The sequence below is a fragment of the Scyliorhinus torazame genome, chromosome 1, assembly GCF_047496885.1.
Source record: "Scyliorhinus torazame isolate Kashiwa2021f chromosome 1, sScyTor2.1, whole genome shotgun sequence".
NCBI classification, from domain to species: Eukaryota; Metazoa; Chordata; class Chondrichthyes; order Carcharhiniformes; family Scyliorhinidae; genus Scyliorhinus; species Scyliorhinus torazame.
The window spans coordinates 131,230,218-131,337,065 of NC_092707.1; the positions used below are offsets into that span (position 1 = coordinate 131,230,218).

The 106,848-nt window shown below is 56.2% G+C and overlaps 2 protein-coding genes and 1 non-coding gene across 4 annotated transcripts; 2 read left to right on the forward strand and 1 right to left on the reverse strand.

Annotated features, from left to right (window-relative positions):
* Window positions 1–747: 747 nt before the first annotated feature.
* On the forward strand, window positions 748–62,554 carry ppp1r8a (protein phosphatase 1, regulatory subunit 8a). Of its 2 annotated transcripts, XM_072500830.1 has the most exons (7): window positions 748–875; window positions 38,576–38,636; window positions 48,255–48,408; window positions 51,280–51,497; window positions 55,072–55,216; window positions 56,591–56,655; window positions 57,179–62,554. In XM_072500830.1, exons 1-7 carry the CDS (start codon window positions 832–834, stop codon window positions 57,536–57,538), a joined length of 1,047 nt encoding a protein of 348 aa, XP_072356931.1. In that variant the 5' UTR covers window positions 748–831; the 3' UTR covers window positions 57,539–62,554. The 2 variants fall into 2 exon arrangements, with proteins under 2 accessions (XP_072356931.1, XP_072356932.1); XM_072500831.1 differs by lacking the exons at window positions 748–875; window positions 38,576–38,636 and having other exon boundaries at window positions 48,395–48,527.
* On the reverse strand, window positions 25,152–26,378 carry LOC140429078 (uncharacterized; the record flags this gene model as incomplete). The annotated part of the gene is made up of 2 exons (XM_072515638.1): window positions 25,152–25,493; window positions 25,668–26,378. Coding segments are annotated over 2 exons (1,053 nt in total), but the record flags the coding sequence as incomplete, so codon positions are not given.
* On the forward strand, window positions 39,397–39,559 carry LOC140430783 (small Cajal body-specific RNA 1). The gene has a single exon (XR_011949545.1).
* Window positions 62,555–106,848: the final 44,294 nt, after the last annotated feature.

Sequence of the window (106,848 nt, forward strand, 5' to 3'; positions counted from 1 at the left end):
TACAAAAGTCTGAGAACACGCTCTAACAGATTCAAAAACAACTATTTCCACGCTGTTACTGGATTCCTGAATAACCCTCGTATGGACTGAACTGATCTCTCCACACATCATCTCTACTGAGTAGCGCGACACTCCGTATGCTTCACCTGATGTCTCTGTCTATGTATTTACATTGTGTATTTATCGTATGTCCTATGTTTCTCATGTATGGAACATTCTGCCTGGACTTATGCAGAACAGTACTTTTCACTGTACCTCGGTACACGTGACAACAGATCTAAATCTAGATCTAACATCCTGTAAGTTATTTTTTTATAAATTTAGCTGGGGAAATTGTGGCTCATAGAACCATAGAATTCCTACAGTGCAGAAGGAGGTCATTCGGCCCATCGAGTCTGCGCTGGCTCTCTGAAAGAGTACCCTACCTCGACCCACTCCACCGCTCTAACCCCGTAATCCTAAAACCCTACCTAACTGGCACGTTTTTGGACACTAAGGGACAGTTTTAGTACGGACACTCCACCTAGCCTCATGCAGAATGATCAATATAGTCAATATGAGATCAATAGCGGCATTATTTACATTCTCAAATCTCTCCAACATTGCCCACTGGCCCATTTCTCTATTCTTTGCCCCTGTAAAACGTTGCTCGCAAAGGATGCAGGGACCTGTAGTTCCGGCGCCCCCGCTGGAGCTCACTGGAGGGAGAACTACATTCTTCAGCGTGCTGGGGCGGCTGGTGGGCATGCGTAGCAAGCCAGGTCGGGACAATCTCCGCCCACCCGCTCGGTTACCCAGAATCCGGAGCGGTCGCCTCTGGATGTGATTCAAATGCAGGCGATTCAACTCAAACCCGTCTTCGACTGTCCGACATGGTGAGTCCGCACCGCCGGCATACTCTGCACGCAGCTCGGCCGGAGGGAAGGGGAACCGCAGCCCCGCCAGTTCAGGTCATCGAACCGCCCGGTGCTGGGCTTTGTGTCGGGCGGCTGCAGCCTGTCGCGCTAGGCCGCGGTGTGACTGCCCGGCAGCGGCTAACCACGCCCCCAGGAACACCCCCACCCCTCGCACCCTGTGCCCCTGCCCCAGGCACCCTCTGCCCCCGGCACTGGCACTCTGCCCCGGTACTCTGCCCCACTGCCCCTGGCCCTCTGTGCCCCCTGGCCCGCTGTGCCCCCTGCCACTCTGTGCCCCCTGCCACTCTGTGCCCCCTGCCACTCTGTGCCCCCTGCCACTCTGTGCCCCCTGCCACTCTGTGCCCCCTGCCACTCTGTGCCCCCTGCCACTCTGTGCCCCCTGCCACTCTGTGCCCCCTGCCACTCTGTGCCCCCTGCCACTCTGTGCCCCCTGCCACTCTGTGCCCCCTGCCACTCTGTGCCCCCTGCCACTCTGTGCCCCCTGCCACTCTGTGCCCCCTGCCACTCTGTGCCCCCTGCCACTCTGTGCCCCCTGCCACTCTGTGCCCCCTGCCACTCTGTGCCCCCTGCCACTCTGTGCCCCCTGCCACTCTGTGCCCCCTGCCACTCTGTGCCCCCTGCCACTCTGTGCCCCCTGCCACTCTGTGCCCCCTGCCACTCTGTGCCCCCTGCCACTCTGTGCCCCCTGCCACTCTGTGCCCCCTGCCACTCTGTGCCCCCTGCCACTCTGTGCCCCCTGCCACTCTGTGCCCCCTGCCACTCTGTGCCCCCTGCCACTCTGTGCCCCCTGCCACTCTGTGCCCCCTGCCACTCTGTGCCCCCTGCCACTCTGTGCCCCCTGCCACTCTGTGCCCCCTGCCACTCTGTGCCCCCTGCCACTCTGTGCCCCCTGCCACTCTGTGCCCCCTGCCACTCTGTGCCCCCTGCCACTCTGTGCCCCCTGCCACTCTGTGCCCCCTGCCACTCTGTGCCCCCTGCCACTCTGTGCCCCCTGCCACTCTGTGCCCCCTGCCACTCTGTGCCCCCTGCCACTCTGTGCCCCCTGCCACTCTGTGCCCCCTGCCACTCTGTGCCCCCTGCCACTCTGCCCTCTGCCTCTGCCCGTTGCCCCTGGCACACTGCCCATTGCCCCTGGCACTGCCCGTTGCCCCTGGCACTGTGCCCATCTGCCCCAGGCAATCTGTGCCCATCTGCCCCTGGAACTCTGTGCCCCCTTGCCCCGGCACTCTGTGCCCCTTGCCCCGGCACTCTGTGCCCCTTGCCCCGGCACTCTGTGCCCCCTTGCCCCGGCACTCTGTGCCCCCTTCCCCTCTATGCCCCCTTCCCCTCTGTGCCCCCTGCCCCTCTGTGCCCCCTGCCCCTCTGTGCCCCCTGCCCGTTGCCCTGGCACACTGCCCATTGCTCCTGCCACTCTGTGCCCACTGCCCCTGGCACACTGTGCCCCCCGCCCCTGGCACTCTGTGCCCCCCCGCCCCGGCACTCTGTGCCCCCCACCCCTGGCACTCTGTGCCCCCCCGCCCCTGGCACTCTGTGCCCCCCTGGCACTCTGTGCCCCCCGCCGCTGGCACTCTGTGCCCCCCCGCCCCTGGCACTTTGTGCCCCACCCGCCCCTGGCACTTTGTGCCCCACCCGCCCCTGGCACTCTGTGCCCCTTGCCCCGGCACTCTGTGCCCCCTTGCCCCGGCACTCTGTGCCCCCTTGCCCCGGCACTCTGTGCCCCCTTCCCCTCTATGCCCCCTTCCCCTCTGTGCCCCCTGCCCCTCTGTGCCCCCTGCCCCTCTGTGCCCCCTGCCCCTCTGTGCCCCCTGCCCGTTGCCCTGGCACACTGCCCATTGCTCCTGCCACTCTGTGCCCACTGCCCCTGGCACACTGTGCCCCCCGCCCCTGGCACTCTGTGCCCCCCCGCCCCGGCACTCTGTGCCCCCCACCCCTGGCACTCTGTGCCCCCCCGCCCCTGGCACTCTGTGCCCCCCTGGCACTCTGTGCCCCCCGCCGCTGGCACTCTGTGCCCCCCCGCCCCTGGCACTTTGTGCCCCACCCGCCCCTGGCACTCTGTGCCCAACCGCCCCTGGCACTCTGTGCCCCCCGCCCCTGGCACTCTGTGCCCCCCGCCCCTGGCACTCTGTGCCCCCCGCCCCTGGCACTCTGTGCCCCCCGCCCCTGGCACTCTGTGCCCCCCGCCCCTGGCACTCTGTGCCCCCCGCCCCTGGCGCTCTGTGCCCCCCGCCCCTGGCGCTCTGTGCCCCCCGCCCCTGGCGCTCTGTGCCCCCCGCCCCTGGCGCTCTGTGCCCCCCGCCCCTGGCGCTCTGTGCCCCCCGCCCCTGGCGCTCTGTGCCCCCCGCCCCTGGCACTCTGTGCCCCCCTGCCCCTGGCATTCTGTGCCCCCCTGCCCCTGGCACCCTGTGCCCCCCTGCCCCTGGCACCCTGTGCCCCCTTTCCCTGGCACTCTGTGCCCCCCCCCACCCCTGGCACTCTGTGCCCCCCCACCGCTGGCACTCTGTGCCCCCCACCCCTGGCACTCAGTGCCCCCCACCCCTGGCACTCTGTGCCCCCCACCCCTGGCACTCTGTGCCCCCCACCCCTGGCACTCTGTGCCCCCCGCCCCTGGCACTCTGTGCCCCCCTGCCCCTGGCACCCTGTGCCCCCTTTCCCTGGCACTCTGTGCCCCCCCCACCCCTGGCACTCTGTGCCCCCCCACCGCTGGCACTCTGTGCCCCCCCACCCCTGGCACTCAGTGCCCCCCACCCCGGCACTCTGTGCCCCCCCACCCCTGGCATTCTGTGCCCCCCGCCCCTGGCACTCTGTGCCCCCCCCACCCCTGGCACTCTGTGCCCCCCCACCCCTGGCACTCTGTGCCCCCCCGCCCCTGGCACTCTGCCCCCTGCCCCTGGCACTCTGTGCCCCCCCGCCCCTGGCATTCTGTGCCCCCGCCCCTGGCACTCTGTGCCCCCCGCCCCTGGCACTCTGTGCCCCCCTGCCCATGGCACTCTGTTCACCCCGTTCCTGGCATCCTGTGCCCCCCTGCCACTCGCACCCTGTGCCCCCCTGCCACTGGCACCCTGTGCCCCCCTGCCCCTAACACTCTGTGCCCCCTGCCCCGGCACTCTGTGCCCCCCTGCCCATGGCACTCTGTTCCCCCCGTTCCTGGCACTCTGTGCCCCCCTGCCTCTGGCACTCAGTGCCCCCCGCCCCTGGCGTTCTGTGCCCCTGGCGCTCTGCGCTCACCCGCCCCTGGCGCACTGCGCTGCCTCACCCCTGGCGCTCTTCGCTCCCCCGTCCCTGGCACTCTTCGCACCCCTGGCGCTCTGCGCCCCCCCGCCCCTGCCGCTCTGTGCCCCCCGCCCCTGCTGCTCTGTGCCCCCCCGCCCCTGCCGCTCTGTGACCCCCTGCCCCTGCCGCTCTGTGCCCCCGCCCCTACCACTCTGTGCCCCCCTGCCACTCTGTGCCCCCCGCCCCTGCCACTCTGTGCCCCCTGCCCCTGCCACTCTGTGCCCCCTGCCCCCCACCCCTGCCACTCTGTGCCCCCCCGCCCCTGGCCCTCTGTGCCCCCCCGCCCCTGGCCCTCTGTGCCCCCCCGCCCCTGGCCCTCTGCCCCCCCGCCCCTGGCCCTCTGTGCCCCCCGCCCCTGGCACTCTGTGCCCCCCGCCCCTGGCACTCTGTGCCCCCCGCTCCTGGCACTCTGTGCCCCCCGCCCCTGGCACTCTGTGCCCCCCGCCCCTGGCACTCTGTGCCCCCCGCCCCTGGCACTCTGTGCCCCCCGCCCCTGGCACTCTGTGCCCCCCCGCACCTGGCACTCTGTGCCCCCCCCGCCCCTGGCGCTCTGTGCCCCCCCGCCCCGGCGCTCTGTGCCCCCCCGCCCCCGGCGCTCTGTGCCCCCCCGCCCCCGGCGCTCTGTGCCCCCCGCCCCCGGCGCTCTGTGCCCCCCGCCCCCGGCGCTCTGTGCCCCCCGCCCCCGGCGCTCTGTGCCCCCCGGCCCCGGCGCTCTGTGCCCCCCGGCCCCGGCGCTCTGTGCCCCCCCGCCCCCGGCGCTCTGTGCCCCCCCGCCCCCGGCGCTCTGTGCCCCCCCCGCCCCCGGCGCTCTGTGCCCCCCCCGCCCCCGGCGCTCTGTGCCCCCCCGCCCCCGGCGCTCTGTGCCCCCCCAGCCCCCGGCGCTCTGCGCCCCGGCGCTCTGCGCCCCCCCCGCCCCCGGCGCACTGCGCCCCCCCGCCCCCGGCGCACTGCGCCCCCCCGCCCCCGGCGCACTGCGCCCCCTTGCCCCCGGCGCTCTGCGCCCCCTTGCGCCCGGCGCTCTGCGCCCCCCCCGTCCCCGGCGCTCTGCGCCCCCCCGCCCCCGGCACTCTGCGCCCCCCCGCACCCGGCACTCTGTGCCCCCCCGCCCCTGGCACCCTGTGCCCCCGCCCCTGGCACCCTGTGCACCCCCGCCCCTGGCACCCTGTGCCCCCCGCCCCTGGCACCCTGTGCCCCCCCACCCCTGGCACCCTGTGCCCCCCCGCCCCTGGCACTCTGTGCCCCCCGCCCATGGCACTCTGTGCCCCCCGCCCCTGGCACTCTGTGCCCCCCCGCCCCTGGCACTCTGTGCCCCCCCGCCCCTGGCACTCTGTGCCCCCCCCGCCCCTGGCACTCTGTGCCCCCCCCGCCCCAGGCACTCTGTGCCCCCCCCGCCCCTGGCGCTCTGGGCCCCCCCGCCCCGGCGCTCTGTGCCCCCCCGCCCCCGGCGCTCTGTGCCCCCCCGCCCCCGGCGCTCTGTGCCCCCCGCCCCCGGCGCTCTGTGCCCCCGCCCCCGGCGCTCTGTGCCCCCCCGCCCCCGGCGCTCTGTGCCCCCCGCCCCCGGCGCTCTGTGCCCCCCCGCCCCCGGCGCTCTGTGCCCCCCCGCCCCCGGCGCTCTGTGCCCCCCCCGCCCCCGGCGCTCTGTGCCCCCCCCGCCCCCGGCGCTCTGTGCCCCCCCCGCCCCCGGCGCTCTGTGCCCCCCCGCCCCCGGCGCTCTGTGCCCCCCAGCCCCCGGCGCTCTGCGCCCCGGCGCTCTGCGCCCCCCCCCGCCCCCGGCGCACTGCGCCCCCCCGCCCCCGGCGCACTGCGCCCCCTTGCCCCCGGCGCTCTGCGCCCCCTTGCGCCCGGCGCTCTGCGCCCCCCCCGTCCCCGGCGCTCTGCGCCCCCCCGCCCCCGGCACTCTGCGCCCCCCCGCACCCGGCACTCTGTGCCCCCCCGCCCCTGGCACCCTGTGCCCTGGCACCCTGTGCACCCCCGCCCCTGGCACCCTGTGCCCCCCGCCCCTGGCACCCTGTGCCCCCCACCCCTGGCACCCTGTGCCCCCCCGCCCCTGGCACCCTGTGCCCCCCCACCCCTGGCACCCTGTGCCCCCCCGCCCCTGGCACCCTGTGCCCCCCCGCCCCTGGCACCCTGTGCCCCCCCGGCCCCTGGCACTCTGTGCCCCCCCGCCCCGGCACTCTGTGCCCCCCGCCCCTGGCACTCTGTGCCCCCCCGCCCCTGGCGCTCTGTGCCCCCCCACCCCTGGCGCTCTGTGCCCCCCCGCCCCTGGCGCTCTGTGCCCCCCCGCCCCTGGCGCTCTGTGCCCCCCCGCCCCTGGCGCTCTGCGCTGCCTCACCCCTGGCGCTCTGCGCTCACCCGCCCCTGGCGCACTGCGCTGCCTCACCCCTGGCGCTCTTCGCTCCCCCGTCCCTGGCACTCTTCGCACCCCTGGCGCTCTGCGCCCCCCCGCCCCTGCCGCTCTGTGCCCCCCGCCCCTGCTGCTCTGTGCCCCCCCGCCCCTGCCGCTCTGTGACCCCCTGCCCCTGCCGCTCTGTGCCCCCCGCCCCTGCCACTCTGTGCCCCCCAGCCACTCTGTGCCCCCCGCCCCTGCCACTCTGTGCCCCCTGCCCCTGCCACTCTGTGCCCCCTGCCCCTGCCACTCTGTGCCCCCCACCCCTGCCACTTTGCCCCCCCGCCCCTGGCCCTCTGTGCCCCCCCGCACCTGGCCCTCTGTGCCCCCCCTGGCCCTCTGTGCCCCCCCACCCCTGGCACTCTGTGCCCCCCCGCCCCTGGCACTCTATGCCCCCCGCCCCTGGCACTCTATGCCCCCCCGCCCCTGGCACTCTGTGCCCCCCCGCCCCTGGCACTCTGTGCCCCCGCGCCCCTGGCACTCTGTGCCCCCCGCCCCTGGCACTCTGTGCCCCCTGCCCCTGGCACTCTGTGCCCCCCCGCCCCGGCACTCTGTGCCCCCCGCCCCCGGCACTCTGTGCCCCCCGCCCCTGGCACTCTGTGCCCCCCGCCCCTGGCACTCTCTGCCCCCCGCCCCTGGCACTCTCTGCCCCCCGCCCCTGGCACTCTGTGCCCCCCCGCCCCTGGCACTCTGTGCCCCCCCGCCCCTGGCACTCTGTGCCCCCCCGCCCCTGGCACTCTGTGCCCCCCCCGCCCCTGGCACTCTGTGCCCCCCCGCCCCTGGCACTCTGTGCCCCCCCGCCCCTGGCACTCTGTGCCCCCCCGCCCCTGGCACTCTGTGCCCCCCCCGCCCCTGGCACTCTGTGCCCCCCCGCCCCTGGCACTCTGTGCCCCCCCCGCCCCTGGCATTCTGTGCCCCCCCGCCCCTGGCACTCTGTGCCCCCCCGCCCCTGGCACTCTGTGCCCCCCCGCCCCTGGCACTCTGTGCCCCCCCGCCCCTGGCACTCTGTGCCCCCCCGCCCCTGGCACTCTGTGCCCCCCCGCCCCTGGCACTCTGTGCCCCCCCGCCCCTGGCACTCTGTGCCCCCCCGCCCCTGGCACTCTGTGCCCCCCCCGCCCCTGGCACTCTGTGCCCCCCCGCCCCTGGCACTCTGTGCCCCCCCGCCCCTGGCACTCTGTGCCCCCCGCCCCTGGCACTCTGTGCCCCCCGCCCCTGGCACTCTGTGCCCCCCCGCCCCTGGCACTCTGTGCCCCCCCGCCCCTGGCACTCTGTGCCCCCCCGCCCCTGGCACTCTGTGCCCCCCCGCCCCGGCACTCTGTGCCCCCCCGCCCCGGCACTCTGTGCCCCCCCCCGCCCCGGCACTCTGTGCCCCCCCCGCCCCTGGCACTCTGTGCCCCCCCGCCCCTGGCACTCTGTGCCCCCCCGCCCCTGGCACTCTGTGCCCCCCCGCCCCTGGCACTCTGTGCCCCCCCGCCCCTGGCACTCTGTGCCCCCCCGCCCCTGGCACTCTGTGCCCCCCCACCCCTGGCACTGTGCCCCCCGCCCCTGGCACTCTGTGCCCCCCCGCCCCTGGCACTCTGTGCCCTCCGCCCCTGGCACTCTGTGCCCCCCCCGCCCCTGGCACCCTGTGCCCACCCGCCCCTGGCACTCTGTTCCCCCCCGCCACTCTGTGCCCCCCCGCCCCTGGCACTCTGTGCCCCCCCGCCCCTGGCACTCTGTGCCCCCCCGCCCCTGGCACTCTGTGCCCCCCCGCCCCTGGCACTCTGTGCCCCCCCGCCCCTGGCACTCTGTTCCCCCCCGCCACTCTGTTCACCCCCGCCACTGGCACTCTGTGCCCCCCCGCCCCTGGCACTCTGTGCCCCCCCGCCCCTGGCACTCTGTGCCCCCCCGCCCCTGGCACTCTGTGCCCCCCCGCCCCTGGCACTCTGTGCCCCCCCGCCCCTGGCACTCTGTGCCCCCCCGCCCCTGGCACTCTGTGCCCCCCCGCCCCTGGCACTCTGTGCCCCCCCGCCCCTGGCACTCTGTGCCCCCCCGCCCCTGGCACTCTGCCCCCCCGCCCCTGGCACTCTGTGCCCCCCCGCCCCTGGCACTCTGCGCCCCCTTGCCCCCGGCGCTCTGCGCCCCCTTGCCCCCGGCGCGCTGCGCCCCCTTGCCCCCGGCGCTCTGCGCCCCCTTGCCCCCGGCGCTCTGCGCCCCCTTGCCCCCGGCGCTCTGCGCCCCCTTGCCCCCGGCGCTCTGCGCCCCCTTGCCCCCGGCGCTCTGCGCCCCCCCCCCGCCCCCGGCACTCTGCGCGCCCCCCGTCCCCGGCACACTGTGCCCCCCGTCCCCGGCACACTGTGCCCCCCGTCCCTGGCACACTGTGCCCCTCGTCCCTGGCACACTGTGCCCCCCGTCCCTGGCACACTGTGCCCCCCGTCCCTGGCACACTGTGCCCCCCGTCCCTGGCACACTGTGCCCCCCGTCCCTGGCACACTGTGCCCCCCGTCCCTGGCACACTGTGCCCCTTGTCCCTGGCACACTGTGCCCCTTGTCCCTGGCACACTGTGCCCCTTGTCCCTGGCACTCTGCCCCCCTGTCCCTGGCACTCTGCCCCCCCCGCCCCTGGCGCTCTTAAGGCCCCCCGCCCCCGGCGCTCTGCGGCCCCCCGCCCCCGGCGCTCTGCGCCCCCCCGGCGCTCTGCGCCCCCCCCTTGCCCCCGGCGCTCTGCGCCCCCTTGCCCCCGGCGCTCTGCGCCCCCTTGCCCCCGGCGCTCTGCGCCCCCTTGCCCCCGGCGCTCTGCGCCCCCTTGCCCCCGGCGCTCTGCGCCCCCTTGCCCCCGGCGCTCTGCGCCCCTTTGCCCCAGGCGCTCTGTGCCCCCTTGCCCCGGCGTTCTGCGCACCCGGCGCCCTGCGCCCCCTGCCCCCGGCACTCTGCTGCATTGTCCCGGCACTCTGTGCCCCTTGCCCCCGGCACTCTGTGCCCCTTGCCCCTGGCACTCTGTGCCCCCCGCCCCTGGCACTCTGTGCCCCCTGCCCCTGGCACTCTGTGCCCCCCTGCCCCTGGCACTCTGTGCCCCCCTGCCCCTGGCACTCTGTGCCCCCCTGCCCCTGGCACTCTGCCCCCCTGCCCATGGCACTCTGTGCCCCCCGTTCCTGGCACTCTGTGCCCCCCGCCCCTGGCACTCAGTGCCCTCCCCCCCGGCGCTCTGCACCCCTGGTGCTCTGTGCCCCCTCCCCTGGCGCTCTGTGCCCCCCGCCCCTGGCGTTCTGTACACCTGGCGCTCTGCACTCACCCGTCCCTGGCGCACTGCGCACCCCTGGCGCTCTGTGCCCCGGCGCTCTGTGCCCGCCCGCCCCAGCCGCTCTGTGCCCCCCGCCCCTGTCGCTCTGTGCCCCCCGCCCCTGCCGCTCTGTGCCCCCCGCCCCTGCCGCTCTGTGCCCCCGCCCCTGCCGCTCTGTGCCCCCGCCCCTGCCGCTCTGTGCCCCCGCCCCTGCCGCTCTGTGCCCCCGCCCCTGCCGCTCTGTGCCCCCCGCCCCTGCTGCTCTGTGCCCCCTGCCGCTCTGTGCCCCCCGCCCCTGCCACTCTGTGCCCGCCCCGGCGCTCTGTGCCGACCCTGCGCTCTGTGCCTCCCCTGCCCCTGGCGCGCTGTGCCCCCCGTCCCCGGCACACTGTGCCCCCCGTCCCCGGCACACTGTGCCCCCCGTCCCTGGCACACTGTGCCCCCCCGTCCCTGGCACACTGTGCCCCCCGTCCCTGGCACACTGTGCCCCCCGTCCCTGGCACACTGCGGCCCCCCGCCCCCGGCGCTCTGCGCCCCCCCCCCTTGCCCCCGGCGCTCTGCGCCCCCTTGCCCCCGGCGCTCTGCGCCCCCTTGCCCCCGGCGCTCTGCGCCCCCTTGCCCCCGGCGCTCTGCGCCCCTTTGCCCCAGGCGCTCTGTGCCCCCTTGCCCCGGCGTTCTGCGCACCCGGCGCCCTGCGCCCCCTGCCCCCGGCACTCTGCTGCATTGTCCCGGCACTCTGTGCCCCTTGCCCCCGGCACTCTGTGCCCCTTGCCCCTGGCACTCTGTGCCCCCCGCCCCTGGCACTCTGTGCCCCCTGCCCCTGGCACTCTGTGCCCCCTGCCCCTGGCACTCTGTGCCCCCCTGCCCCTGGCACTCTGCCCCCCTGCCCATGGCACTCTGTGCCCCCCGTTCCTGGCACTCTGTGCCCCCCGCCCCGGCACTCAGTGCCCTCCCCCCCGGCGCTCTGCACCCCTGGTGCTCTGTGCCCCCTCCCCTGGCGCTCTGTGCCCCCCGCCCCTGGCGTTCTGTGCACCTGGCGCTCTGCACTCACCCGTCCCTGGCGCACTGCGCACCCCTGGCGCTCTGTGCCCCGGCGCTCTGTGCCCGCCCGCCCCAGCCGCTCTGTGCCCCCCGCCCCTGTCGCTCTGTGCCCCCCGCCCCTGCCGCTCTGTGCCCCCCGCCCCTGCCGCTCTGTGCCCCCGCCCCTGCCGCTCTGTGCCCCCGCCCCTGCCGCTCTGTGCCCCCGCCCCTGCCGCTCTGTGCCCCCCGCCCCTGCTGCTCTGTGCCCCCTGCTGCTCTGTGCCCCCCGCCCCTGCCACTCTGTGCCCGCCCCGGCGCTCTGTGCCGACCCTGCGCTCTGTGCCTCCCCTGCCCCTGGCGCGCTGTGCCCCCCGTCCCCGGCACACTGTGCCCCCCGTCCCCGGCACACTGTGCCCCCCGTCCCCGGCACACTGTGCCCCCCGTCCCTGGCACACTGTGCCCCCGTCCCTGGCACACTGTGCCCCCGTCCCTGGCACACTGTGCCCCCGTCCCTGGCACACTGTGCCCCCCGTCCCTGGCACACTGTGCCCCCCGTCCCTGGCACACTGTGCCCCCCGTCCCTGGCACACTGTGCCCCCCGTCCCTGGCACACTGTGCCCCTTGTCCCTGGCACTCTGCCCCCCCCTGTCCCTGGCACTCTGTGCCCCCCCACCCCTGGCGCTCTGTGCCCCCCCACCCCTGGCGCTCTGTGCCCCCCCACCCCTGGCGCTCTGTGCCCCCCCACCCCTGGCGCTCTGTGCCCCCCCACCCCTGGCGCTCTGCGCCCCCCCCGCCCCTGGCGCTCTGCGCCCCCCCGCCCCCGGCGCTCTGCGCCCCCCCGCCCCCGGCGCTCTGCGGCCCCCCGCCCCCGGCGCTCTGCGGCCCCCCGCCCCCGGCGCTCTGCGGCCCCCCGCCCCCGGCGCTCTGCGCCCCCCCCGCCCCCGGCGCTCTGCGCCCCCCCCGCCCCCGGCGCTCTGCGCCCCCCCTTGCCCCCGGCGCTCTGCGCCCCCTTGCCCCCGGCGCTCTGCGCCCCCTTGCCCCCGGCGCTCTGCGCCCCCTTGCCCCCGGCGCTCTGCGCCCCTTTGCCCCAGGCGCTCTGCGCCCCCTTGCCCCGGCGTTCTGCGCCCCCGGCGCCCTGCGCCCCCTGCCCCCGGCACTCTGCTGCATTGTCCCGGCACTCTGTGCCCCTTGCCCCCGGCTCTCTGTGCCCCTTGCCCCTGGCACTCTGTGCCCCCCCGCCCCTGGCACTCTGTGCCCCCTGCCCCTGGCACTCTGTGCCCCCCTGCCCCTGGCACTCTGTGCCCCCCTGCCCCTGGCACTCTGTGCCCCCCTGCCCCTGGCACTCTGTGCCCCCCTGCCCCTGGCACTCTGTGCCCCCCTGCCCCTGGCACTCTGTGCCCCCCTGCCCCTGGCACTCTGTGCCCCCCTGCCCCTGGCACTCTGTGCCCCCCTGCCCCTGGCACTCTGTGCCCCCCTGCCCCTGGCACTCTGTGCCCCCCTGCCCCTGGCACTCTGTGCCCCCCTGCCCCTGGCACTCTGTGCCCCCCTGCCCCTGGCACTCTGTGCCCCCCTGCCCCGGCACTCTGTGCCCCCCTGCCCCTAACACTGTGTGCCCCCTGCCACGGCACTCTGCCCCCCTGCCCATGGCACTCTGTGCCCCCCGTTCCTGGCACTCTGCCCCCCGCCCCTGGCACTCAGTGCCCTCCACCCCGGCGCTCTGCACCCCTGGTGCTCTGTGCCCCATCCCCTGGCGCTCTGTGCCCCCCGCCCCTGGCGTTCTGTGCACCTGGCGCTCTGCACTCACCCGTCCCTGGCGCACTGCGCACCCCTGGCGCTCTGCGCCCCCCCGCCCCGGCGCTCTGTGCCCGCCCGCCCCTGCCGCTCTGTGCCCCCCGCCCCTGTCGCTCTGTGCCCCCCGCCCCTGCCACTCTGTGCCCCCCGCCCCTGCCACTCTGTGCCCCCCTGCCGCTCTGTGCCCCCGCCCCTGCCGCTCTGTGCCCCCGCCCCTGCCGCTCTGTGCCCCCCGCCCCTGCCGCTCTGTGCCCCCCGCCCCTGCCGCTCTGTGCCCCCCGCCCCTGCTGCTCTGTGCCCCAGCCCCTGCCACTCTGTGCCCGCCCCGGCGCTCTGTGCCGACCCTGCGCTCTGTGCCTCCCCTGCCCCTGGCGCGCTGTGCCCCCCGCCACTGGCGCTCTGTGCCCCCCGCCACTGGCGCTCTGTGCCCCCCGCCACTGGCGCTCTGTGCCCCCCGCCACTGGCGCTCTGTGCCCCCCGCCACTGGCGCTCTGTGCCCCCCGCCACTGGCGCTCTGTGCCCCCCGGCCAATGGCGCTCTGTGCCCCCCGCCACTGGCGCTCTGTGCCCCCCGCCACTGGCGCTCTGTGCCCCCCGCCACTGGCGCTCTGTGCCCCCCCCGCCACTGGCGCTCTGTGCCCCCCGCCACTGGCGCTCTGTGCGCCCCGCCACTGGCGCTCTGTGACCCCCGCCCCTGGCACTCTGTGCCCCCCGCCCCTGGCACTCTGTGCCCCCCGCCCCTGGCACTCTGTGCCCCCCGCCCCTGGCACTCTGTGCCCCCCGCCCCTGGCACTCTGTGCCCCCCGCCCCTGGCACTCTGTGCCCCCCGCCCCTGGCACTCTGTGCCCCCCGCCCCTGGCACTCTGTGCCCCCCGCCCCTGGCACTCTGTGCCCCCGCCCCTGGCACTCTGTGCCCCCCGCCCCTGGCACTCTGTGCCCCCCGCCCCTGGCACTCTGTGCCCCCCGCCCCGGCATTCTGTGCCCCCCGCCGCTGGCGCTCTGTGCCCCCCGCCGCTGGCGCTCTGTGCCCCCCGCCGCTGGCGCTCTGTGCCCCCCGCCCCTGGCGCTCTGTGCCCCCCGCCCCTGGCGCTCTGTGCCCCCCGCCCCTGGCGCTCTGTGCCCCCGCCCCTGGCGCTCTGTGCCCCCGCCCCTGGCGCTCTGTGCCCCCGCCCCTGGCGCTCTGTGCCCCCGCCCCTGGCGCTCTGTGCCCCCGCCCCTGGCGCTCTGTGCCCCCGCCCCTGGCGCTCTGTGCCCCCCCGCCCCTGGCGCTCTGTGCCCCCCCGCCCAGGCGCTCTGTGCCCCCCCGCCCCTGGCGCTCTGTGCCCCCCCGCCCCTGGCGCTCTGTGCCCCCCCGCCCCTGGCGCTCTGTGCCCCCCCGCCCCTGGCGCTCTGTGCCCCCCGCCCCTGGCGCTCTGTGCCCCCCGCCCCTGGCGCTCTGTGCCCCCCCGCCCCTGGCGCTCTGTGCCCCCGGCGCTCTGTGCCCCCTGGAGCTCTGTGCCCCTGGCGCTCTGTGCCCCCTGGCGCTTTGTGCCCCTGGCGCTCTGTGCCCCCCGGCCCCTGGCGCATCTGTGCCCCCCCGGCCCCTGGCGCTCTGTGCCCCTGGCGCTCTGTGCCCCCGGCCCCTGGCGCTCTGTGCCCCCTGGCCCCTGGCGCTCTGTGCCCCCGGCCCCTGGCGCTCTGTGCCCCCCGGCCCCTGGCGCTCTGTGCCCCCCGGCCCCTGGCGCTCTGTGCCCCCCGGCCCCTGGCGCTCTGTGCCCCCCGGCCCCTGGCGCTCTGTGCCCCCCGGCCCCTGGCGCTCTGTGCCCCCCGGCCCCTGGCGCTCTGTGCCCCCCGGCCCCTGGCGCTCTGTGCCCCCCGGCCCCTGGCGCTCTGTGCCCCCCGGCCCCTGGCGCTCTGTGCCCCCCGGCCCCTGGCGCTCTGTGCCCCCCGGCCCCTGGCGCTCTGTGCCCCCCGGCCCCTGGCGCTCTGTGCCCCCCGGCCCCTGGCGCTCTGTGCCCCCCGGCCCCTGGCGCATGGTGCCCCCCGGCCCCTGGCGCTCTGTGCCCCCCGGCCCCTGGCGCTCTGTGCCCCCCGGCCCCTGGCGCTCTGTGCCCCCCGGCCCCTGGCGCTCTGTGCCCCCCGGCCCCTGGCGCTCTGTGCCCCCCCGGCCCCTGGCGCTCTGTGCCCCCGGCTCCTGGCGCTCTGTGCCCCCCGGCCCCTGGCGCTCTGTGCCCCCCGGCCCCTGGCGCTCTGTGCCCCCCGGCCCCTGGCGCTCTGTGCCCCCCGGCCCCTGGCGCTCTGTGCCCCCCCGGCCCCTGGCGCTCTGTGCCCCCCGCCCCTGGCGTTCTGTGCACCTGGCGCTCTGCACTCACCCGTCCCTGGCGCACTGCGCACCCCTGGCGCTCTGCGCCCCCCCGCCCCGGCGCTCTGTTCCCGCCCGCCCCTGCCGCTCTGTGCCCCCCGCCCCTGTCGCTCTGTGCCCCCCGCCCCTGCCGCTCTGTGCCCCCCGCCCCTGCCGCTCTGTGCCCCTGCCGCTCTGTGCCCCCGCCCCTGCCCCTCTGTGCCCCCCGCCCCTGCCCCTCTGTGCCCCCCGCCCCTGCCCCTCTGTGCCCCCCGCCCCTGCCGCTCTGTGCCCCCCGCCCCTGCCGCTCTGTGCCCCCCGCCCCTGCCGCTCTGTGCCCCCCGCCCCTGCCACTCTGTGCCCGCCCCGGCGCTCTGTGCCGAACCTGCGCTCTGTGCCTCCCCTGCCCCTGGCGCTCTGTGCCTCCCCTGCCCCGGCGCGCTGTGCCCCCCGCCACTGGCGCTCTGTGCCCCCCGGCCAATCCCTGCCGCTCTGTGCCCCCCGCCCCTGCCGCTCTGTGCCCCCCGCCCCTGCCACTCTGTGCCCGCCCCGGCGCTCTGTGCCGAACCTGCGCTCTGTGCCTCCCCTGCCCTGGCGCTCTGTGCCTCCCCTGCCCCGGCGCGCTGTGCCCCCCGCCACTGGCGCTCTGTGCCCCCCGGCCAATGGCGCTCTGTGCCCCCCGCCACTGGCGCTCTGTGCCCCCCGCCACCGGCGCTCTGTGCCCCTGCCACTGGCGCTCTGTGCCCCCCCGCCACTGGCGCTCTGTGCCCTCCCGCACTGGCGCTCTGTGCCCCCCGCCACTGGCGCTCTGTGCCCCCCGCCACTGGCGCTCTGTGCGCCCCGCCACTGGCGCTCTGTGACCCCCGCCCCTGGCGCTCTATGCCCCCCGGCGCTCTGTGCCCCCCGCCCCCCGGTGCTGCGCCCCCCCCGACGCTCTGTGCCCCCCGCCCCCGGCGCTCTGTGCCCCCCCGCCACCCGGCGCTCTGTGCCCCCCCGCCCCGGCGCTCTGTGCCCCCGCGCCCCCGGCGCTCTGTGCCCCCCCCGCGCCCCCTGGCACTCTGTGCCCCCGCCCCTGGCACTCTGTGCCCCCCGCCCCTGGCACTCTGTGCCCCCCGCCCCTGGCACTCTGTGCCCCCCGCCCCTGGCACTTCTGTGCCCCCCGCCCCTGGCACTTCTGTGCCCCCCGCCCCTGGCACTTCTGTGCCCCCCGCCCCTGGCGCTCTGTGCCCCCCCGCCCCCGGCGCTCTGTGCCCCCGCGCCCCCGGCGCTCTGTGCCCCGCGCCCCTGGCACTCTGTGCCCCCCGCCCCTGGCACTCTGTGCCCCCCGCCCCTGGCACTCTGTGCCCCCCGCCCCTGGCACTTCTGTGCCCCCCGCCCCTGGCACTTCTGTGCCCCCCGCCCCTGGCACTCTGTGACCCCGGCCCTGGCACTCTGTGCCCCCCGCCCCTGGCACTCTGTGCCCCCCGCCCCTGGCACTCTGTGCCCCCCGCCCCTGGCACTCTGTGCCCCCCGCCCCTGGCACTCTGTGCCCCCCGCCCCCGGCACTCTGTGCCCCCCGCCCCGGCGCTCTGTGCCCCCCCGCCCCCGGCGCTCTGTGCCCCCCCCGCCCCGGCGCTCTGTGCCCCCCCCGCCCCCGGCGCTCTGTGCCCCCCCGCCCCCGGCGCTCTGTGCCCCCCCGCCCCCGGCGCTCTGGGCCCCCCCCAGCCCCCGGCGCTCTGCGCCCCGGCGCTCTGCGCCCCCCCCGCCCCCGGCGCACTGCGCCCCCCCCGCCCCCGGCGCACTGCGCCCCCTTGCCCCCGGCGCTCTGCGCCCCCTTGCGCCCGGCGCTCTGCGCCCCCCCGTCCCCGGCGCTCTGCGCCCCCCCGCCCCCCGGCGCTCTGCGCCCCCCCGCACCCGGCACTCTGTGCCCCCCGCCCCTGGCACTCTGTGCCCCCCGCCCCTGGCACTCTGTGCCCCCGCCCCTGGCACTCTGTGCCCCCCGCCCCTGGCACTCTGTGCCCCCCGCCCCTGGCACTCTGTGCCCCCGCCCCTGGCACTCTGTGCCCCCCGCCCCTGGCACTCTGTGCCCCCCGCCCCTGGCACTCTGTGCCCCCCGCCCCTGGCACTCTGTGCCCCCCGCCCCTGGCACTCTGTGCCCCCCGCCCCTGGCGCTCTGTGCCCCCCGCCCCTGGCGCTCTGTGCCCCCCGCCCCTGGCGCTCTGTGCCCCCCGCCCCTGGCGCTCTGTGCCCCCCGCCCCTGGCGCTCTGTGCCCCCCGCCCTGGCGCTCTGTGCCCCCGCCCCTGGCGCTCTGTGCCCCCCGCCCCTGGCGCTCTGTGCCCCCCGCCCCTGGCGCTCTGTGCCCCCCGCCCCTGGCGCTCTGTGCCCCCCGCCCCTGGCGCTCTGTGCCCCCCGCCCCTGGCGCTCTGTGCCCCCCGCCCCTGGCGCTCTGTGCCCCCCGCCCCTGGCGCTCTGTGCCCCCGCCCCTGGCGCTCTGTGCCCCCCGCCCTGGCGCTCTGTGCCCCCCGCCCCTGGCGCTCTGTGCCCCCCGCCCCTGGCGCTCTGTGCCCCCCGCCCCTGGCGCTCTGTGCCCCCCGCCCCTGGCGCTCTGTGCCCCCCGCCCCTGGCGCTCTGTGCCCCCCGCCCTGGCGCTCTGTGCCCCCCGCCCCGGCCCTCTGTGCCCCCCGCCCCTGCCCTCTGTGCCCCCGCCCCTGCCCCTCTGTGCCCCCGCCCCTGGCGCTCTGTGCCCCCGCCCCTGGCGCTCTGTGCCCCGCCCCTGGCGCTCTGTGCCCCCGCCCCTGGCGCTCTGTGCCCCGCCCCTGGCGCTCTGTGCCCCCCGCCCCTGGCGCTCTGTGCCCCCGCCCCTGGCGCTCTGTGCCCCCCCCGCCCCTGGCGCTCTGCCGCCCCCGCCCCTGGCGCTCTGCCGCCCCGCCCCTGGTGCTCTGTGCCCCACGCCCCTGGCGCTCTGTGCCCCCCCGGCGCTCTGTGCCCCCGCCCCTGGCGCTCTGTGCCCCCCCGCCCCTGGCGCTCTGTGCCCCCCCGCCCCTGGCGCTCTGTGCCCCCCGCCCCTGGCGCTCTGTGCCCCCCGCCCTTGGCGCTCTGCGCCCCCCCGCCCTGGCGCTCTGCGCCCCTGGCGATCTGCGCCCCTGGCGCTCTGCGCCCCCCGCCCCTGGCGCTCTGCGCCCCCCGCCCCTGGCGCTCTGCGCCCCCCGCCCCTGGCGCTCTGCGCCCCCCGCCCCTGGCGCTCTGCGCCCCCGCCCCTGGCGCTCTGCGCCCCCCGCCCCTGGCGCTCTGCGCCCCCCGCCCCTGGCGCTCTGCGCCCCCCGCCCCTGGCGCTCTGCGCCCCCCGCCCCTGGCGCCCTGCGCCCCCCGCCCCTGGCGCCCTGCGCCCCCTGCCGCTCTGCGCCCCCTGGCGCTCTGCGCCCCCGCCCCTGGCGCTCTGCGCCCCTGGCGCTCTGCGCCCCCCGCCCCTGGCGCTCTGCGCCCCCTGGCGCTCTGCGCCCACCGCCCCTGGCGCTCTGCGCCCCCCGCCCCTGGCGCTCTGCGCCCCCCGCCCCTGGCGCTCTGCGCCCCCCGCCCCTGGCGCTCTGCGCCCCGGCCCCTGGCGCTCTGCGCCCCTGGCGCTCTGCGCCCTAGCGCTCTGCGCCCCTGGCGCCCTGTGCCCCCTGTGCCTTTGTGCCCCTGGCGCTCTGTGCCCCCCGGCCCCTGGCGCTCTGTGCCCCCCGGCCCCTGGCGCTCTGTGCCCCCGGCCCCTGGCGCTCTGTGCCCCCCGGCCCCTGGCGCTCTGTGCCCCCCCGGCCCCTGGCGCTCTGTGCCCCCCGGCCCCTGGCGCTCTGTGCCCCCCGGCCCCTGGCGCTCTGTGCCCCCCGGCCCCTGGCGCTCTGTGCCCCCCGGCCCCTGGCGCTCTGTGCCCCCCGGCCCCTGGCGCTCTGTGCCCCCCGGCCCCTGGCGCTCTGTGCCCCCGGCCCCTGGCGCTCTGTGCCCCCCGGCCCCTGGCGCTCTGTGCCCCCCGGCCCCTGGCGCTCTGTGCCCCCCGGCCCCTGGCGCTCTGTGCCCCCCGGCCCCTGGCGCTCTGTGCCCCCCGGCCCCTGGCGCTCTGTGCCCCCCGGCCCCTGGCGCTCTGTGCCCCCCGGCCCCTGGCGCTCTGTGCCCCCCGGCCCCTGGCGCTCTGTGCCCCCCGGCCCCTGGCGCTCTGTGCCCCCCGGCCCCTGGCGCTCTGTGCCCCCCGGCCCCTGGCGCTCTGTGCCCCCCGCCCCTGGCGCTCTGAGCCCCCCGCCCCTGGCGCTCTGAGCCCCCCGCCCCTGGCGCTCTGCGCCCCTCGCCCCTGGCGCTCTGCGCCCCCCGCCCCTGGCGCTCTGTGCCCCCCGCCCCTGGCGCTCTGTGCCCCCCGCCCCTGGCGCTCTGTGCCCCCCGCCCCTGGCGCTCTGTGCCCCCCGCCCCGGCCCTCTGTGCCCCCCGCCCCTGCCCTCTGTGCCCCCGCCCCTGGCGCTCTGTGCCCCCGCCCCTGGCGCTCTGTGCCCCCGCCCCTGGCGCTCTGTGCCCCCGCCCCTGGCGCTCTGTGCCCCCCGCCCCTGGCGCTCTGTGCCCCCGCCCCTGGCGCTCTGTGCCGCCCCCGCCCCTGGCGCTCTGCCGCCCCCGCCCCTGGCGCTCTGCCCCCCCCGCCCCTGGTGCTCTGTGCCCCACGCCCCTGGCGCTCTGTGCCCCCCCCGGCGCTCTGTGCCCCCGCCCCTGGCGCTCTGTGCCCCCCCGCCCCTGGCGCTCTGTGCCCCCCCCGCCCCTGGCGCTCTGTGCCCCCCGCCCCTGGCGCTCTGTGCCCCCCGCCCTTGGCGCTCTGCGCCCCCCCCGCCCCTGGCGCTCTGCGCCCCTGGCGATCTGCGCCCCGGCGCTCTGCGCCCCCCGCCCCTGGCGCTCTGCGCCCCCCGCCCCTGGCGCTCTGCGCCCCCCGCCCCTGGCGCTCTGCGCCCCCCGCCCCTGGCGCTCTGCGCCCCCCGCCCCTGGCGCTCTGCGCCCCCCGCCCCTGGCGCTCTGCGCCCCCCGCCCCTGGCGCCCTGCGCCCCCCGCCCCTGGCGCTCTGCGCCCCCTGCCGCTCTGCGCCCCCTGGCGCTCTGCGCCCCCCGCCCCTGGCGCTCTGCGCCCCTGGCGCTCTGCGCCCCCCGCCCCTGGCGCTCTGCGCCCCCTGGCGCTCTGCGCCCACCGCCCCTGGCGCTCTGCGCCCCCCGCCCCTGGCGCTCTGCGCCCCCCGCCCCTGGCGCTCTGCGCCCCCCGCCCCTGGCGCTCTGCGCCCCGGCCCCTGGCGCTCTGCGCCCCTGGCGCTCTGCGCCCTGGCGCTCTGCGCCCCTGGCGCCCTGTGCCCCCTGGCGCTTTGTGCCCCTGGCGCTCTGTGCCCCCCGGCCCCTGGCGCTCTGTGCCCCCCGGCCCCTGGCGCTCTGTGCCCCCGGCCCCTGGCGCTCTGTGCCCCCCGGCCCCTGGCGCTCTGTGCCCCCCGGCCCCTGGCGCTCTGTGCCCCCCGGCCCCTGGCGCTCTGTGCCCCCCGGCCCCTGGCGCTCTGTGCCCCCGGCCCCTGGCGCTCTGTGCCCCCCGGCCCCTGGCGCTCTGTGCCCCCCGGCCCCTGGCGCTCTGTGCCCCCGGCCCCTGGCGCTCTGTGCCCCCCGGCCCCTGGCGCTCTGTGCCCCCCGGCCCCTGGCGCTCTGTGCCCCCCGGCCCCTGGCGCTCTGTGCCCCCCGGCCCCTGGCGCTCTGTGCCCCCCGGCCCCTGGCGCTCTGTGCCCCCGGCCCCTGGCGCTCTGTGCCCCCCGGCCCCTGGCGCTCTGTGCCCCCCGGCCCCTGGCGCTCTGTGCCCCCCGGCCCCTGGCGCTCTGTGCCCCCCGGCCCCTGGCGCTCTGTGCCCCCCGGCCCCTGGCGCTCTGTGCCCCCCGGCCCCTGGCGCTCTGTGCCCCCCGCCCCTGGCGCTCTGAGCCCCCGGCCCCTGGCGCTCTGAGCCCCCTGGCGCTCTGCGCCCCTCGCCCCTGGCGCTCTGCGCCCCCGCCCCTGGCGCTCTGCGCCCCGGCGCCCTGCGCCCCCCGCCCCTGGCGCTCTGCGCCCCCCGCCCCTGGCGCACTGCGCCCCGGCCCCTGGCGCTCTGCGCCCCTGGCGCCCTGTGCCCCCTGGCGCTTTGTGCCCCCGGCCCCTGGCGCTCTGTGCCCCCGGCCCCTGGCGCTCTGTGCCCCCGGCCCCTGGCGCTCTGTGCCCCCCGGCCCCTGGCGCTCTGTGCCCCCCGGCCCCTGGCGATCTGTGCCCCCGGCCCCTGGCGCTCTGTGCCCCCCGGCCCCTGGCGCTCTGTGCCCCCGGCCCCTGGCGCTCTGTGCCCCGGCCCCTGGCGCTCTGTGCCCCGGCCCCTGGCGCTCTGTGCCCCCCGGCCCCTGGCGCTCTGTGCCCCCCGGCCCCTGGCGCTCTGTGCCCCCCGGCCCCTGGCGCTCTGTGCCCCCCGGCCCCTGGCGCTCTGTGCCCCCGGCCCCTGGCGCTCTGTGCCCCCCGGCCCCTGGCGCTCTGTGCCCCCCGGCCCCTGGCGCTCTGTGCCCCCCGGCCCCTGGCGCTCTGTGCCCCCCGGCCCCTGGCGCTCTGTGCCCCCGGCCCTGGCGCTCTGTGCCCCCCGGCCCCTGGCGCTCTGTGCCCCCCCCCTGGCGCTCTGTGCCCCCCGGCCCCTGGCGCTCTGTGCCCCCGGCCCCTGCGCTCTGTGCCCCCGGCCCCTGGCGCTCTGTGCCCCCCGGCCCTGGCGCTCTGTGCCCCCCGGCCCCTGGCGCTCTGTGCCCCCCGGCCCCTGGCGCTCTGTGCCCCCCGGCCCCTGGCGCTCTGTGCCCCCCGGCCCCTGGCGCTCTGTGCCCCCCGGCCCCTGGCGCTCTGTGCCCCCGGCCCCTGGTGCTCTGTGCCCCCCGGCCCTGGCGCTCTGTGCCCCCCGGCCCCTGGCGCTCTGTGCCCCCCGGCCCTGGCGCTCTGTGCCCCCCGGCCCCTGGCGCTCTGTGCCCCCGGCCCCTGGCGCTCTGGTGCCCCCGGCCCCTGGCGCTCTGTGCCCCCGGCCCCTGGCGCTCTGTGCCCCCCGGCCCCTGGCGCTCTGTGCCCCCGGCCCCTGGCGCTCTGTGCCCCCGGCCCCTGGCGCTCTGTGCCCCCGGCCCCTGGCGCTCTGTGCCCCCCGGCCCCTGGCGCTCTGTGCCCCCGGCCCCTGGCGCTCTGTGCCCCCCGGCCCCTGGCGCTCTGTGCCCCCCGGCCCCTGGCGCTCTGTGCCCCCCGGCCCCTGGCGCTCTGTGCCCCCCGGCCCCTGGCGCTCTGTGGCCCCTGGCGCTCTGTGCCCCCCTGGCGGTCTGTGCCCCCCGGCGCTCTGTGCCCCCCCGGCGCTTTGTGCCCCGGCCCCTGGCGCTCTGTGCCCCCCGGCCCCTGGCGCTCTGTGCCCCCCGGCCCCTGGCGCTCTGTGCCCCCCGGCCCCTGGCGCTCTGTGCCCCCCGGCCCCTGGCGCTCTGTGCTCCCCGGCCCTGGCGCTCTGTGCCCCCCGGCCCCTGGCGCTCTGTGCCCCCTGGCGCTCTGTGCCCCCCGGCCCCTGGCGCTCTGTGCCCCCCGGCCCCTGGCGCTCTGTGCCCCCGGCCCCTGGCGCTCTGTGCCCCCCGGCCCCTGGCGCTCTGTGCCCCCGGCCCCTGGCGCTCTGTGCCCCCGGCCCCTGGCGCTCTGTGCCCCCCGGCCCCTGGCGCTCTGTGCCCCCGGCCCTGGCGCTCTGTGCCCCCCGGCCCCTGGCGCTCTGTGCCCCCCGGCCCCTGGCGCTCTGTGCCCCCGGCCCCTGGCGCTCTGTGCCCCCCGGCCCCTGGCGCTCTGTGCCCCCCGGCCCTGGCGCTCTGTGCCCCCGGCCCCTGGCGCTCTGTGCCCCCGGCCCCTGGCGCTCTGTGCCCCCGGCCCCTGGCGCTCTGTGCCCCCGGCCCCTGGCGCTCTGTGCCCCCGGCCCCTGGCGCTCTGTGCCCCCCGGTCCCTGGCGCTCTGTGCCCCCGGCCCCTGGCGCTCTGTGCCCCCCGGCCCCTGGCGCTCTGTGCCCCCGGCCCCTGGCGCTCTGTGCCCCCCGGCCCCTGGCGCTCTGTGCCCCCGGCCCCTGGCGCTCTGTGCCCCCGGCCCCTGGCGCTCTGTGCCCCCCGGCCCCTGGCGCTCTGTGCCCCCCGGCCCCTGGCGCTCTGTGCCCCCGGCCCCTGGCGCTCTGTGCCCCCGGCCCCTGGCGCTCTGTGCCCCCCGGCCCCTGGCGCTCTGTGCCCCCCGGCCCCTGGCGCTCTGTGCCCCCCGGCCCCTGGCGCTCTGTGCCCCCCGGCCCCTGGCGCTCTGTGCCCCCCGGCCCCTGGCGCTCTGTGCCCCCCGGCCCCTGGCGCTCTGTGCCCCCCGGCCCCTGGCGCTCTGTGCCCCCGGCCCCTGGCGCTCTGTGCCCCCCGGCCCCTGGCGCTCTGTGCCCCCCGGCCCTGGCGCTCTGTGCCCCCCGGCCCCTGGCGCTCTGTGCCCCCCGGCCCCTGGCGCTCTGTGCCCCCCGGCCCCTGGCGCTCTGTGCCCCCCGGCCCCTGGCGCTCTGTGCCCCCGGCCCCTGGCGCTCTGTGCCCCCCGGCCCCTGGCGCTCTGTGCCCCCCGGCCCCTGGCGCTCTGTGCCCCCCGGCCCCTGGCGCTCTGTGCCCCCCGGCCCCTGGCGCTCTGTGCCCCCCCGGCCCCTGGCGCTCTGTGCCCCCGGCCCCTGGCGCTCTGTGCCCCCCGGCCCCTGGCGCTCTGTGCCCCCCGGCCCCTGGCGCTCTGTGCCCCCCGGCCCCTGGCGCTCTGTGCCCCCCGGCCCCTGGCGCTCTGTGCCCCCGGCCCCTGGCGCTCTGTGCCCCCGGCCCCTGGCGCTCTGTGCCCCCCGGCCCCTGGCGCTCTGTGCCCCCCGCCCCTGGCGCTCTGTGCCCCCCGGCCCCTGGCGCTCTGTGCCCCCCGGCCCCGGCGCTCTGTGCCCCCCGGCCCCTGGCGCTCTGTGCCCCCCGGCCCCTGGCGCTCTGTGCCCCCCGGCCCCTGGCGCTCTGTGCCCGCCCCGGCCCCTGGCGCTCTGTGCCCCCCGGCCCCTGCGCTCTGTGCCCCCCGGCCCCTGGCGCTCTGTGCCCCCCGGCCCCTGGCGCTCTGTGCCCCCCGGCCCCTGGCGCTCTGTGCCCCCCGGCCCCTGGCGCTCTGTGCCCCCCGGCCCCTGGCGCTCTGTGCCCCCCGGCCCCTGGCGCTCTGTGCCCCCCGGCCCCTGGCGCTCTGTGCCCCCGGCCCCTGGCGCTCTGTGCCCCCCGGCCCCTGGCGCTCTGTGCCCCCCGGCCCCTGGCGCTCTGTGCCCCCCGGCCCCTGGCGCTCTGTGCCCCCCGGCCCCTGGCGCTCTGTGCCCCCCGGCCCCTGGCGCTCTGTGCCCCCCGGCCCCTGGCGCTCTGTGCCCCCCGGCCCCTGGCGCTCTGTGCCCCCCGGCCCCTGGCGCTCTGTGCCCCCGGCCCCTGGCGCTCTGTGCCCCCCGGCCCCTGGCGCTCTGTGCCCCCCGGCCCCTGGCGCTCTGTGCCCCCCCGGCCCCTGGCGCTCTGTGCCCCCGGCCCCTGGCGCTCTGTGCCCCCCGGCCCCTGGCGCTCTGTGCCCCCGGCCCCTGGCGCTCTGTGCCCCCCGGCCCCTGGCGCTCTGTGCCCCCCGGCCCCTGGCGCTCTGTGCCCCCGGCCCCTGGCGCTCTGTGCCCCCCGGCCCCTGGCGCTCTGTGCCCCCGGCCCCTGGCGCTCTGTGCCCCCGGCCCCTGGCGCTCTGTGCCCCCCGGCCCCTGGCGCTCTGTGCCCCCCGGCCCCTGGCGCTCTGTGCCCCCCGGCCCCTGGCGCTCTGTGCCCCCCGGCCCCTGGCGCTCTGTGCCCCCGGCCCCTGGCGCTCTGTGCCCCCCGGCCCCTGGCGCTCTGTGCCCCCCGGCCCCTGGCGCTCTGTGCCCCCCGGCCCCTGGCGCTCTGTGCCCCCCGGCCCCTGGCGCTCTGTGCCCCCCGGCCCCTGGCGCTCTGTGCCCCCCGGCCCCTGGCGCTCTGTGCCCCCCGGCCCCTGGCGCTCTGTGCCCCCCGGCCCCTGGCGCTCGCCCCTGGCGCTCTGTGCCCCCCGGCCCCTGGCGCTCTGTGCCCCCCGGCCCCTGGCGCTCTGTGCCCCCCGGCCCCTGGCGCTCTGTGCCCCCCGGCCCCTGGCGCTCTGTGCCCCCCGGCCCCTGGCGCTCTGTGCCCCCCGGCCCCTGGCGCTCTGTGCCCCCCGGCCCCTGGCGCTCTGTGCCCCCCGGCCCCTGGCGCTCTGTGCCCCCCGGCCCCTGGCGCTCTGTGCCCCCCGGCCCCTGGCGCTCTGTGCCCCCCGGCCCCTGGCGCTCTGTGCCCCCCGGCCCCTGGCGCTCTGTGCCCCCCGGCCCCTGGCGCTCTGTGCCCCCCGGCCCCTGGCGCTCTGTGCCCCCCGGCCCCTGGCGCTCTGTGCCCCCCGGCCCCTGGCGCTCTGTGCCCCCCGGCCCCTGGCGCTCTGTGCCCCCCGGCCCCTGGCGCTCTGTGCCCCCCGGCCCCTGGCGCTCTGTGCCCCCCTGGCGCTCTGTGCCCCCCTGGCGCTCTGTGCCCCCTGGCGCTCTGTGCCCCCCGGCCCCTGGCGCTCTGTGCCCCCCGGCCCCTGGCGCTCTGTGCCCCCCGGCCCCTGGCGCTCTGTGCCCCCCGGCCCCTGGCGCTCTGTGCCCCCCGGCCCCTGGCGCTCTGTGCCCCCCTGGCCCCTGGCGCTCTGTGCCCCCCGGCCCCTGGCGCTCTGTGCCCCCCGGCCCCTGGCGCTCTGTGCCCCCCGGCCCCTGGCGCTCTGTGCCCCCCGGCCCCTGGCGCTCTGTGCCCCCCGGCCCCTGGCGCTCTGTGCCCCCCGGCCCCTGGCGCTCTGTGCCCCCCGGCCCCTGGCGCTCTGTGCCCCCCGGCCCCTGGCGCTCTGTGCCCCCCGGCCCCTGGCGCTCTGTGCCCCCCGGCCCCTGGCGCTCTGTGCCCCCCGGCCCCTGGCGCTCTGTGCCCCCCGGCCCCTGGCGCTCTGTGCCCCCCGGCCCCTGGCGCTCTGTGCCCCCCGGCCCCTGGCGCTCTGTGCCCCCCGGCCCCTGGCGCTCTGTGCCCCCCGGCCCCTGGCGCTCTGTGCCCCCCGGCCCCTGGCGCTCTGTGCCCCCCGGCCCCTGGCGCTCTGTGCCCCCCGGCCCCTGGCGCTCTGTGCCCCCCGGCCCCTGGCGCTCTGTGCCCCCCGGCCCCTGGCGCTCTGTGCCCCCCGGCCCCTGGCGCTCTGTGCCCCCCGGCCCCTGGCGCTCTGTGCCCCCCGGCCCCTGGCGCTCTGTGCCCCCCGGCCCCTGGCGCTCTGTGCCCCCCGGCCCCTGGCGCTCTGTGCCCCCCGGCCCCTGGCGCTCTGTGCCCCCCGGCCCCTGGCGCTCTGTGCCCCCCGGCCCCTGGCGCTCTGTGCCCCCCGGCCCCTGGCGCTCTGTGCCCCCCGGCCCCTGGCGCTCTGTGCCCCCCGGCCCCTGGCGCTCTGTGCCCCCCGGCCCCTGGCGCTCTGTGCCCCCCGGCCCCTGGCGCTCTGTGCCCCCCGGCCCCTGGCGCTCTGTGCCCCCCGGCCCCTGGCGCTCTGTGCCCCCCGGCCCCTGGCGCTCTGTGCCCCCGGCCCCTGGCGCTCTGTGCCCCCGGCCCCTGGCGCTCTGTGCCCCCGGCCCCTGGCGCTCTGTGCCCCCCTGCCCCTGGCGCTCTGTGCCCCCCGGCCCCATGCGCTCTGTGCCCCCTGGCGCTCTGTGCCCCCGGCCCCTGGCGCTCTGTGCCCCCCGGCCCCTGGCGCTCTGTGCCCCCCGGCCCCTGGCGCTCTGTGCCCCCCGGCCCCTGGCGCTCTGTGCCCCCCGGCCCCTGGCGCTCTGTGCCCCCCGGCCCCTGGCGCTCTGTGCCCCCGGCCCCTGGCGCTCTGTGCCCCCGGCCCCTGGCGCTCTGTGCCCCCGGCCCCTGGCGCTCTGTGCCCCCCGGCCCCTGGCGCTCTGTGCCCCCTGGCGCTCTGTGCCCCCTGGCGCTCTGTGCCCCCTGGCGCTCTGTGCCCCCTGGCGCTCTGTGCCCCCCGGCCCCTGGTGCTCTGTGCCCCCCGGCCCCTGGCGCTCTGTGCCCCCCGGCCCCTGGCGCTCTGTGCCCCCCGCCACTGGCGCTCTGTGCCCCCCGGCCACTGGCGCTCTGTGGCCCCCGACACTGGCGCTCTGTGCCCCCCGACACTGGCGCTCTGTGCCCCCCGCCACTGGCGCTCTGTGCCCCCCGCCACTGGCGCTCTGTGCCCCCGCCACTGGCGCTCTGTGCCCCCCCGCCACTGGCGCTCTGTGCCCCCCCGCCACTGGCGCTCTGTGCCCCCCGCCACTGGCGCTCTGTGACCCCCGCCCCTGGCGCTCTATGCCCCCCGGCGCTCTGTGCCCCCCGCCCCCCGGTGCTGCGCCCCCCCGACGCTCTGTGCCCCCCCGCCCCCGGCGCTCTGTGCTCCCCCGCCACCGGCGCTCTGAGCCCCCCCGCCCCCGGCGCTCTGTGCCCCCGCGCCCCCGGCGCTCTGTGCCCCCGCGCCGCTGGCACTCTGTGCCCCCTGCCCCTGGCACTCTGTGCCCCCTGCCCCTGGCACTCTGTGCCCCCCCGCCCCTGGTACTCTGTGCCCCCCGCCCCTGGCACTTCTGTGCCCCCCGCCCCTGGCACTCTGTGCCCCCCGCCCCTGGCACTCTGTGCCCCCCGCCCCTGGCACTCTGTGCCCCCCGCCCCTGGCACTCTGTGCCCCCTGCCCCTGGCACTCTGTGCCCCCCGCCCCTGGCACTCTGTGCCCCCCGCCCCTGGCACTCTGTGCCCCCCGCCCCTGGCACTCTGTGCCCCCCGCCGCTGGCGCTCTGTGCCCCCCGCCCCTGGCGCTCTGTGCCCCCCGCCCCTGGCGCTCTGTGCCCCCCTCCCCTGGCGCTCTGTGCCCCCGCCCCTGGCGCTCTGTGCCCCCGCCCCTGGCGCTCTGTGCCCCCGCCCCTGGCGCTCTGTGCCCCCGCCCCTGGCGCTCTGTGCCCCCGCCCCTGGCGCTCTGTGCTCCCCGCCCCTGGCGCTCTGTGCCCCCGCCCCTGGCGCTCTGTGCCCCCGCCCCTGGCGCTCTGTGCCCCCCCGCCCCTGGCGCTCTGTGCCCCCCCGCCCCTGGCGCTCTGTGTCCCCCGCCCTTGGCGCTCTGCGCCCCCCGCCCCTGGCGCTCTGCGCCCCCCGCCCCTGGCGCTCTGCGCCCCCCGCCCCTGGCGCTCTGCGCCCCCCGCCCCTGGCGCTCTGCACCCCCCGCCCCTGGCGCTCTGCGCCCCCCGCCCCTGGCGCTCTGCGCCCCCTGCCGCTCTGCGCCCCCTGCCGCTCTGCGCCCCCTGCCGCTCTGCGCCCCCTGCCGCTCTGCGCCCCCCGCCCCTGGCGCTCTGCGCCCCCCGCCCCTGGCGCACTGCGCCCGGCCCCTGGCGCTCTGCGCCCCTGGCGCTCTGCGCCCTGGCGCTCTGCGCCCCTGGTGCCCTGTGCCCCCTGGCGCTGTGTGCCCCTGGCGCTCTGTGCCCCCAGGCCCCTGGCGCTCTGTGCCCCCCGGCCCCTGGCGCTCTGTGCCCCCGGCCCCTGGCGCTCTGTGCCCCCCGGCCCCTGGCGCTCTGTGCCCCCCGGCCCCTGGCGCTCTGTGCCCCCGGCCCCTGGCGCTCTGTGCCCCCGGCCCCTGGCGCTCTGTGCCCCCGGCCCCTGGCGCTCTGTGCCCCCGGCCCCTGGCGCTCTGTGCCCCCCGGCCCCTGGCGCTCTGTGCCCCCCGGCCCCTGGCGCTCTGTGCCCCCTGGCGCTCTGTGCCCCCTGGCGCTCTGTGCCCCCCGGCCCCTGGCGCTCTGTGCCCCCCGGCCCCTGGCGCTCTGTGCCCCCCGGCCCCTGGCGCTCTGTGCCCCCCGGCCCCTGGCGCTCTGTGCCCCCCGGCCCCTGGCGCTCTGTGCCCCCCGGCCCCTGGCGCTCTGTGCCCCCGGCCCCTGGCGCTCTGTGCCCCCCGGCCCCTGGCGCTCTGTGCCCCCTGGCGCTCTGTGCCCCCTGGCGCTCTGTGCCCCCTGGCGCTCTGTGCCCCCCGGCCCCTGGTGCTCTGTGCCCCCCGGCCCCTGGCGCTCTGTGCCCCCGGCCCCTGGCGCTCTGTGCCCCCCGCCACTGGCGCTCTGTGCCCCCCGGCCACTGGCGCTCTGTGGCCCCCGACACTGGCGCTCTGTGCCCCCCGCCACTGGCGCTCTGTGCCCCCCGCCACTGGCGCTCTGTGCCCCCGCCACTGGCGCTCTGTGCCCCCCCGCCACTGGCGCTCTGTGCCCCCCGCCACTGGCGCTCTGTGCCCCCCCGCCACTGGCGCTCTGTGCCCCCCGCCACTGGCGCTCTGTGACCCCCGCCCCTGGCGCTCTATGCCCCCCGGCGCTCTGTGCCCCCCGCCCCCCGGTGCTGCGCCCCCCCGACGCTCTGTGCCCCCCCGCCCCCGGCGCTCTGTGCTCCCCCGCCACCGGCGCTCTGAGCCCCCCCGCCCCCGGCGCTCTGTGCCCCCGCGCCCCCGGCGCTCTGTGCCCCCGCGCCCCTGGCACTCTGTGCCCCCTGCCCCTGGCACTCTGTGCCCCCTGCCCCTGGCACTCTGTGCCCCCTGCCCCTGGCACTCTGTGCCCCCCGCCCCTGGTACTCTGTGCCCCCCGCCCCTGGCACTTCTGTGCCCCCCGCCCCTGGCACTCTGTGCCCCCCGCCCCTGGCACTCTGTGCCCCCCGCCCCTGGCACTCTGTGCCCCTCGCCCCTGGCACTCTGTGCCCCCCGCCCCTGGCACTCTGTGCCCCCCGCCCCTGGCACTCTGTGCCCCCCGCCCCTGGCACTCTGTGCCCCCCGCCCCTGGCACTCTGTGCCCCCCGCCGCTGGCGCTCTGTGCCCCCCGCCCCTGGCGCTCTGTGCCCCCTCCCCTGGCGCTCTGTGCCCCCGCCCCTGGCGCTCTGTGCCCCCGCCCCTGGCGCTCTGTGCCCCCGCCCCTGGCGCTCTGTGCCCCCGCCCCTGGCGCTCTGTGCCCCCGCCCCTGGCGCTCTGTGCCCCCGCCCCTGGCGCTCTGTGCTCCCCGCCCCTGGCGCTCTGTGCCCCAGCCCCTGGCGCTCTGTGCCCCCCCGCCCCTGGCGCTCTGTGCCCCCCCGCCCCTGGCGCTCTGTGTCCCCCGCCCTTGGCGCTCTGCGCCCCCCGCCCCTGGCGCTCTGCGCCCCCCCGCCCCTGGCGCTCTGCGCCCCCCGCCCCTGGCGCTCTGCGCCCCCCCGCCCCTGGCGCTCTGCGCCCCCCCGCCCCTGGCGCTCTGCGCCCCCCGCCCCTGGCGCTCTGCGCCCCCCGCCCCTGGCGCTCTGCGCCCCCCGCCCCTGGCGCTCTGCGCCCCCCGCCCCTGGCGCTCTGCGCCCCCCGCCCCTGGCGCTCTGCGCCCCCCGCCCCTGGCGCTCTGCGCCCCCTGGCGCTCTGCGCCCCCTGCCGCTCTGCGCCCCCTGCCGCTCTGCGCCCCCTGCCGCTCTGCGCCCCCCGCCCCTGGCGCTCTGCGCCCCCCGCCCCTGGCGCTCTGCGCCCCCCGCCCCTGGCGCTCTGCGCCCCCCGCCCCTGGCGCACTGCGCCCGGCCCCTGGCGCTCTGCGCCCCTGGCGCTCTGCGCCCTGGCGCTCTGCGCCCCTGGTGCCCTGTGCCCCCTGGCGCTGTGTGCCCCTGGCGCTCTGTGCCCCCTGGCGCTCTGTGCCCCCGGCCCCTGGCGCTCTGTGCCCCCGGCCCCTGGCGCTCTGTGCCCCCGGCCCCTGGCGCTCTGTGCCCCCCCGGCCCCTGGCGCTCTGTGCCCCCCCCGGCCCCTGGCGCTCTGTGCCCCCCCGGCCCCTGGCGCTCTGTGCCCCCCGGCCCCTGGCGCTCTGTGCCCCCCGGCCCCTGGCGCTCAGTGCCCCCCGGCCCCTGGCGCTCAGTGCCCCCCGGCCCCTGGCGCTCTGTGCCCCCCGGCCCCTGGCGCTCTGTGCCCCCCGGCCCCTGGCGCTCTGTGCCCCCCGGCCCCTGGCGCTCTGTGCCCCCCGGCCCCTGGCGCTCTGTGCCCCCCGGCCCCTGGCGCTCTGTGCCCCCCGGCCCCTGGCGCTCTGTGCCCCCCGGCCCCTGGCGCTCTGTGCCCCCCGGCCCCTGGCGCTCTGTGCCCCCCGGCCCCTGGCGCTCTGTGCCCCCCGGCCCCTGGCGCTCTGTGCCCCCCGGCCCCTGGCGCTCTGTGCCCCCCGGCCCCTGGCGCTCTGTGCCCCCCGGCCCCTGGCGCTCTGTGCCCCCCGGCCCCTGGCGCTCTGTGCCCCCCGGCCCCTGGCGCTCTGTGCCCCCCGGCCCCTGGCGCTCTGTGCCCCCCGGCCCCTGGCGCTCTGTGCCCCCGCGCCCCTGGCACTCTGTGCCCCCCGCCCCGGCACTCTGTGCCCCCCGGCGTTCTGTGCCCCCCGGCGCTCAGTGCCCCCCGGCGCTCTGTGCCCCCGGCCCCCGGCGCTCTGTGCCCCCCGGCCCCCGGCGCTCTGTGCCCCCCGGCCCCCGGCGCTCTGTGCCCCCCCGCCACTGGCGCTCTGTGCCCCCCGCCACTGGCGCTCTGTGCCCCCCCGCCACTGGCGCTCTGTGCGCCCCGCCACTGGCGCTCTGTGACCCCCGCCCCTGGCGCTCTATGCCCCCCGGCGCTCTGTGCCCCCCGGCGTGCGCCCCCCCGACGCTCTGTGCCCCCCTCCCCCGGCGCTCTGTGCCCCCCCTCCCCCGGCGCTCTGTGCCCCCCCGCCCCCGGCGCTCTGTGCCCCCCCGCCCCCGGCGCTCTGTGCCCCCCCGCCCCCGGCGCTCTGTGCCCCCCCGCCCCCGGCGCTCTGTGCCCCCCCGCCCCCGGCGCTCTGTGCCCCCCCGCCCCCGGCGCTCTGTGCCCCCCCGCCCCCGGCGCTCTGTGCCCCCCCGCCCCCGGCGCTCTGTGCCCCCCCGCCCCCGGCGCTCTGTGCCCCCCCGCCCCGGCGCTCTGTGCCCCCGCGCCCCTGGCACTCTGTGCCCCCCGCGCCCCTGGCACTCTGTGCCCCCCGCCCCCGGCACTCTGTGCCCCCCACCCCCGGCGCTCTGTGCCCCCCGGCGCTCTGTGCCCCCCGGCGCTCTGTGCCCCCCGGCGCTCTGTGCCCCCCGGCGCTCTGTGCCCCCCGGCGCTCTGTGCCCCCCGGCGCTCTGTGCCCCCCGGCCCCCGGCGCTCTGTGCCCCCCGCTCCTGGCGCTCTGTGCCCCCCGCCCCTGGCGCTCTGTGCCCCCCCGCCCCTGGCGCTCTGTGCCCCCCCGCCCCTGGCGCTCTGTGCCCCCCCGCCCCTGGCGCTCTGTGCCCCCCCGCCCCTGGCGCTCTGTGCCCCCCCGCCCCTGGCGCTCTGTGCCCCCCCGCCCCTGGCGCTCTGTGCCCCCCCGCCCCTGGCGCTCTGTGCCCCCCCGCCCCTGGCGCTCTGTGCCCCCCCGCCCCTGGCGCTCTGTGCCCCCCGCCCCTGGCGCTCTGTGCCCCCCGCCCCTGGCGCTCTGTGCCCCCCGCCCCTGGCGCTCTGTGCCCCCCCGCCCCTGGCGCCCTGTGCCCCCCCGCCCCTGGCGCCCTGTGCCCCCCCGCCCCTGGCGCCCTGTGCCCCCCGGCCCCTGGCGCTCTGTGCCCCCCGGCCCCTGGCGCTCTGTGCCCCCCGGCCCCTGGCGCTCTGTGCCCCCCGGCCCCTGGCGCTCTGTGCCCCCCGGCCCCTGGCGCTCTGTGCCCCCCGGCCCCTGGCACTCTGTGCCCCCCCGGCCCCTGGCACTCTGTGCCCCCCCGGCCCCTGGCACTCTGTGCCCCCCGGCCCCTGGCACTCTGTGCCCCCCCGGCCCCTGGCACTCTGTGCCCCCCGGCCCCTGGCACTCTGTGCCCCCCCGGCCCCTGGCACTCTGTGCCCCCCCGGCCCCTGGCACTCTGTGCCCCCCCGGCCCCTGGCACTCTGTGCCCCCCCGGCCCCTGGCACTCTGTGCCCCCCCGGCCCTGGCACTCTGTGCCCCCCCGGCCCTGGCACTCTGTGCCCCCCGGCCCTGGCACTCTGTGCCCCCCGGCCCCTGGCACTCTGTGCCCCCCGGCCCCTGGCACTCTGTGCCCCCCCTTCCCCCCCCGGCACGCTGCGGGGGCCCCCTTCCCCCCCGGCACGCTGCGTGGCCCCCTTCCCCCCCCGGCACGCTCCGGGGGCCCGCTTCCCCTCGGGCACTCTGCCCCCCCCCTTCGGCACGCTGCGGGGGCCCCCTTCCTCCCTCGGCACGCTGCGGGGCCCCCTTCCTGCCCCGGCACGCTGCGGGGGCCCCCTTCCCCCCCGGCTCGCTGCGGGGGCCCCCTTCCTCCCCGGCACGCTGCGGGGGCCCCCTTCCTCCCCCCGGCACGCTGCGGGCCTCCCCCCGGCACGCTGCGGGGGCCCCCTTCCTCCCCGGCACGCTGCGGGGGCCCCCTTCCCCCCCGGCACGCTGCGGGGGCCCCCTTCCCCCCCCGGCACGCTGCGGGGGCCCCCTTCCCCTAGGGCACTCTGCCCCCCCCCCCCCCTTCGGCACGCTGCGGGGCCCTCTTTCCCCCCCGGTGCTCTGCGGGGCCCCCTTCCCCCCCGGAGCTCTGGGGGGCCCCCTTCCCCCCCGGCACGCAGCGGGGGCCCCCTTCCCCTCGGGCACTCTGCCCCCCCCTTCGGCACACTGTGGGGCTCCTTTCCCCCCCTGGCATGCTGTGGGGCCCCCTTCCCCCCGTCACTCTGTGGGGCTCCTCACTCCCTCGCATTGTGTTGTGTTGCACTCTGTAGTGCCCCTCCCCCTCTTTTACCGGTACTATCGGTCTTCTATCCACCCCCGCCCAGCACTGTCTAACCTCTCCCAAAGCCCCAGCACTATCCCTGCCTTCCCCCCACTGCCTAACATCCCACCAAGTCACTCATCTCCCCAACACTCTCCACCCTACCAGCCACTTATACACACACACACTTCCCCCCCCCCCCCCCTTCCCCTTCCAGGTGTTAAGCCCTACCTCCCTCATTTCTCCCACCTCTTATTTAGGCCCCAATATTCCACATCTCCCGATGGAGCCCAGCATCCTGTCAATCCATCCACAGGCCCAATCCGAGTCCACGTCCCCCTGTGTTCTTCTCCCTTTCCCTCCTCTCCTCTGACCTGCTTCTCCTTCTCTTCCACTCCCTGCGCATGAGCTTCAGGGAGATGGAACAAGGGTTTGGAATGATTTGCAGTGGAAATTGGAAGATTTTGCTATTGAACAAAATGGGGCAAAGATTTATAAGCAGATGGGCACACCCACTCCAGCATTCCACATCACGTGTCAGTTTTAAATCAGAATGTGTCCAGGAATTAATGGGATTTGATAGCTCTGAGCTTTGGGGCACTCTGTGGGGTCCTGTACAGATGTAAATTGTTGAAATGTATCCCAATCTGCAATGATAGTTTGCTGAATTGGATTATGTAGTGCCAAAATTAAGCGGTGCACTTTGATTGTGCCAGATTACTTTAGAGCTGCCGTGGGACCAGTTAAAACTTCATTCAGAAAGAGCTCAGGTGCTGAAACTGGGTGGTACTGTGGGAATGATCACTTTTACACTATTTGCCATTCTGCTCCCTTTTTTGATTGTTAGTCATGTCCCTCTACGTATTGCAGATACCTGATTGTTTAATGGAGTGCAATCATAGGTTGGCTGCAGTTTTCCACAGCTGCACTCGCAAGCCTGTGATTTTCTGCTGTAGAAGATTCTGGGCTGGCGAATGCAATATCCCTTTTTTGGTCTTTGACATGGCTGACCATACCACTTCTGATGTCCAGCTCAGTTGAACTGCTCTTGCTTGCTTGCACTTCTAGCAATCCAATTGTGTAGCTAGAGCATCTATAAAAATGGCTTTTCTTGCCGCGTCACCTTTTTCTCTAAAAAAATTCCTGAAGAAATGATCCTTTGTTCCCACTTCCTCGCCTGCACTGTCGCTGTCCTCGTTTTCAACGTCATCGAAAAACGTGAAAGGGTGGTAGAGGCAGAAACCCTCCTGGGATGAGCTCTCAGTGCCATAGCATACAAGGTTGGAAAATAGGATTAGAATATACGGTGCTTGATGGCAGGCACAGATGCGGTGGGCCAAAGGGCCATCTATGCTGTAAAGCTCTATGAACCTATGACACATTGATACCTCTTTCAATTCCTGCACTGCTTCTATGTTGACATCCAGCCCTACATGAATTGTAATTTTTCCCCCTTTTAAATATTGGGAAGAAGGGGCGGCATGGTAACTGCTGCCTCACGGCGCCGAGGACCCGGGTCCGATCCCATCCCCGGGTCACTGTCATGTGGAGTTTGCAAATTCTCCCCCTGTCTGCGTGGGTCTCACCCCCACAACCCAAAAAATGCACAGGGTAGGTAGATTGGCCATGCTAAATTGCCCCTTAATTGGAAAAAAAGATTTATTTAGAAAAAAAAAGAAAAATTAAATATTGGGAAGATTAAGTCATTCACCTAAGAATTCTACCTCAGCCACTAACTCTATCCCTGTTCTGCAGCCATTGTCTGGGGTGTTACCTATACAGCCTATTCAACCCTGAGCTTGGCTTCATATAAATGACTTGGAAGAAAATGTAGCGGGTCTGATTAGCAGGTTTGTGGGTGATACTAAGATTGCAGGAGTTGCAGATAGTGATGAAGATTGTCAGAGAATACAACAGGATATAGATAGGCTGCAAAATTGGGCAGAGAAATGGCAGATGGAATTTAACCTGGACAAATGCGAGGTGATGCATTTTGGTAGATCCAATTCAAGTGGGAGCTATAAAATAAATGGCAGATCCATCAGGACCAATGAGGCGTATAGGTCCACAGATCCTTAAAAGTGGTAGCACAGGTGAAAACGGTTGTAAAGAAAGCGTATGGCATGCTTGCTTTCATAGGACGGGATATTGAGTACAAAAGCTTCAAAATTATGTTACAGTTATATAGGTTGGTTAGGCCACATTTGGAATACTGTGTCCAATTCTGGTCACCGCAATACCAGAAGGACGTGGAGGCTTTGGAGAGAGTGCAGAAAAGGTTTACCAGGATGTTGCCTGGTCTGGAAGGTATTAGCTATAAGGAGAGATTGAATGAACTGGGATTATTCTCCCTAGAGAAACGGAGGCTGAGGGGCGACCTGATAGAAGTTTTTAAAATTATTCTGGGTATAGATATGGTGAATAGTTGGAGGCTTTTTCCAAGGGGAAAATGACAATTACAAGGGGGCACAGGTTCAAGGTGAGGGGGGAAAGGTTCAGTGGAGATGTGCGGGGGAGGTTTTTTTACACAGGGTGGTGGTGGCCTGGAATGCACTGCAAAGTGAGGTGGTTTAGGAGCAATTTAGCGTTGCCAATCCACTTACCCTACACATCTTTGGTTGTGGGGGCGAAATCCATGCAAACACGGGGAGAATGTGCAAACTCCACACGGACAGTGCCCCAGAGCCGGGATCGAACCTGGGGCCTCGGCGCCGTGAGGCCGCAGGGCTAACCCACTGCGCCACCGTGCTGCCTAACGTTAGCGACCTTTAAGACTTACCTGGATAGGCACATGAACAGATGGGGTATAGAAGGATCTAGGCGGTTGGTCTAGATGGGACACGTGATCGCCGCAGGCTTGGATGGCTGAAGGGCCTGTTCCTGTGCTGTATTGTTCTTTGTTCTTCCAACCCCTTTTTCCTCTCCATCACAAAGGTTGTCAACTCCCACTTAACATCACCTGTCTCCTTCATTGCTTCAGCACTCTGCTGCTGACCCCTCATCATCTACTCCTGGCTGGCCTCCCATCTGTCTTTTAGGAACCTCAGCTCTTGCGAAACTCTGCTACCTGCGTTGTGTTGCTGTAATTTCAGCTGCATTAAGTACCGCTATCCCATCATACCTGCCTTTGCTGATCTACATCACCTCCTCGTGCCCCATTGTTGAGAAAGAGAGGGAGTGCCTACAGTAAATATTCCATTACTGGGATATACTTCAACATAAAACAAAAGAAAATTGATAATAGAATTATCCATGTTAACTAAGCATTACCTTTACCCAACTCTGTGGTCAGTAAATTTATTTAAAGCGGTGGTCCCAATATCTGGTAGAAAAATTCCGATTGATGTTAAATGACTTTTTATATTAGTCGTAACTGATCATCTGCTAAATCACCAGATGAGCCACCACCAGCACTTCATCCTAGTACTGTACTCCAAATGCTCTTTCTAGAAAAGCCCTTCTTCTATGGGTAGAATCTATATTTGACCTATGTATATATTCCAGTTCATGTGTGCACAGTATGAATTTTGCATATGTTCACCATGCTGTTCTGTAGAAATTCTCGTGACAGAACTGATCTTGTTAATAAAATGCTAATATGGAAAGATATTGAGTCAATCAACATCTCGAGTAAAATGTTGCCTGTGCACTGCAGATTTTAGTTATTGCAAGGTTGTCCTTTTGTAGTTTGTGATTGGTTTCTTGTAAACTGTGATTTCAATTGTTCATTTCAGCCAACAAAAGGTCCTTCTGGACAAAATAAATTATTGGCAAGTTTCTAACAACCATAACTGGCACTGAATGTATGGATAGCAGCAACACTCGCCCGCATTTGGGGTTGTTTAAGGTTATGGTTTGTTAAGGGGCACTTGACACAATGTAAATATTCTCAAGATATTTATGCCCTTGTCTGCTACATTGTGAAATGCTAGATTGGCATCTGCGAGAATTTTTTTTTAAATCTCACCACGGTACATATGGTTAAGACTTATGGTTAAGACTTATGGTTAAGAATGAAGTTGCTGCTGTGGTACATCTAATTTAACTCGGACTAGTACCTAACCTAAATATATCCTATTGTTGCAAGAAACCCAAATTATGGCATTGTCAAGAAAGGTGAAGAGATCACCGCTTTCAGAGTCAGTAGCGAGGATGTGCTGTACATTTAGCAGTGCTGCCTCCCAAATGAAAAATTAAACTGAAACCCATCTGCCAGGTGGATGTAAAAAGAATCTCATGGCACATTTTGAAGAAAGGTTTTTCTGGTGTTCCGGCCAACATTTATCACCGAACCAGCACCTTAAACAATCATGTTTTTTTCCTTTATTTCTTTGCTGTTTGTTGGAACTTGCTTTACACAAATGGCCTCAGCATTTTCTGCATTACAACTGTGACCAACTTCAGAAGTAGTTTGGTTGTTAACATTTAAAGATATCCTCGTATAAATAAATTAAAATCTGTTTAATCCAGGAATGAAGTGGCTTCAATTATAGCATAATCTAGATTACAGGGATGCCACATTTGGGAGAGGTTGAAAGATGTAATTCGTAATAAGAAAAGCAAAATAGACAAATCTAGAATCCAAAATGTTTCAAGAGATCTTTAGGCGATACTATTTGCACATTCAGGTCTTTCATTTCATAATTTCCTTCAAGTCCTTAGTACAGATCTGCTCTGAGTGACTCAAGTCATTTGGTATAAAAGATTTGATTGCACTTGTGAGAATTTGATTTTGTATTTGAAGACTTTTTCAGTCTACCAAGATTTTAGACAAAATGTGCTGTGACCACTTTAATATACATATAGTTACATGCTAACGAGCGTTTTCTAATTTCAGGGCAGGAAAACCTCCGCCAGGACTTCATTTAGATGTTGTGAAAGGAGACAAGCTAGTAGAGGTGAACATTTTGTGTTGTATTTTTCTTTGGGAAAGAAATGTGGAAATTGACATTTCATGCTTCTTCATAATTGCTGCACAGGAATAGCAATGCAATTGTACTAATAATTGAGTCTGATGGGAATGCTTGGCAAACGCTAGGGAAGAAATCAGATGCATTCATAAACAGGGTTACTGTTCAAAGCATCATTCATGTTTGAAGTATAAATTGTGAAGCTGAATATTTTACTGTGGTTAATAAGGTGATTGAATATCTGACTAAATTATCTACTTTTCAGCCACTTTATTTGTAAACCAGTTTAGGTAATGCACTGGATATTCTCTTCATGTTTAAATCCCTTCATGAGTTTGCCTCCATCGCCCTATACTTTCAAATGTCTCTCGCCTCTTGTACTCCCTCCTCCCTTGGCCTTATCATTAGTGTGTGCACCTGCAGCTGTCTAAAATCCCTGTTCTGGGATTCCCTTGCCAAAGATCTCTCTCACTCCCTTTCCATCTCCCTCCTGTCCTTTAAGACTCTCCTTATTGGTCAGTCTTGCTCATATCTCCATTTTGTTTCGGCATCCATTTTTGATTTTGCCTCCGTGAAGTATTTTTGGATATTTCTCAAAAGATGTTACACAAATGCAAGTTGTTAGGATCATAGAATGTGTCATTATCAGATTGCTCAGTTTAACCTGTTTCAGCCATCTTTTTAAATGTTGCGCTTTGCTGGGTTACTACAATGCATGACATTTTGTATGAAAGATAATGTAGGGGGGATGCACCAGATACTAACCTGGCTGTCGATGTCACAGCTCTGTTATAGATCTGAGACAATCTGTGACCGCTGGGTCCAAGTGGTGCTATATCAAAAAAAAAAAACCGTGAGCATATTAGCTCAGTGTGCAGAGAAACACTGAGTTATAACTCAGAGGTACAGCACTCCTGCACTGTTAGAAATCTCTAGTTTATATTTATTGTTAGAATTAATGGCCCATAAAGCGAAGGAGTGAGGCATTTCATGGCGTATCCTGCATTGTTTTCTTCATTCTTCAGCTCCAACGGTTTTTGCTGGAAGTGCAGATTTGTTAATGATAAATGAGACATCTGGTACCTTGGTGAATGACCGAACTAAGGAACAAAAATGTTACAATTACGTTTCTCTGTGTAATCTATAGACTGCCAACTAGTCAGAAGAATGTAGAATAACAAATTTGTAAACATTGAGAGTAGTTATAATAGGAGACTTTAATTACCCGAATGTAGAGCAGGAGAATGGCAGGGTAAAAGGTGGAGAGGGGCAAATTCTCTGAGATGGTGTTCAGGGAAATTGTGTCTAGTCCAACAAGAAAGAATGCACTGTTGGACCTGGTTCTTAGAAATTAGGTAGGTCAGGTATCAGCAGAGGAAAATTGTTCAAAAAGATTGTAAGGATAGCCCCAGCAATTGCAGGCTAGTCAGTTTAATATCCGTAGTAGTTTGGTTGTTTAACATCAGTAGTGGGGAAGGTTCTAGAAGCAATTGTTCAGGACAGAATTAGTAGTCACATGAAAAAATGTGGGTTGATTAGGAAGAGCCAGCTTGGATTTCTAAAGGAGAAATCGTGTTTAACTAACTTGCTGGTGTTTTTTTGAGAAGGTCGATGAGAGTAATGCTATTGATGTTATATGCATGGACTTAGTGCCACACAAACTTGAGAAATGTTATAGCTCATGGAATAAAAGGGACAGCAATGTGAATACACAATTGGCTTAATAACAGGAAGCAGACTGTAATGGTCAATGTATTTTTTGGGCTAGAGGAAGGTTTGTAGTGGAGTTCCCCAGGGGTTGGTATTGGAACTCAACAGAGTAATAATGATCTAGTTCTTGGTGTGCAGGGGTCAGTTTCAAATTTTGCGAATAACACAAGGACATAGACAAGTTGGTGGAGTGGGCAAATAGGTGGCAGCTAAAATTCAATGTGGAGAAGTGAGAGGTGATGCATTTTGTTAGGAACAACATGGCGATGTAATATAACTGGGGCTGGTTTAGCACACTGGGCTAAATCACTGGCTTGTTAAGCAAAACAAGGCAAGCAGCGTGGGTTCAATTCCCGTACCAGCCTCCCGAACAGGCGCAGGAATGTGGCGACTAGGGGCTTTTCACAGTAACTTCATTGAAGCCTACTTGTGACAATAAGCGATTATTATTATTATTATTATTATTATTATTATTAATCAAATTCTTAAAGGGGTGCTGGATCAGAGAGACCTGGGTGTATATGTGCACAGATTATTGAAGGTGACAGGACAGGTGGAGAGAACAGTTAATAAAACATATAATATTCTGGGCTTTATTAATAGGGGCATAGAGTAAAAGAGCAAAAAGGTTATACTGAACTTGTATAAAGCATTAGTTGGACCTCAGCTAGAATATTGTGAGCAGTTCAGGGTGCCACACTATAGGAAGGATGTGAACATATTGGAGAGAGTGCAGGCGAGGTTTACAAGAATGGTTCCAGGGATGAGAAGCTTCAGTTGTGCGGATAGATTGGAGAGGTTGGGACTGTTCTACTTGGAAAGAAGGCGGCTGAGAGGAGATTTGATAACATTGTCATGTGAGAGTACCTTTAAGAAATGGGTGCATATATAAATATCTGTAGTGAGAGTACCTTTAAGAAATGGGTGTTTACTACTGCAGTGTGTTTACTACTGCAGTGATGTCAGCGGATAGAGCTGGGCTCTCTGTCAGCTTTTTACTTTCGTTTTAGGCTGTTTGCTGCAGGGTGTGTTTTAGTTTCGTTTTTCAGTGTTGGAGCTGAAGCCAGACCAAGCAGGTGTACTGCTGTTCTCTCTGCCATCAAAAGACTATTGATCATTTGGTGAATTCAGAATTACCTAGTGTTGTATTCTTTGGGGGTTGCGTTTGAATTAATAGTTGCTGAGATGTTCACTATGTTTTAAAAAGGTTAACTTGAGTTCATAGAATAAACATTGTTTTCCTTTAAAAAATACTTTTTCATTTCTTCTGTACCACACTTGTAGAGTGGGCCGTGTGCTCCCCATACCACAATCTATTAAAAGTTGTGGGTCAGGTGAACTTCATGATACACTTTGGGGTTCTCTAAACCCTGGCTCATAATAATTGGGGGCTCGAGGGGGATAAAAGTCTATCTATTGAATTGACTTAGTGAACTTAAAGACAGGGAGGGGTGAGCATATTGTGGTTGCTTTTCAGGTGTGGTATTTTAGTTTAAGTGGGGAGTGTGTTGTCGGCAATGGCTCTTTCAGAGGCTCAGAAGTTTTTGGGGATGGAGATGGCCACACGCAGTACCTTACGGACAGAGACTAAAAGCAGACTGTTAGATTTGGCAAAAACATTACAGTTAACATTACCTGACAAAATGCGAAAAGATGAGGTAATTATGGCGGTGGCTAAGCATTTAAAGTTGCCTGAGATACAGTTTGACTCATTGGAAATGGCAAAAATTCAATTACAACTTAAACGAATGGAACATGAGAGAGAATTAAACCAGCTTGAATACGAAAGAGAAAAAGAGAGAGAGAGAGAGCGGAAAAAGGAAGAGAAAGAGATAGAGCGGAAAGAAAGAGAGAGAGAGAGGAAAAAGAAAAAGAGAGAAGAAAGGATAGCCCTAGCAGAACAAAAAGAAAGAGAAAGGGAGATACAGATCAGGGAAAAGGATAAAAAGAGAGAGTTTGAACTTCAGAAAATGGCCATGAAATATGCCAGTCAGTTAAAATTGGCAGACGTAAAGGGAAACGGTCAGTTGGTGGATAGTGATGAGGATAGTGAAAAGAGCGTCATAGCCGAAGGCTTGGTGGGAATCTATTTAAATATGTCCAAGCATTGCCAAGGTTTGACGAGAAGGAGGTAGAAGCCTTTTTCATTTCATTTGAGAAGGTGGTTAAACAAATGAAATGGCCACAGGACATGTGGGTATTACTGATTCAAACAAAGCTGGTAGGAAGAGCTAGTGAAGTGTTTGCATCACTACCGAAGGAGGTATCTGGGACGTATGAGGAGGTGAAAAAATCCATCTTGGTGCATATGAACTAGTGCCTGAAGCCCACAGACAAAGGTTTAGAAATTTAAGGAAAGAATTTGGTCAAACATACATGGAATTTGAAAGGATCAAACAGAGTAATTTTAATAGGTGGATAAGGGCTTTGAAAATAGATAAAACGTATGAAGCTCTCAGAGAAATTCTACTTTTAGAGGAGTTTAAAAATTCAATTCCTGATGTAGTGAGAACTCGTGTGGAAGAGCAGAGGGTTAAAACTGCGAGATTAGCAGCAGAAATGGCAGATGATTATGAATTAGTTCATAAATCAAAGCTTGGTTTCCGACATCAGTTTCAGCCGGTGAGGGATAGAAACTGGGGACATGAGAAATACTCAAGTGGTAAAAGTAAAGGTGATCTGATGGGAGATAATAAGGAGAGTGTACCTCAGATTAAAAAAGAAATCCAGGAGGGTGGAAGAGACATGAAAAGTTTCAAATGTTTTCACTGTAATAAACTAGGCCATGTAAAGTCACAGAGAAGGCTGATGTGGCAGGATAAGACAGTGGGGTTTGTTAAAGTGGTCAAGGAAAACCCAAGTGAAGGGCAGGAGGTGCAAAAGATTGTACAGCCTGATAAAGAGGTGATTGATAAGAAGGTGCCAGATCTCTTTAAAGAATTTACTTGTGTGGGAAAGTTTACTCATGTGTATCAGGAGGAGCAGGTAAAGTCACAATTTTAAGAGATACGGGAGCTAGTCAATCTTTAATGGTAAGAGATAAGGTGTTATGTAGTTTGGGAAGAATGTTGCCAGAAAAGGTGGTAATATGTGGAATTCAGGGTGGGAGGAGTAGTGTTCAATTATATAAGGTATGGTTGGAAAGTCCAGTGAAGAGTGGTGAAGTGATAGTAGGAGTAATAGAGAAACTATCTTGTCCAGGAATACAGTTTATCTTGGGTAATGATATAACTGGATCGCAGGTGGGAGTGATGCCTACTGTGGTTGATAAGCCAGTGGAAAATAAGACAACTGAAATGTTGAAGGACGAATATCCTGGGATTTTTCCGGATTGTGTAGTAACAAGGTCGCAAAGTCACAGGTTAAGACAAGAGTGAAGATGAAGTTGAAGTGCAATTATCAGAAACTATTTTTGATCAGATGGTTGAAAAAGAACAAGAACAAGTGGAGGACGAGGCGTATATTTTTAGTTCAGGAAAATTGGCGGAGTTACAACAGAAAAATGTAGAAATAAAACAGATGTATCAGAAAGCATACATGGAAGAGGAATCTGAGTGTATACCAGAGTGTTATTACCGTAAAAGTGATGTCTTGATGAGAAAATGGAGACCTTTACGTATGCAGGCGGATGAAATGTGGGCAGAGGTTCATCGAGTAGTACTGCAGGTAGGGTATAGAAAGGAGGTGTTGCGAGTTGCACATGAGGTACCAGTGGGAGGTCATTTGGGAATAATGAAAACTCAAGCTAAAATCCAGAAACATTTTTATTGGCCTGGACTACATAAAGATGTAGTTAAATTTTGTCAATCATGTCACACATGTCAAGTGATAGGGAAACCTCAAGCAGTGATAAAACCAGGGCCCTTAATACCCATTCCAGCATTTGAGGAACCTTTTCCAAGGGTCCTAATTGATTGTGTAGGACCCCTTCCTGAAACAAAAAGTGGGAATCAATATCTTTTGACTATAATGGATGTGTCTACTAGGTTTCCAGAGGCCATTCCAGTATGTAATATTACAGCTAAAAAGATTGTGGAGGAGTTACTTAAATTTTTTAGGAGATATGGACTACCCACAGAAATACAATCGGATCTAGGATCGAATTTTACCTCAAGGTTATTCAAAGAAGTTATGGTTAGCTTAGGAATAAACCAATTTAAATCAACTGCATACCATCCAGAATTGCAGGGAGCTTTAGAAAGGTGACATCAGAGATTAAAGACAATGTTGAGGGCTTGTCAAGATTATCCAGAGGATTGGGATAAAGGAATTCCATTCATACTGTTTGCAATTAGGGATGCACCTAATGAGTCAGCCAAATTTAGTTTTTTTGAACTAATGTTTGGTCATGAGGTAAGAGGACCACTTAAATTGATTAAGGAAAAATTGGTGAGCGAGAAATCAAAAAGTACATTATTGGATTACATGTCAAATTTTAGGGAACGATTAAATAGAGCAGGTGAATTGGCTAGACAACATTTGAAAGTTGCACAAAATGTGATAAAACAGGTCATGGACAAGAAATCCAAAGTTCGTAGTTTTGCCATGGAGATAAAGTTTTAGTATTGTTACCAGTGGTAGGTGAACCTTTAAAAGCAAGGTTTTGTGGACCTTATCAGATTAAAAGGAAATTAAGTGAGGTGAATTATGTGGTAAAACACCAGATAGAAGGAAGACTCACCGAGTATGTCATGTGAATATGCTTAAAAGGTACTTTGAAAGGGAAGGAGAGCAAAAGGAGGTTTTAATGAATCGAACACAGTGATGAACCAAATCCAGATGACTGTGAATTTGACATACCTCAAATTAAATTGGAAAACGAGGATGTTCTTAAAAATTGGGATAAATTGTTCAGTTACCTTCCAGAGGAAAAACGAACTGACCTGAAAGAGTTATTGATATCACATGGGCAAGTTTGTAGAGATAAATTGGGAAGTACTAAAATGGCTACACATGATGGAGATGTGTGAAATACTGTTCCAATCAAACAACATCCATACATACTTAACCCTTTAAAATTGGCACAGGTTAACAAAGCGATTGAGAGTATGCTTAAAAATGGCATAATTGAAGTGGGTTGCAGCCAATGGAGCTCACCCATAGTGATGGTACCAAAACCAGATGGTACCCAACAGTTGTGTGTGGACTATAGAAAGGTAAATACAGTTATAAGAACGGACTCTTATCCTATCCCACGTTTGTAGGATTGTATTGAGAAAGTGGAACAATCAACTTTTATTTCCAAACCTGATTTACTTAAAGGTTACTGGCAGGTACCTTTATCCGAAAGGGCGAAGGAGATTTCAGCTTTAGTGACTCCAGGTGGTATATACCAATTCAAAGTTATGCCATTTGGCATGAAAAACGCCCTAGCCACATTTCAACGGTTAACTAATAAAGTCGTTTCAGGATTACCCAATTGTGCAGGAGACGTTGACGATCTGGTAATTTTCATCCAGACATGGACAGAACATTTGAAACATCTGATGGAGTTATTCGATCGACTTCAGGAGGCGGGTTTGGTGATAAACCTAGCCAAAAGTGAATTTGGAAAAGCCCAAGTCACTTTCCTTGGCCATACAAACGGACAGGGTCGAATGGTCCCACGGGATGTGAAACCAACAGTTATTGAGGAGTGTCCGATACCCTCAAGACGAAGGGAAATAATGCGATTTCTTGGCATGAGTGGATTTGATCAAACATTTGTGCAAACGTTTTGTAGTGTGATTGCTCCACTGATGGACTTGCTGAAGAAACGTCGAAAATTTCAGTGGACAGCGGACTTTCAACATGTATTTGACTGCCTGAAAGCTGTGATAACCAATGCTCCTGTGTTGGAGAATTACAAGAGACTCTGTGATCAGATTGAACTAGTATCTGACTTTAAAGAGAAATGCCGAAGCGTAAAGAAATGGACGGATCGTGCAGAGGAAAAACAGTCTCTTGTTCAAAGACACTGTCAATCGAGAAGGATTCCATTTGTTGGAAGAAGGGGGGAAAAAGGACCATATTATTATACCTGTTTGCGTGTGTTTTTTTTTAACAAAAAGTATATTTACTGTGTGCATTTCTTAAAGGATTGTGAAAAGATGAAAAATGTAACCATCTTGAAGTTGATGTTTTTTTTTTCTTGGGGGGAGGTGTCATGTGAGAATACCTTTAATAAATGGGTGTGTGTATATAAATATCTGTAGTGAGTACTTTTAAGAAATGGGTGTTTACTACTGCAGTGATGTCAGAGTGGGTGAAACTGGGCTGTCTGTCAGATGTTTACTTTCGTTTTAGGCTGTTTGCTGCAGTGTGTTTTATAGTTTCATTTTCAGTGTTGGAGCTGAAGACAGACCCAGCAGGTGTACTGCTGTTCTCTCTGCCATCAAAAGACTATTGATCATTTGGTGAAGTCAGAATTATACATGTTTTCAGTAGTGACTTTAACCTAATGTGCTTCCGGTAAAAGGTGTTTTAAGTCTTATGGATGTTAAAAAGAACGCTTAAAGGATTACTTAGTGTTGTATTCTTTGGGGGTTGTATTTGAATTAATGGTTGCTGAGATGTTCACTATGTTTTAAAAAGGTTAACTTGAGTTCATAGAATAAACATTGTTTTTGTTTCAAAAAATACTTTTCCATTTCTGCTGTACCACACCTGAAGAGTGGGCCGTGTGCTCCCCATACCATAATCTATTAAATGTTGAGGGTCAGGTGAACTCCATGATACACTTTGGGGTTCTCTAAACCCTGGCCCATAACAGCGTTGTTCAAAATCATGAGGGGGCTGAACAAAATAGATAGGAAGAAACTGTTCTCACTGAAAAAGGATCAAGAACAAGTGGGCATAGATTTAGATTTATTTGCAAAAGAAGCAAGTGTGATGTGAGAAAAAGCCTTTTCACACAATGAGTGATTCTGGTCTAGAATCCACTGCCTGGAAGTGTGGTGGAGGCAGGTTCAATCAAGGCATTCAGGAGTGCATTGGATGATCATTTGAGTAGAAACAATGTGTAGCGGTCTGGGTGAAAGGCAGGGGAACGCCACTTAGTTGTGGTGCTTGTTTGGAGAGCTGGTGCAGACACAATGGGCTAAATGGCGGCCTCCTGTGCCATAACAATTCTATGATTTTGACTGAAACAATAATCTTGTATCCTTAACCAATGAAATTTAAGGATAGAGAAAGAAACAGAACGGACAACAGTGAAGAACCTATGGAGAGTTAAAGTCAAATTAAATAGAGAAAGAAAGATGAGATTAAAAGTGGGAAGAAAAAGACAAAGGAAGAAACAAGAAAAAAATACAAAGATTTAAAAATCTCTAGGCACAATTTACTGCCAGCTGGAGCGAGACTCCACAATTTCAATTGTTTCCTTTTGGGTCGCCAATGTTGAATTACATTGCAGGAATATAAATTATTAATCGTCCTTGCATCATCAAATAGCAGTCATAACTTTCTACAGTGGGTTTCATTCAAATTTAAGATTCAAAACCAGCCATGTCTTGACTTTGGGATGATTGTTGATGAGGTCCCATTGCTACAAAGTTAATGACAGAGCAGAACAAATTATCTGCCAATTTGTGGCGGCTCGCAACTCATGACATAGCTCTTCCTTGCCGCTAATTGCTGTTTTTTTTAACATGCTAATGTTTTCCTAAATTGCCAATAAATTTGTATTAGAAAATACCTTGAGGCTTAAAAATTGTTGTACTTGAAGAATGCAGAGGTTGTCAACTTTTATTAATTCTCTGCCAGCAACTCTCATCTGTCTTTGAACAAAGAGTTTTAATATTTTGTCACTTGTTACCGTGGTATTGTTTTTCTGACTTTATTGTTGTGAACTGAATTAGTAATGGAAAACAGTTAAATAATACAAATCATAATTATAAATTGGTACTTTTTCTCTAGAAACTCATCATTGATGAGAAAAAATACTACCTCTTTGGAAGAAACCCTGACATTTGTGATTTTACCATTGACCATCAGTCATGTTCAAGAGTCCACGCTGCATTGGTCTATCACAAGCATTTGAAAAGAGTTTTCATCATAGATCTGAACAGCAGTAAGTGCTATATATTGTGTGATGCAAGTATTTTATGGAAAATGTTTCCAGATGTCGGGTTTAAGGAACAGAATTTCAACGTGAACACATTTGAGGCTACGTTAAATGACAAGTTAACGGTGAGCCTCAGTCATTCTCGTTTGTTTATTGATGAGATCAACAAAATAAATAAGATTTCACAAGTTCACCACTCTTTCTCTGCATTTTAAATGTCAGCAAATCATGGTTGCCTGCCTCTAAACATATGACAGCATCATTGGCATTTATAGTTGTGAGCTCAGTGAGTAGGCCATGGTTAAAATAGGATTATTTGTTATGAATTTGAGAATTTGGAATCCAAACTCCAGACCAATTAACTGCTAACTTCAAGCCTCTTGTAAATGGATACAGGTAAATGATAGAGGTACTGAACTTTGGCGTAAAAGTCTTGTGTTCACATGGGAAACATTTGCTGGGCTAGAGTAAAAGCTGGGGAGTGGGACTAATTGCATAACTCTTTCAAAAGTCCAGCACAGACTTGATTGGCTGAATGGTCTTCTCTTGTGTAATGTAACTCTGTAACCCTACTTTTTAGAATTGCAAAACTTGTGCCTTTGACAATTTCTTTGAGCTATGCTCCCACTAAAAAGGCCTGTTGGTTTCCAGACAGTGATTTTGTAATATTGGCTTCAAACCTTGATTACGAAGGAAAAAGACTAGATTTTCTGTTTCTGATGTAGGTTATTAAGAACAATTTTCAATTGCAAGTAGTGCTCTCAAACTGGCTAAAAAGTTTGAGCTTGTTTTGGAATGGCAGATTCAAGTTTGTTTTTTTTCAAGCTATTATAAAAGCAATAAATCCAGTACCTATTTTTTTGTCCATCACACCAGTATTAAGCTAAAATGTCTTTTTACGCTTAAGTGTCTCACTCAAACGAACATTATAAAGGAATTCCAGGAATGGGCAATATTTTTGCAAATTCTAATTGAGCTCTATGTGGATTAACCCATTCTTTAAGTAACAGCAAGTAAATGTAACTTTAATGAGCGTGTATCTACACTTCAGAAGAATGGTACATTACGCTTTGCATGATCTATAAAGATAGAAATATTATGTAAAAGCAAAATATGATGGCTGCTGGAAATCTGAAATAAAAACAGGAAATGCTGGAAAGACTCAGCCGGTCTGACAGTATCTGTGGAGAGCAAAACGTTTCGAGTCCATCTGACTCCTATTCTTGTACTTGTGAAGCTGCAATTGCTGAATTACTGTGAGCAGCCCCAGAGTAGGTTTCTCAAACTACATTGCAAGCAACTGACGCACCCAAGACTTGGAATGCTTGAGCTGCAACCCCCCACCAGTTTGAACATTTCTGTTTATGACCGTCTTTTAGTTTCTGTTTGAGTTTGTTGTCTATCCTGCTCCCAACTCCCTATTCTAAACTCTCTGCCTTAGCTGTTCAGTTCAAATTTACTGTCTTTTCGAATGCTGTTTGAAAGTGAATGCACAAAGCACTGATTTTCCTTGTCCAGTATGGCAATTAGAACCATGATCAAAATTTGCACGATGGCGCAGTGGTTACCGCTGTTGCTTCACAGCACCAAGGACCCGGGTTCGATGCTCGGCTTGGATCACTGTCAGTGCGGAGTCTGCACGTTCTCCCCGTGTCTGCGGGGTTTCCTCCGGGTGCTCTGGTTTCCTCCCACAAGTCCCAAAAAACGTTACTTGTTAGGGGAATTGGACATTCTGGATTCTCCCTCAGTGTACCAGAACAGGAGCCATAGTGTGACAACTGGGGTATTTTCAGAGTAACTTCATTTCAGTGTTAATGTGGGCCTACTTGTGACACTAATAAAGATTAATTCCCAGAATGTCCACTGGTTCTCCTTTATAAACGTGTTAAGCTGTTTCCCCCGCCACACCCAACCACTTTGTCACTTTAAATCATTTTGAACATTTTCTTTGCGGTGATATCTTGAGATCCTGTAGTTTAAGATGCTTTGCCTGCTTATCCTTGCACAGGGTTCACATTAGGCATTTTCCTTGTTGCGATACCTTGAGGGTTTGGAATTTTGGCATATGTTGCTTGTTTGTTTTTCATGAGCTGTATTTGTCACTTTTCAATCAAACAATGTATTTTGCGCTGATGAATGTGTGTTGTCAGGGCTGGTTGCTTTGTATCGCAGTATTAGTTCCAACAACCCTTCTGTTCCTGAAATTGTTGGTTTCAACCTCAACGCAGTTCCATATCTCTTCTTTTCGTGCTACTTTCCTTTTAATTCTTTCATGTGATGTGGACATCATTAACTAGGCAGCATTTATTGCTCATCCCCAAAAAACAGTATTACAATACGTTTTTTTCTTTCTTCCTATCATAATTGACTTGATATAGTAATGTTTCTAAATTGGTATATTAAAGAGGTGGATAAATAGGGTGACATAAAAACTTTGAAGCTGGCATAGTCAAAGGTAAAAGTTTATGCTGAAGGATGCTGTGCTTTGAATTGCTTGAGTGTTAAACTAACCAGCTAAGCAGCACGGTAGCACAGTGGGTAGCACTGTTGCTTCACAGCTCCAGGGTCCCAGGTTCGATTCCCGGCTTGGGACACTGTCTGTGTGGAATCTGCATGTTCTCTCCGTGTCTGCGTGGGTTTCCTCCGGGCGCTCTGGTTTCCTCCCACAAGTCCCGAAAGACGCGCTGTTAGGTAATTTGGACCTCAATTCTCCCTCTGTACCCGAAAAGGGGTCAAAATGTGGCGCCGAGGGGCTTTTCACAGTAACTTCATTGCAGTGTTAATGTAAGCTTGCTTGTGACAATAAAGATTATTATTATTACTTTGCATCAATTATTTAATTGGCTTACTTAGCTAAGTGAGTAATTACTCTTGCAGCTCATGGTACGTACCTGGGACATCTTCGCTTGGAGCCCCACAAACCACAGCAGGTTCCCATAGATTCCACGTTGTCATTTGGCGCCTCAACACGAGCGTACACGCTACGGGAAAAACCACAGACAATGCCATCCGCCATCAAGGGTGACGAAAATGCGGCGGAAGATGATGAACTGAAAGGATTGCTGGGTTTGCCTGAAGAGGAGACCGAACTAGATGTAAGTGCTGAGCTACATAGTTGAAGGAAGTACATTAAAAATTCATACAACCATCGACTGGGTTTTTGTAGGAGTGAGTGGAGTTTTAGATTTTAAAAAATATATACCTCGTTTGGTGACATTGGTTTGATATTATTGTGTAGTGCTGAATATTATTAGCTATGATGAAGACCGGAACTTTTTTATTTTTACACTTTTAAAAAAAATAAAAAATTGAGTACCTTTTTTTCCAATTAAAGGGCAATTTAGCGTGGCCAATTCACCTAGTCTGCATATCTTTGGGTTGTAGGGGGTGAGACCCACACAGACACTGGGAGAATCTGCAAACTCCACACAGACAGTGACCCGGGCCTGGGATCGAACCCAGGTCCTCGCCACCATGGGGCAGTAGTGCTAACCACTGCCACCCCGAACCGCAACTTTGTAACCTGCTATTTCAAACGCTATAGTAGAATTGTCATAAAATTGTCACTCTAAATATACAATTTTGTCTACCAACCTGATCTTCGACCTATTTTTAAAAATATCAGCCAGTTTCTTTATCCTTTGTATTTCCTAACCTGTCAAAGAGAGAGGGGAATTTAATGGTATGGTCTTACAATCATGGGAACAGAATTCATTCTAGTATGACAATTCATACTAGAAGTGGGAGCTATGCTTTTTATTGCGAAAATGTTTTATTATTTCAAGTAAATCCACACTAAAGAACAAATATATAAAGGTACAATACATGAATAACATAATCAAGAATTATCAACCCCAATAAACTCAACCCTTCAACATGTAACTTAAAAAAAGACTAATAACCCCACGTAACAGCCAAGGGTGACTAACTTGCTGAAAAAGGAAATGAATAGCTGTCATATCGAGTAGAACCCTTCTACCGACCCTCTAATGGTGTACTTGACCTTCTCTAGATATAGGAACTCCCTTAGATCACCCAAAGAAACCAAGGTACTGGGTGGAGTAGGATATCTCCACCCCAGCAGAACTCGCCTCTGGGCTGTCAATGAGGCAAAGGCGAGGACACCCGCCTTCACCCCCATCTGCAGCACCGGTGAGTCCGAAACCCCCAAAATGGCCACCACCGGACAAGGCTCCAGCTCAATATCAAGAATCTCTGACATGGTGTTGAAGAAGGAGATCCAGAAATCTACATGCTTAGGACACGATCAGAATAATAGGATTTGCTAGTCCCCAAGAACAACGTTCACACCTATCCTCCACTCCTGAGAAAAACATCTGCGTCTTGGTCAGATGTGCCCTGTGCACCACCTTGAACTAAATCAACCTGAGTCTGGCACAGGAGGAGGTTGAGTTGACCCAGTCAAGACCCTCACTTCAACCCCCCCCCCCCCCCCCCCCCCAATCAAATGCCAGACCCAGCTCACCCTCCTACTTCACCTCATCCAACAGAGCCTGCTCCGCCGACTGGATCTGACCACAAATGTCCAAAATCTTTCCCTCACCCACCTCGGCCAGAGATAAGATCCTATTTGGGGAAAGCGATGGTGCCAAGGGAAATTAAGAGATCTCCTTATGCAAGAAATCGTGCATCTGGAAATACCTGAATAAATTAGACCTCAGGAGTTGGCATCCAACAACTCAAATCCATCAAACCTACCCTCCTCAAACAGGTTCCCAAACCTTACCAGCCCCTCCTTCCCCCGTGACCTGAACTTCGAGTCTAAACGGGGTGGAGGGGGAGGTCTGTTTAAATGAAGAAAGCTATGGTTTTGTTGATTCTAACAAAGAATGATTTGGGGAGAAAAATTGGGGAGACACTGAAAAATAAATATAACCTCGGAAGGACATTCAATTTACCCGTCTGAACCCTGCCTGCCAACAACAGGGGGATGTTACCCCATTTCTGCAAATCAGTTCTAACCCCATTAACGAGCTTTGCATAATTTAATTTTTGAAGCGAGCCCCAATCCTTGGCCATCTAGATTCCCAGATAACGAAAGCTAGATCTGGCAAGACGAAAAGGCAACTTCCTCAGATCAGCTCCCCTCCCTGCGAGATTCACCAGAAAATATTTGCTGTTATCCAAATTCAACTTGTACCCCAAGAAGGAGGCAATATCTCACCCATGGTGGAGACTGGGTCCATGATATAAAGAAGCAGATCATATGCATACAAGAACACCCTATGCTCCCTCCCTCCCTCCCCACTTTAACCCATCCACTCAGTGGAAGATCTTAACACCATGGCCAGTGGTTCAATTGCTAAAGCAAACAGAAACCGAGACAATGGACAACCCTGCCTCGTACCCCTGTTCAACTGAAAGTAACCTGAGCTCGAGTCGTTTGTGCGAACACTAGCGGTTGTAGCCCTATACAACAAACAAATCCAAGATATAAACTTGGGCCCGAAACCAAACCTCCCAAGAATCTCAATTAGATCCCCACACTCTACTCTATTAAACGCTTCTTCGGTGTCCATTGCAACTATCGCCTCTGGATCGGGCGTAGGAGAAGGTGAAAGGACGATATTTAATAATAGACGTATATTGGCTGACAGCTGCCGACCCGTGACAAAATCGGTCTGTTCTTCCGAAATCTGCCCTGGAAGTCAGGACTCCCAACAGCATTGCCAACACTTTAGCCAGCAATTTAGCATTAGCATTCAACAACGAGATAGGCCGAAACAACCCACATTCTGGAGGATCCTTATCCTTCTTCAAAATCGGGGGGGGGAAATCTGCGCCATTGTAACCCGCAATACCCCCCCGGGACAAGGAATCATCAAAAATGTCCAATAACAGTGTCCCGCAAATTTCTTGTAGAACTCTATGGGAAATCCATCTGGACCCGGAACTTTACCTGACTGCATTTCATAACATCCTTAGGGCCTAATGGGAATTCCAACTCCTCCCTTCTCTCCCTCTCCACCGGTAAGGACAGCCCTTCCAAAAGCTGCATCGGGGCAACCTCTTCTCCGGGTGCTCCGACCTGGACAGACTTCGATAAAAAGGCTTCAAACGTAGCATTAACCTTCAATGGGTGGAAACTAACCTGCCACCCGAGTCCCTTACCTGCACAATCTCCCAGAAGGCAGCCTGTGCCTCAGTTGGTGTGCTAAAAGGTGGCTAGCCTTCACCCATGTTCATAGAATTCTCTGAGACAGCCTGGCGCTGTTTCTTAAATTCTGTTGCCAAGATGTCTAAGCATCTCGGCGGTCAGTGAAGTGACCTGAGTCGCGGCAGCAGCCTCCGTCATTTTCTCAGCAGAAGAGCCTCAAGAGGCTTCCACATCCAATGGCAACTCTTCACTTGCTGGCTTCTTTGACCTGAACCTTCTGGGTATTTCTCCTGTGTGGGAACCTTATCTCATCGGATTAGTTGAGTTTTAACGCAAACACTCCTGCAAAACTGGGCGATAAAGGCTAAAATATAAAGTGCCCAGGCGGGAACCACCTCGTGTGCGACTACTCCCTATATGCCACCACCGGAGGTTCCCGTGGGAGCAATATTTTTATCAGTTTATTGGTCAAGCATTTTGATATGAAGACTGCCAGAGCAAGTTAAAGTGGAAAGATGCATCTGTGAAATGTTATCCTTCCCTCCCCTTAGAATTTGACAGAATTTAACACCGCTCATAACAAAAGAATATCTACACTGACAATTGAAGAAGGTAATCTGGAGATCCAGAGGCCAAAACGTAAAAGAAAGAGCTACCGAGTATCATTTAGTGATGATGAAGAGATCATAAATCCAGGTATGACCATCTTTAAACTTCATGTAAATTTTTTATTTGAAATAATGATTTGCAACTTGCAAATTTGGCAAATGATCTTCACAGCCTTCGGTGCTGAGCAAGGTGGGTGCTCTGAATGTGATGTACTGTGTCAGGTCATTCTGCCATTGCCATAGAAGTAAAGGTGCCAGAGTCCCTGATTGTCCCGTAGAGCCATAGGCTGCTTTCCCCTTGAGGGGGAGAGATGACTGGTGATGATTTAACTTGAGGATTACCATACCTCAGGCGAGGAGCAATGTTGGGAATGCGGGGACATCATGAATAACCTCAGCCAGTACGGGAACTGAACCCACGCTGTTGGCCTTGTTCTGCATCACAAACCAGCTGTCCAGCCAACTGAGCTAAACCAGCCCCCTCTGAAGTTAAAAGTCTAATGATGACCATGATGATTATCGGAAAAACCCTAATGTTCTTTAGGAAAGGAAATCTGCCATCCTTACCTGGTCTGGCCTACATTGGACTCCAGATTTACAACAATGTTGTAGACTCTTAACTGCCTTCTGAAATGGCTGAACAAGTCACTCAGTTCAAGGGCAATTAGGGATGGACAACAAATGGTGGTCTTGCCAGCGATGCCCACTTCCCTTGAACAAATAAAATCTTTGTGAACTACTGTAAAGGAAATCCTTCGTATTCAAATACCATATTTTGGAATTAGGCAAAATTCTAGACTTGCAAGCTGCTATTTTTTTCTTGTAATTCAAAAATTGCATGAATATCGATGTAGTTCGACAATTGTTTAGTTGTTTGAACAAGTACATCTGGAAATAGACGCATTTTACTAAAGTAATGTGTACGTGGAGGTGCAGAAATGACAGCACCACTGAAAGATCATGCTCTACATGAGACGAAAATAACTTGGCTGAATGGTGACCTTTGAGTCAGAAGATTGAGTTTAAACCCAACTCCAAGGACCTAAGCACATCATATCGTCCAACATCTCAGTACAGCCCTAAGGGAGTGCTGCATTGTCAGATGTTCCTGGTTGTTTTGTGGCGGGGGGGGGGGAACAAAACGTCAAACTGAGTAATGCTTGCTGTTCGAGTGGACGTAAAGTTCCTGTGGCACGATTCGAAGAAGATCAAGGAATTCTTCTGCCCTCCATGCCAACATTTGTCCTCCAACCAAAAACGACATTAACCAGTCATTCTCATTGTGGTTTTGCAGAACAAATTGACTGCCACATTTTCCTAAAAAACCAATTGACTACATTTGAAAAGTAATTAATTATCTGTGAGCACCCTCTTATAAGGCCCGAGCTCTCAAATATGCTAAATATATGCAAGTTTTTAATGTGGTAATGGTGGTGGTAATTCTCAACCATTCCCTTTTCAGAGGATGTTGACCCTTCAGTTGGCCGCTTCAGAAATATGGTTCAGACAGCAGTGGTACCACTCAAGGTAAACAACGTCAACCTTTTTTGTTATTTATATTGGCCAGTGAAATATATTAGCTTCAATTTTTAATGAACTTATTGCAGATAACAGTCCAAACAAGATAACATTTACTGCCTCTTTGCAAAGTATGGGAAACTTTAATTTCAAAATAAACCTAATTTCCTGTGATTAATAATTACAGCAGTCTTTTATTGATGCAACATTTTGTAATCGCTATTTTTTAAGTGTGTAAAATTTATTCGATACACAATGAAAACTTTGGTATTTTTTATTGGAGGCACATACATAGGAAAATAGTTTTCAAATAAAACATTACTGGTACAAGATGGTGGTTGTTCAAGTAGCAGCCTCCATGTTGTACCTTTTAAAACGTTTACTGGCACGTAACTATTGTCTTAACAGCAGGGTTTAGCCTGTCTATATTGTGAATGTTTCAGTGTTTTCAATGAAAAATCCCTGATGTTGAATACAAAAGGAATATTGTTTCCAGATGTTTGACTGTTTTCTTTTTGGGGGGAAATTGCAGAAGAAGAAGATGGAGAGTCCAAGTTCACTCGGCCTGGAAGATGGAGTTGCTAGGCGTATGCAGAATTTCCCATTTAACGCTAGTTTATATGGTGGCCTCCCTCCAACTAGTGGTGATTCTTCATCTCAGCTACATGGTAATACAATGGGAACCGCAATGATAGGAGGACTGCCCATGCCATTCCCAAACCCTGCCCCAGAGGTGGACTTGGCACCAGCAGTCGTACCAGCAACTGTGACTATAAACCCTGTTCCCAACCCTGGTGTGTTCAATGCAGAATCTGTTAATGAGCCGAAGAAAAAGAAATACGCCAAGGAGGCCTGGCCTGGCAAGAAGCCTACTCCGTCACTGCTTATTTGATCATCTGTTCCTTTTTTTAAAAAAAATGAATAAAGTCACCTAGGATTTGAGGACCGAGAGGGGCTTTCTTTTAATTCTGTTAATATACCTAAGATTTATATGAGCTTTGTACATATGTTTGTACAGTTGTGTAATAGATTCACAGCCTTTTCAACATTTACTGTTATTCTTTTTACCTCTAACCAGTATTTCAGTGTAAATTACCTACAACATTACCAGTTTGTTGGACTAAAATCACATAAACTATTTTTCTGCCATGTGTGCTTTGTTTGTGTCTAGAATAGGACAATAGGTGAGGGTCTGTTTTTATATTGGCCTTTTTGGATTAGTAGGTAAGGCAGAGCACTGAAATTATCTGTGCATTGTTCATGATTATAGCAAGTCAATTATTATTACTAAGACACACTCTGAAATTGTATTTTTCATTGCTTCTGGAACTGTTTTTTTTTTAAAATGCAGCATTCAGAGAGCAAACTTCACTTAAGTGTAAAAAAAAGTTACACCAAGTCAAATCACTTGCCTTTTTGTACTTCAGCGAGTTACTGAGCGATCTTTGACTGGTTTCCACAAGTACGGTTTGACCCATTTTGATCACTGCGTGATTCTGTTCTGGAATGAAACCTGCTGGTTATGATATTTCACGGACACCAGTTTCTAGAACCTTATTTTGCAAATTACTTTGAAGAGAAATTCATTCTCATGTCAGGTAATTTTCTTATGGGGCTTTATTCTTGTATTTGTTTTTTGTTGTGAAATGAAACCATTGTAAACATTTTTGTGTTTATGTGAAAGTCAATTGGGAAATTAAAACAGCTCTAATGTTTTGAAGAAAAAGGCCCTGTAAAGATTATCTGCATTGGTGTTTGCTAAAAAATCTTATCATTACACGCAAAACAGTTTAGCTTTTTCAATACCTTAGGCTATCACCAGTGTGCCTTTTGTGTTAAGGGATGATGAATTAACTTGAGGACAAAGTTCATTTTTGATGTTTTCTGTGTAGCTGAGAATGTGTTGCTGGTTCTCCATTTTTAAAATGAACTTTTATGAAATGCAGATCAAAGGGTCAGAGAAGGTCTGAAGTACCTAATGACTAGAGCTCATAATTTAGGCTGACATTGCACTGTTGACCGTACAATCATTCTGACAGGATATTAACCAAGGCTTGTTATCCTGGCTCGCATGAACATAAAGATCCCACGACACTAATCCAAGATGAGTGGGGAGTTCTTGAGTTCTGGCTAACATTTACCCCTCAAACAGATTATCTGGTGATTTATTACATTGATGTTTGTGGGCGCTTGCAGTCCACTGCATTTTCTTGATTAGAGGAGTGACTATACTTCAAATTTACATAATTGGCTGTAAAGTGCCTTGGGACATCTTGAGATCATTAAAAATGCTATATAAATAAATTCTCTGTAAAACATTGCCTAGTTTTAAGTAATGTTCCAAATTAAAAGTGCAAAGCCATCAACTCAACTGATTTGAGTTTTCTGGTCAGCCTTTTCTGAAAGATTTGTCAAGAAAAAAAAGTTGATTGAATCAAATGGTTGAAATCCTGTAAGAAGAGCCATTTATTTTTGATGATGTCCAAATCAGTTTTGATTGGCATTAACCTTCAAATCTGACCACTTCTAAATCTGACTACCTCTATCTGGAAGTTAATCATTATAAAGGAATAGAAAGACTGCACTAAAACTGTAAATTTGCTACTAAAAAAACAGATCAGTCAATATCAGCAAGCGAAAAGGCAGGTTAATGTTTCAGGTGGAAATCCTTCAATACTGATGGTTTTGTACATTACTAGCCCTTTCAACCATTATTTTACATTATGATAATCATGTCTTGCTCTGACTGGTTGAAATTCACCACCATAGAACTCATGAGTCATTCGTTCATCCCAGTATTTAACATTTATTAATGATTTCGATCAGAAATGGCTTAATTACAACCACAACCACGATCTGAGTTTGCATCTTGTGTTGTGAAGAATGGAATTTTATGAGGTGTGCTAAGATGAGTGACTGCCTTGTTCACTGCAGAAGCTTTGAAATACAGACTATTATTTATTGAGGAAAGACATTGAAACTTGCTGTTTGAGACAGGTAGAAGATGGGTAGTCCCAGTCCAGTGTTCAGTTCTGGGGGCTGTGTACCATGGGAACAATTTTTGAAATTTCCAACCAATTTTTTAAACATTGTTCTGCATTTTTAGAAACAGAAGCATTATAAAATCTTGCAAGAAGAACCCCCATCTTCCAAAATATAAATAAAATTGGTAGACATGTGAATTTCTGTAAAATGCCAGTAATAAGGTTATGTTTCCAAATGGTTGTGAAGATATTTTGATTTGACATTTTTCAGCCAATGCCATGCCCCCCCCCCCCACCCTAGCTTTATTTGCCTCCCAATCGTTGTTTTCTTGGAATATTCTCGCTGGGTGGACACTGAAATGTATGGAAATTGTTAGTGCACTACAATGTACTTGCAGCTTCCTGCACTTGGCTGAACTAGCCTATAGATGAGGTGAGGATGGCGCACTGCAGTTTTTTTTAACACCAATGTTGAAGGGCAAGATGAGGAAAAGTGAGTATAGTGATGCCAAGTGAAAGGAATAGAAAACATCTTTATGGGAGTTTGCCGCAACTGAAAGATGCGCTACAATCTATTTAGTTCTGTTGGTTTGTGATGCAGAGCAAAGCCAATAGCGTGGGCTCAATTCCTGTACCGGCTGAGGTTATTCATGAAGGCCCTGCCTTCTCAACCTTGCCCCTTGCTTGAGGTGTGACCATCGGGTCTAACCACCACCAGTCGGCACTCCTAAAAGGGGAAAGCAGCCGTTGGTCATCTGGGACTATGGTGACTTTGCTATTTTCACCAGTTCGCTCTAATGCTCTTTGTGCTGTACCACCCATGATCTTTTGCAAAACCACTTTTAGTGTGATATGTCCACATTGTTGATTTCATCAGATTCTCAATGAGTAACATTAAAATGGGGCAGGATCCTCTGAGGAGCCCTCATGTTACCCAAGGGTTGCAAGTCTGGATTAACTGCAGCAAAAACTAGCCAGTGAATTTAAATGTGAAACCTATGAAATGTGAAATGGAAGAGGGGGAGGTGATGCAAAGTAAAATCAGAAGAATGTATTGCTTTAGTATAGTATGTTGCCAACTCCATTATTTGCTTGCTTTCTTTCCTATTTTTCAGACAAATCTTGATTTTTTTTATTTTGACAAGAAGCTGCAAATTACACAATTTCAATTTTCTCAGTTCTCAACTTCATGATGGCAGCTTACGTGATCTCTACACTGTTTTGTGGTTCAGTGATTGGTTGTAGTTTTTTATCTTTTTTAAAAAAAAGTATTGTAGGTTTGAGGATGTGACCATTATCGTAATTGGTAGCTCATAAAATATTTTTTTTGTATAATCACTTCTCCTTTAAAAGTACAAGAAGATACATTGAGTCGTTCCCTTTTGTTTATCAGCAGACTTGTAATTGGAGGAAACTTTAAAGTTTTGAGAATAAATGTCATGTTTTATGTAAACGTGGAATTTCAATTTTCTCATTCATCTGGAGATGATGCTAAGTTACAAATATGTAGGTTGGTTACAACTTTGTCCAACGAAAGCCATGAGGAAAAATAAAATGCGTAACTACAAATATGACTACCTTCAAATTCATAAGCAAATGGGGCATATGTTCATGATTGTTGCATTGATTTGAGATTATCTGCTAGCCATTTTGAGGCGAGGCAAGAATTTGCTGTGGTACATAAAATTTGAATTGTTTGATTTTTTTGCAATGTAAACTGATTTTAGGTTTATATAAAAACATTGTATATAAATGTGGCATTCAGTTTGAGTCCCACTTGTTTATATAATCCCTTTGGTGACCTACCCTACAATTGCAAGTTCATTACTAATCCTGGTATTGCTCTGTGCTGTTTTCCTTCCACTCTTTAGCAGTGACAGTACAGATATTTTATTTGTAAGAAATCATAATGCAATTGATCCATTTCTATGAAGACTGATTAACTGCATCATTTTGCAAATAAAAGGAAGGCACAGTAGTGGTTGGTTTGTGATAGGTGTTTGAGATTTCATTCAGAAATTCATAAACATCTGTGTTTTGTATAATCATGAATTAATATTCTGTATGTGTTTACCATCATGACATGCCCTCAAGTGCTTTGAGTTTTTGTGTCCTTACTGTTAGAGGTTATACATGCATTGGGTATTTTCTTACATTGTGCTGAGACATTATGCCATTGAAAGAAATCAGCTAATGCAGAAACACTGTACCTTAGAAACTGAGTCATTGAGACTGTCTGAATATCGTCATTTATTCTTTTACCTAATGTTCAACTACAAGCATATTTAAACTTCATTGTCCAATGATATGACCGCAGTCTTTCCTTTCTAACTTTATAATTGTGTCTTCGGATGGTTCTCAAAGACTGCTGGCTACAAAACATCCTAACTTTGCAAACTGGCTGCAAAGCACACAGCTTTGACAGTCATTCAGACTCGAAACGTTGGCTCCCTTCTCTCTCCACAGATACTGTCAGACCTGCTGCAATTGTCAGTATTTTCTGATTTTGCTTCAGATTCCAGCATCTGCAGTAATTTGCTTATATCTAACTTTATTCTAACATTTACAGTTATGCGAACACTTCTTTACACTGGCCCTTTCCGTGCTGCTCTCTCGCAGACTCTGATCACATGAGTATATGTTACTTTTATGACATCTCAGACTATTACCGTTAACCCTCTGTGGGTCTTAGTATAACATACTCCATTATACCACACCCAACCTCTTCCCAAATGGCTAAACTTTAAAACTGGATATGATTGACGCTTGCAATTGATATTGAAAATCTAGATCAGACTGTGGAAGCTTAATAACCCAGTCCCTGAATATTTACAGCTGGGAAAACTTCAATAACCGTATTGTATTCCCAATATCAATTTTGTGAAGCTAGCTTTCTTAATAAAGTATTTATATTTCAAATTTGATTTGAGGATCATAACTGCAGACTACTTGAGTTGTTTAATTGAAATGATCTAATAATTCAATCCCTTTTTTTTTTTTTTTTAAAAACAAATCCTTGCTTTCTGGTTATTAAATGTAATTGAATTCTAAGGAGCAGACTGCAAGTATTAGAATAAAATCATAGAACACAAGGAGGCTTGTGCTGGCTTATTAAAAGCTATCTAATTTGTCCCACTATTTCCTGAGAGTATTTCTCCATTTCTCTTTTGAAATTCTACTTCTACCACCTTTTCAGTCAAAGCATTCCAGGTGGTAACTTGCTGCATTTTAAAAGTCTCTACTGGTTCCAACCTGTGCCCTCCAGTTGCCTATCTTCCTGCCAGTGGGGAACAGTTTCTCACTTAGACCATAATTCAGGAGCAGAATTAGGACATTCGACCCATTGCGTCTGCTCCACCATTCAATCATGGCTGATATAGAACATAGAACAATACAGCGCAGTACAGGCCCTTCGGCCCACGATGTTGCACCGAAACAAAAGCCATCTAACCTACACTATGCCATTATCATCCATATGCTTATCCAATAAACTTTTAAATGCCCTCAATGTTGGCGAGTTCACTACTGTTGCAGGTAGGGCATTCCACGGCCTCACTACTCTTTGCGTAAAGAACCTACCTCTGACCTCTGTCCTATCTATTACCCCTCAGTTTAAAGCTATGTCCCCTCGTGCCAGCCATTTCCATCCGCGGGAGAAGGCTCTCACTGTCCACCCTATCCAACCCCCTGATCATTTTGTATGCCTCTATTAAGTGTCCTCTTAACCTTCTTCTCTACAACGAAAACAACCTCAAGTCCATCAGCCTTTCCTCATAAGATTTTCCCTCCATACCAGGCAACATCCTGGTAAATCTCCTCTGCACCCGCTCCAAAGCCTCCACGTCCTTCCTATAATGCGGTGACCAGAACTGTACGCAATACTCCAAATGCGGCCGTACCAGAGTTCTGTACAGCTGCAACATGACCTCCCGACTCCGGAACTCAATCCCTCTACCAATAAAGGCCAACACTCCATAGGCCTTCTTCACAACCCTATCAACCTGGGTGGCAACTTTCAGGGATCTATGTACATGGACACCTAGATCCCTCTGCTCATCCACACTTTCAAGAACTTTACCATTAGCCAAATATTCCGCATTCCTGTTATTCCTTCCAAAGTGAATCACCTCACACTTCTCTACATTAAACTCCATTTGCCACCTCTCAGCCCAGCTCTGCAGCTTATCTATATCCCTCTGTAACCTGCTACATCCTTCCACACTATCGACAACACCACCGACTTTAGTATCGTCTGCAAATTTACTCACCCACCCTTCTGCGCCTTCCTCTAGGTCATTGATAAAAATGACAAACGGCAACGGCCCCAGAACAGATCCTTGTGGTACTCCACTTGTGACTGTACTCCATTCTGAACATTTCCCATCAACCACCACTGTCTTCTTTCAGCTAGCCAATTTCTGATCCACATCTCTAAATCACCCTCAATCCCCAGCCTCCGTATTTTCTGCAATAGCCTACCGTGGGGAACCCTTTCAAACGCTTTGCTGAAATCCATATACACCACATCAACTGCTCTACCCTCATCTACCTGTTCAGTCACCTTCTCAAAGAACTCGATAAGGTTTGTGAGGCATGACCTACCCTTCACAAAGCCATGCTGACTATCCCTGATCATATTATTCCTATCTAGATGATTATAAATCTTGTCTCTTATAATCCCCTCCAAGACTTTACCCACTACAGACGTGAGGCTCATCGGTCTATAGTTGCCGGGGTTGTCTCTGCTCCCCTTTTTGAACAAAGGGACCACATTTGCTGTCCTCCAGTCCTCTGGCACTATTCCTGTAGCCAATGATGACATAACAATCAAAGCCAAAGGTCCAGCAATCTCTTCCCTGGCCTCCCAGAGAATCCTAGGATAAATCCCATCAGGTCCTGGGGACTTATCTATTTTAAGCCTGTCCAGAATTGCCAACACCTCTTCCCTACGTACCTCAATGCCATTTAATCTATTTGCCTGGAGCTCAGCATTCTCCTCCACAACATTATCTTTTTCCTGAGTGAATACTGACGAAAAATATTCATTTAGTATCTCGCCTATCTCTTCAGACTCCACACACAATTTCCCATCCCTGTCCTTGACTGGTCCTACTCTTTCTCTAGTCATTCGCTTATTCCTGACATACCTATAGAAAGCTTTTGGGTTTTCCTTGATCCTTCCTGCCAAATACTTCTCATGTCCCCTCCTTGCTCGTCTTAGCTCTCTTTAGATCCTTCCTCGCTACCTTGTAACTATCCATCGCCCCAACTGAAACTTCACACCTCATCTTCACATAGGCCTCCTTCTTCCTCTTAACAAGAGATTCCACTTCCTTGGTAAACCACGGTTCCCTCGCTCGACGCCTTCCTCCCTGCCTGACTGGTACATACTTATCAAGAACACACAGTAGCTGATCCTTGAACAAGCCCCACTTATCCAGTGTGCCCAACACTTGCAGCCTACTTCTCCACCTTATCCCCCCCCAAGTCACGTCTAATGGCATCATAATTGCCCTTCCCCCAGCTATAACTCTTGCCCTGCGGTGTATACTTATCCCTTTCCATCATTAACGTAAACGTCACCGAATTGTGGTCACTGTCCCCAAAGTGCTCTCCTACCTCCAAATCCAACACCTGGCCTGGTTCATTACCCAAAACCAAATCCAACGTGGCCTCGCCTCTTGTTGGCCTGTCAACATTGTTTCAGGAAACCCTCCTGCACACACTGTACAAAAACCGACCCATCTATTGTACTCGAACTATATCTTTTCCAGTCAATATTTGGAAAGTTAAAGTCTCCCATAATAACTACCCTGTTACTTTCGCTCTTATCCAGAATCATCTTCGCCATCCTTTCCTCTACATCCCTAGAACTATTAGGAGGCCTATAAAAAACTCCCAACAGGGTGACCTCTCCTTTCCTGTTTCTAACTACAGCCTATACTACCTCGGAAGAAGAGTCCCCATCTAGCATCCCCTCCGCCACCGTAATACTGCTCTTGACTAGCAGCGCCACACCTCCCCCTCTTTTGCCTCCTTCTCTGAGCTTACTAAAACACCTAAACCCCGGAACCTGCAACATCCATTCCTGTCCCTGCTCTATCCATGTCTCCGAAATGGCCACAACATCGAAGTCCCAGGTACCAACCCATGCTGCCAGTTCCCCTACCTGGTTTCGTATACTCCTGGCATTGAAGTAGACACACTTCAAACCACCTACCTGAACGCTGGCCCCCTCCTGCGACGTCAAATCTGTGCTCCTGGCCTCTATACTCTCATTCTCCCTTACCCTAAAACTACAATCCAGGTTCCCATGCCCCTGCTGCATTAGTTTAAACCCCCCCAAAGAGCACTAACAAATCTCCCCCCCAGGATATTTGTGCCCCTCAGGTTCAGGTGTAGACCATCCTGTCTGTAGAGGTCCCACCTTCCCCAGAAAGAGCCCCAGTTATCCAGAAATCTGAATCCCTCCCGCCTGCACCATCCCTGTAGCCACGTGTTTAAATGCTCTCTCTCCCTATTCCTCATCTCACTATCACGTGGCACGGGCAGCAACCCAGAGATAACAACTCTGTTTGTTCTAGTTCTGAGCTTCCATCCTAGCTCCCTGAAAGCCTGCCTGACATCCTTGTCCCCTTTCCTACCTATGTCGTTAGTGCCAATGTGGACCACGACTTAGGGGGGAGGGGGAGCAGCCCCAAGGACCCGGAAAACACGATCCGAGACATCACGTACCCTTGCACCTGGGAGGCAACATACCAAACGCGAGTCTCTCACGCTCCCACAAAATCTCCTATCTGTGCCCCTGACTATAGAGTCCCCAATTACTAATGCTCTGCTCCTCTTCCCCCCTTCCCTTCTGAGCAACAGGGACAGACTCTGTGCCAGAGACCCGTACCCCATGGCTTACCCCTGGTAAGTCCCCCACCCCCCCACAAGTATCCAAAGCGGTATACTTGTTTCTCAGGGGAACGACCGCAGGGGATCCCTGCACTGACTGCTTTTTCCCAGTCCCTCTTACAGTTACCCACCTATCTCCAATCTTTGGTGTAACTAATTCCCTGAAGCTGCTATCTATGACCCCTTCTGCCTCCCGAATGATCCGAAGTTCTTCCAACTCCAGTTCCCTAACTCGGTCTTGGAGGAGCTGGAGATGGCAGCACTTCCTGCAGGTAAAATCAGCAGGGACACTAACTGCATCCCTCACCTCAAACATCCTGCAGGAGGAACATTGCACTCCCTTCCCTGCCATTCCTCTAACTTTCTACCAAGATCTGGCTAACAACTAAATTAAATTTTTTATAAAAAATAATAATAATCATACAATATGGTACTTACCTCACACCAATGGGTTTTATTATTAGGTTAGAGGAGGAGGGTGGGTGGGAGACACGACACGTGTCGTGTCGTGTCTCGGGTTTCCTCTCCACCAGAATTTATTGGTGAGGGTCTTCCCAGACGTCCGCGGGTCGACTTCCTGTTCCCACCTAAAACACCAATTTTAAAAAAAAAAAAAAAATTCTCGGCTCCTGCTGAAATTGACTAACCAGCCAGCTCCACTCCCGCCGAAATCGACTGGCCTGCCCCTGCAAAGACAAGTGCTTTTAAAGGACAGACTTACCTCCCAGCAGCCAGTTCCGCAATGCTCCCGCTGAAACGGACTCACCAGCTGTTCTCCCGCCGAAATCGACTGGCCTGCCCCTGCAAAGACAAGTGCTTTTAAAGGACAGACTTACCTCCCAGCAGCCAGTTCCGCACTGCTCCCGCTGAAACTGACTCACCAGCTGTTCTCCCGCCGAAATCGACTCAAATATGTTTCTCATCTCCATTCTCTTGCCTTCTCCCATAACCCCTGATCCCCTTATTAATCAAGAACCTACTTATCTCTATCTTAAACATACTCAGTGACTTGGCCTCCACAGCTTTCTGCAGCAAAGAGTTCCATGGAATCACCACCCTCCGATTGAAGAAATTCCTCCTCATCGCAGTTTACAGGATCGTCCCTTCAGTCAGAGGCTGTGGCTTTGGGTTCTAGTTTTTCCTACTAGTGGAAACATTCTCTCCATATCTACTCTATCTAGACCTCTCAGCATTCTGTAAGTTTCAATAAGATCCCCCTCATCCTTCTAAACTCCAACAAGTACAGACCCAGAGTCCTCAACCGCTCCTCACATGACAAGCTCTTCATTCCAAGGATCATTCTTGTGAACCTCCTCTGGACCCTTTCCAAGGCCAGCACATCCTTCCTTAGATACGGGGGCCCAAAACTGCTCACAATATTCCAAATGGGGAGAATAACTCTAGTTATTCCATCAAAGTTTTGATGGTTTGAACAACCATATTAAATCCTTCCTTAGCCTCTGCTGCAGGGGGAATAATCCCAGTTTCTGTCACCTCTCGATATAACTGAAGTCCTTCACTAGGGGTATAATTCCTGTGACTCCCTTGCACCCTCTCCAAGGCTTTAAATGACATCCTTCCTAAAGTGTGGAGCTCAGAATTGGACACCAAGAACCAGTTGAGGGCAAACCAGCGGCTTAAAAAGTTTTTGCATAACTTCCTGACTTTTATCTTTTACTAATTCATCAAAAAAAATAGGATTCGTAATCTTTGATCAGTTCAACCTCCCTTATAACTTTCTCTGGTATCGGGGAAGACCGCAAACTGATATCCGGCACGCTACCAATTGGAATACTCAGCAAACCCGGATTTTTGATGTTCCCCTGATGTCATAAGAGGTCTACAGCACAGATACGGCCCATCGCGTCTATGCCGGTCAAAACCAACTGCCTAACTATTTGAATCCCATTATCCAGCACTTGGCCCGTAGCCTTGTGCACTTGCGATGCAAATATATAACCAATCAGAACAAATTACAAAGTCATGTGGGACCCACACGTGTATACTTTATTATTTTATATTTTAATGTATTTTTGAAGATTAGAAGTAGAAAGAATACTGTTTTTGAGTACTTGCATATTAGTTCATGCTACAAGTATCGCACTGTATTCCATTGTTCAATGGAACTCTCCACAAATCAGCATTTTTAATGAACTGGCACCACCTATTCCCTGTGCATGCCAGATAAGAAAAAATATACATTTCTTTAATATGTCTGTACACTGTGCATATGTTTTAATGCAAGTAGTATTACGGGTAAGGCAGATGAACTTAGAGCTTGGATTAGTACTTGGAACTATGATGTTGTTGCCATTACAGAGACCTGGTTGAGGGAAGGGCAGGATTGGCAGCTAAACGTTCCAGGATTTAGATGTTTCAGGCGGGATAGAGGGGGATGTAAAAGGGGAGGCGGAGTTGCGCTACTGGTTCGGGAGAACATCACAGCTGTACTGCGAGAGGACACCTCAGAGGGCAGTGAGGCTATATGGGTAGAGATCAGGAATAAGAAGGGTGCAGTCACAATGTTGGGGGTTTACTACAGGCCTCCCAACAGCCAGCGGGAGATAGAGGAGCAGATAGGTAGACAGATTTTGGAAAAGAGTAAAAACAACAGGGTTGTGGTGATGGGAGACTTCAACTTCCCCAATATTGACTGGGACTCACTTAGTGCCAGGGGCTTAGACGGGGCGGAGTTTGTAAGGAGCATCCAGGAGGGCTTCTTAAAACAATATGTAGACAGTCCAACTAGGGAAGGGGCGGTACTGGACCTGGTATTGGGGAATGAGCCCGGCCAGGTGGTAGATGTTTCAGTAGGGGAGCATTTCGGTAACAGTGGCCACAATTCAGTAAGTTTTAAAGTACTGGTGGACAAGGATAAGAGTGGTCCTAGGATGAATGTGCTAAATTGGGGGAAGGCTAATTATAACAATATTAGGCGGGAACTGAACATAGATTGGGGGCGGATGTTTGAGGGCAAATCAACATCTGACATGTGGGAGGCTTTCAAGTGGCAGTTGAAAGGAATTCAGGACCGGCATGTTCCTGTGAGGAAGAAGGATAAATACAGCAATTTTCGGGAACCATGGATGACGAGAGATATTGTAGGCCTCGTCAAAAAGAAAAAGGAGGCATTTGTCAGGGCTAAAAGGCTGGGAACAGACGAAGCCTGCGTGGAATATCAGGAAAGTAGGAAGGAACTTAAGCAAGGAGTCAGGAGGGCTAGAAGGGGTCATGAAAAGTCATTGGCAAATAGGGTTAAGGAAAATCCCAAGGCTTTTTACACATACATAAAAAGCAAGAGGGTAGCCAGGGAAAGGGTTGGCCCACTGAAGGATAGGCAAGGGAATCTATGTGTGGAGCCAGAGGAAATGGGAGAGGTACTAAATGAATACTTTGCATCAGTATTCACCAAAGAGAAGAAATTGGTAGATGTTGAGTCTGGAGAAGGGTGTGTAGATAGCCTGGGTCACATTGAGATCCAAAAAGACGAGGTGTTGGGTGTCTTAAAAAATATTAAGGTAGATAAGTCCCCAGGGCCTGATGGAATCTACCCCAGAATACTGAAGGAGGCTGGAGAGGAAATTGCTGAGGCCTTGACAGAAATCTTTGGATCCTCGCTGTCTTCAGGGGATGTCCCGGAGGACTGGAGAATAGCCAATGTTGTTCCTCTGTTTAAGAAGGGTAGCAAGGATAATCCCGGGAACTACAGGCCGGTGAGCCTTACTTCAGTGGTAGGGAAACTACTGGAGAGAATTCTTCGAGACAGGATCTACTCCCATTTGGAAGCAAATGGACGTATTAGTGAGAGGCAGCACGGTTTTGTGAAGGAGAGGTCGTGTCTCACTAACTTGATAGAGTTTTTCGAGGAGGTCACTAAGATGATTGATGCAGGTAGGGCAGTGGATGTTGTCTATATGGACTTCAGTAAGGCCTTTGACAAGGTCCCTCATGGTAGACTAGTACAAAAAGGTGAAGTCACACGGGATCAGGGGTGAGCTGGCAAGGTGGATACAGAACTGGCTAGACCATAGAAGGCAGAGAGTAGCAATGGAAGGATGCTTTTCTCATTGGAGGGCTAGGTGTTCCGCTCAGTGGTGTTCCGCAGGGATCAGTGCTGGGACCTTTGCTGTTTTTAGTATATATAAATGATTGAGGAAAATGTAACTGGCCTGATTAGTAAGTTTGCAGACGACAAAGGTTGGTGGAATTGCAGATAGCGATGAGGACTGTCGGAGGATACAGCAGGATTTAGATTGTTTGGAGACTTGGGCAGAGAGAGATGGCAGATGGAGTTTAATCCGGACAAATGTGAGGTAATGCATTTTGGAAGGTCTAATGCAGGCAGGGAATATACAGTGAATGGTAGAACCCTCAAGAGTATTGACAGTCAAAGAGATCTAGGAGTACAGGTACACAGGTCATTGAAAGGGGCAACACAGGTGGAGAAGGTAGTCAAGAAGGCATACAGCATGCTTGCCTTCATTGGCCGGGGCATTGAGTATAAGAATTGGCAAGTCATGTTGCAGCTGTATAGAACCTTAGTTAGGCCGCACTTGGAGTATAGTGTTCAATTCTGGTCGCCACACTACCAGAAGGATGTGGAGGCTTTAGAGAGGGTGCAGAAGAGATTTACCAGAATGTTGCCTGGTATGGAGGGCATTAGCTATGAGGAGCGGTTGAATAAACTCGGTTTGTTCTCACTGGAACGAAGGAGGTTGAGGGGAGACCTGATAGAGGTATACAAAATTGAGGGGCATAGACAGAGTGGATAGTCAGAGGCTTTTCCCCAGGGTAGAGGGGTCAATTACTCGGGGGCATAGGTTTAAGGTGAGGGGGGCAGGGTTTAGAGTAGATGTACGAGGCAAGTTTTTTTACGCAGAGGGTAGTGGGTGCCTGGAACTCTCTGCCGGAGGAGGTGGTGGAAGCAGGGACGATAGTGACATTTAAGGGGCATCTTGACAAATACATGAATAGGATGGGAATAGAGGGATACGGACCCAGGAAGTGTAGAAGGTTGTAGTTTAGTCGGGCAGCATGGTCGGCACGGGCTTGGAGGGCCGAAGGGCCTGTTCCTGTGCTGTACATTTCTTTGTTCACTTAGATGAATGCTAGAACAGTAGTATGTGGCTATATTAACTGATTTAGCTCAGTTGGCTAGACTGCTGGTTTCTGTTGCAGAACAAGGCCATCAAGGCAGGTTCAATTCCTGTACAGGCTGAGCATAGTCATGAAGGCCCTGCCTTTTCAACCTTGCCCCTCGCCGGAGGTGTGGTGATCCTCAGGTTAAACCACCATCAGTCAGCTCTCCCCCTCAAATGGGAAAGCAGCCTATGTTCATCTGGGACGATGGCGACTTTACTTTACCTAGAGTGAGAGAGAGAGCAAAATAGAAACTGGTAGAAAAAAAGAGAAAATGTACATTATGAAGCCAGCAAAATTCTACGCATTTTGTTATGGAGTCTGATTGCTGTATTTTCACAATTCTTTAATTCTGTTACACAGTTCATTTAGTTTCTTTTTGTACCCTTCCCACAAATACATTGTACTTGACATATTTATCAACCATTTGCATGGTTTCTAGAAACTGTGGGGATATTTCCATTGCCTTTTATTACAAATGTTAGATTGCTTTTAAATAAGAGGTTAAATTGCCTTTTCCCAATCTGATTTTAAAGCCAGGAGACATGAACATAATTTGTAACAAATGAGAAGGAAAAAGATCTGTTACAATGAGTTTCATTTCTTTGTTTTTACAGATCCAGTTATTTTGTGTATTATCTTTCAACAGCTGTTGGGGATTATTTCCATGGAAATTTCGTAAAATATCTGAATGTGAGGATCTGAGAATTTGACCTCTATTCATAATTTTAAAAAAATACAAGCTGTGCAATAAACCAGTTTTTAAAATTAATTTAATGAGGCTTGTGGTGATGTACATCACTGTGTACACAAAGGGTTAATGTACATACACTACACCTAGCTAGACACTAGGAGGGAAAACCAGAGACATGACACACAGTCAACCAATAGGTCAGTAAGATAGGACACGACCAATGGGCAGTCACGATACACACACTGGTGACACTACCACAGAAGGGCATTACACCAACCTATATAAAAGGACACATCACACATGCTCAGTCTCTTTCCATTGGAGACTGAGTACAGACACAGGGTTGATTGAAACACATCACTCCCACCACGTGGATTGTAGCAGACTGGTTAATCAGTCTGAGTAGCTATAGCAGAATTAACAGCAGCGTCGAATCCAAGTAGGAGAATTGTTAATAGTTCAATAAACGTGTTGAAGCTATCTCCAAGTCTGAACCTTCCATTGTCAGAGTGCACATCAAGGAAGCAGCTTATGCTACATCAAGAGCATAACAAAACAAGGCTGAGACTTGCTTGTGATCTAACCCGATGGTGCGCTTATCATTGCAAAGTGTAGTTGTTCAAATGATTTGCATAAACAAATTCACTGCACTAAAAATTTGTCCACATGAAGGTAAGGCAAAGTCAAATTTAGATTCAATTGTTGACAGGTTTGTCTTTTTAAACTTAAAATGGTAGGGTGAGCAGTGGTTAACACTGCTGCCTTGCGCTACTGTGGACCCGTGTTCGATCCCAGTCCATGATCACTGTCCGTGTGGATTTGCACATTCTTCCCATGCCTGCATAGATCTTACCCCCGCAACCCAAAAGATGTGCAGGGTAGGTGGATTGGCCATGCTAAATTGCCCTTTAATTGGGGAAAAAAAGAATTGGTACACAAAAAAGAATGGGCAGCACTGTAGCACACATGACTAGCACTGTGGCTTCACAGTGCCTGTGGTCCCAGGTTCGATTCCCCGCTGGGTCACTGTCTGTGTGGGTTTCCTCCGGGTGCTCCGGTTTCCTCCCACAGTCCAAAGACGTGCAGGTTAGGTGGATTGGCCATGGTAAATTGCCCGTGTCCATAAAGTTAAGAGGGCTATTAGGTTATGGGGACAGGGTGGTAGTGAGGGCTTGAGTGGGTCGGTGCAGACTCTATGGGCAGAATGGCCTCCTGCACTATGTTCTATAATTTAAAAAATAAATAAAAATTTGCGAATAATAATCTTTGTCACAAGTAGGCTTACATTAACACTGAATGAAGTTACTGTGAAAAGCCCCTAGTTGCCACATTCCGGCACCTGTTCGGGTACACCGAGGGAGAATTCAGAATGTCCAAATTATCTAACAGCATGTCTTTCAGAAATCAGGTGTGCCAAGTATAATACCAAGGGCTATAAGGTTTCAATTTTCCACCAAGAGTCATGTTATTTACAAGGCATTCAGTCCGCAGACGAATACTATTTTCTAGCTTCCTAGTTCCAAATCATCACCAAGAAGCCTGCATTTACAGCAGGCACCGAGTTCTTGCAAGCAATCTAGTGACCAAGATAACAAGAACAAATTGGACTGAACAGTGGGGCATAGCTTCATGGCTCCAGAGTGTTGCATTTGGGGGGTACCCCAATGCTGTGCTGGGGAGTCCCTCATGTAAGGGTTTACACGGCAGGCAATTGTCCAGAGTGACAACTTCCCCTGGGTAATTGTGCTGGACTGGGAACCATCGGACAAAGCGATTTAAATTGTTAACTTCAGATGGTTCTGCCAGTTTTAACTTGAGGGGCCTGTAGTCATCTGTACATTAGGGTAGCACAAGTGATTAGCACTGTGGCTTCACAGCGCCAGGGTCCCAGGTTAGATTCCCTGCTGGGTCACTGTCTGTGCGGAGTCTGCACGTTCTACCAGTGTCTGCGTGGGTTTCCTCCGGGTGCTCCGGTTTCCCCCCACAGTCCAAAGACGTGCAGGTTAGGGGGATTGGCAATGATAAATTGCCCTTAAGTGACCATAAAAATTATTGGGTTACGGGGATAGGGTGGAAGTGCGGGCTTAACTGGTTCGATGCAGACTCGATGGGCCGAATGGTCTCCTTCTGCACTGTAAGTTCTATGTTCTATGTTCTGTACATACATCTGCACATACACCAGGGACTGCAGACAGATGTAACAGCCACAGCACCACTAGAAGGCATCAGAGACAGGTATAAAGGGTCCAGCCCAAGGTAGGATTTGCCTCTTTCAGAAGCACAGGGCTAGTGAGCAGCAGCACACAGACAGCTCAGCATAGGCAGCTTACCTTAGTTTCACTGGTCATACCTCTTGACTGTATTATATCTAGTTAAGCTCTGGAAACAGAACAAACCTACTGAATAAAGTATTTATGTTAACTGGAAGTCGACAATCTTTCTTCAGACTTGAGAATAACATATGATACCAGGAGTGATTTCAGAAAGCTAGCTGGACACCAGCAAGAGAAGAAAAACTTGAACCGGATATTCGACTGTGGAAGACTTCGCAGCAAATGGATCCTCGACGACCAACTGATTCGATGGAACTTGTTGGAACTCCATGGCAGCTGGAAACAACTGGTAATTTACTTATTTAAAAAAATATATATATTTATTAAAGTTTTTTACCAACGCAATTTTTTCCCCTTACAAACAATAACCCCCCCCCCCCCGTAACAAAATAACACGAAATCGCACTGAGCAAGATATATACATGGCAAAATGGTATATTTGCATGGCTTTATACACTGGCTCCCTCCCACACGTGCCAGTTTCCCCCGCCCTTCATGTTATCTCCTGCTCATCCATCCCCCCAAGCAATCCCCCATTTCCCCTCCCCTCCCCCCAGGGTTGCTGCTGCTGCTGCTGACCGATCTTCCTCTAACACTCCGCGAGATAGTCTAGGAACGGTTGCCACTGCCTGTAGAACCCCTGCGCAGACCCTCTCAAGGCAAACTTAATCCTCTCCAGCTTTATGAACCCAGCCATGTCGTTTATCCAGGCCTCCAGGCTAGGGGGCCTCCCCTCCTTCCACATTAGCAAGATCTTTTGCCGGGCTACTAGGGACGCAAAGGCCAGAATGCCGGCCTCTTTCGCCTCCTGCACTCCCGGTTCGTCCACCACCCCAAATATTGCTAGCCCCCAGCTTGGCTTGACCCGGACTTTCACCACCTGAGATATTGCTCCCGCCACTCCTCTCCAGAACCCCTCCAGTGCCAGGCATGACCAAAACATATGGACATGGTTCGCCGGACTCCCTGAACACCTTCCACATCTGTCCTCCACCCCAAAGAACCTACTCAACCTCGCCCCCGTCAAGTGCGCTCTGTGAACCACCTTAAATTGTATCAGGCTGAGCCTGGCACATGAGGAGGAGGAATTAACCCTACCCAGGGCATCAGCCCACAAACCTTCCTCGATCTCCTCCCCCAGCTCCTCCTCCCATTTACCCTTCAACTCTTCTGCTAGCGCTTCTCCCTCTTCTTTCATATCTTGGTGTATTGCCGAAACCTTGCCCTCCCCGTCCCATACACCCGAGATCACCCAGTCTTGAATTTCTTGTGCCGGGAGCAACGGGAATTCCCTGACCCGTCGCCTCACAAAAGCCCTCACCTGCATATATCTAAATGCATTTCCCAGGGGTAACTCAAACTTCTCCTCCAGTGCCCCTAGGCTCGCAAATGTCCTGTCAATGAACAGGTCCCCCATTCTTCTAATCTCCGCCCGATGCCAGCCCTGGAACCCCCCGTCCAACTTCCCTGGGACAAACCGGTGGTTACCCCTGATCGGGGACCACACCGAGGCTCCCACTGCACCCCTGTGCTGTCTCCACTGCCCCCAGATCCTTAACGTTGCCACCACCACCGGGCTCGTGGTATACTTTGATGGCGAGAACGGCAGCGGTGCCGTCACCAACGCCCCCAAGCTCGTTCCTTTACAGGACGCCATCTCCATCCTCTTCCATGACGCCTCCTCTCCCTCCATAACCCACTTGCGGATCATCGCCACATTTGCTGCCCAGTAGTAGCTCCCTAGGTTTGGTAGCGCCAACCCTCCTCGGTCCCTACTGCGTTCCAGGAACCCTCTCCTTACCCTCGGGGTCTTATTCGCCCACACAAACCCCTTAATACTCGTACCTACTCTTGAAAAAGCCCTTGGTGATCACGATGGGAAGGCACTGAAACACAAACAAAAACCTTGGAAGGACCACCATTTTGACCGACTGCACTCTACCCGCCAGCGAGAGCGGTAACATGTCCCATCTTTTGAAGTCCTCCTCCATTTGGTCCACCAATCTCGTCAGATTCAGTTTATGTAGGGCTCGCCAACTCCTGGCTATCTGGATCCCCAGATACCGAAAACTCCCCACCGCCCTCCTCAGCAGTAGGTCCCCTATCCCTCTTTCTTGGTCCCCTGCCTGTAATACAAAAAGCTCTTCCCTACATTGAGCTTATAGCCCGAGAACTCCCCAAACTCCCTCAGAGTCTGCATAACCTCCACAATCTCCCCCATTGGGTCCGCCACGTACAACAACAGGTAATCCGCGTATAGCGACACCCGATGCTTTTCTCCCCCTCGGACCACCCCCCTCCGTTTATTAGACTCCCTCAGTGATATGGCCAAGGGTTCGATCGCCAATGCAAACAACAGGAGGGACAGGGGGCACCCCTGCCTCGTTCCTCGGTACAGCCGAAAGTACTCCGACCTCCGCCGGTTCGTCACTACACTCGCCACCGGGGCTCTGTAAAGGAGCTTAACCCAGCTGATAAACCCTCCCCCGAACCCAAACGTACGCAGCACCTCCCAGAGGTACTCCCACTCTACTCGGTCAAAGGTCTTTTCCGCATCCATAGCTGCCACTATCTCCGCCTCTCCCTCCTCCGATGGCATCATTATCACGTTTAAGAGCCGCCGCACATTAGTGTTTAATTGCCTGCCCTTTACGAATCCCGTCTGGTCCTCATGAATCACCCCCGGGACAGTCCTCAATCCTCGTGGCCAGCACTTTTGCCAATAGCTTAGCGTCCACATTAAGGAGTGAAATCGGCCTGTACGATCCACATTGCAGTGGGTCCTTGTCTCGCTTTAGAATCAAGGAAATTGTCGCCTCCGACATTGTCGGGGGCAGGGTCCCCTCCTCTCTTGCCTCGTTAAAGGTCCTCACTAGTAGCGGGGCCAAAAGGTCTACGTACTTTCTATAGAACTCCACCAGGAACCCGTCCGGCCCCGGGGCCTTCCCCGCCTGCATACTCCCCAAACCCTTGCTCAGCTCCTCCAACCCGATTGGTGCCCCCAAACCAGCCACCTCTTGCTCCTCCATCCTCGGGAACCTCAGTTGGTCGAGGAACCTTCTCATCCCCTCTTCCCCCCCGGGGCTGGGATCTGTACAGCTCTTCATAGAAGGCCTTGAATACCTTGTTTATATTTGTTACACTCCGAACCGTGGCTCCCCTTCCATCTTTGATTCCCCCTATTTCCCTCGCTGCCGTCCTCTTACGGAGCTGGTGTGCCAGCATCCGACTAGCCTTTTCCCTGTACTCGTAGGTCGCCTCCTGCGCCTTCCTCCACTGTGCCTCCGCCTTCCCCGTGGTCAACAGGTCAAACTCCGTCTGGAGCCGTAATCTTTCCCCCAGTAATCTTTCCTCCGGGGCCTCTGCGTATCTCCTGTCCACTCTCAAAATCTCCCCCATTAACCTCTCCATTTCCATGCCCTGTCTTCTCCCTATGAGCCCTGATGGAGATTAGCTCTCCCCTGATCACCGCCTTCAACGCCTCCCATACCACCCCCACTCGCACCTCCCCGTTGACGTTGGCCTCCAAGTACCTTTCGATACAGCCCCTCACGTTCCCACACACCACCTCATCTGCCAGCAGTCCCACATCCAGCCGCCACAGAGAGAGTTGGTCCCTCTCCTCTCCCAGCCCCATTTCCACCCAGTGCGGGGCGTGGTCCGAAACGGCTATGGCCGAATACTCCGTCCCCTCCACCCTCGGGATGAGCGCCCTGCCCAGAACAAAGAAATCTATCCGGGAGTAGGCTTTGTGCACGTGGGAGAAGAAAGAAAATTCCCTGGCCTGCGGTCTTGCAAACCTCCATGGGTCCACTCCCCCCCCATCTGATCCATAAACCCCCTGAGCACCTTGGCCGCCGCCGGCCTCTTTCCCATCCTTGATCTGGAGCGGTCCAGTGCTGGGTCCAGCACTGTATTGAAGTCCCCTCCCATTATCAGGCCTCCTACCTCCAGGTCCAGAATGCGCCCCAACATGCGCTTCATGAATCCAGCATCATCCCAGTTCGGGGCATATACATTTACCAATACCACCCACGTCCCTTGCAACCTACCACTCACCATCACATATCTCCCTCCATTATCCACTACGAGTCTTGGCCTCAAATGACACATGCTTTCCCACCAAAATTGCCACCCCTCTATTTTTCGCGTCCAGTCCCGAGCGAAATACCTGTCCTACCTATCCCCTTCTTAACCTGACCTGGTCCGCCACCTTCAGGTGTGTCTCTTGGAGCATAGCCACGTCTGCCTTCAGTCCCTTCAAGTGCGCGAACACTCGAGCCCTCTTCACCGGCCCATTCAGGCCCCTCACGTTCCACGTTATCAGCCGGATTGGAGGGGCTCTCACCCCCCCCGCCGACTATCCATCTCCTTTTCTGGGCAAGTCCCGTGTCCGCGTCTCCCTCGTCCTCCAGTCGGGGGACCTCCGTCCCGACCACCTCTTCTGTGTCCCATTCCCTGTCGGCCAGTGCAGCAGCAACCCTTTCCCTCGCTCTCCCCTCTTCCCCCCCCACATCACTCCCGTAAGTCAGCTGATCCCGGCTTCCCCCGCCGTCCCTTTGACACCCCGTGTGGGAGTCTTCCAATCAATATACGTTCCTTCGTTCCCTTTCCCGCCTTTCTTTCCGCGCTCGGGAAAAAAACCCGCGCTTTCCAAAGCCTGCCCCGCCCCCTCTGCCGTAGCTCCTGTCGCGGCCTTGTCTCTCTCCCCCAGCCCATATAACATTTCCTGCGTGTGATTGACCCCCTATATACAACAACCATCATATTTCAACCCTCAAACACCCCCCATCCTCAAACCCTCAGTTAGAGTCCAACTTTTCAGTTTGTATAAAGGTCTACGCCTCTTCAGGCGTTTCGAAGTAGTAGTGTTGATCCTTGTATGGAACCCACAGTTGCGCTGGCTGCAGCATTCCAAATTTCACTCCTTTCCGATGCAGCACCGCTTTGGCCCGGTTGAAACCCGCTCTCCGCTTAGCAACCTCCGTGCTCCAGTCCGGGTACATTCGGATCTCTGCATTGTCCCACTTGCTGCTCCACTCCTTCTTGGCCCATTTCAGCACCCTCTGTGTCTGTAAACCGGTGAAATCTCACCACCATCGCCCTTGGTGGCTCATCTGCCTTGGGCTTCCTCGCCAGCTCCAGTGACCTCGAAGGGGCCTCCACGCCCATCATCGCCCCAATCATCGTGCCCGTGTATGCCGCGGCATCGGCCCCCTCCACTCCTTCTGGGAGACCCAGGATCCTCAGATTATTTCTCGACCTGTTCTCCAGGTCTTGGAGTCTTCCCGCCCACTTCTTGTGTAGCGCCTCGTACCGCTCCACTCTCACCGCCAGGCCCAAGAGCTCGTCCTCATTCTCACTCACTCTTTTCTGGACCTCCTGGATCTTCACTTTGTGGGCCTTCTGGGTTATCCCTAGTCCTTCAATTACCGCCAGCATAGGCGCCAGCATCTCCTTACGCAGCTCCTCGAAGCAGCGCTTGATGAATTCCTGCATCTCCTCTTTGCTTTTTTTCCCCTCGCTTCTCCCGCTGCTCCAATGCCGCTTTTTTGGCCGTTGCACTTCGGGTCCGGTCCATAAAAGTTGCTATGGGACCTCTCTCTCTTCCCCACGGGTGGTCTGTGAAAAAAATTCCGTTGGGGCTCCTCTAGCGAGCCCGAAAGTCCGTGATCGCGGGAGCTGCCGAATCGTGCAGCTTAGCTCCGCATAGCCGCAACCGGAAGTCCTCAACTGGTAATTTAAATTATAACTGGAAAATGTTTGAACAGCTGTTCCAAATATTTATTACAGCTAGTGATTTAAGCACTGCCTCTGACACAACGAAAATAGCCCTACTACTCTCAACAGGAGGGCATGAAGCTAGAGAAATCTATAATTGCTTTAATTACTTAGAAGGGGAGGACAGCACCAAATTAGAAGTTGTACTCAAAAGATTTGATGAACGCGGTGAGATGCTGGAAAGATTTAAACTCTCGTCAGAGAAACGGAGGGCCCATCTCTGATTTTATTACAAATCAAATTAATACCACAAGGCTGTGATTATGCTGATGTCAGAGACACTGTGATAATGCATCAATTAATTTCTGGACTAGCTAATAAAATTGTTAAAGTTCTTCCCTCAAATTAAGTATCTAACTCTAGAAATCACGATACAAAAATGCCTTGCTTATGAACAAAATCAATACTTTGAGTCTCTACAAACACAATCATCAGTTAGAAAACAAAATCGGTAAAAATGGCGCGAACACTCACCACGATGCGGACGCAGGGTTGAATCGAGAGAAAGACGTAGGTTCTCAGTGGCAGCCATCTTGAGAAAGGAGCCGCACCTGCTCAGTTGCGAAAAGGGCACAGTACAGGAAACTCAGTGCGCATGGGCAATCGAGTCCTACGCATGAGGTCACGAGCGCCATGATGTCAGAGGACCAGGACCACACCCACTTAAAAGGGAAATGCACGAAAATGAACAAAAAGAAATTTAAAGCTGCAAAACCCAATTTTCTTGCCTCAAAAGACAGAATAATGCCCGGACTTACACCAGCAGTTGAAAATAACTTTCACAACACCCTGGAACAAGCAGTTTGCACCGCCCTACATGATATGGTCCTTGTAGACTATGACTCAGGCGATGATTTGATCTTGGGAGATGGCTACCCCAGTACCAAATCGCAACAAGAGGAGTTGTCCGGGAAGACCCCGACGATGAGTTCTTTGTAATGGGGAATCTTCAGCCCAGCATATATGACATCCCGACTTGAGAGTGCAGGATTATGCTGCGGCCTGACGCCAAGAAACAAAGAGTGGTCCACGCACCACGAAAGATCTCAGCCTCCATACAAGAAGATGATTTGTTCATTGAACATGGAGAACGATCACAACTCCGAAACAAAAAGCGATGATTTGTCCATCGAACCATACACACAATACTATTCAGACATGGCTGAGTTATTCGGAGATCCTGATCACAACATCAGCAACACGGTTGAAAAGCTCAATACGACTCTTCTCATGGCAGATGAATCCAATACCATGGTGCCATGGCAGATCGATACATTGGATGACAGCAATACCCAAGACGAGGAGGACGCCACAGAGAGAGCGCTGGAGGACGCCACAGAGAGAGCGCTGGAGGACGCCACAGAGAGAGCGCTGGAGGACGCCACAGAGAGAGCGCTGGAGGACGCCACAGAGAGAGCGCTGGAGGACGCCACAGAGAGAGCGCTGGAGGACGCCACAGAGAGAGCGCTGGAGGACGCCACAGAGAGAGCGCTGGAGGACGCCACAGAGAGAGCGCTGGAGGACGCCACAGAGAGAGCGCTGGAGGACGCCACAGAGAGAGCGCTGGAGGACGCCACAGAGAGAGCGCTGGAGGACGCCACAGAGAGAGCGCTGGAGGACGCCACAGAGAGAGCGCTGGAGGACGCCACAGAGAGAGCGCTGGAGGACGCCACAGAGAGAGCGCTGGAGGACGCCACAGAGAGAGCGCTGGAGGACGCCACAGAGAGAGCGCTGGAGGACGCCACAGAGAGAGCGCTGGAGGACGCCACAGAGAGAGCGCTGGAGGACGCCACAGAGAGAGCGCTGGAGGACGCCACAGAGAGAGCGCTGGAGGACGCCACAGAGAGAGCGCTGGAGGACGCCACAGAGAGAGCGCTGGAGGACTCCACAGAGAGAGCGCTGGAGGACTCCACAGAGAGAGCGCTGGAGGACTCCACAGAGAGAGCGCTGGAGGACTCCACAGAGAGAGCGCTGGAGGACTCCACAGAGAGAGCGCTGGAGGACTCCACAGAGAGAGCGCTGGAGGACTCCACAGAGAGAGCGCTGGAGGACTCCACAGAGAGAGCGCTGGAGGACTCCACAGAGAGAGCGCTGGAGGACTCCACAGAGAGAGCGCTGGAGGACTCCACAGAGAGAGCGCTGGAGGACTCCACAGAGAGAGCGCTGGAGGACTCCACAGAGAGAGCGCTGGAGGACTCCACAGAGAGAGCGCTGGAGGACTCCACAGAGAGAGCGCTGGAGGACTCCACAGAGAGAGCGCGCTGGAGGACTCCACAGAGAGAGCGCTGGAGGACTCCACAGAGAGAGCGCTGGAGGACTCCACAGAGAGAGCGCTGGAGGACTCCACAGAGAGAGCGAAGGAGGACTCCACAGAGAGAGCGAAGGAGGACTCCACAGAGAGAGCGACGCAAGCCTCCACAGACAGCTCGGTGACAGACTCAAAAATGGAAGCAAGCAAACACTCCATGGCGAACGCCATGCATGTACATGACCATGAAGATCTATCAAGCTTATTTGAGCCACCAGAAGATGACACTGAATGTCTACCCACTGTATGTGAGACAAGTGACGAAGAAATCACAATTCCCATACAGGATCACAGCGAGACTGACATATCTCAGCTCATCTGCACATAAGCACTCAATAATCAGAGGACGGCCACCCATGAGTCCAGAGAGACCATGTCAATAGAAATCCTGAAGATTTTGACTCCGGAAGAGGAGAACCAAGAGTCCAGAGAGACCACGTCAATAGAAATCTTGAAGATTTCACCACAAATGACTGATGTCACCAACATCAATGCAACATCAGATCATTCTCACAATTCTCAAGAAGAAACGCTCAATGTAGCAGATACCACAAAGGACACTGACACCAATAAGTGTGACAATGACTCAAATAATCCACATGGCACACTCATTGAGCGCAACAAGAACAAAACAAAAAAACACTAAGCACAGCAGAAACAAGAACAAAAACATGCAGCGCAACAAGCATCCCAGAAACAACAAGCATGACAAGAAAAAGAACAAGAATAAAAGCGAAAACAATGAAAACAGAATCAACAAGCGCAACGAAAAGAACAAGAAGAACGCCAACAAAAACAACCAAGACAGAAACGACAAAAACAACAAAGACAGAAACGCCAGAAACAACAACAATGAAACAACGACCTGTACAACATGGTACAACTCTGCACGTGAAGGACAATGCCACAGCACACTGCGAAACAATGACAAGACTACAAACATGCCATGGCATGATAAAGAATCTCACAAATTCACATCTGCGCCAGAACAAACAAGCAAAACAGCTTTCACGAACGATGACATACAGAATCAATACCACAAACACAGGAAAAAGTTGAGGTCAGACAACGGTGCGACACAGAATCGCTACCCGCAATCAAATGGACATGGGGAAAAAAAAAAAAAAAAAAAGTGTCCACATCATTAAATGACTCATCAGCAAAGCAGCCGAGTCACGTTCCGACATCAACCTAGCTCTTGTTATTGTACCGAGCAACCCATTGAGCTCAGGACTGTCGACAGCACAAATGTTCTTCGGCAGAGACATCCGGACAACCCTACCGGCAAACAATTCCGAGACCCCCGCAACGCACCGGTTCTCAATGACATGCGGGCACTATGCTCCAAGTAAAACTACGATCAACATGCGATCCCACTCAAGCCACTGACAATAGGTGACACCATCTGAATCAGGGACCCAGAAGGTGGATGGTCTGAGTCAGTCACAGTGATCAGGCAGGAAGCACCTGTCCTATGTCAAATCGTCTGCTGGAGTACTTTTTCACCGTAACCGCCGGGATCTATTTGAGATTCGGCCTATAATGCCAGTATATCCCACACTGGACTTGACCGAGTCCATTTGTCCACAGGACTTTCTCGCCACACAACGCCAGACAGTACTCTTGATGACATTAAACCATCATCCCTACTACCACCGTTAAGATGCTCCAGCAGAAGCCGTAAGACAGCTGACCGCTAGATTTGTAACGACACTTCAACACATGCACAAGACATATCTCACGATGGACTCACAACACAGTCAATTGTTTCTGTATGACTTTTATCATTTTCACAGTGTGCAGATTTGCATATTCTCACCACTTGTTATGTACAGTTTTCTTGAGGCCAGTCTAGAAAACATGTCCAATAAAAGGGGGGGGGGGGGGGGAGGATGTAGTGATCTGTACATACATCTGCACATACACCAGGGACTGCAGACAGATGTAACAGCCACAGCATCACTAGAGGGCATCAGAGACAGGTAAAGGGTCAAGCCCAAATTAGGATCCGCCTCTTTCAGAAGCACAAGGCTAGTGAGCAGCAGCACACAGACAGCTCAGCATAAGCAGCTTACCTTAGCTTCACTGGTCATACCTCTTGACTATTATATCTAGTTAAACTCTGGAAGCAGAACGAACCTACTGAATAAAATATTTGGAAGTCTACAATCTTAATTCAGACTTGAGAATAACATAGGGCCTAGAAGGACAAAAAGGTTCTTTAAATTCCAGAGTAACTATTTCAGAGTAACAACCAAGCCTCGCATCGTGTACCCCACCCCAGGTGCGGGCTCTTATCTCTACCCCCCCCCCCCCCCCAAAACCACCAGCGTATCCCACCTAGCATGGGTTAACAACCCCCCCCCCTCCGCTGACTGACACCCTTGCCTGAATCTCCCTGCTGTGAATCTCGTCCCTCTCTCCCCCCTCCCATACCATTCACTTATCTTAGAAACGCATCTTCTCCCTTTCAATGGGACCGTTAAACACCACTGCCCAACAGAAGCTAATGTCGTAAAAAGGGGCGTGTCCTCCTTCACTCTGCTACTTCACTCCTTGCTGCTGGAGCTGGGGGCTCGCTTTGCTTCTTCAGTCTCACCCAGCCTGAGTCAGGAAGGTCGGGCGAGACAGGTGCTTTCCATTTCAAGCACAGGTAAATCTCTACGGAGTGGCAATCCACCATTATATGCCATTCCAAGGAAGTTACGATCTGTTCAGCAACTTCAGATCACAAATTCTCCCATTTTTTATTTTTTCCCCAACTCCCCCATAGGCCTTCTGTAACGGGTTTTGCTTTCAGAATGCTGACCTTTGTTCTACCATTAACACTCCCTTTGTCTTGTGTCCATGACGCAATTGTCAGTCTCCCCAGAGTTCCCACCTGTCCCTGACCTTCTAACCTGCTCCACCTTGCTCTCCAACTATATAATCCAGATGTGGAGATGCCGGCGTTGGACTGGGGTGAGCACAGTAAGAAATCTTACAACACCAGGTTAAAGTCCAACAGGTTTGTTTCGATGTCACTAACTTTCGGAGCGCTGCTCCTTCCTTCACCCGAGGAAGGAGCAGCGCTCCGAAAGCTACTGACATTGAAACAAACCTGTTGGACTTTAACCTGGTGTTGTAAGACTTCTTACTATATAATCAAGTACCTTGCTACCCCTCTTTAGTTTTGAAGAAATCATAAGGATTCAAAACGTTAACTGTTTCTCCACAGGCATCAAACCTGTTGGGTCTTTCCAGCATTTTCTGTTTTTAATACAAATGCACTATCCTCTGACCACAGAATGGACATACATAGTTTCCCATCAATAACTGGGGCCACCTGTTGAAGGTTAAAAGCAAGCAGCATTTGGCCTTTCCAAATCTGTCATGGTAGACACGGAGCTTTCATACCCAGCATCCAAATATTCCAGTAGCTGTCATTGCATGTGTTATGGGCCAGGGTTTAGAGAACCCCAAAGTGTATCATGGAGTTCACCTGACCCACAACCTTTAACAGATTGTGGTATGGGGAGCACATGGGCCTACTTTACAGGGGTGGTGCAACAGAGAGTTAAAGTACTTTTAAATTAAAACAATGTTTATTTATGAAACCAGTTAACACTTTATAAACCCACAGTAAACATCTTAACTATCAACACCAATCATCCCCACAGATACAATATTCTATAAGTAACCCTTAATCTTTCCTTGCAACATCCATAAGACAAATACCCTCTTCAACACCGACATTAGGCTTAAATTCTCTACTGAGAGCAGTTATCACATTTAAATTAGCGAGTGATTTGAAGACATTCCTTTCATGCAGGAAAAAAAAAATCAGAATTACACCTGGTTTTGCTGGGTGCAGCTCCCAATCTGCAAAACAAAACTAAACAGTGTAGCTGCTAGCTCAAAGCGAAAGTGAAAGACAGCCAGCCCAGCTCCACCCACACTGACATCACTGCAGCTATTTGACAAACTCCCATTTCTTAAAGGTACACCCACTACAGTTATTTGATAAACATCTATTTTTTAAAGGTACTCTCACATGTCTCTGTGTTCTCATCAGGTGTGTGGCATGTCTCCCACCTGAAGTCTGATGGAGGGCCAAAAGAGGATACGTGTAATGAGCCAGTCACTTCAATCTCCCAACTGTACTAATTGAAGTGGAGATGCTGGCGTTGGACTGGGGTGGGCACAGTAAGAAGTCTTACAACACCAGGTTAAAGTCCAACAGGTTTGTTTCGAATCACTAGCCTTCAGAGCGCAGCTCCTTCCTTAGGTGAATGAGGATTCATCCGAGGAAGGAGCTGCGCTCTGAAAGCTAGTGATTCAAAACAAACCTGTTGGACTTTAACCTGCTGTCGTAAAACTTCTTACTGTATTAATTGAATACTGTGCACCAAAATTATTCCTTTGCACTGGCTAATCTGGTGAGCATCCCTGACGAGTTTAAATTGGAAAATGCTAAAAAGGTACAACAGATATTTCAGGATATCCCAGTGTCATCTTCGGAAAAACAAATTACAAGTGCATGGCCGCCACCCATAACTGCAAATCACCCCCTCCTCGCCCACTAATAGAACTATTTCAATGTAATGTCTAAAATTGAGCAAAACTAATCAACGAAACATAATCACAATCAATAACCTGAAACATTAACTGTTTCTCTCTCCACAGATGTGGCCTGGCCACCTGTTTACTTAGAGCATTTTTTTATTGCAGATTCCCCGCAGCTTTCTGCTTTTGTCACATTGTAAAAGATAGATCTTGCATTTATAATGGTGCCTTTCACAATCTCCTGGGGCCCCAAAGTGCCTTATGGTCAATTCAGTACTGTTGATGTGCGGAAGATGCTGCCCAGATCATGGTGAAAGTGGAGCCGAGTTAGACACTCACCAGAAGACCGGAGAAGGGTAAATGTTACACCCTTGTTGGAAAAAAAGGTGCAAAGATAAACCCAGCCACTGTAGAAAGTCAGTTTCACCTTAGCATTGGGGCGATGCACGATCAATGACCACTAAAGCGAGGTTGTAGTCCAACTGAAGACTTTAATAAGCTAGATGTTGCCCCCAGCAACTCTGGTACAGAATGAAGGATGCTGGGGCAGCACGGGCTCTTATACCCCACCTTGCAGGGCCAAGCTACCATACAGCTTGACCAATAGGAAGCATACAATATCTACCAATGGTGTTCCAGCATTACCAGGTACCCTAATATCTCTACACAGACTACCGCATTCACCCCCTGTTTAAAAAAAAAAAAGTCCGGCAGGGGTGGTGGCCTGATATTACAACATGGTAACGTGGTAGAAATTATAGTTATGGAGGTACCGTAATACCTCCGTACAGCGTTTTGTAACTATTTACAATTCTATTTACTATTTATAATTTATGATTCATAATTAACTATACACTTTAAAATGAAGCAATTAGTCGATCGGGGGCCCTGGTCGTCCTCAGTGATCGTCAAAGCTTCGGTGGTTACTCCGATGGAGGCTCGGGCGTCTGTGACTCCGGCTCGGGCGTCTGTGACTCCGGAGGCGTGGCCTCGATCTCTGTGGCAGCTTCAACACCCCTAGACGGAGCTGGTGGGGAAAACGATTGAACTGGGAAGGGAGCGTCTGCAGGGTGCGTCGGTGGGTGGGGGGGCCTAGATGGGGCCGGCGGAAGGACCGATCCGCCTGTGACGTGCACTGGTGGGAGGGAGGGTGGGACTGGTGGCTGGGGTGTGCGTGGGGCTCTGGCGGGCGCCAGGTCTCGTAAGGAGACCGTATCTTGTCGGCCATCGGGGTACGCCACGTAGGCGTACTGGGGGTTAGCGTGGAGAAGATGGACCCTCTCGACCAACGGGTCCGACTTGTGCGCTCGCACGTGTTTTCGGAGCTGGATGGGTCCAGGAGCTGCCAGCCAGATCGGGAGCAGGGGTCCCAGAGGAGGACTTCCTGGGGAAGACAAGGAGACGTTCGTGAGGTGTTTGGTTGGTTGTGGTACAACGCAGTGACCGGATGGAGTGGAGGGCATCCGGGAGAACTTCTTGCCAGCGGGAGACTGGGAGATTCCTGGACCGTAGGGCCAGTAGGACGGTCTTCCAGACCATTCCGTTCTCCCTCTCTACTTGTCTGTTACCCCGGGGGTTGTAACTGGTTGTCCTGCTCGAGGCGATGCCCTTGCTGAGCAGGAATTGATGCAGTTCGTCGCTCATAAAGGAGGACCCCCTATCGCTATGTATGTAAGCGGGGAACCCGAACAGTGCAAAGATGCTATGGAGGATCTTGATGACAGTGGTTGCGGTCATGTCGGGGCAGGGGAATGGGAACCGGGAGAACTCGTCAATCATGTTCAGGAAGTATGTGTTGCGGACGGTGGAGGGGAGGGGGCCTTTGAAGTCCATGCTGAGGTGTTCAAAGGGATGGGAAGCCTTTATCAGGTGCGCTCTTTCTCTGGCCGGTAGAAGTGCGGTTTGCACTCCGCGCAGATTTGGCAGTCCCTGGTGGCTGTCCTGACCTCCTCAATGGAGTAGGGCAGATTGCGGGTCTTGATAAAGTGGAAAAAGCGAGTGACCCCCCCCCCGGGTGGCAGAGGTCCTCGTGGAGGGCTCGGAGGCGGTCCACTTGTGCATTCGCACATGTGCCGCGGGACAGGGCATCAGGAGGCTCGTTTAGCTTCCCGGGATGATACAAGATCTCGTAGTTGTAGGTGGAGAGTTCGATCCTCCACCGCAAGATCTTATTTTTTATCTTGCCCCGCTGTGCATTATCGAGCATGAAATCAACCGACCGGTTGCGCTGAGTGCGTTGGTCAAGGAGACACAGCCTGAATGAGTGAGACACGAGAGTGAGAATTTGGTAATTTGGTGCAGTGAGGTAACCAGGAAAGGTAAGTGGTTAATCTAATTGTGCTGTTTTTCAGTTAAAAGTGCAGTGTAGATTAGTGTCTGATTGGCTGAAGCTGCCCCCACCTTAATTGCTGAGAGGCAGTTATCTGGCAGTCACCTGAAGCCTGTTAAGGGGCACAAAGGTACATATTGTATTCTTCTCTTTGAAGTTTTAGTGTGAGTCATCCTAAAGTCTGTACAAAAGACAGACAGAAAGCGCACTTAGTAAGCATTGCGCTGGTCAAGGAGACACAGCCTGAGTGAGTGAGACACAGACAGAGTGAGAATTTGGTAATTTGGTGCAGTGAGGTAATTCGGTGAAGAGTGGGAGAAGGTGCTTTTTCCCGACTGTTTTGTTCTCTCTCTTTCTTCGGGCCTAATTTTGGGAGCCGTTCGGAGGAGGAGCAGTCTCTGTGAGTAACAGTAACTTCCAATTTTTTTTTCCCCCAAAAGTGACGTCAGAGGGAAGCTGTGATCTGATTGGTTGAGAGCAAATCTGCTCCAAATTTAAAAAAAACACAGCTAAACTCATAAACTTAAATTAAACTAATTAATTAATTAGTGATGGCTGGTCAGGTGATGTGCTTGAGCTGCTTGATGTGGAAGCTGGCAGATCCCATTGCGAGCTGCAGCGACCACATCTGCAGCAAGTGTTGGCTGCTCAAAGAGCTCCGGCTCAGAGTTGATGAGCTGGAGTCTGAGCTTCAAACACTGAGGCACATCCGGGAGGGGGAGACTTACCTGGACACTGTTTCAGGAGGCAGTCACACCTGTCAGAGTAGTAGTTTAAATCCTGCCAGTGGCCAGGGACAGTAGGGTGTGACTGCAAGTCAGGCAGGTAAAGGGAACCAGCAGTCAGGAACTCAGGAGCCTCAGCCCTTGACCCTGTCCAATAGGTATGAGGCACTTGCTCCCTGTGTGGATGGCGAACAGGGCTGCAGGAAGGAAGGATGAGTCAGCTGACCAAGGCACCATGGTTCAGCAGGCCATTCAAGGGGAGGGAGTAAATAGGCAAGTTGTAGTTGTAGGGGATTCTATTATCAGGGGGATATATAGTATCCTTTGTGAGCAGGACAAAGAGTCCCGCATGGTATGCTGCCTGCCCAGTGCTAGGGTGCGGGACATCTCTGACCGGCTTGAAAGGATACTGGAGAGGGAGGGGGAGGATCCAGTTGTTGTGGTCCATGTCGGTACCAACAACATAGGCAAGTCTAGAAAAGAGGACCTGTTTAGAGATAATAAAGAGCTAGGATTCAAATTTAAAAACAGGTCCTCAAGGGTCATAATCTCCGGATTACTGCCCGAGCCACGTGCAAATTGGCATAGGGAGGCAAGAATAAGGGAAGTTAACACGTGGCTGAAAGAGTGGTGTGGGAAAGAGGGGTTCCTTTTCGTGGGACACTGGCATCAGTTTTGGGACAGGGGGGGACCTATACCGTTGGGATGGTCTCCACCTGAACCGAGCTGGGACCAGTGTTCTGGCGAAAAGAGTAAAATAGGGTGGTCAATAGGACTTTAAACTAAAGATTGGTGGGGGAAGGGAAAGTCAGGGAACCAAGAGGTGAAGTAATCAGTGGGAAGCGTAGCTGCTTAGGAATACAAAAAAGCACAAAAAGACAGAACTCAGGAGAGGTTACGATAGTCCCCATCCCACAAAATATGACAGTGTATGGAAAGGCTCAGTAAACCAAGGTTCACCACATTAAGAAAACAAAAAGGGACGGTCAATAGAGAATTAAAGATGCTATATTTAAATGCGCGCAGTGTACGGAACAAGGTAGATGAGCTTGTGGCCCAGATTGTGACTGGCAGGTATGATGTGGTAGGCATCACAGAGACGTGGTTGCAGGGGGTTCAGGACTGGCATTTAAACATCCAGGGATTCACAACCTATCGAAAAGACAGGGAGGTGGGCAGAGGGGGCGGGGTTGCCTTGTTAATTAGGAATGAAATTAAATCAATAGCACTAAACGACATAGGGTCAGATGATGTGGAGTCTGTGTGGGTAGAGTTGAGGAACCACAAAGGAAAAAGAACCATAATGGGAGTTATGTACAGGCCTCCTAACAGTGGTCAGGACCAGGGGCACAAAATGCACCATGAAATAGAAAGTGCATGTCAGAAAGGCAAGGTCACAGTGATCATGGGGGACTTCAATATGCAGGTGGACTGGGTAAATAATGCTGCCAGTGGACCCAAGGAAAGGGAATTCATTGAATGTTTACAGGAGGGCTTTTTGGAACAGCTTGTGATGGAGCCCACGAGGGGACAGGCCATTCTGGACTTAGTGTTATGTAATGAGCCAGACTTGATTAAAGATCTTAAAGTAAGGGAACACTTAGGAGGCAGTGATCATAATATGGTAGAATTCAATCTCCAATTTGAAAGAAAGAAGGTAGAATCAGATGTAAAGGTGTTACAGTTAAATAAAGGTAACTACAGGGGCATGAGGGAGGGACTGACGAAAATCGACTGGGAGCAGAGCCTAGTGGGAAAAACAGTAGAACAGCAATGGCAGGAGTTTCTGGGAGTAATTGAGGACACAGTACAGAGGTTCATCCCAAAGAAAAGAAAGGTTATCAGAGGGGGGGATTAGGCAGCCATGGCTGACAAAGGAAGTTAGGGAATGCATCAAAGCAAAAGAGAAAGCTATAATGTGGCAAAGAGTAGTGGGAAGTCAGAAGATTGGGAAGGCTACAAAAACAAACAGAGGATAACAAAGAGAGAAATAAGGAAAGAGAGGATCAATTATGAAGGTAGGCTAGCCAGTAACATTAGGAATGATAGTAAAAGTTTCTTCAAATACATTAAAAACAAACGGGAGGCAAAAGTAGACATTGGGCCGCTCCAAAATGACGCTGGTAATCTAGTGATGGGAGACAAGGAAATAGCTGAGGAACTAAATAAGTACTTTGCGTCAGTCTTCACAGTAGAAGACATGAGTAATATCCCAACAACTCAGGAGAGTCAGGGGGCAGAGTTGAATATGGTAGCCATCACAAAGGAGAAAGTGCTGGAGAAACTAAGAGGTCTAAAAATTGATAAATCTCCGGGCCCAGATGGGCTACATCCTAGCATTCTAAAGGAGATAGCTGAAGAAATAGTGGAGGCGTTAGTTATGATCGTTCAAAAGTCACTGGAGTCAGGGAAAGTCCCAGAGGATTGGAAAATCGTTGTAACCCCCCTGTTCAAGAAGGGAACAAGGAAAAAGATGGAAAATTATAGGCCAATTAGCCTAACCTCGGTTGTTGGCAAGATTCTAGAATCCATTGTTAAGGATGAGATTTCTAAATTCTTGGAAGTGCAGGGTCGGATTAGGACAAGTCAGCATGGATTTATGCAAGGGGAGGTCGTGCCCGACAAACCGGTTAGAGTTCTTTGAAGAGATAACAAATAGGTTAGACAAAGGAGAGCCAATGGATGTTATCAATCTTGACTTCCTAAAGGCCTTTGATAAGGTGCCTCACGGGAGACTGCAGAGTAAAATAAGGGCCCATGGTATTCGAGGCAAGGTACTAACATGGATTAACGATTGGCTGTCAGGCAGAAGGCAGAGAGTTGGGATAAAAGGTTCTTTTTCGGAATGGCAACCGGTGACGAGTGGTGTCCCGCAGAGTTCAGTGTTGGGGCCACAGCTGTTCTCTTTATATATTAACGATCTAGATAACGGGACTGGGGGCATTCTGGCTAAGTTTGCCGATGATACAAAGATAGGTGGAGGGGCAGGTAGTATGGAGGAGATGGGGAGGCTGCAGAAAGGTTTAGACACAGTTTAGGAGCAGGGTCCAAGAAATGGCTGATGAAATTCAACGCGGGCAAGTGAGAGGTCTTGCACTTTGGAAAAAAGAATAGAGGCATGGACTATTTTCTAAACGGTGACAAAATTCATAATGCTGAAGTGCAAAGGGACTTGGGAGTCCTAGTCCAGGATTCTCTAAAGGTAAACTTGCAGGTTGAGTCCGTAATTAAGAAAGCAAATGCAATGTTGTCATTCATCTCAAGAGGCTTGGAATATAAAAGCAGGGATGTACTTCTGAAGCTTTATAAAGCATTAGTTAGGCCCCATTTAGAATACTGTGAGCAATTTTGGGCCCCACACCTCAGGAAGGACATACTGGCACTGGAGCAGGTCCAGCGGAGATTCACACGGATGATCCCAGGAATGGTAGGCCTAACATATGATGAACGTCTGAGGATCCTGGGATTATATTCATTGGAGTTTAGGAGGTTGAGGGGAGATCTAATAGAAACTTACAAGATAATGAATGGCTTAGATAGGGTGGATGTAGGGAAGTTGTTTCCATTAGCAGGGGAGACTAGGACCCGGGGGCACAGCCTTAGAATAAAAGGGAGTCACTTTAGAACAGAGATGAGGAGAAATTTCTTCAGCCAGAGAATGGTGGGTCTGTGGAATTCATTGCCACAGAGGGTGGTGGAGGCCGGGACGTTGAGTGTCTTTAAGACAGAAGTTGATAAATGCTTGATTTCTCGAGGAATTAAGGGCTATGGAGAGAGAGCGGGTAAATGGAGTTGAAATCAGCCATGATTGAATGGTGGAGTGGACTCGATGGGCCAAATGGCCTTACTTCCGCTCCTATGTCATATGGACCGTTGGTCAGTGAGGAGAGGGAAACTCCTGCCGGCCAGGTAATGCCTCCAATGTCGCACAGCTTCTACTATGGCCTGGGCCTCCTTTTCGACTGAGCAGTGGCAGATTTCAGAAGCACGGAGGATACGTGAGAAGAAGCCCACGGGTCTGCCCGCTTGGTGGAGGGTGGCCGCCAGAGCTACGTCAGACACGTCGCTCTCGACCTGGAAGAGGAGGGACTCGTCGATGGCGAGCATCGTGGCCTTTGCAGCGTCTGCTTTGATGCGGCTGAAGGCCTGGCGGGCCTCTATCGACAGGGCAAAAGCTGTGGATTGGATCAGGGGACGGGCCTTGTCCGCATAGTTGGGGACCCACTGGGCATAATAAGAGAAAAACCCTAGGCAGCGCTTCAGGGCCTTGGAGCAGTGAGGGAGGGGAAACTCCATAAGAACATAGCAGCACAGTGCAGGCCCTTTGGCCCTCAATGTTGCGCCGACCAGTGAAGCCACTATAAAACCCATCTACACTATTCCCTTATCGTCCATCTGTCTATCCAATGACCATTTGAATTCCCTTAGTGTTGACGAGTCCACTACTGTTGCAGGCAGGGCATTCCACACCCTTACTATTCTCTGAGTAAAGAACTTACCTCTGACATCTGTCTTATATCTAACGCCCTCAATTTAAAGCTATGTCCCCTCGTGCTAGACATCACCATCCGAGGAAAAAGGCTCTCACTGTCCACCCTATCCAATCCTCTGATCATCTTGTATGCCTCAATTAAGTCACCTCTTAACCTTCTTCTCTCTAACGAAAACAGCCTTAAGTTCCTCAGCCTTTCCTCATAAGATCTTCCCTCCATACCAGGCAACATTCTGGTAAATCTCCTCTGCACCCTTTCCAATGCTTCCACATCCTTCCTACAATGCGGCGACCAGAATTGCACGCAATACTCCAAACGCGGCCGCACCACAGTTTTGTACAGCTGCAACATGACCTCATGGCTCCGAAACTCAATCCTCTCTACCAATAGGGGCTGTTTAGCACAGGGCTAAATCGCTGGCTTTGAAAGCAGACCAAGGCAGGCCAGCAGCACATTCGATTCCCGTAATAGCCTCCCCGATAAAGCGCCGGAATATGGCAACTAGGGGCTTTTCACAGTAACTTAATTTGAAGCCTACTTGTGACAATAAGTGATTTTCATTTTCATAAAAGCTAACACACCGTACGCCTTCTTAACAACCCTCTCAACCTGGGTGGCAACTTTCAGGGATCTCTGTGCATGGACACCGAGATCTCTCTGCTCATCCACATTGCCAAGAATCTTACCATTAGCCTAGTACTCTCTTCCTGTTATTTCTTCCAAAATGAATCACCTCACACTTTTCTGCATTAAACTTCATTTGCCACCTCTCAGCCCAGCGCTGCAGCTTATCTATGTCCCTCTGTAACTTGTAACATCCTTCCGCACTGTCCACAACTCCACCGACTTTAGTGTCATCTGCAAATTTACACACCCATCCTTCTCCGCCCTCCTCCAGGTCATTTATAAAAATGACAAACCGCAGTGGCCCAAAAACAGATCCTTGTGGTACACCACTAGTAACTGGACTCCAGTCTGAACATTTCCCATCAACCACCACCCTTTGTCTTCTTCCAGCTAGCCAATTTCTGATCCAAACTGCTAAATCACCCTGAATCCCATGGCTCCGTATTTTCTGCAATAGCCTACTGTGGGGAACCTTCTCAAACGCTTTTACTGAAATCCATATACACCACATCAACTGCTTTACCCTCATCCACCTGTTTGGTCACCTTCTCAAAGAACACAATAAGGGTTGTGAGGCACGACCTACCCTTCACAAAACCGTGTTGACTATCTCTAATCAAATTATTCCTTTCCAGATAAGGGGGCGCATGCGTTCAGGGTCGGGGCCTATAACTCCATTTCACACTACGTAGCCAAGGATGGCTAGGCGGTCGGTGCTAAACACACATTTATCCTTGTTATATGCAAGGTTAAGGATCTCTGCGGTCTGGAGGAATTTTCGGAGGTTGGTGTCGTGGTCCTGCTGGTCATGGCCGCAGATAGTGACATTATCGAGATACGGGAATGTTGCCCGTAAACCGTACCGGTCAACCATTCGGTCCATCTCGCGCTGGAAGACCGAGACGGCGTTGGTGACGCCGAAGGGAACCCTTAAGAAGAAGTGAGAGAGCCGCCCATCTGCCTCGAAGGCAGTGTATTTGCGGTCACTAGTGCGGATGGGACGCTGGTGGTAGGCGGACTTAAGATCCACTGTGGAGAAGACTTGTAATGCGTGAACCTGTTTACCAGGTCGGATATGCGGGGGAGAGGGTACGCGTCCAGCTGCGTAAACCTGTTGATGGTCTGACTGTAGTCGATGACCATCCTTGAGCTCTCCAGGGACTGTTGCTAGCTTCAATGACTCCTTCCCTCAGTAGCCTTTGGACCTCGAACCTAATAAAGATCCGATCCTGGGCACTGATCCGTCTGCTCCTGGTGGCGACGGGTTTGCAATCCGGGGTGAGATTCGCAAACAGGGAAGGCGGATTGACCTCGAGGGTCGCGAGGCCGCAGACAGTGAGGGAGGGTATAGGGCCGCCGAATTTGAAAGTTAGACTGGAAGTCTAAACCTAGGAGTGTGGCCATGCAGAGGTGGGGAAGGACGTAGAGCAGTGTGGCCGTGCAGAGGTGGGGAAGGACGTAGAGACGGTAATTTTTTAACTCCCTTCCCTGGACTGTGAGGTTTGCTACACAAAACCCCTGTATCTCTACGGAGTGGGAACCGGAGGCCAGGGAGATTTTTTGATTAACGGGGCGGACGAGGAGAGAACAGCGCCTTACCGTGTCGGGATGTATGAAGCTCTCTGTGCTCCCAGAGTCGATTAAGCAGGACGTCTCGTGCCCATTGATTAGTACTGTTGTTGTAGCAGTTGAGAGTGTTCAAGGCCGGGACTGGTCCAGGGTCACAGAGGCTAGTCGTAGCAGTTGAGTGTTCTTTGGGCGGTGTGCGGTCAGCCGAGCTGGGGTCCTGGGAGTCCATCCAAGATGGCGGCTCCCATTGGTCGCACATGGCTGGGGGTGCACAAAATGGTGGCGCCCATCCATCGAACATGGCGTCCGGGGGACAAGATGGCGGCGCCCGGGGACCACACATGGCCCTGAAGGAGGAAGATGGCGGCGACTGCTGGCCGCACGGGGACCGTGGAGGTTTGTGGTGGCGGTCCCCATTCGCCGCCAGAGACCGCGGTGACCGCACGGGCCTGGCATACCATCACGATGTGGCCCTTTTTACCGCATCCCTTGCAGGTGGATGCGCGGGCCGGGCAGCGCTGCCGGGGGTGCTTGGCCTGCCCGCAAAAGTAGCAGCGGGGCCCCCCGGGGTTGCCAGGCCGCCTTGCAGCACAAGCTTGTGGGGGGAATGGGGGATGTCTCGGAGTCGGCTGCGGAGGGGTTCCACGCTACCCAGGGGGCTGCCTCGCAGTCGGGAACGTAAGCGTAGGCATTTCTGGAGACCACATCCAGGGAGCCTGCAAGGGCATGTGCCTCCTTGAGGCCTAGGGTGTCTTTTTCCAGAAATTGCTGGCGGATTTGGGAGGACTGCACACCTGCCACGAAAGTATTCCGGATCAAGAGTTCTGTGTGGTCGCTCGCCGAAACATGCGGGCAGCTGCAGTTTCTCCCCAACACCAGGAGCACATGGTAGAGTTCTTCCAGCTATTCCCCAGAGATTTGTCGCCTCGTTGCTAGCAGATGTCGGGCATAGACCTGGTTGACCGGGCAAATATAATGTCCTTTTAGCAGCTCCATGCTGCATCGAAGTCCTCCGCGTCCTCGATGAGGGTGTAAATTTCCGGGCTCACCCTCGAGTGCAGGACTTGCTATTTCTGTTCTCCTGTGGGTGTGTTTTCGGCCGTTCCGAGATATCCTTTAAAACATGCCAGCCAGTGCTTGAAGATTGCCGCTGGGTTTGTCGCGTGGGGGCTGAGTTGCAGACACTCTGGCTTGATTCGGAGCTCCATCCTTTTAAATCTAGCTTATTAAATTGATGCACGATCAATGACCACTAAAGCGAGGTTGTAGTCCAACTGAACGCTTTAATAAGCTGGATGTTTCCCCCAGCAGCTCAGGTACAGAATGAAGGCCGCTGGGGTGGCACGGGCTCTTATACCCGGCCTTGCAGGGCGGAACTACCATACAGCTTGACCAAGAGGAAGCATACAATATCTACCAATGGTGTTCCAGCATTACCAGGTACCGTAATACCTCTACACAGACTACCACATGGGAACCTTTTCAAAATGATAAAATGAGACAAAATTAATAGTCACTTGGGCAAATGTGAGTTAATTCAGGAAAGCCAGCATGGATTTGTTATGAGCAAATTGTGTTCAACTTGCCTGGAATTTTTGATGAGAGAAGTATTCAAGATATTAACATAGAACATGAAAATACAGCACAGAACAGGCCCTTCGGCCCACGATGTTATGCCAAACCTTTGTCCTAGATTAATCATAGATTATCATTGAATTTACAGTGCAGAAGGAGGCCATTCGGCCCATTGAGTCTGCACTGGCTCTTGGAAAGAGCACCCTACCCAAACTCAACACCTCCACCCAACACCAAGGGCAATTTGGACATTAAGGGCAATTTATCATTGGCCAATTCACCTAACCCGCACATCTTTGGACTGTGGGAGGAAACCGGAGCACCCGGAGGAAACCCACGCAGACACGGGGAGGACGTGCAGACTCCGCACAGACAGTGACCCAAGCCGGAATCGAACCTGGGACCCTGGAGCTGTGAAGCAATTGTGCTATCCACAATGCTACCGTGCTGCCCTTGAGAACAAATAAATCTACACTATATCATTTTACCTTAATCCATGTACCTATCCAATAGCTGCTTGAAGGTCCCTAATGTTCCCGACTCAACTACTTCCACAGGCAGTGCATTCCATGCACCCACTACTCTCTGGGTAAAGAATCTACCTCTGATATCCCTCCTATATCTTCCACCTTAAATTTATGTCCCCTTGTAATGGTTTGTTCCACCCGGGGAAAAAGTCTCTGACTGTCTACTCTATCTATTCCCCTGATCATCTTATAAACCTCTATCAAGTCGCCACTCATCCTTCTCCGTTCTAATGAGAAATGGCCTAGCACCCTCAACCTTTCCTCGTAAGACCTACTCTCCATTCCAGGCAACATCCTGGTAAATCTCCTTTGCACCTTTTCCAAAGCTTCCACATCCTTCCTAAAATGAGGCGACCAAAACTGTACACAATACTCCAAATATGGCCTTATCAAAGTTTTGTACAGCTGCATCATCACCTCACGGCTCTTAAATTCAATCCCTCTGTTAATGAACGCGAGCACACCATAGGCCTTCTTCACAGCTCTATCCACTTGAGTGGCAACTTTCAAAGATGTATGAACAGAGACCCCAAGATCTCTCTGCTCCTCCACATTGCCAAGAACTCTACTGTTAACCCTGTATTCCGCATTCATATTTGTCCTTCCAAAATGGACAACCTCACACTTTTCAGGGTTAAACTCCATCTGCCACTTCTCAGCCCAGCTCTGCATCCTATCTATGTCTCTTTGCAGCCGACAACAGCCCTCCTTACTATCCACAACTCCACCAATCTTCGTATCGTCTGCAAATTTACTGACCCACCCTTCAACTCCCTCATCCAAGTCATTAATGAAAATCACAAACAGCAGAGGACCCAGAACTGATCCCTGCGGTACGCCACTGGTAACTGGGCTCCAGGCTGAGTATTTGCCATCCACCACCACTCTGACTTCTATCGGTTAGCCAGTTCGTTATCCAACTGGCCAAATTTCCCACTACCCCATGCCTCCTTACTTTCTGCATAAACCTACCATGGAGAACTTTATCAAATGCCTTACTAAAATCCATGTACACTACATCCACTGCTTTACCTTCATCCACATGCTTGGTCACCTCATCAAAGAATTCAATAAGATTTGTAAGGCAAGACCTACCCCTCACAAATCAGTGCTGACTATCCCTAATCAAGCAGTGTCTTTCCAGATGCTCAGAAATCCTATCCTTCAGTACCCTTTCCATTACTTTGCCTACCACCGAAGTAAGACTAACTGGCCTGTAATTCCCAGGGTTATCCCTAGTCCCTTTTTTGAACAGGGGCGCGACATTCGCCACTCTCCAATCCCCTGGTACCACCCCTGTTGACAGTGAGGACGAAAAGATCATTGCCAATGGCTCTGCAATTTCATCTCTTGCTTCCCATAGAATCCTTGGATATATCCCGTCAGGCCCGGGGGACTTGTCTATCCTCAAGTTTTTCAAAATGCCCAACACATCTTCCTTCCTAACAAGTATTTCCTCGAGCTTACCAATCCGTTTCACCTGTCCTCTCCAACAATATCGCCCCTCTCATTTGTAAATACAGAAGAAAAGTACTCGTTCAAGACCTCTCCTATCTCTTCAGACTCAATACACAATCTCTCGCTACTGTCCTTGATCGGACCTACCCTCGCTCTAGTCATTCTCATATTTCTCACATGTGTAAAAGGCCTTGGGGTTTTCCTTGATCCTACCCGCCAAAGATTGTTCATGCCATCTCTTAGCTCTCCTAATCCCTTTCTTCAGTTCCCTCCTGGCTATCTTGTATCCCTCCAATGCCCTGTCTGAACCTTGTTTCCTCAGCCTTACATAAGTCACCTTTTTCCTCTTTACAAGACATTCAACCTCTCTTGTCAACCATGGTTCCCTCACTCGACCATCTCTTACCTGCCTGACAGGGACATACATATCAAGGACACGTAGCACCTGTTCCTTGAACAAGTTCCACATTTCACTTGTGTCCTTCCCTGCCAGCCTATGTTCCCAACTTATGCACTTCAATTCTTGTCTGACAACATCGTATTTACCCTTCCCCCAATTGTAAACCTTGCCCTGTTGCACGTACCTATCCCTCTCCATTACTAAAGTGAAAGTCACAGAATTGTGGTCACTATCTCCAAAATGCTCCCCCACTAACAAATCTATCATTTGCCCTGGCTCATTACCCAGTACGAAATCCAATATTGCCCCTCCTCTGGTCGGACAATCTACATACTGTGTTAGAAAAGCTTCCTGGACACACTGCACAAACACCACCCCATCCAAACTATTTGATCTAAAGAGTTTCCACTCAATATTTGGGAAGTTAAAGTCGCCCATGACTACTACCCTATGACTTCTGCACCTTTCCAAAATCTGTTTCCCAATCTGTTCCTCCACATCTCTGCTACTATTGGGGGGGCTTATAGAAAACTCCCTACAAGGTGACTGCTCCTTTCCTATTTCTGACTTCAACCCATACTAACTCAATAGGGTGATACTCCTCGAACTGCCTTTCTGCAGCTGTTATACTATCTCTAATTAATAATGCCACCCCGCCCCCCCCCCCCACCACCTCTTTTACCACCCTCCCTAAATCTTATTGAAACATCTATAACCAGGGACCTCCAACAACCATTTCTGCCCCTCTTCTATCCAAGTTTCCGTGATGGCCACCACATCGTAGTCCCAAGTACCGATCTATGCCTCAAGTTCACCCACCTTATTCCTGATGCTTCTTGCGTTGAAGTATACACACTTCAACCCATCTCCGTGCCTGCAAATACTTTCCTTTGTCAGTGTTCCCTTCCCCACTGCCTCATTACACGCTTTGGCGTCCTGAATATCGGCTACCTTAGTTGCTGGACTACCAATCCGGTTCCCATTCCCCTGCCAAATTAGTTTAAACCCTCCCGAAGAGTACTAGAAAACCTCCCTCCCAGGATATTGGTGCCCCTCTGGTTCAGATGCAACCCGTCCTGCTTGTACAGGTCCCACCTTCCCCAGAATGCGCTCCAATTATCCAAATACCTGAAGCCCTCCCTCCTACACCATTTCTGCAGCCACGTGTTCAACTGCACTCTCTCCCTATTCCTAGCCTCGCTATCACGTGGCACCGGCAACAAACCAGAGATGACAACTCTGTCTGTCCTGGCTTTTAACTTCCAGCCTAACTCCCTAAACTGGTTTATTACCTCCACACCCCTTTTCCTACCTATGTCGTTGGTACCAATGTGCACCACGACTTCTGGCTGCTCACCCTCCCCCTTAAGGATCCTGAAGACACGATCCGAGACATCCCTGGCCCTGGGAGGCAACATACCTTCCGGGAGTCTCGCTCGCGACCACAGAATCTCCTATCTATTCCCCTAACCATAGAATCTCCCACAACTATTGCTTTTCTATTCTCCCCCCTTCCCTTCTGAGCCCCAGAGCCAGACTCAGTGCCAGAGACCTGGCCGCTAGGGCCTTCCCCCGGTAGGTCATCCCCCCCCCCCCCCCCCCCCCCCCAACAGCATCCAAAACGGTATACTTGTTTTGAAGGGGAACGGCCACGAGGGATCCCTGCACTTTCTGCCTGTTTGTTTTTTTCCCCCTGACTGTAACCCAGCTATTCTTGTCCTGTACCTTGGGTGTGGTTACCTCCTTGTAACTCTTCTCAATCACCCCCTCTGCCTCCCGGATGATCCGAAGTTCATCCAGCTCCAGTTTCCTAACACGGTCTTTGAGGAGCTGAAGTTGGGTGCACTTCCCGCAGGTATAGTCAGTGGGGACACCGGTGGTATCCCTCACCACCCACATCCTACAGGAGGAGCATGTAACTGGCCTAGCCTCCATCCCCTCTTACCTGACAGAATATAGCTGCCCTGTGGACTAACTAGATCTCCGCCCTCCGACCCTGCTCCCAGTCAGCTACACTTTCTGTAAACTCCTGGCTCTCTTCGCACTCTTTGCGGAAATGTGGGAAACAAAATGAAAGGAGCACCTTACTCCCTCCTCACTTAACACCCTCGGTCACCAAACTCTCACTATCGCACTCAAATGCACCAAATTCAGCACTCGGTGCAAACAAAGTCTGCACTGTAGGGGATCACTTTTATACTGTGAATCTAGGCTCTGAAAACTGGCCTAATCCAATTAACTAATTAACAAGCTCCAGCTGCAAGTGCCTACAAGTAGAAGCCTGTTTAAAGCTCATTTAAAATTCACCTTCTAAACCAAACAGCAACTTTTAAGTTAATTAACTAAATAAAAGAAAGACTAAACTTTAGATAAAAATGAAGCCTTATACTCCCTCGGTCACCAAACTCTCACTATCGCACTCAAATGCACCAAATTCAGCATTCAGTGCAAAACATGGAAATACATCAGCAAATGCGTGGACGACTGCGTGCCAAAGAAAGCAGTACGTATGTTCCCCAACCGGAAACCATGGCTTACTCAGGAGGTTGACTCCCTACTGAAGGACAGGTCTGATGCGTTCAAGTCAGGCGACCCGGACCTCGAAGAAATCCAGGTACGACCTCCGCAAAGTCATCCGGGATGTCAAGTGACAATATCAGATTAAGCTAGAGTCACAGACTAGCATTACAGACCCAGTGGGCTACAAAGCAAAGCAGAGCAGTATCTCTGGCAGCAGCGCACTGCTCCCCGATGAACTGAATGCATTCTGCACATGTTTCAAGCAGGAAACCATCAATCCATGATCGGCTGTCCCAGCAGCCCCAGATACATCCATACCCACCGTCACAGCTTCCGAAGTCAGATCGGCCTTCCTGAAAATGAACCCTCGGAAGGCGACGGGTCTGGGCAGGGTCCCTGGTCGTGCACCCAGAGCTTGCGTGGACCGGCTGGCAGATGTGTTCACGGACATCTTCAACCTGTTTCGACTCCGCTCAGTGGTCCCCACCTGCTTCAAGAAGACCACCATCATACCGGTGCCAAAGAAGAACCAGGCAACATGCTTCAATGACTACCGTCCGGTGGCCCTGACATCAGTCGTAATGAAGTGCTTTGAGAGGTTGGTCATGAAGCACATCAACTCCATACTCCCAGGATGCGCAGATCCACTGCAATTCGCATACCGCCGCAACCGGTCCACAGCAGCCGATATCTCCCTAGCCCTACACTCATCCCTAGAGCATCTCGACAACAAGGACTCCTGCATCAGACTCCTATTTATTGACTGCAACAATATTGCCTTCAACACCATAATCCCAGCCAAGCTCATATCAAAGCTCCAAAACCTAGGACTTGGCTCCTCACTCTGCAACTGGATCCTCGACTTTCTGACCCATAGACCGCAATCAGTAAGAATAATTAACAACACCTCCTCCACAATAGTCCTCAATACCTGGGCCCCGTAAGGCTGCTTACTTAGCCCCCTGCTATACACACACGACAGCGTGGCAAAATTTGGCTCCAACGCCTACAAGTTTGCTGACGACACAACCATAGTGGGCCGGATCTCGAGCAACGACGTGTCAGAATACAGGAGGGAGATTGAGAACCTAGTGGAGTGGTGTAACAACAACAATCTCTCCCTCAATGCCAGCAAAGCTAAAGAGCTGGTCATTGACTTTGGGAAGCAAAGTATTGTACACACCCCTGTCAGCATCAATGGCGCCGAGGTAGATATGGTTGACACCTTCAAATTCTAATTGTGCACATCACCAATAATCTGTCCTGGTCCATCCACATTGACGCTACGACCAAAGCACAACAGCGCCTATACGAAGGAAATTCAGCATGTCCACATTGACACTTACTAACTTTTACAGATGCACCATAGAAAGCATCTTTTCTGGCTACTTCACAGCCTGGTATGGCAACAGCTCAGCCCAAGACCGCAAGAAACTTCAGAGAGTCGTGAACACCACCCAGTCCATCACACAAATCTGCCTCCCATCTATTGACTCTATCCACACCTCCCGCTGCCTTGGGAAAGCAGGCGGCATTATCAAAGCCCCCTCCCACCCAGCTTACTCACTCTTCCATTGGGCAGGAGATACAAAAGTTTGAGAACACGCATGAACAGACTCAAAAACAAATTCTTCCCCACTGTTACCAGACTCCTAAACAACCCTCATATGGACTGACCTGATTAACATTACACCCCTGTATGCTTCACCCAATATCATTGTTAGGTTGTTACATTGTGTACCTTGTGTTGCCCTATTATGTATTTCTTTTATTTTCATGTACTTATGATCTGTTGAGCTGCTCGCATAAAAATACTTTTCACTGTACCGTACACGTGACGATAAACAAAAATCCAAACCCTAAAGGTAAACTATTTTCACTAGTTGGAGGTTCGACAACTAGGGGGCATAGTCTAAAAATTAGGGCTAGATTATTCAGGAGTGTTAGGTGTTATATTCCTTGCCTTTTCCTCCAAGATAGCCAGATATGTAAAACAAATTTATTTTAACACTACTAAACTTGATTAGGTTCGCTCACTTTACTAAGTAACAGATAATAAACTCATGATACGGAATCTGTAGTACCGTAATAGAACATAGAACATAGAACAATACAGCGCAGTACAGGCCCTTCGGCCCACGATGTTGCACCGAAACAAAAGCCATCCAACCTACACTATGCCATTATCATCCATATGTTTATCCAATAAACTTTTAAATGCCCTCAATGTTGGCGAGTTCACCACTGTAGCAGGTAGGGCATTCCACGGCCTCGCTACTCTTTGCGTAAAGAACCTACCTCTGACCCCTGTCCTATATCTATTACCCCTCAGTTTAAAGTTATGTCCCCTCGTGCCAGCCATATCCATCCGCGGGAGAAGGCTCTCACTGTCCACCCTATCCAACCCCCAGATCATTTTGTATGCCTCTATTAAGTCTCCTCTTAACCTTCTTCTCTCCAACGAAAACAGCCTCAAGTCCATCAGCCTTTCCTCATAAGATTTTCCCTCCATACCAGGCAACATCCTGGTAAATCTCCTCTGCACCCGCTCCAAAGCCTCCACGTCCTTCCTATAATGCGGTGACCAGAACTGTACGCAATACTCCAAATGCGGCCGTACCAGAGTTCTGTACAGCTGCAACATGACCTCCCGACTCCGGAACTCAATCCCTCTACCAATAAAGGCCAACACTCCATAGGCCTTCTTCACAACCCTATCAACCTGGGTGGCAACTTTCAGGGATCTATGTACATGGACACCTAGATCCCTCTGCTCATCCACACTTTCAAGAACTTTACCATTAGCCAAATATTCCGCATTCCTGTTATTCCTTCCAAAGTGAATCACCTCACACTTCTCTACATTAAACTCCATTTGCCACCTCTCGGCCCAGCTCTGCAGCTTATCTATATCCCTCTGTAATCTGCTACATCCTTCCACACTATCGACAACACCACCGACTTTAGTATCGTCTGCAAATTTACTCACCCACCCTTCTGCGCCTTCCTCTAGGTCATTGATAAAAATGACAAACAGCAACGGCCCCAGAACAGATCCTTGTGGTACTCCACTTGTGACTGTACTCCATTCTGAACATTTCCCATCAACCACCACCCTCTGTCTTCTTTCAGCTAGCCAATTTCTGATCCACATCTCTAAATCACCCTCAATCCCCAGCCTCCGTATTTTTTGCAATAGCCTACCGTGGGGAACCTTATCAAACGCTTTGCTGAAATCCATATACACATCAACTGCTCTACCCTCGTCTACCTGTTCAGTCACCTTCTCAAAGAA

Coding starts and splice junctions, on each gene's coding strand:
- ppp1r8a (XM_072500830.1), top strand. CDS start 832: ATGCAGGCGATTCAACTCAAACCCGTCTTCGACTGTCCGACATG. Junction 38,637..48,254: donor AAGGAGACAAGCTAGTAGAG/GTGAACATTTTG, acceptor CTTTTTCTCTAG/AAACTCATCATTGATGAGAA. Junction 56,656..57,178: donor CAGCAGTGGTACCACTCAAG/GTAAACAACGTC, acceptor GGGAAATTGCAG/AAGAAGAAGATGGAGAGTCC.